A 144,179-nucleotide genomic window follows, 5' to 3' on the forward strand; every position below is an offset into this window, starting at 1 on the left:
TGTTACTCTACAAGTAATGCGTTTTTCCCATTGGTTTCTTTCAGAAGATTTATTTTTCATTATCTTTGATTTTTTATAATTTGAAAAAGATACACTTAGTTGTTTTCTGTTTGACATTTATCCTGCTTATTGTTGTCTGAGCTTCCCTCATCTGTGGTTTGGTGTCTGACACTAATTTGGGAGAAATTCTCAGTCATTATAGTTTCATATATTTCCTCTGTTCCTTTCTTTCTTTCTTCTCCTTCTGTGATTTTCATTACACAGAAATATGTTATATGTTTTATAGTTGTCCCACAGTCCTTGGGTATTCTATTCTGTTTTTCTGGGGGGTTCGTTTTGTTTTCTTTGGGGTTTTGTTTTGCTTTTCTTTCAATTTTTTTTCTCTTTGCTTTTCAATTTTGGAGCTTTCTGTTGAAATGTCCTCAAGCTCAGAGATTGTTTCCTCAGCCATGTCCAGTCTATTAATAAGGCCACCAAAAGCATTCTTCACTTCTGTTAGTGTTTTTGATTTCTAGTATTTCTTTTCGGTTCTTTCTTAGGATTTTCATCTCTCTGCTTACATTGTCTGTCTGTTCTTCATGCTGTCTACTTTATCCATTAGAGCCCTTAGTATAATAATCATAGTTGTTTCAAATTCATGATCTGATAATTCCAATATTCCTGCAGTGTCTGATTCTGAAATTACTCTCTTAAAATTGTGTTTTTTGCCTTGTAGTATGTCTCACAAATTTTTTCTGATGGCCAGACATGATGTACTGGGTAAAAGAAACCAATATAAATAGGTCTTTAGTAATGTCATGATTTGGTATGGGAGAGGAGAAGCATTCTGTAGTCCTGTGATTAGGTCTCAGTCTTAGTGAGCCTATGCCTCTGGACCATGAACTGTGTGAGTGTTTCTTAGTTTTTTTTCTCTTGCCCCTTAGGCTAGAATGGGTTGGAGTTGGGTACTTCCCTTCTTCCAGATGGAAGCTAGAGCTGACTGGGGTTGGACATTTCCTTTCTCCCAGTTCAGTAAGGCTCTGATGTTACCCTAGCAAGTTAGACTGTGGTTAACTACTTTCTCCTGAGGGCAGGCCATGTTAAGAAGAACAGAGTGCTCTGGCAAATTTCAAGAATGTTCCTTTTCCCCTTCTCTGGAAACATGAGGGGAGTTTTTTTTTTTTTGTTTGTTTTTTTAGATATGAAAGAACCTGGTCAACCCTCTGGAAAGTAAATCTCAAAGTTGCAGGGGACCCCCTTATGACCAGGCCCCCCTGAAGCTTTTAAATCTCAGATTTGCACACACTAAGCCTCCAGTGATTTATCATTTACATGTTAGGTTTCCTACTCTGGCACCTGTTCCTGCAGTGGTTTCCATTCATGAGTCTCTACTCTAGTAGACCATGATTCCCTCTATTTACCACCTGTCTCTCCAATCTCGGGGATACTGATTTGCCCTGTGTCCTTACCTCTCTTATGGATCTTAGAATAGCTGTGGCTTTTTCAATATATTCAGCTTTTTACTTGTTGTTAGGATGGAGTGACGACTTCTGAGATGGCTACATATGGAACCAGAAATGAATTATTCAATGGCATTATTTTTTAACATTTCATTCTCTCATTTTTGTTGTTGGTATTTACATATAATGTTAATTTTTGTACAAGAATCTGTTTGAATTCACTTATTAATTTTAATAGTTTATCTGAGATTTTAAAAAAATATTTTCATCATATGCAATCATTTGCCTATGAATAATGATAGTTATTTTTTTTCCATATTTTGCATATATTATCCCATTGTCTCTTATTTGACCTTGTTTCTGTTGAGAAGTTAGCTGTAAATCTTAACGAGCCTCCTTAAAAATAATTGTCGTTTTCATTCCTCTTGAATTTATGATTTTCTGTTTGTATTTGGTTTTCAATGAGTTTATAATCAGGTGCTATAGTGCAGTCTCTGTATTAACACTGCTTGGTGTTTCTAGCACTTAATCTGTGGTTTGATGTCTTTCAATTTCTGGACAATTTTGGCCATTATCTTTTTTTTTTTTTTTTTTTTGCCATAAAACAATATTTACTATCCAAAATAGCATCCAAGAGCCTAGGGTAGGAGATTACAGAATATGCTTGCCAAGTGCCCCATAAGATAACACCCTGAATGAATGGGCTAAGACTGTGGTTCTCAAAGTGTGGGGCCAGGAGAACATGTCAGCATCTTCTGGGACTTTTCAGAAATGCAAATGCCCGGGCCCCATCCTCCTGATCAGACAGGCTGAGGGTGAGTGGGACCCAGAGACCTGCATTTTCATAAGTACCCCCTTCCCCCACCCCAGTGCTGTTCCAATGCAGGCTCAGGTTTGAGAATCTCTTGGCCATTATCTTATTAAACATTTCTTTATCCCATTTATCTCCTTTTCTGTGACTTCAAGCAAGCCAATGTTCAATATTTTCACTGTGTGCTATATGACCTCTGGGATATTTTCTATATTTTCCCTTTGTGCTTATGTTTGGTTATTTTATTCTTAATCACTTTTTAGTTCTAGATATTGTATTCTCTTCTGCTGATTTAGCACTATTTTACTCATCTGTTGTATTCTTAACTTTAATTTTTATAGTTTCCAGTTCTAGAATTTACTGGATTTTCTAAAGTTTAAAATTAACTGTTAAAATTCTCCATATTATCATCTAATGTATTAAGTATTATAATTTCAATAATTTTAAATATCTATCTGATAGATGCCAACATATGGATTTTCTCTAGATCTGTTTTTATAGTATTTTTTCATTGTTTTTGTTTGTGTTATGTGGTTTCATTTTCTGGTATGTCTGGTCCAGTAAATTATGATTGAATGGTGAGTATTTTTTATGAAAATGAAAATTTGAGGTAATATAGGCTCTGGATAATGTTTTTTTCTCACAGAGAGAATTTATTTTTCTTTTGTCAAGCAATAGGGTAGCTACAATTCATAGAAATCAGGGATTGAGCTAATTTATAACTGGTTCAAGTCTTAAGTTTAAGCCATTCTATTTGGTTCACCCTTAATCCTAGTCTATAAGTCTCTGTGTAGCACAACTAAATGTTTCTCCCTCCTAGAAATATAAGATTACTGAAAGCTTTTCTGTCTCACAGGCAAGTCAGCTTATCAGTCCCTTCTCCCACCTATAATTTTAGAATCAGTATGTACCTCAAGATGAATCTTGCTTGAATGTCAGGCCCACTTTTCTGTACCTCTCTCCTATTTCTTGGCCATTGAGCCTTCTCGGAAATGGTTATATTTTGTTTAGAAGATAAAAGAGTTTGCAACAAGATAATTTAATATTAGTGGGACAGAAAATATGGGACTAGGTTTTAGAATCCATGATGCCACTAAAAAATATTTTGATTTGAAAACAATTGGAATCCTTACCTTGAACAGATAAGAAATTTCAACAAACCTCAAGGCAAAAGGGAGAGGTAAAAATGCTTCTTTTTATGAAAGCAAAGTGCAGGGTGTAGAGAAGTTATTCATCACGATGTCTGCTATTTAGTATGATAAATATGAATGGAAGGCCTATGAGTAAATTAAAATCCATTAGCTACATGGGTCTATCTCATTCCATACTTACCAAGAATTCTTATTTAAATCCTCTTAATACCAACAACACAAAACAATATGGGTCACTGGAAAAATTTAGCTTAAAACTTATTTAGTAAGTATAAAAGTAAGTATTTTTATCAATGACAATTATAGCAACATATAATTTTTTTCTTATACAGATAACACTATAATCAAGGTATAAATTTAAAAGTAACCAAATTTTTAGCAAGTTATTTTCTTCATTTCATGCTTCTTTTCTGTCCTTTACTAGATGTATGTGTGTATATACATAAATGCTATATATATACATGTAATGTATAATATGTATATGTATACATATATATTACATACATTATACATGTCAGTCATAGAAGACATACAATATTGTATTATTACTTCATCTTAGATAATGAATATTTTCCCATGTTTCTACCTAGACTTCATGTGGTAAGCTGGCTGTTATAAGTATTTCATATAATATTGTCATTATATCATTTCCTAAGTCATTTTGCTATGTTTCTACACTAAATTTTTTTTGTATTATGCTGTTACAAATGATATTTAAAAGAACTTATTAATTCCCATAATTTTTATTCTTTTGATGATTTCCATTGGATAAGTTTCCACAACAAATATTCTTTAATGGTCTAAGGACGTGTCTATCTTTATTTGGATATTTAGATATAATGTCTAAATTGCTGCCATAAGTAAAATTTAGGTGTGTTAATTTTACTATGGTCAGGTAGCACTAGGCATTATGGTTAATTTTATTAATTTAATGCAATATAATTCTTGTTATGCTTTAATAGAATTTCTTAGATAATTACTAGTTTTTAAAACATATATTAGAAAGCTACATAAGTATCAGACCTTTGGTAATATCCTTAGATCAGCTCCCAAATCAGATACCAATAGAATCCTCAATATGACTACTTGGGATTAGAATGGTCAATATAGATAGAATCTGCTGACTTGCTGATGATTGTGTTAGTATTCTTCCACCCTGAGTGTACAGTGTTAAGTCAGTAGTGAACAAATATACTCCTAGTTTTATATACTCTGATTCTTGTTGATGACATTGAATACAAGTTTCTGCATAAAGATATTTAGAAAGGGCAATAAGGAATAAACAAGCTAAGAAAATGTAAGAGAAATCTGTTAGTTTTCAGATTAGAAATTTTAAAGCAGGAATGGATTGATGAGGAAAACTGCTAAAATAGTTGTGATTATACTCCTGTAACAGCATTCATTACATATAGACCTCTGTATATAAGATCAAAGTATTGGGAATTCCCTGGTGGTCCAGTACTTAGGTCTCTGTGCTTTCACTGCTGAGGGTGCAGGTTCAATTGCTGGTGAGGGAACTAAGATCCCACAAGCCAAGCAGTGCAGCCAAAAGAAAAAAAAAATTGAAGTATTAATAGTTTGAGTACCATTTTTATTTTTATTTCCCTTAAGTATCTAATTTTAATAGACTCCTTGGTCTTTACTTTTAAAAAATTTGAACACTTAAATTTAATAGGTCATACATTTACAACTTTCTAAAAACTCAAAATATAAAACTGTATAAAGTGGAAATTCTCCCTTCTACCCTTGACTTCCAGTGCTAGTTCTCAGTATCTTTTAAATGTACTATTATTTAATTCTTGCATATCATTTCCAGAGATTTTTATGGCAAACAACTTTATGTATTGATTTTACCAAAAAATAAGAAGTATAATTTAATGCAAAGTATGTTTTTCTCTCTGATATGAAAGGCATTTATTGAATAGATTGAAAAATTAAAAGTATTTTCAGAAGTTTTTTGTTGAAGACAACCCAAGGAAGTATGTCAAGACATTTTAATAGTTTCTGATTGTATCTATAAATGAAAATTTAATTATCATGTATAATTATCATTATTCAAATTAATGCTTCTTAAACAAGAGGAGATTTATTTATTATCTTGCCTAAAAAGTCTGGATATAGGAACACTCCAATGATGTTTAATTCAAGATTCAAGAATCCCCTCAAATTTCTAGATTATTTCCATCTTTCTGCTATATTATCCCAGTATATCAGAGTGCACCTAAGCGAGTGCTTCTCATGTTTGCACAAAGCTAAAGTAGTTCTAGATGTCATATCCACAGATAATAACATCTAGGCAAGGCCAAGCCTACTCATTCTTGTGGTTCCCCCTTTAGCAATGAGAAGTCTTTTAATGAAAGATGTTCCTCCTTAGCACATCAGATTTTATTGATCAGAATATTGCACATGCCCACCAGTAAACCATTAGCAGTAAGGGTAATTTCAGTGGTTTAAAACAAGTACACTTTTATTACATAATTATGTTGTAGAAGAGCAAACACTAGAATAAATTCAGGTATCTTCTAGTAAAAAGGAAGTATAGAATGATAACCAACAGTGTTTCCTATACTGGCTGTGATCACTCAGTTACTCAGAAAAAAACAAAACAACAACAACAAATATTTGATTAATGATGGGAAAAAAAACCACTGAGTAAATGTTTAAATAAAAGAGCTTGGGAAAGTGGTTTTGGGGAAGAAGTAAAAGTGTAGTGAGTGGATATGTCTTCAATAATCATTCAGTAGGTGTATGTATTAACTCAGGCTGCTATAACAAAATACCATAAACTGTGTACTTAAACAACAGAAATTTAATTTATCACAGTTCTGGAGGCTTGAAGTCCAAGATCAAGGTGCCAACCAATTTGGTTTCTGATAAGGACTCTTCATGCCTTGCAAACTGCTGCCTTCTCCTTGAGCCCTCACAAGGCCTTTCCTCAGTGCTCTTGCAGGGAGAGAGAGAATGGGCTTTCTGATGTTTCTCATAAGTACACTAATCCTATTGGATCAGGGTCCCACCCTTATGACTTCATTTAACTTTAATTACCTTTTTACAGGCCCTATCTCCAAATATAGTGACATTGGGGATTAGGGTTTCAACATACGAATTTTGGGGAGACACAATTCAGTCCATAGCTGTATACTCCTATTAATAGGAATATATAATTTCAGCATATAATAACTGACATATAGATTGCAGTATAGAGAAAAGCACCTATTGCAAAACATCTTTCCAAAACTTAGTGGGAAAAATCTCCACTAAAGAATTAATGCCTAGAAAGTAACTTAGTAAGCTCTCACTAGCAAAATTACCATAACATCCTTGGTAATGATGATTTGGTGCTTCCAGCAATAGTAAATGACTTAGATAGTGAGTTATTAACACTTTCAATTTACCCTTTGACTGGTTTTATCACCCAAACAAAAACAGGGTATGCTGCCCTGGAGCAGTGACTTGCTTTCGATTCTGTAGACTTTTGATGCTATAGTTCTTAGACACAAGGTCAGGAAAAGGAGAGGCTCTGTGAGGATTTCTAGGTCATCACCTTTTTCTCCAGGAAATGGGCTTTAACTTCCCATCTATTAGTTCAGATGGAATGACCCCTTTGAGACATAGCTCATGATGCCCTTTGATTTTGTCGAGTGTTTGGTTGTGCTCTTCTTTAAACTACGTTGGAATAGAAACCATTTTGTCAAATGCTAAGCCAATGACAAATGGGGAACCAAACCCAAGGTAATACTGCTTTCCCATAGAAATAGGCACGGCTTCAAAATTTAGAGCATTAGAAGGGACAGTTGGTAGACAGTATTATTCGTTTTGTAATTATTTACATTACATTTTCTAAAGGAGTGATGAAACAGTCACCTATATCCCATGAATCGTAATGGGGAAAGGATAGGCATTAAAATAAGGCATAAATAAAACTAGAAAAAAAAAGAAACTATTAAAACAGTTGATGAAAAATCATACTATTGAAAATAATACTTTTATAATCCTGCAGAGCTAGGGGCTGGTTAGTAGGTCCTTGTGAATCAGAGCTCATAATACAAAAGCTTCTTCTACAGAGTGGGCAAGCTTCAGTGCTAAGAACACAGCCAATTTGAAAGGTTTCTAATTTTCACTTTGGGAAATAACAAAGCATTTTATTTGTTAAACTGAGAAAGCCCTGAGTTATTTTATTTTTTATTTTTTTATTTCTCCCCTCATCAGCCTTAACCCTCTCACATAAGATGAATATCTCAATGTGAAGGGGGAAAAGTGATATATGTGTGGTACAAATTATAATATATCACATAATTTATATGAAAATCAGCCTTATTCAGGAGTGTTAAATGAATGGAGGCTTTTTATATAGCAGCCTAAAATGTGTTATTTTATATTCTGGAAAATCTTTGTTTCTTGAGTAATGTTACAAATTTCATAAATGTAACTAAAACATTGATAGAAGTTGGGAAAATAGAATATTATTTGAAAATTTGTGAACTATATTTAGATTACTTCTTTATAAACTACAGTAACAGGAAATTAGCCCACATCTTGCAAAATAGCTGTCCCTCATATGTAATTTTTTTGCCTCAGAAAGTAGGCATTTCTGCAGAGTTTTGAAATGTTATTAGTGTATAGTATGCTTCATTGTAGAGATTTGTTTAATTTTTATAGTTTGGTATGATTATTATAAAATATATCCACTTTTAAAATCTCAAGTTAATATGAAGGAATTATATCAATATATAGTATATAAATGTAATGAACCATCATTTAGTTGCTTTAGCCTATACAGTTTTTATCTAATGCCCTTTGTCTGTTCCAGCAGCTCATTCAGGATACCACATTACATTTATTTGTCATGTCTCCATAGGTTGCTATTGGATGTTAATGGTTTCTCAGACTTTTTTGTTTTGTTTTTAATGACCTTGACAGTTTTGAGGAGTATCGGTCAAATAACTTTTAGAATGCCCTTCTATTAGAAATTTTCTGATGTTTTTCTCACGGCTAGATTGTAGTTAGGGGTTTTTGTTGGATATGCACAAGATAGAGGGCCATTTTCATCATATCATATAAGGGTACATAATATCAACATGATGTATCACTGTTGATATTGACTTTGGTCATCTGGCTGAGGTGGTGTTTTTCAGGTTTCTCCACTGCAAAGTTATTATTTCCCCCCCACTTTTCCTAGTGTACGTATATATATATAAATATTTCTATATGTTAATATTTGTATCTATAGTAAATTAACCATGAGTTTATACTAATGTCTCTAACTCTAATCCACATGAATCGTTCTAGCCTATTCCTCTTATCTACACATTCCCTCTCCAACTGTGAGAAAACTGATTCCTGCCATTCACCATGCATCCATTTAGCTGTTCAGTTGCAGTATACCTGTATAGTAGTGTTAGGATTTTTATCCATACTACCTGGGGACAACTTTATCAACTGAAGTATAGTCCTTATGTGCAGTCCCTTGTGTCTTCATTTTCACAGACTCCACTCATTTTCACAATCACTTAGGTAAGGATCTTTTCCCCCATGCCCTTCCCTGATGTTATTCTACACATTTGTATTACAATTCAATTCCCTTGTCATAGGCTGCGTTCCTTCCTGGGATCTGCAACTGCTTAAATGAGCTTTTCCTTAATTTTTAAACATTAAGGTTTACTCTTTGTGCTGTAAAATTGTATGGGTTTGAAGAATACATAAATCACCCTCCACCATTACAATATCATACAAAGTAGTTTCACAGTCCTAAAACTCCTCTGTGCTTCATCTGTTCAAAACTTCCCTTCTATCCCCAAATCCCTAGCTAACACTAAATATTTTTCTGCCTCTGTGATTTTTCCTTTTCCAGAATGTCATATGTTTGGAGTCATATAATATGTAGTCTTGACAGATTGGTTTCTTTTACTTAGTAATATGCATTTCAGGTTTATCTGTGTCTTTTAGTGGCATGATAACTCATTTCTTTACTTTTTCTGAATATTTCATTGTATGGATGTACCATAGTTTATTCACTGGTTGGAGGACATCTTGGTTGATTCCTGTTTGGGGAACTTATGAATAAAGCTGCTATAAACACTTCTGTTTATTTTTGTGTGGACATATATTTTCAAATCAGTTGGGTAAGTACCTAAGAGTGGTATTTCTAGATCCTATGGTGAGATTGGGTTTAACTTTATAAGAAATTGCTAAAATTTCTTTCAAAGTGGTTGTACTATTTTGCTTTTTAACCAGTAAGATCTACACAATTGCAAGGTTAACTTGTATCCATAAGTGATTTGTGTGGACAGATTTAAAATGTAAGCGATTACTACATAGCCACGAAATAAGACACAAAGGCAGGGTCCAAATCATAAAAGCTCAAGTTTGTCATATTCAAACTATGGAAGGGGTGGGAGCAGTCACCACTGAAAATTTTTGATCAGTTGGAGGGATATGGTTATATTTGTATACTACAATCATCACTTTTGCATTGATGTTAAGAATAGAAATGTGAGACAAAAGTTGGAATAAGGAAAACCACTATAGTGTCAGACACAGAAGTCTAATGATAGATAGTAGATGATGATAGAACCAGTGAAGGAAGATAGAAGAAGCGAAGCTGGAAAAGTAGGCACAAATTCTATAGGTATTATGAAGATGTAATTGATAGTGACTGATTGGATGTGGGATATGAATAGAAGAATTTGGTTAGGGATTTCACATTTCTCACTTGGGTTAATGACACCATTAACTAAGATACTAAACAGAGAAGGAGTAAATTTGGCATGAAAAGACACAATGAGATCAGGTTGAGATATACTGAGTTTAAGCAGGCTGTGGGATATCCAGGCATAGATAATGTATAAGATCATCTCGTATAAAGATTTAGAAATGAGAAGACAAATCTGGACTGGAGAGACAGATTAGAGAAGAGTTTCTTCATAGGTGGTGGTTGGAGCATGGCTTATGGATAAAGGATCCCAAAGATGAGGTGGGAAAGGAGAGGGCTGGCAGAGTACCTTTAGCTTATAATCAACATGCAAGAGGTGAGCACATGAAGACAAATCCATGTAGAGTAAGGAATTGTGACCAACGCGACTGAAAATGATCATGCTTCAGGAAAAGAATTAGAACCACAGCAGTTACTTATAAAAAAATCCAGATTATAGGATTCTACCACAGACTCACAATCTCTGGGACTTTGGAAAATTGCATTTATAAATTCAGTAAATATAGTCTATGCTATGAAAACCTACTGAGAGTAGATACCATCTTGCAATGAATTCGGGGTGTGTAGAAGATGAGAAAATGCATGCATTTAGTAAAATTTAAAAACACAGTTTAAAATTTGGCAGTGGAAGACAGGAGAGAAATAGAAGATGTAGGATAAATGTAGAGATAAATGTGTTAAATACAAAGAGAGAAAGACAGGAAGGAGATGAAAAGAAGGGGGGGATTCTGATGGAAAAACTTCACTTTAAATATGTATATATTTATATATGATTATGTATATACACACATACACTAGTGGTTAAGAATGTGGGTAAAGAGACTTAGCTATGGGGACCACCAACCTTAACATCTTGGGCATCTTACCTGTCTGTGTTTGTGTCTTCATCTGTATGAGGGATAATAATAACACCTACTTTCTGGAGGACTTTGGGAAAATTAAATAAAATAATCTAGAAAAATCCTGGCACAATATTTGCCATATGAATAAGCACTAAATAAATATTAGGTATTTTGTTAGTGATACATCTTCAGTTTCTAAAAGGACTCTGGTTAAGGATAAGGTAAGAAATCTAAAAGTCAATACCCACCTTTTGTGTATTTCAAACATTCACTAACTAGAAATAAAATACACTTACAAATAAGTAAATTTGTACCTTTATCCTTTTTTCAATAGAAATCTTATTCTTAGTAATACTATAAAGCTCTTGAGAACAACAAATCCAACATTTCTCAACTAGGATTCCCAGAAGAAAATCCCTAGCAGCAATATCTATAGCTCTTAAAGCGAGAGGATAAGTTTTTCTTACATTTGGGGCGATGGGGGTAATCTTTTCCTATAATCTGCAGATATGCCTTGTTGGTAGTAATGTCCCACATTTCAGTAGTTAGAATTTCAGATGTTGGTTGATTTCTAGAAATGTATTTAAACACCTGGATTTGCATTGTTTTATTTGTTAGTCAAATCTGTAAGCAAGCCTCCAGGGAAAATCTCACTGCAAGTTTCTCAGTTGTAATTAAGACAAAACATGTGAGAATAGTTGCCTGTATGAGCTCACAGAGGTAGACAGATCTCCTGAGTGAATCACAGGAGATGCTTCAAGATTAGTAAACTGCTTTTAATTCTAAAGTTGCAGAGCCTTTTTTTTTTTCTTCTGCTGTCCTTGGTAAATGCCTTCCTAGCAGGGATATATTTATAAATGCACAGTATGTGTATAACACCCAGGAGTGGAAACAAATCTCTGATCCTCACCAATGAACATTCCAGATAAGCACACACTCTAATATATACTTGGGTTTGATCTTTAATTAGGTGAATAGTCATATTTATTCTCTCATAAATAATATTTAGTGACTTCCTATGTAAATAAACATGTTAGTTCTTACCAGATGCCTTAGCCACATGGTTTTGGTTTAATAATAAACTCTTGGATGGATTTAAAATAGTATTTTACTGTGTTTGCATGTATTTTAAGCTATGATACAACAGCTTTGTACTGTAAAATATTATTACACAATTTTAAAACAATTACTTGGGCTTCCCTGGTGGAGCAGTGGTTGAGAGTCCGCCTGCCGATGCAGGGGACACGGGTTCGTGCCCCTGTACGGGAAGATCCCACATGCCGCAGAGCGGCTGGGCCCGTGAGCCATGGCCGCTGAGCCTGCGTGTCCGGAGCCTGTGCTCCGCAACAGGAGAGGCCACAACAGTGAAAGGCCTGTGTACGGCAAAAAAAAAAAACAATTACTTGTGACAAATTCAACAACAGCAATAACAAACAAAATAAAATCTTTTACTCCAGTGAAATATTAGGATTGCATGTTGAGCTTGTAAATGATTTGAAAATACTTTGTGATCCCTAACATTGAGGAAAATACACATTTAAAAGAAATTAGTGTGTCATTGAACTTTTTACAATTAAATAGTCACTTTACAATTTAAGATGTAGCCACCTCCCCCTCCCCCCAATGTCCATGTATAAGGACAAATGACAGATTGGATTTGATTATGTCTATAGCTTTTGAGTGGATGTTACTTATTTTTTCATGTAGTTAGAATGTCTTATACACATTGGAGTTCCAGACCTGATATTGTAATTGTAAATAATAACTAGGAATTCCTCAGGCCCAAGTGCTCACATCAGATATTTGTTGACCAAGAGTTTTAGTAGTTGAGAAAGTTCTAATACTGTAAGAATGGAGGCAGGGAGCAGAGCTAGCTTGGTTTTTTGTTGTTGTTGTTTTTGTTTTGGGTTTTTTTTTTCTTGTGTAGTAAAATATACCATTTGACCATTTTTAAGTGTACAGTTTAGTGATATTAAGTGCATTCACATTGTTGTATTAGGTTGGGTTTAAGGGCTACATATCAAGTCTTAACAAATGCTGTTGTTCAAAATTACTTTTTGCTTTTCAGAGCACGAATGACTTTGAGAAAGGATGATCTGGATCTGACTAATTAGTTATGTTTTAGAGATAAATATGTTAATGCTTAAAAAGGGATGATAGAGATACTTCATGCTGAGCAGGAGGATTTGCTTCTATTAAAATAGGGTGAAACTAGGGATCATGGGCTCATTGCCATACATACTAATTAGTAGGAATGATAACATTTTGGTTGTCTGCTTGTTAATACCTTTGTCTTATTTCTAAATTGTTTCTAAACTTGGGGAAAGCAGGTGTTGCTATTTATTACTCCTTCATCTACTTTCAGAATAATACACCCTTAATAAACCATTTAAAATGGATGAAATAAGAGAAAATTGCTATATTATCAAATTGAAAGCATGCATGGTAACAACGAACTCCTTTACTGCTTACAATGAAAACTTGGTTTTCCATGTTAAGCTGTTTCTGGAAAAGCTGATATAGTTCAAAGGAGCTCAAAGCTAAGGATAAAATGATAAAGAAAAAACTTTTTTTTAATCATTGAATATTTATATCCAAGATGTTTAAGAATGTGCATGATTAATTTGTAAATCCAACAATGTACCCCCTCAGGATTGATGTAAAATATTACTGCTGATTCTTGAAAAGGTAAACATTCATTAAAGTGCCATATACCATATGTTTTAGAATACTGTATCTACAATCATCACTTTTCGAAAAAATTAACTTACACAACAGACATATTTTATAGGTGTAATTCAGTTGTCCTGGCAGAATAGAAATCTCATTCTGTCATGAATTTAATTGGTTTTCTCTCTCCTCTATATTCATAGCAACTCAACAAATTAATAATTTAAGTTTTGTTCTTCCAAATGGGTGCACACTAACTATCAAGGAAATCAGGTCAAATAGTTGATATAGAGAGAGAGTGGCATGATGGGAATTTGTATTACTGTTTAATTCACTGCAGAAGTCCCAGAATTCTTTTACACAACTCTTCTCATTGTAGGCTGAATAAAATGCCCATTTCCAAACTGGTTCCTTTGAGATTTGGGGACATATGTTTCTCAGTTTACTAAGGACATTTCTTATTTCCCACAGTGTGAGTAATCTGTATCTTTAGATAAAACATATTAAAACTGGTAGCCATTTTAAACATATTAACTGCAGAATGGATTTCTATTACTGCTGAATACTCCTTCCTGGACACATGTCCACATGATATTTCCTTGGAGAGATCTTGTTAAAAATTGTCTGAATCTGATCCATATCTAGGCAGACATTCCCATTAATCCAATTAGGGAAGTGTCAGCAATTACAGTTCATTCATTGAATGACAAGCACTGTTGATATTTATAGATTTTCCTTCTCAGTGTCTTTTCTTGATTCATCACTTAAAGTTTTTGTTTTGTTTTTAGATAGGATTAAGTCTCAAATCTGAAAAATTCTATTGTAATTCTCAAGGCCAATAGGAAGCAGTATGGTCTAAAAGGATGGTGAGACTTAAAATGGAGAAATATTATTATTATTGTTATTATTTTTGTTATTGTTATTATTACTAGTTAGCAGGACTGGCCCACAGTGGAATCAGAAATAACTGAAATTTGTCTCCAGGTCATCTCTTATATCATCTTGCTGATATAAGAAACTTGTCAGCTCCTCATTTCCAGAGATGCAGATGCATTGGACTACTCTCCCGGCTAGAGACTTATTTTCCATTCACTTGTTTCCTTGCTCCTTAGAAAAACACTAAGAATCCCTTATTTAGACTGTACTCTGCCTAATCAGCTAATGTGAATTATTGAATGTGGGCATGATAATTGGAAGTAATAAACTTTACCACCATGTGGTGATCTTATTGTGCTTCCCCTTCTGACAAAGGTGATTTTTTTCCCTGACTTATCAGAAACTGAGTGCCCTGCATTCATCCTTTGTGTCACATCTCACTTCCTTTCTATTGCCAGTGTTGGTGTCTTAGTTCATTTCTGTAACTCCTGCTTGGTTGTAGTCATCTTGTACTTGTCTTGTTTCTGGTATCTACATTCTCCAGCCTTTCAGTCAGTTTAGACGTTGTAAATGCTGCCCAAAACTTGTCAGTCCACCTTTGAAGCATTTGCTGGTGATTTTTAAGGCAGTATCCCTGACTACATAGTCAACAAAATTACTTCCAGTATAGCTACTGAAAATACTCAAGTATTTTTTAAATCAACTTTATTGAGCTATAACTTGGATATTGCAAAATGTACTCAATTTAAATGTATAGTTTAGTAAGTTTTGACATATATATGTATATGTGTATATAATATATATATATAAAACCATACCACAATTAAGATATAGAGCATTTTCATCAAAAATCTTGACTCCAAGTAACCCCAGGTGAATAAAATATTTAAAAGCATTTTTCTTGCATTGTTGAACTGAAAATACGGGATTTTTTCACAGGCCAGAAACAATCCAAAAGTGGGAAAGCAGAGGCATAGACAAACGCTGGTGTTGGTGTTTCCTTGGTGTGTGCAAGGCCCTTGGAGGTCCACAGCCTCAGTTTTATTGGAACATTTGCAAGAATTGAGCATATACTAGGTCACAGAGCAAGCTTCAACAAATTACAAACAGTAAAACTCACATAGACCATATCCCCTGTGTACAAAGGTAATTAAGTTAGAGACAATAAAAAGATATTTTTAAGTAACTCAAACATGAGGGAAGAAATTATAATATAAATTTTTAAAGTTAGAATTGAATTACTTTAAAAGACATTTATATGAATGGGATATGGCTAAATCATTTTAAGGAGGAAAACTATAGTTCTAAATGCTCATGTGTAAAAGGAAGAATGCCTGAGAATGTGATCTGGGTTTCTGAATTAAATTAGAAAAAAGATTAAGATATTACATTGAGCATAGTCTCCCCCAGGAAAATGGTGTGACCTCGAGCCAATTAAGACTTCAATTCCTGAAGGGAGATCTGGGCAGTGAAACACAGTGTCTACCTCATGAACTATTATAAACACCTCTGTATTTTTTTTTTTGACTTATATAAGCTTGGGAAAATCCTCTCAATAGCTCTTAATTCTGATAGAAACCATGACTTAAGTCAACCATGAGAGATTTCTTCTTTTAGAGAAGGTTAAATGTAAAGGGCCAGCTGAGCTTTCTATTTGGCCTGAGTGAGTAGAAGGAAGAGGGTCAAAAGGAAGAGTAGGAACAGTGAGTAGTAAAGGTGTGAAGGGGAATTTAAGATATAGAATTATCTAAATTCAACATAGGCTTAAGTTTTCCATATTATTTCTTTGTCTTGATCAAGGAATCCTGAAGGAAGCAATTTTGGAATCTGAGATATTTTTTGCAAACTTCTTCATACCAATCAAAAGTGCAGATGCTTGAATGTTCAGAAATTTGTCCTCTTTATTTTTCTAAGAATACTTTTTCCCTCTAAATTTTGACTATGGGTGTGATTGCCATGGCATGGCTTGGTATTTCTCCTGTCAGGACGGTCCCTAGTAAAATATTTCTCATAGCATCCAAGTCTGGTTCTGTAGCCCACATGGAGGTTTTGGAGAAATTTAACACCGCTTAAATACCTTTTGCTTAAACTGGCTAGAAGAGATTCTTCTGTCTGTAACTATTATCCTACACTAACATAGTATTATTCCAATAATCGGGAACTAGAAATATCACACTGGAATGTTGTACAAGCTGTCTCTTTGGGCATATGGCTAGTATCCTAAACCAAAATGTGTCTTAACTGAGATGTAATCCACATACCATGCAAGCCACCCATTTAAAATGTACAATTCAATGTTTTTGTTTTTTAAAGTATGCTCACAGAGTTGTGCAGTCATCACCAAAATACAATTTGGCTCCTTTTGTTACTCCAAAAGAAGACCGGAACACATTAGCAGACATTTCTCATTCCTTCCTCCCTGCCCAGCCACAGGCAACTGCAAATTTATTTTTTGTCTCTGCAGATTTGTCTATTCTGGACATTTCATAAAAATGGAATCATAGAATATGCAGTCTCTTGTGTCTGCCCACCCAGAGTGTAGCTCTGTCACACTGGCTGGGGTAGGAACAGGACACAGTGTCTCACCGTTTTTACTGAGATTTATTAGATTTTCTTGAATAATGTTTCTCCATTTACAGCATGACCTCAGGACAATTTTCAGAGCCTTAATCCATTTTTATTTATTTTTATTTTTTACCAGTTAAATGGTTGTTTAGCTAGGGAGGAGTTCCTCTGAGCTTCTTGAATTGCTATTCCTAAGTCCCATTTCCATAAGAAGCTTTTTAAATGAACATCTTTATGTATTGAAAGTTCCCTGAAGTGACTACTTTATTGTAATTTATACTCTGCTGTATTTTTTTAACATCTTTATTGGAGTATAATTGCTTTACAATGGTGTGTTAGTTTCTGCTTTATAAAAAAGTGAATCAGTTATTCATATACATATGTTCCCATATCTCTTCCCTCTTGCATCTCCCTCCCTCCCACCCTCCCTATCCCACCCCTCCAGGTGGACGCAAAGCACCGAGCTGATCTCCCTGTGCTATGGGGCTGCTTCCCACTAGCTATCTATTTTACTTTTGGTAGTGTATATATGTCCATGCCACTCTCTCACTTTGTCACAGCTTACCCTTCCCCCTCCCCATATCCTCAAGTCCATTCTCTAGTAGGTCTGTGTCTTTATTCCCGTCTTGCCCCTAGGTTCTTCATGACCCTTTTTTTTTTTCTTAGATTCCATATATATGGGTTAGCATACGGTATTTGTTTTTCTCTTTCTGATTTCTTCATTCTGTATGACAGACTCTAGGTCCATCCACCTCACTACAAATAACTCAATTTTGTTTCTTTTTATAGCTGAATAATATTCCATTGTATATATGTGCCACATCTTCTTTATCCATGCATCTGTTGATGGACACTTAGGTTGCTTCCATGTTTTGGCTATTGTAAATACTGCTGCAATGAACATTTGGTACATGACTCCTTTTGAATTATGGTTTTCTCAGGGTATATGCCCAGTAGTGGGATTGCTGGGTCATATGGTAGTTCTATTTTTAGTTTTTTAAGGAACCTCCATACTGTTCTCCATAGTGGCTGTATCAATTTACATTCTCACCAGCATTTATTGTTTCTAGATTTTTTTGATGATGGCCATTCTGACTGGTGTGAGGTGATACCTCATTGTAGTTTTGATTTGCATTCCTCTAATGATTAGTGATGTTGAGCATCATTTCATGTGTTTGTTGGCAATCTGTATATCTTCTTTGGAGAAATGTCTATTTAGGTCTTCTGCCCATTTTTGGATTGGGTTGTTTGTTTTTTTGATATTGAGCTGCACGAGGTGCTTGGGAGATTAATCCTTTGTCAGTTGCTTCATTTGCAAATATTTTCCCCCATTCTGAGGGTTGTCTTTTGGCCTTGTTTATGGTTTCCTTTGCTGTGCAAAAGCTTTTAAGTTTCATTAGGTCCCATTTGTTTATTTTTGTTTTTATTTCCATTTCTCTAGGAGGTGGGTCAAAAAGGATCTTACAGTGGTTTATGTCATAGAGTGTTCTGCCTGTGTTTTCCTCTAAGAGTTTGATAGTGTCTAGCCTTACATTTAGGTCTTTAATCCATTTTGAGTTTATTTTTGTGTATGGTGTTATGGAGTGTTCTAATTTCATTCTTTTACATGTACCTGTCCAGTTTTCCCAGCATCACTTATTGAAGAGGCTGTCTTTTCTGCACGTATATTCTCGCCTTCTTTATCAATAATAAGGTGACCATATGTGCATGGGTTTATCTCTGGGCTTTCTATCCTGTTCCATTGATCTATATTTCTGTTTTTGTGCCAGTACCATACTGTCTTGATTACTGTAGCTTTGTAGTATTCTGCTGCATTTTTACATTTAGAAATAAAAGTGCAAAAATTGGGCCTCTAATAAGAGTGATATAAGAGGATAAAGTTTGGTCCAGAGGAGATGTGTACATAGATTGATACTAATCCATGAAAATATGTTTAATCGAGCTTCCCTGGTGGCGCAGTGGTTGAGAGTCTGCCTGCCGAGGCAGGGGACACGGGTTCGTGCCCCGGTACGGGAAGATCCCACATGCCGCGGAGCGGCTGGGCCCGTGAGCCATGGCCGCTGAGCCTGCGCGTCCGGAGCCTGTGCTCCACAATGGGAGGGGCCACAACAGTGAGAGGCCCGTGTACCGCAAAAAAAAAAAAAAAAAAAATATGTTTAATCAAACATGTTGCTTGACTACCGTGTATCTTAGGATCCCAACCTAATAGTTAGTCCTTTACAATTGGAGAACTTAGAAATATGCAGTCTCTGGTAAAAGAAAGAATGCTGAGTAAATCTTTGCTAGACCCAGACTCCCATGGACAAAAAAAGAGAAGCTACTGAGCAAAGTATTCCAACTATTTGAGAGATGCCTCAAATGAAAGATTGATCTATAAGGACATCAGACTATTGCAACCTAACACTTGTTATTCCTTGTAGCTGGCTTGAAAGACAAACCTAGCAGATATGTATTTGTCCTTTGTCCTGTAACTTCCTCTTACAGACTAACAACAGAAAGAGTTGAAGGCAGATAGACCCACAGTGTCATTAGTAAGAATATAGGTTTTTACAAAGAATATGAATTTTCAAAATCGATCAGTTTATCAAAGGATTCTTAAAACATGTATATACATTCCTAGGATACACAATAAACTCATTGTTTGGGATTTTAATTTTAAAAAGTAGAAGTCCGTACTCAACATAGAATGTAGCTCACCGTTGCAGAAGGAGAGATCAAGAGACCCCAGGGGAGATGTCTGGTTCTGAGGTACTGATATTGAGCCATGGTGGCAATGTGTTTTCTGCCAGATCTTGGTGGGGTCTCCAGAATTGTTGAAGACCGCTACACCACCAGAAAATCATCAGTAAATATGTTGATCAAGCAAAATTAAATTTATTTTACTTATTGCAGCAAGCGAGAACATGAACTTGGCATAGCCTCATGTGTGTGAAGGTATGAAAGGTTATTTAAGGAGTTTCAGGACCTGGATTTGGTGACTTAAGGTGGATTTTACATGATAAAGAACCCACTGGAATTAAGTAGAGTTTATAATAGTTTTTGTTTGGTGGACACAGCAAGGCAGTGGTCTTAAAATGAGTCTTGATGATACAGCTGTTAGTTTTCATGTAGGCTGATTTGGTTGGGTTACAGACCTATTTTCTGAGAGAAAATATTTCCTAGAGTCAGCTACTAGGTTATCTTTGTTTGGTCTGAGTTGTTTAACTAGGAACTTGAAAAGATGCCCAGCTTCATTTTTTACAGAGAGGTAATTATATTGGCATCATTTCTCACCATCTATATCCTATTTTAGAGAAGGAATGTGGAAGAAATAATATCAGGGAAAAAAACCAAACAAATCAAGTACATTTGGAACATTTAAAACTTGATTATATTTGGTTTTCAAACCTTCTGTGTTTAACAAATATATTTTAATTAAGTTTGCTAAAGCAAGGCTTAAACTTCTAACCTTTTCTACTGAAGTTACATATTTCTTTGGAAGTTACTCAGATAAAAATCTAAGGTCATATCTGTCCTCAGATTCCTTTGAAATGTGGTTCTTTATTTTTATATTGTTCTAAATATTTGTCTATTTTTCAGTCCTAATAATTTGACTTAAATGTGTGACATTTTTGTTCCTCTGTTTATTTTTTTCTCCCTTATTACTCTTGTTCATGGTATTCAAATGTACAGAGAGCCAATTTGGGTCAAATAATTAATAGAATTTGCATTGTAATGACATAAAAAATATTGTTCAATTCAGAACCAAAGGATGTGCTCTGACATGTAATTTTTTGCCACAGTTGCCACTATTGCTCCATCTCCAGGGTTACCTGTTGCCTATATTTTTCTTTTCTTCCTTTGTTACATACACTTCAGCTGTGCCAGTGTCTCAAGCTTCTCTGTTGATCTGTTGAATCCATGCCTACAAAACACACCCACGCATTTACACCCTCTCCTCCTACCCCCTTTTTCCTGTGCACGCTATTTGGGTCTAATGATTTCTCAGGCCTTCTGAACAGTTCTCATCCTCTAACTTCCCTTCCTTACTTTCCTGAGTCCAACTTTTGTTTGTTTTAGTCATCTTTGACTAATCCCTCATTTTACTGAAGTGATTCTCAGATTACTTCCTAACATATAATATGTAGGAAGTAAATTTTCTGCATGTTTTCATATCTAGAGTTGCTTTCATTCTACTCTTCACTTCAGAGTTTTATTGTGTAAAATTTGTACTTGAAATTCTTTTCACTCAGAATGTTTTCTTCTAGCAGTTTGATGAAAATCTGATTCACATTGCTTTGTGTGAATTCTTTTTTCTTCTCTCTAGAAATTTTAGAATCCTTGCCTTATTCATAGTGTTCTGAAATTTTCCTACAGTGTATTTAAAGGTATTTTTCCTTCAGTGTGAAGGGCCATCTTAAAAAAGGCTGTCTCTCTTCAAATCTAGGAAATGGGTGTAAATGTTTTCTATAATTAACTTTCTGCATTTGAAACTGTTGGACATTCTGAATTGATTTTCTAGGTGTTTTGTATTTTCTACTTGTCCTTTATTCTACGTTTTGGGACATTTTCTCCAATTTGGTTCCTACTCTTTCTGTGGCACTTTTATTTTTGCAGTTATAGTTTTAATTTCCAAGCGATCCTTCTCACTCTCCGATAACTCCTATTTCATAGTATCTCTTGTTCTTACTGTCACTAAATAGCTTCTGTAATTTACCTGAGACTATTCAATAAAGTTAAAGTTTAGTTTTAACTGTTTTCATTTTTTCCTCTGGATTACCTTTATTTTTCCTAACATCAGATGGTGTATTATATTATCTTAGATTTTTCTCTTTCCTGCTGCAATTTCCCTCAAATGTTGGGTGACCCTTGGTTTTCCTTTCATATTTAAGAATAAGACAGTAGAAATACTTGGAATCTCTGTGCTCTTGGGTTAGGCATGTCCAGTGATAAACTCTGCTCTAAGGAATAGTAAAGGATCAGTTAGTATCCTGTTCTCTACTGTGAAATGTTTAAATATTTAGAGCTTTAATTTACGAAATCAGAACCCCTGTTAGATTACATCATACATCTTTCTCTCCATACTCTACTCCAGGTTGCATATTCAATCTCTTTTTTTAATTAAAAAAATTATTTACCTGTGATGGGCTTATTCCTGTGTGGTGATCATTTTGCAGAAAGGATGGGGAAGGTATGTGGGAAAGTTTGACTTTTTCAAGATAACCTTTTTTTTTTTTTAAACATCTTTATTGGAGTATAATTGCTTTACAATGGTGTGTTAGTTTCTGCTGTATAACAGAGTGAATCAGCTATACATGTACATATATCCCCATATGTCTTCCCTCTTGTGTCTCCTTCCCCCCCTCCCTATCCCACCCCTCCAGGTGGACACAAAGCACCGAGCTGATCTCCCTCTGCTATGTGGCTGCTTCCCACTAGCTATCTGTTTTGCATTTGATAGTGTATATATGTCCATGCCACTCTCTCACTTCATCCCAGCTTATCCTTCCCCCTCCCCGTGTCCTCAAGTCCATTCTCTACATCTGCATCTTTATTCCTGTTCTGCGCCTAGGTTATTCAGAACCTTTTTTTTTTTTTTTTTTTAAAGACAGCCTCTCCAATAAGTGGTGCTAGGAAAACTGGACAGCTACATGTAAAAGAATGAAATTAGAATACTTCCTAACACCATACACAAAAATAAACTCAAAATGAATTAAAGACCCAAATGTAAGGCCAGACACTATAAAATTCTTAGAGGAAATCATAGGCAGAACACTCTATGACATAAATCACAGCAAGATCCTTTTGGACCCACCTCCTAGAGATATGGAAATAAAAACAAAAATAAACAAATGAGACCTAATGAAACTTCAAAGCTTTTGCACAGCAAAGAAAACCATAAACAAGACCAAAAGGCAACCCTCAGAATGGGAGAAAATATTTGTAAATGAAGCAACTGACAAAATGTTAATCTTCAAAATTTACAAGCAGCTCATGCAGCTCAATATCAAAAAAGCAAACAATCCAATCCAAAAATGGGCAGAAGACCTAAGTAGACATTTCTCCAAAGAAGATATACAGATTGCCAACAAACACATGAAAGGATGTTCAACATCACTAATTATTAGAGAAATGCAAATCAAAACAACCATGAGGTATAACCTCACACCAGTCAGAATGGCCATCATCAAAAAATCTACAAACAATAAATGCTGGAGAGGGTGTGGAGAAAAGGGAACCCTCTTTCACTGTTGGTGGGAATGTAAATTGATATAGCCACTATGGAGCACAGTATGGAGGTTCCTTAAAAAACTAAAAATAGAACTACCATATGACCCAGCAATGCCACTACTGGGCATATACCCAGAGAAAACCATAATTCAAAAAGAGTCATGTACCAAAATGTTCACTGCAGCTCTATTTACAATAGCCAGGACATGGAAGCAGCCTAAGTGTCCATCGACAGATAAATGGATAAAAACGATGTGGCACATATATAATAGAATATTACTCAGCCATAAAAGGAAATTAAATTGAGTTATTTGTAGTGAGGTGGATGGGCCTAGAGACTGTCATACAGAGTGAAGTAAGTCAGAAAGAGAAAAATAAATACCGTACCCATATAACCTTTTAATCATTGTCTACCCCTCTTGATCCTGCCCTCTTTTGAAAGTACATTCATTGAATCTGTGTCTCTCATAGTATAAAGTAAATCAAGTGACTGAGCCTATTGATCTGACCCATATATGTGAGGCATACCAACCAACACTATTCCCTCAGTTATCCATCTTTGAGAAATTTGTTTAAATGACTTGCCTGCTGAAAGCATGGCAAGAATTTCCTTCCCATTTTACTTGTGCCCTGGTATTATTTATCTTTTAAAATTTGTTTAACATCATTCTCTTGGGTTTTTAATAAGACAAGAAATAAACTCAGAAGCTCAGCTTGAGAATCCTTAATCTCATGTTTTAGCAGTAGTGTGTGTATCCCTCTATTTGATCGCATTCAAAACCACTTTTCATCTATTACATGGCAGTAATTAGAATGTATAAACTGTACTGCTGTTTTTGAGAAGGAGGTGAAATGGATGTCCATAACTGCTCTGGGCAGTCATTTGGTATGATGTTTCTAGCAAGCAATTTGGCTGTGTGGATCAAGATAATTGAGGATTTAATGTCTGTAACAATCTATTGTATGGAAATATCTAGAGACCCATTTAAGGAGCTCTTAAACTGCTATGAACAGCCTTATTCAAATAATGAGAAGTTTGAAATAACTAAAATGCTAACAGCTTAAGAAATTATTAAATAATTTATTATATCTTTCATGCAAAGAATATTTAGACGAAGAAAAATCAAGATATACTTAAATGATGACAATATAATATTAAATAAGAAAGCAGGCTAGCATACTATGTATTTGATATAATACAGATTTTAACTCACATCATACAGAATTACCATTTTTATCAGTAGAAACAGTCTGCAACTTTAAATTAAAATATATAGATATTGTAAGTAGTTATAATAAATATAATTATATATGTTGTGTAATTACCTAAGTTAAAATTAATTATACAAAGTAGAAATAAAAATGGATACAGTGAAGGAATACTAACAGAGATTATCTTGAGGTGATAGGATTACAGTTAACGTTTATTTTCCAGATTATTTTTGTATTTATGTCAATCCCAATCCCCCAGTTGATCACACCACGACCACCACCCCCACCACTTTCCCCCCTTGGTTCCCATACACTTGTTTTCTACATCTGTGTCTCAATTTCTGCCCTGCAAATCGGTTCATCTGTACCATTTTTCTACGTTCCACATATATGTGTTAATATGCAATATTTGTTTTTCTTTTTCTAACTTACTTCACTCTGTATGACAGTCTCTAGATCCATCCATGTGTCTACAAATGACCCAATTTCGTTCCTTTTTACGACTAATATTCCATTGTATATATGTACCACATCTTCTTTATCCATTCATCTGTTGATGGGCATTTAGGTTGCTTCCATGTCCTGGCTATTGTAAATAGTGCTGTAATGAACATTGGGGTGCATGTGTCTCTTTGAATTATGGTTTTCTCTGGGTATATGCCCAGTAGTGGCATTGCTGGGTCATATGGTAATTCTATTTTTTGTTTTTTAAGGAACCTCCATACTGTGCTCCATAGTGGCTATATCAATTTACATTCCCACCAACAGTGAAAGAGGGTTCCCTTTTCTCCACACCCTCTCCAGCATTTGTTGTTTGTAGATTTTCTGATGATGGCCATTCTGACTGGTGTGAGATGATATCTCATTGTAGTTTTGATTTGCATTTCTCTAATAATTAGTGATGTTGAGCAGCTTTTGATGTGTTTCTTGGCCATCTGTATGTCTTCTTTGGAGAAATGTCTACTTAGGTCTTCTGCCCATTTTTGGACTGGGTTGTTTTTTTTTTTAATATTGAGCTGCATGAGCTGTTTATATATTTTGGAGATTAATCCTTTGTTGATTCATTTGCAAATATTTTCGCTCATTCTAAGGGTTGTCTTTTCGTCTTGTTTGTAGTTTCCTTTGCTTTGCAAAAGCTTTTAAGTTTCATTAGGTCCCATTTGTTTATTTTTGTTTTTATTTCCATTTCTCTAGGAGGTGGGTCAAAAAAGTTCTTGCTGTGATTTATGTTAAAGAGTGTTCTTCCTATGTTTTCCTCTAAGAGTTTTATAGTGTCTGGTTTTACATTTAGGTCTCTAATCCATTTTGAGTTTATTTTTGTGTTTGATGTTAGGGAGTATTCTAACTTTGTTCTTTTACATGTAGCTGTCCAGTTTTCCCAGCACCACTTATTGAAGAGACTGTCTTTTCTTCATTGTGTATCCTTGCCTCCTTTGTCATAGGTTAGTTCACCATAGGTACATGGGTGAATCTCTGGGCTTTCTCTCCTGTTCCATTGAGCTATACTTCTCTTATTGTACCAGTACCATATTGTCTTGATTACTGTAGCTTTGTACTATAGTCTGAAGTCAGGAAGTATGATTCCTCCAGCTCTGTGTTTTTCCCTGAAGACTGCTGTGGCTATTTGGGGTCTTTTGTGTCTCCATACAAATTTTAAGATTTTTTGTTCTAGTTCTGTAAAAAATGCCATTGGTAATTTGATAGGTATTGCATTGAATCTGTAGATTGCTCTGGGCAGTATAGTCATTTTCACAATATTGATTCTTCCAATCCAAGAACATGGTATATCTCTCCATCTGTTTGTAACATCTTTAATTTCTTTCATCAGTGTCTTATAGTTTCCTGCATACAGGTCTTTTGTCTCCCTAGGTAGATTTATTCCTAGGTATTTTATTCTTTTTGTTGCACTGGTAAATGGGAGTGTTTCCTTAATTTCTCTTTCAGATTTTTCATCATTAGTGTATAGGAATGCCAGAGATTTCTGTGCATTAATTTTGTATCCTGCAACTTTACCAGATTCATTGATTAGCTCTACTAGTTTTCTAGTTGCATCTTTAGGATTCTCTATGTATACTATCATGTCATCTGCAAAGAGTGATAGTTTTACTTCTTCTTTTCCAATTTGTATTCCTTTTATTTCTTTTTCTTCTCTGATTGCTGTGGCTAGGACTACCAAAACTATGTTGAGTAAAAGTACTGAGAGTGGACATCCTTGTCTTGCTCCTGATCTTAGAGGAAATGCTTTCAGTTTTTCACCATTGAGAATGATGTTTGCTGTGGGTTTGGCATATATGGCCTTTACAGTGTTGAGGTGGGTTCCCTCTATGCCCACTTTCTGCAGAGATTTTGTCATAAATGGGTGTTGAATTTTGTCAAAAGCTTTTTCTGCATCTATTGAGATGATCATTTGATTTTTAGTCTTCAATTTGTTAATATGGTTTATCACATTGATTGATTTGCTTATATTGAAGAATCCTTGCATCCCTGGGATAAATCCCACTTGATCATGGTGTATGATCCTTTTAATGTGTTGTTGGATTCTGTTTGATACTATTTTGCTGAGGATTTTTGCATCTATATTCATCAGTGATATTGGTCTGTAATTTTCTTTTTTTGTAGTATCTTTCTCTGGTTTTGGTATCAGGGTGATGGTGGCCTCATAGAATGAGTTTGGGAGTGTTCCTTCCTCTGCAATTCTTTGGAAGAGTTTGAGAAGGATGGGTGTTCACTCTTCTCTAAATGCCTGATAGAATTCACCTGTGAAGCCATCTGGTCCTGGACTTTTGTTTGTTGGAAGAGTTTTAATCACAGTTTCAATTTCATTACTTGTGATTGGTCTGCTCATATTTTCTATTTCTTCCTGGTTTAGTCTTGGAAGGTTATATCTTTCTAAGAATTTGTCCATTTCTTCCAGTTTGTTCATTTTATTGGCATAGAATTGCTTGTTGTATTCTCTTAGGATGCTTTGTACTTCTGCAGTGTCTGTTGTAAGTTCTCCTTTTTCATTTCTAATTTTATTGACTTGAGTCCTCTCCCTCTTTTTCTTGATGAGTCTGGCTAATTAATGGTTTATCAATTTTGTTTATCTTCTCAAAGAACCTGCTTTTAGTTTTATTGATCTTTGCTATTGTTTTCTTTGTTTCTATTTCATTTATTTCTGCTCTGATCTTTATGATTTCTTTCCTTCTGCTAACTTTGGGTTTTATTTGTTCTTCTTTTTCTAGTTCCTTTAGGTGTAAGGTTAGATTGTTTATTTGAGATTTTTCTTGTTTCTTGACATAGGCTGGTATTGCTATATACTTCCCTCTTTGAACTGCTTTTGCTGCATCCCATAGGTTTTGGGTCACCGTGTTTTCATTGTTATTTGTCTCTAGGTATTTTTTTATTTCCTCTTTGATTTCTTCAGTGATTTCTTGGCTATTTAGTAATGTATTGTTTAGCCTCCATGTGTTTGTATTTTTTACATTTACTTCCCTGTATTTGATTTGTAATGTCATAGTGTTGTGGTCAGAAAAGATGCTTGATATGATTTCAATTTTCTTAAATTTACTGAGGCTTGATTTTTGACCCAGGATGTGATCTATCCTGGAGTATGTTCTGTGAGCACTTGAGAAGAAAGTGTAATCTGCTCTTTTTGGATGGAATGTCCTATAAATATCAATTAAATCTATCTGGTCTATTGTGTCATTTAAAGCTTGTGTTTCCTTATTAATTTTCTGTTTGGATGATCTGTCCATTGGTGTAAGTGAGGTGTTAAAGTCCCCCGCTATTATTGTGTTACTGTCGATTTCCTCTTTTATAGCTGTTAGCAGTTGCCTTATGTATTGAGATGCTCCTGTGTTGGGTGCATATATATTTATAATTGTTATATCTTCTTGGATTGATCCCTTGATCATTATGTAGTGTCCTTCCTTTTCTCTTGTAACATTCTTTATTTTCAAGTCTGTTTTTCCCATGTGGGTATTACTACTCCAGCTTTCTTTTGATTTCCATATGCATAGAATATCTTTTTCCATCCCCTCACTTTCAGTCTGTATGTGTCCCTAGGTCTGAAGTGGGTCTCTTGTAGACAGCATATATATCGGTTTTGTTTTTGTATCCATTCAGCAAGCCTGTGTCTTTTGGTTGGAGCATTTATTCCATTCAGGTTTAAGGTAATTATTGATATGTATGTTCCTATGACCGTATTCTTAATTGTTTTGGGTTTGTTTTTGTAGGTCTTTTTCTTCTCTTGTGTTTCCCACTTAGAGAAGTTCCTTTAGCATTTGTTGTAAAGCTGGTTTGGTGGTGCTGAATACTCTTAGCTTTTGCTTGTGTGTAAAGCTTTTGATTTCTCCGTCGAATCTGAATGAGATCCTTGCTGAGTAGAGTAATCTTGGTTGTAGGTCTTTCACTTTCATCACTTTAAATATGCCCTGCCACTGCCTTCTGGCTTGCAGAGTTCTGCTGAAAGATCAGCTGTTAACCTTAATCAGAATAAAAACTACCATTTCATCCATGTTTTGGGGTTTGCATTGTGAACAAAATTTTAAATTTCAAAATGTTTTGCTTACTAAATATTTTTTGAAATGAATGTCACAGAATTAGGATAAAGTTACTAGATCTCTTCATTATAGTGCTCCTTTAATTTGCATGGACTTCATCATTCAACTTTCAAGATATTTACTATTATACCCGTGTATCTAAAACAAGTGTATTGCTCTAAGACAGGATTTAATATTTTTGATTCACAAATAGCTGAGTCCCTTTCCTATTTTTTTTGGTGCTTGTCCTATTGACACAAGTTGTTTTTACTGTTATTTTGCTTATTTTCTGCTACTGTAGACAGTTTTCATCTTCCACATAGAAAGCACCTTTTCCCTTAAAATTCAATGCCATTCAGAAAGATATTGGCTTAGAAGGGAGTTTGGTAAAGCAAGATAAGAACCTTTTAAATTAACACATTAACAGAGAAGTCTGAACTAAGTCATCTGCTGATATGCTTGTTGAGGAAAAAGTTCAACTGAATGAATATATCTCTTCATTTATTGTATAAGTAGCTGCACTCATCTTCTCCTGGTTTAAATTTTGATGGTCCTATTTTTTGTTTGGTTGGGAAATGTATATAAATACACTATATTTTCTTTATTAAAATATATCTTTAAAGCAAGAAAGAAAAATAATTCTTAGAAAAATTATTTTTTTAATGAGTTCCTATTAAATTTTCAGGCCCCGCCAAGTGTTATGGCAGTGTTACACCACACTGGTTTGTGGACTGTAAAGCATACTTTATATAAGTCAGTTGCAGAAAATAATCTTAGGCAGTAATGTAATAACATAGACTATGCAGTTTTTCTAGAAAATTAATAATTTCTTAGTAATTAGGCCATTTTTATGGCCTTTGAAATTAACTGCTATTCAGTTCAACTGGAGAAGTTTGTGCACATGCATATATCTTAATTCTGAACTTGAGTGACATCAGGTTTTTCTCTGTAGAACCTGAATACTGTGGTAAGTCTTCCAAATTACCATCAAGCTTTGCAAAAAGCCCTTTTTAAAAAGTCACACTTCTCTGAGATTCAAGCTGATAGGATTCAGATTAATTTTAAAGAGAGGCAGCAATATTTGGATATAGTAAGATGATTACTTCATATGCAATATACATGATCATAGCCAACAAACAGCTGAAGGCAGGTCTTTTTTTTTTTCTTAATTCGTTTTGTTTTCTTTTGAAAATCTCAATTTCCAGTCATATATGTTTGGTAACCTAGAGCAACAAATTCAGCCATAGTGAAAAGGGGTGGAGAGGTTCTTAGATGTCATACGCAAGTTCACCACCTTCCCTGATTAGCAGCTGTTACCAGTAAGATATGTGGGGTACGATATCATTATTTGTTAAGTGTATCTGGTGGAACCACTTACTTAGAGACTATGCTTTATTTACAGTATTAAATCTCCTCTTTGATAATCCTAGCTAATATCTAGTTACTATCAAAGAAGATATGGACGTAGTTAGTATGTATGGGAAGGAGAATAAAAAGTAAAAACAAAAAAAAGAGAGCGAATACAAAGTAGCATCATTATAGTTATCTTTAAACTAAATATTATTGTAATATGTTTTTAAGACATGATCAAAATAAACAGTGTAGTTGCTAATGTTTGTCAAACACAAACTGACAAAGGGGTTGTTTAAAATAACAGATAATGAGAATTTCTATCCTGGAAAAATACATATAGTAACCAGATACGTTAATCATGTTCATTCCTGGATTCAAATTAAAAATAGATTTCCCCTGGGAGAAAAATGTGAATGGTTGTGTAACATTACTACATAAAGTATCCCTTCTCTGCCAGGTGCAGGAAGTGTTTCTTTTTCTTTCTTTCTTCTTCTTCTGTTATTTTAAAAATTTTCTAGTCTAGCTATATTTACATTTGAAGTTGTTTTATTTTTTGTTTTTTACTTCTTTAATTGAAATCCATGGGATCAGACAAGTTTCAGAATTTAGATTACATTCATTTTTATTTTTTAGAAAGGAATTTGGAACGTATTCCAAATACTGACCTCATTATCAACTACATTAATATTTCTGTAGCAAAATGTACAAATAATTACGCTCAGTAAATAAAGACCAAGATGAGCTTTACATAAGTTCTAGTGAGGTGTTACAGTCAGATCAATTGTGGACTAACATTGAATCTTCAGACATTTTTGGTTTTAAGAATTCTGGATAGGGATTATGTGCCTGTGGTTGTCTCTCTGAGAAATTTATATTTAAATGGAGTCTCTAAATTAAAAAACAAACAATGGTAAATGTGTCAGAAGATTATAATTTTCAAAGTAATATAATGGTCAACCCTTTTGTAAAGAAAAATCACCAGGTTAAAATAAATATTCCCATTGTTATTAATTTTCCATTGTTATTAAAACATTGTTATTCCCAAGGTATAGTTAGAACCAGGATTCCAAATTCAAATGCTTACTTTCTAGGGCTAGTCAGGTACCATAAATGGGTGAGGTGGTCAGATGGTCAGTTATGATGTGATAGGGAGTTGTAGAGAATATGAACTAAAGATGGGATAGCTGGCCTGTAGGCAGCCATAGTCTGTCCATCTATCTGTCTGTCTGCCTCTCTCTCTCTGTGTCTGTGTCTGTGTCTCTCTCTCTCTCTCTCTCTCTCTCTCTCTCTCTCTCTCTCTCTCACACACACACACACACACACACACACACACACACACACACAGAGCCCAATGTGATTTTTGAGTCAGAAAAAAATATATATATATTATAATGGAAGATTGAAAATAATTAATTATGGAAGGATTTATGACAACCCAACTAGTCTTTCAAATTTAGCTTGTTTGTTATTGCCACTGTTTTCTACTTCACTAAAACAGTACCTAACTTATTTAATTATACATTCATTTTATGCAGTCAGTCTTTTGACAAATACTTATTAAATATATCTACTCTATTATAAAATGAGTGTAAAACTCTGGGGAAATAGAAATGAATAAGGCAGTTCATGCCTTAAATATGAGCTAAACTGTTTACACTTATCATGCATGGGTAGGAGCATGGTGCTTCAGGATTCCAAAAGATATGCACCCTTCTCCGTCTGTGCATGTTAGGGAAGCATCCCCAGAAGTGACAAAACTTTGTGAAGGAACAGTAAAAGCTATTCAAGCAATGAATGGTACAAGGGTTTCCAAGGAGAGGGAAGACTAAAAGGACACTTGTAATTGAGAAACTAAGGAGAATCCATTATGGCAAGAGCCTAGTATAAAAATGTATTTTCTGTTTTAAATAAGCAGGGCAAAAATAGAGCTACCTCCACTGTTGAGATTGTTTGAATTTTTGTTAATTCCACATTTTTCCCTTTTATCAGTTATAAATCAGTATAATTTGAATGTAAGACTGTTTAGGTGTTTGCTCTATACTTCTTTTCAAAAAAATGCTCCCCCTTACTTGTACTCTCAAAAGACCAAAAAAAGAAACAAAAAAACCTAAAAACAAACAAAACACAATAGAAACAAAAATTCCACTGATTATATTTGATAAATGTACATCAGTTATCATTTTCACTGTAAGAAAAAGAAAATTTATATATAAAGAAATAAATATAAAGAAAAAGAAAATGAAAGCAAGCAAGAAAGAGACTAGTTCTTTCCGAGACATAATTTCATAGGGTAATTATACCTTGTTTCAAAGAAAAAATGAAATTTGTATTACAATTGGAATTCAGTATTATTTTACCTTGCCAGTATATTCTAATTTTTAATATAAAGCTCATCACATAGCTTGAAACCCCAAAAGTATACCATTAACTCTGAAGCAAGCATTCTATTGTTATTTTAAATTCCTGTACAACAGCTAAATGGAAGAAATTGAATTAAATGAAATTATATTTTGCCTTCTTTTATTAAAAATACCTACAAATAGAACAACAATATATGTGTTCCAAATGTATCCAGTGTTAATGGTATGAAAGCTGTAACCGAGCAACAGTCTCATGCAAAATCCACTGGGATAAACTTCACACTGACCTGGGTAAGACTGCTAATTTAATTTTATTGTTTCAAGTAAAAGTGACTTGAAACCGAGGGAGACTAATCTGAACAGTAAGCCTAATTGCAAATGCCTCAGTACATTATGCAGGTAATAACAGTTCCCGTGTGGATAATAGAAGTTAGAAGAGTACTGAAAATTACACTTTCTTTTGCTGTAGTGGAAATAAACCAATATTGCATCTTATCTCCTGATCCACATACTACACTGGAAATTGCTTTCCAGGTTTTACTAATTTTACTGACAGGATATTATGTGAAACTTTTGTTTTTTTCCTTATGTACTTATTCAGATCAAATTTAAAAATACACCCAGTAGCAACATTTGAAAATGACAAAAAAAAAAAAGGGAAAATTCTAGTCATGTACATCTATGATTTCACATGGCTTTATCACCAGTATTCATTATGATGTCTCAAATAAATTGAGAATAATTCTATATTAAATGACTGTATACTAAACAAAGATATTCTGTGCATGTGCCTGTGAAACAATGTATCTGAAATTAGTGTGAGCTGCTAAACCACACACAAAATTTATAGCATTAGATAAAACACTGTAAATGCCATTGTGAATGAGCATTGAGATGTTTAATATTTGCATATAAATTTAAATTATTTCAGTAAATTATACCCCAAATAAAAAAAGACTTTCATACCTCTAATATAGGGATTAAAAACCATCAGGTGGGCTTCCCTGGTGGTGCAGTGGTTGAGAGTCCACCTGCCAATGCAGGGGACATGGGTTTGTGCCCCGGTCCGGGAAGATCCCACATGCCGCGGAGTGGCTGGGCCCGTGAGACATGGCCGCTGAGCCTGCGCGTCCGGAACCTGTGCTCTGCAACGGGAGAGGCCACAACAGTGAGAGGCCCGCGTACCACAAAAAAATAAAAAATAAAATAAAATTAAAAAGACCATCAGGTGCTGATAAGGATTGTACACTGTTGGAGCCTAAGGGCAGTCCAGCACAGACCTTCTGACACTGCAGTAAGAAGAGTATCATACTTAGAAGACTTGAGTTCCTGTTGAGTCCCCACTCAGGCTAGGACCACTGGTGATTCACAAGGGCAGTATTTATCAATTGATCCACTAATTCTACATTTGCCCTTGATGATGTGTACAGTGCTCTTGATGATATACACTCTGGCCCTCACATGCACATAGAGATGCAGATACTTACAAATACTCTTCTTAACAAACAGCAAATTGCTCTTTTCCAAGTTAAAGTTATAATTCGAACTATGTTTGTTTACTGTGTTTAAACATTTAGCTCTACAGTGTGGTACTACTTGGTATAGCTTTGTATCTTGGTTTTTAGGGTTCTTCTTTCTTGGTTGTTGGTGTTGACTGAGCTTTTTAAAACTTGTTTACTTTAAGCAAGTGAATGCAGCATAAAGTATTTTAAGTTAGGTAATAGAACAGAGTACTCTTGTCTGTTTTAAAATTCAGTTGCTCCCCAAAATGGTGTTTATTGCAATAATATGTAAAGCTTCTGAAGTCTGAGAAATTCTGGGCAATTCAAAAGGATGTACTAAATTGATCTGTTAAATTTCATTCTGGGAAAACATTTACTCTACCCCATCTAATAATAAGCACTAAATATTCAAAAGGCACTTAACAAAGAGAAGTAACAAAGGGGTTGGAAGGGATTTGAAGATAAAAAGCATTTTACCCTACAGATTTGGGCTTTATTCAAGGGATCCACTAAATTAATTTAACTTATGATACTTTATTTCAATAGTGGCATGATAAATTCAGAGTAACTTACATGAATGAACTAATATTATTCTAGATAGAATATTTAGTTCATTTTCTAAAAGTTTTCTTAAGGCCACAAAATATTTGAAGCATTGTTACACTGTGATCCCATTATGTTATATGGGTAAATGGGGTGGGATGTTTTACCATAACTGTGAAGTAAGTCAGAAAGAGAAAAACAAATACTGTATGCCAACGCATATATATATATGGAATCTAAAAAGAAAAATAGTTCTGATGAACCTAGTGGCAGGACAGGAATAAAGATGCAGACATAGAGAATGGAGTTGAGGACACGGGGTGGGGGGAGGGGAAGCTGGGACGAAGTGAGAGAGTAGCACTGACATATATACACTACCAAATGTAAAATAGATAGCTAGTGGGAAACAGCTGCATAGCACAGGGAGATCAGCTAGGTGCTTTGTGACCACCTAGAGGGGTGGGATAGGGAGGGTGGGAGGGAGGGGATATGGGGATATATGTATACATATAACTAGTTCACTTTGTTCTACAGCAGAAACTAGTACAACATTGTAAAGCAATTATATTCCAATAAAGATGTAAAAAAACATATATTATGCATAATGGAAAATATCAGTGAAGCACAGTTTAGACAGATATCTAGCTTAAATTAAAATGCTGTAATATATTAATGTTTTCCTGCTTAACATGTGAAAGATGTTGTACCAAGTACTGGGAATGGTGTGGAAAACAGATACCATCCCTACCCTCCTGAAATTTATAATCCAGTAAATAAGATACAATTCTGAAAATAAATATAAATGTACAACTTGCTAACTACAGTGAGAATGACATGGTGCTTCAAAAGCATATTGGATTTGACAAAGGCTGTGAGATGAGAGATGACTCCTCAGATGAACTGTTGATAAAGTGTAATCATGAAAATGTTTAGATAAATCTGTGTATAAATTGTAATGGCAGAATTGTTCTTGCTGTAACTGTAACTTCCAATTACATACCCTTGTATGACCATCCTTCATAGCAATATGATCAGCAAAAACTTTAACTTTTAGGCATTTTTGTCTCCATCACTCTTTACACTTGATAATGTAGTAAAACATTGTGTCCAAACTGAAAATTGATATTATGTTTTTAATACACACACCCTACAACCCTGCCTTTTTTTTTTTTTAATTGGGGTATAGTTGATTTACAATGTGTTAGTTTCAGGTGTACAGCAAAATGGATCTGTTATATATATACATATATCTATTCTTTTTTAGATTCTTTTCCCATATAGCCCACTATAGAGTATTGAGTAGAGTTCCCTTATTAGTTATCTATTTTATATACAGTAGTGTGTATATGTCAATCCCAATCTTCGAGTTTATCCCTCCCCCCACCCCCTTGCCCCCGGTAACCCTAAGCTTATTTTCTACATTTGTAACTCTATTTCTGTTTTGTAGATAAGTTCATTTGTACCCTTTTTTTAGATTCCACATATAAGTGATATATGATATTTGTCTTTCTCTGTCTGACTTCACTCAGTATGACAATCTCTAGTTCCATCCATGTTGCTGCAAATGGCATTATTTCATTGTTTTTTTATGACTGAGGAATATTCCATTGTGTGTATGTACCACATCTTCTTTATCCATTCCTCTGTTGATGGACATTTAAGTTGCTTCCATGTCCTGGCTATTGTAAATAGTGCTGTAATGAACATTGGGGTGCATGTATGTTTTTGAAGTATGGTTTTCTCTGGGTATATGCCCAGGAGTGGGATTGCTGGATCATATGATAGTTCTATATTTAGTTTTTTAAGGAACTTCCATACTGTTCTCCATAGTGGCTGCATCAATTTACAATCTCACCAAGAGTATAGAAGGATTCCCTTTTCTTCACACCCTCTCCAGCATTAATTGTTTGTAGATTTTTTGATGATGGCCATTCTGACTGGTGTGAGGTGATACCTCATTCTAGTTTTGATTTGCATTTCTCTAGTAATTAGTGATGTTGAGCATCTTTTCACATGCTTTTTAGTCATCTGTATTTCTTCTTTGGAGAAATGTCTGTTTAGATCTTCTGCCCATCTTCTGATTGGGTTGTTTGTATTTTTTGATATTGAGCTGCATGAGCTGCTTGTATATTTTGGAGATTAATCCCTTGTCGGTTGCTTCGTTTGCAAATATTTTCTCCCATTCCGAGGGTTGTCTTTTTGTTTTGTTTATGGTTTCCTTTGCTATGCAAAAGCTTTTACGTTTCATTAGGTCCCATTTGTTTATTTTTGTTTTTATTTTCATTACTCCAGGAGGTGGATCGAAAAAGATCTTGCTGCGATTTATGTCAGAGTGTTCTGCCTATGTTTTCCTCTAACCCTGCTTTTCTAAAAGCTTTCATACCTCTTTTTCTTGCTGTTGAGCAAGTAAATATTCAATGAGTTTCTTCAGTATAACTGTGCATAGTCCACATGTTGGAAAATCTTAATATTTAGAAGTGAGTATTATTTCTGTTTGATTTTCTAGAGAGGAAATGTTTTTATATGTTCTATTTTTGTAAAAAATATATCTTGAAAATAAAAGTAGCAAACTGTTTTGAATGAAAATTTCAACTTTGTAGTAGAAAGCTAGAAATTCAAATACAACTCTCATATTTATAGTCAGATTTGACTTTTGGGATGACTATGGGATAATCTCAGTACCTTGGATTTTTCATCAGTAAAGGAGGAATAAAAATAATTACCTAACTATAGGAGTCTTGTAAGGATTACAGAATTAATGTATTTATGTTTTTAGAGAGTCTAAGATGAAAGGTTCTAGATAAGTGTGAAATATTATTCAGGACAAATGTTATAGTTAGTCTCACATTCAGGTTAATAAATGTCACTTTAGATCAAAGGCTTATTTCATGCATTTCTGCAGGAATATGAAGGAAATTATTTATTTTCAACATTCTGCTCACAAGAATTTTTTTAAGTGTCATGAACTGTTACTAGGGACTAAAAGAAATAGTCTTGACGTTTACCAACTCTATATTTCTGGCATTATCTACATTAGCTGTATTGTGCAAATGGCTCTCAAAATTAAAATTAACACTGCTGGATCAAAAGAAAAGAAAAAAATACCTATAAAGACATGAACATTTTAAGCAATAACAAATTAAAATTAGGTAATATGGATTGAGGAGAGCAGAAAATAAAATGGTATCATTGAGAAGATTGTAATGACAAGTTTTTAAATTGCTGCATCTCTATTAAAATGATATTTAAAATATTATAACCAAATGAAAATTCTTTAATTTTATTAAGATTAATGATAATATCAATGAGAATCACTCATTTGAAGAAAAGATTGATTTCCCTTATAAAATGCTGTGTCTAACACTAGTTTATACTGTATATGGCTCATAATTTCACAGCAAAAATCATATTTTTTAATCAAATGTTTGATTGTAGGACATATCTTACCATGTTTTTACAATATGATTTTAAACAAGTGACATATCACACATGCAGATAAAGGGCAACTATAACAACTGTATAAGATTAACAAAAGTAGTCTAAGGTGTTCTCAGAGTGAGAAATTCCTGGATTAAAGATTTTAAAATGTTGTGTATGCTTTATTAATATTTGTTTATATTTTTGTTGGCTTTTGGAATAAATGAAATCCAATGGTTAGATATAAAACTAAGAAAATTCCACCATCCTTATGTGCTCCCCCAATGACCTGAATGAATGTATCAATACTTAAGAAACATGTTGTCCATGCATTTGTATAATTTTGCCACCAGATCAAAAATAAATTCTTAGCTTACCTCACATCTATATCAGAATTGTAAATCGATTAAAAAATTTATTAAAATATAAAATTATACTATAAATGAGTAGTTTTTCCTACTAGTAATATTTTTTCTTTAGGCATCATAGAAATTATAAATAAGCAGAAAATGATAATGTTTCTTGAGATTCTCAGAAACTGGTTCTAGGAAATATTACCTTGAATGAATTTGCAAAACAGTAATTAAGAGAAATTCTGAAATAGAATAATACATATTATTTACATATGTGTTAAGAATTTTTTTTAATTTAATGATAAAAAGAAATAGCTTAGAAGACTGATTTTTTTGTGACAGGGTAAAGGAGGGCTAGGAATGAATGGCCAGTTAACTGCTCAAGTTTCTGACATGCAGGCACTTTATGGAGACATTTATTACCTATATAGACATAGATATGGACAGGATTTTAAAGATCATTTAGTCTACTTATTGTAAAATGTTTCTAAGAACGCCTCTAGCCTGCCACAAAGCAGGGAGCTGAGAGGCTGAACACGGCCCCTCTTACTATCACTCGAACAGATCAGTTCTGAGTTTGTTTTTTTTTGTTGTTTTTTTTTTTGCGGTATGCGGGCCTCTCACTGTTGTGGCCTCTCCCGTTGCAGAGCACAGGCTCCGGACGCGCAGGCTCAGTGGCCATGGCTCACGGGCCCAGCCGCTCCGCGGCATGTGGGATCTTCCCAGACCGGGGCACAAACCCGTGTCCCCTGCATCGGCAGGCGGACTCTCAACCACTGTGCCACCAGGGAAGCCCCCGAGTTTGCTTTTTATATATATAGCAATTCCCGAAAAGACTTCATTGGTAGAAATTGCTCAGCTGCTTAGAACATGTTGAAATATACTGCTTTACACTGCTCTTTCAATTTTGAGATGAGGAATTTCTTCTCACCTGAGAGTCAGAGGGCCGAAGGGATTTTTATGTCTTGAAGTAAGTGCTTTGAACTTTGAAATCGTTCACTCACATTCGCCACAGACCTCAGGACTTCAATGACATAAGTACTAGGACCCTCTACTGTGTTCACTCCACTAGAACTGCAGTCACCTCCTGTTTTTCCTTTAGTAATCCAAGCATGCTCCTGCCTTAACGACTTTGCTCTGGATGTTCTCCATGACAAGAATGATTTCTCTCAAGGTATAATTTCATAGCCCTTTCCCATATGTTTTTACTCAAATGTCAGCTTTTCATTGAGGCCTTCTATTGATCCTTGAATAATAGATTGCGAAAATGGCTATGATTCTTTCCCTCCCACTGACAGTGTTCCTTGCAATATGACCTTGCAGCTGCCTCTATGATGATACTGATAGAAATTAGACGTTTTCCATTCTTTGACTCTAGGATAACCTTTGCTTTGGGAAGTAGCTTGCTGTGGAAATGTTAGGTTCCAATCCTAGGCCTTAAGAGACCTTGCACACTTATGCTTACACTTTTGGAGCCTGGTCACCACCCAGTAAACAACTCTAGGTCCAGGAGGATGAAAGACCATGTGCATTATAGCCAAAACATTCCAGCTCAGGTTAACCTAGACCAGCAGCCTCCAGCCAATAACCACAGATATGAGTGAACCCAGCTGAGTTTGGCCAAGCCTGGCCCAGATCACTAGAACTGTCCTGGAACCCCCATAGACTCATAAAATAACAGATGGCTTTTGTTTTAGTCCATTAAATTTGGGGGAAATTTGTTACACAACAGGAGGTAACTAATATCTTTGAGTTTCCCAGCAAACAGGACTCAAGGCAAAGCTTAGGTAAGAGTATGTAAGAAAAATGAAAGTAAGTCAGGAGACAACAAATAAAATTATACAAGATGATCCTATTGAACTGTTGATGGCCTCACAAGAAATTTTACTTTTTCTTGGGTCACTCAAGCCATTTCCAGAAGTGGTTATAGAACTACCACTTCTTGGAAGCAACCATCAGGGAAAGGAAGAGAAAGTGATCTATATGGTCTCTTTGCAATCTTGTATTTCTCACTCATCAAGGTTTACCTCATGGGATGTAGATTCCCATATGCTCTGGCCTGTGATACAGGCAGTCAGTGATGAAGACAGAATCTCCATTGGTCAATTCAGCTGGACCAGGGCATTAGGGCTGTCGAGGCTCTGTCTGTGCTGAACACAAGAGCCATGCAGAAGTCCTGCCCTCATTTCTGGGAAAGTCTAAGAACAACCAGTGGTATTAAAAATGAGACAACAGATGGAATACCTGGGTATTTATGACTGCAGGACTGCCATGATCTGGGCAAACCATCCTGAGGCCATTGCAACTAGGAAATGGGACAAAAATACAAAGCCCAGGGTTAGGTGGATCCTATAGGACTATAGGATCTGGGATGTATATACACCAGTTCCTGTGTACATCCCTGGACTCCTGGCTAAATTCCGTACCCCTCCCATACTGAGTTCACATACTACTTTTATGCTCCATTTTTCTCCTTAGTCCTTTCATATTTATATATTATATATTTTGATTTTATGTTGTATATTATTTGTTTTCATCCACTAGAATTTAAACTCTGTGACGAAATCTTATATGATTTTTCACTATTATTTCTCTAAGAACCAGAACAGTGCTTGGAACACAGTGGATTCTCAATAAACATTTGATTATTGAAGGAAAATAATCAATTTTAAACAAATACTTGACTAAATGTTCAAATAATGTTGAACTATTTGCATGCCTTTAAGAATTGAACAATTCTTTAAAAAAATTTAAACTATCCTTTTCAGGTCAATTATGCAACAGCAGCCATATTTGCATTACTAAATTCTATTGATAAGAATTAGTTTTAAAGAAAACATCTGTCCCCCTTTCTCATTAATATATGTGGATCTAATTGGAGAGAAAAGTTAAGTGATTATTTTTAGACATATGAAAATTTGGGCATCACCATCTAACAAGATTACTTTTTTGATTATTACATAATCATTTATTCACTCAGCTCACAAATTTAGGCAAATCTTGATTAAAATTACCACTGTTATTTTAAAATAATGTAATACTGCCTCTTATCCTGAACCAGACACTCATTCTTCCCTACACATCCAGGGGACTTTCCTGATTAAAACATTGAGTTATCTAATCACTTCTGTGCCCTATAAATGTATAGCATAATGTTGAAAAGGTAGCAGCTTGTGGCTCTTTAAAATAGATTTTCTACTTATCCTTCTTACTCAAAATTTTAACTCGTGTTTCTTTGCCTTTATTCAACCATTAAAGATGCCCAATAAAATTCATTACTGGTGCTCCCTGTATTATGTTTGTTCACAGTTTTGGAAATATCGTTAACTTTCCCTGCATATTCTGTGGCACTAATAAAAGGAAAAGTTATGTCTCCATAGGATAACTGTTATCTCAATTGTGCCTGTTCCTTTAATTTCAAAAAATTCTTTTTAATTACATGGATATTTTATAGTCTAGAGATATTACAATGATCAAAGTGCGTATAAACTATTACTCCTCAAATAATTAATGTTAATCACCTATGAATCCTCGTTGCCAAGCTTATTTGTATTTCTCCACAGCATTTCTCATTAATTGTGCTATTTTCTTTTCTGGAATATAAAACTTATATTCCTTAAAACATCCCTATTAAATTTTAATTGTGTGTGCATATTTGCATGCACGTACATGCAAGAGAGAGAGAGAGAGAGGTCCTAGCTTGAGAATAAACTGTGTTAAACTTTGTGATTCAGAAACCATGTCCACCTGTGTCTATACTTAAAGGAGTGGTGAACTTAAGTGAGAGTCCATTTCATTGGGCATTGGGGAGCCAAACAAAGTTCTTTAAAAGCACTAATTCTAAGGAAAGTGGGTATCAGAACAAATTGACTACTATATATTAATTTCACATTCAGCCAACTTAACTCTTTATTTTAAAAAATTGTAGATTATTTTGAATTTTCCCTGTGAATGGTCATATCATCTGCCAAACAAAAAAAGAAAGTTGTATTTCTTCCTTTGCATTGCTTATACTTCTAAATTCTTTTCTTGTCTTCTGCTATTGACTAAAGGCTATAATGTTAAATAAAATTGTTGTCTGTTGTGACTTTGTTAAATTAACATTTCTTAAGTAGAGCCCTGGGATATCTGGGCTGGGATATCCCAGCCTGGGATGGTGAGCCATGATTCAACAAAAGGCCACAAGGAAAGTGAAATAGAGGAGTTCATTATTCACAGGTCCTGGAGAAAGTACACAGCAGCCTCAAGCTCCCATAAGGGGAGGTTAAGGAAAAGTGCAGGCAAAGAGAGCACTGGTAGTATCTGGATCACGTGCCTTTATTAGTGTCCCTGGTTGGAGTGTTTGGGAGTTAGGGTCGGGTTGGTCAATTCAAACTGAAAAGAGTGAGGTTTTGGTAAGCATCCTGGGCATCTTATTTAACGGGGACACAAGGGGAAGACCCAGGAAAGAGTTGGGGAAGACTGCTTATCACAAGGAACTTTGTGGGAGGCATATCAGGAATTTACATTTACTTGTGACTCCAAGGGATGTGGTCTAGGACAAGGGCTAAGGAGGGGTTCCTGTTAGTGAGAGGCCCTGCAAGCCACTTGGCCACACAAAATGTATTCCAAGACAGCAGTATTATGAAGTAGTTTAGCTAAATTCTCAGCAGTGTAGTTGGCACTTCTTCTTATTCCTGATTTTAAGGAGAAAGTTTATAAATTTTCTACTTTCAGGATATTGATAGCTTAGGTTTTTCTTGTTTGGTTTTATAGGTATTTATTTACAACACTAAGAAATTTCCCTTCTTCAGAGTTTTTTTTTAAATAATGACTTGGTGGTGAGCTTTACCAAATACTTTGATATTATTATATATGGTTTCCATTTTAATTTTTTTAATGTGGTGAATTATATTTATGAATTTTTCTAACCAACTTGAATATCTTGGGTAAATTCTAATTGGTTGTATACTATCATATTTATATACTCTTCTCTTAGTATTTACTAAATTCTCCATATAGAAATGATTAAATTTGATCTTTACTCACACTATATACAATAAGCAACAATAGATTATATAAAAGTCAACAACAGACTTCTAAAATATTATAGAAAATGGAGGTGAATGAACATCTTTTAATTCTTAAATCAAAGAACTATTTCTTAAACAAGATATAACAAACAATGATAAAAGAAAAGATGCATATATTTTAAATAAAAACAAGAAACTTTCATTATCAAAATATTTAAAGCAATTGAAAAGACAAGCTACACATTTGAGGTTATATTAACATATAAAACTTAAAAATAATTAGAAGATTATGCAAAGAATTTATAAATTGACAAGAAAAGCACGAACAGCTCAATAAAATAGTGAGAAACAAAAGAATAAACATATAAGTAAACACGTATGGTCAGCAAACACACAAAGAGATGTTCAAAATCATTAGTGATCAAGAAAGAGAAGAGCAAATTGAGATCACCATGAAATACAATTTTATGCTCATTTGAAATCAAAATTTAAAAAAAAATCCACTTGTCAATATCAAGTGTTGAAGAGCATAGAGATCCACAGGATCTTTAATTGCTGATGGGAATGTTGTTGTAATTAATTGGAAAAAAAATTGGCATTATCTCCTAAAGGTAAACATTTATACTGAGGGTGACTTAGCAATACCACTCCCAGGTTATTGTTGAAGATAAACTTGCATATTAATTACCAGACACGTATGTGCAAAAATATTCACAGGAACACTTTTTGCAGAAAGAAAAATGAAACAAAATGAAAAACTGTAGCATATCCATGTAATGAAATACTATACAGTAGCCACAATAGCTAATCTACAGTGACGCATGGAATTACAGATGAATATCACCAATACAATGCTAATTACAAAAGTTGGTTTTGTATGATCAGTGTTGGTTTTTGTCAGTATTCTAACTTTGGTTTTGGGTGATTGGCTTGTAGGTACCTATTTTATTAATTAAAATAACTAACAATCAAAAAGAAGTGGGCCATACATTGAGCAAAGCTTCTCTTATGAAACAAGCATAGTGATTAATTCAGTTCTGTACATGCGTAATCTGTAGATAAACCAAAAGTGACTTCAAAACCGAATTCACTTTCTTCCTAAAGCTCTCTTGGCGTTATCTTGTGAAAGTGTGATTAGGTACTGTATACATGGAGTTTGTAGGGGAATGTGGTCTCTGGAAAGACAGAATTCTGAGCCCTGATGGGAGTAGAGTGATTTGGGTTCATTTCAAGTTCGTTCCCTGGACAGCTCCTCTCCTATATTCAACAATAGTGTGAGGAAGAAGGATGTTACTGCATGACCTTGGCTTTTTTGGCTCCCTTCCCAGTTTCCTTCTTTTGATCTGTGGTTCTCAAAGGGAGCACTTAATGGAAGCATCAGCATCACCTGCTAGAAATGCAAATTCTTTGGCCTCATTCCAGATCTCCTGGATTAGATACCAGGGCAATGGACCCAGCAATATGTGTTATGCCAAGCCCTTCAGGTGATTCTGACAAATGCTAATGTTAGAAATCCACTGCCCTTGATTCTTATTCCTTCATATGTTTTCTCTACCCCTACTCTCTCAGTTCAGGTAAAACATTTAAATTTAATTTAACTAAATAAACTATGACAGTGATTTTCTATTACATTTCTCTGATTTCAGAGCTGTCCATCTTCCAATCCTTTCCCACCTGGAGCCAGAGTGATGTTCTAAAATGTAGAACTATTATGATTAAAATGCTTCAGTGACTAACAATTGCCCTTAGCCTAGCATCTAAACTTCTTATCACAGTGTATAAATTCTTCTACAGTTTTTCAGTGTCTTTTTCTTTAGATTCATTTTTCCTTCACACCATCAGGTTCATTTTCAAACAGACTAAACTCCTTGCATTTCCATATGATTTTCCATATCTAGTGTTTGGCACATGCTGAAATCTTTTCCACCTTTTCCTTCTCATCCTCCTCATGTACTTTTAACTAGTAACATCTAGCCTTGACCTCATTCTTGTTATAAAATTTCTTATCCTTGGATTTCTTCTTGCTACTCTAAAGTCAGCCAGTTACCCTTAATATCCATTCCGACTAACCCCTCATTATTAATATTCATTATACTTAATTATAATTAATTTTAAAATTGTTTGCCCACATATATCTTAGGTTAGGTTTTATCTGCTCAAATCACCAGCATCAGTGCTTTAATTTTCTCATCATTAAAATAAGGATTTAATTGTATTCCTAGGAGAGATGTGAAAATAAAATGAAATCACGAACTTAGCACAGTGCTATTATTGGTACCTATGATGTGTCGAATGAATGAAATTTAACTCTACCCAAAATTACTGTAAGTTGTAAATTTCATACTTAATATCACTTCAGTCATAATGGTAGACATGCATAACTATTTTGGTTATGGTTAAATATCTGTGAATTAGGAAGACAGCTATCCAAAGATGTTGTATATCCAGTGATGGTGTCTTTAAAAATGTATATTAGGATTGTTCATTTTATTCCTGTACATAATATGTAGGGAAATTGACATGTGGGCTTTATAGAAATCCCTTCAGGGGCTGTCAAAAAGAAAAAAACATCTTTCAGTTGGCAGACTGCCAAGGATGAAACATGATGCAATGAAAACCAGTCAAAATAATGCTTCATTTGACGTTGCAATCACAGATTCTTAGATAATGAGCCTAGCTACTTTTCTTGATGATTTGCTGGTCTTGGAAGCACTCCGAAATTTTACTCAGAAGAACTCAGAAGTTGTATTTCTCATAATTAGCAGGTGCTAAATGGCTAGAATTGAATCTTTGGAAAATCAAGGTAAACTTGGTGGGTAAACACTGGAATGTCCTATACTTGATGCACTAGTCTTATACTAAGCTAGCCAACTTTTGAATCTGCAAATGAGTTTTATATATATATATATATATATATATATATGCACATATATATGTATATATAGATATATAAAATCAAGGAGATTACTCTTAATATTGAGTTTTTTATAAAAATGATCAGAATGTTTAGCAATATGCTTGTGAACAATTGATTAACCAAGAGAAAGATTTTATTCTTTTTTTGAACAGTGCAGTGCCTTTTACTGTGTCTATCCTGGAGCTTCATCATTTAAAATGTGTCATGTTATGATAAATCATTTGGTGTTGAATCAATTGGATTTTGTTGTGCTTTTCCACTGAGCCAGTATGAAGTGACTGATGAAATCCAGCATGACAAATTACAAAAGATGGGTCACCTGGGGTTGACAAAAATCAGTATTCACTTGTTTACTTTAGAAGACAGAATGTGTTAAAATGAACATCCTGTAGCATTAGCTGTAAAGTATATCAAGGGAGGGAGTATCAGGAAGGGAACATAAAGGGTACTCACAGTACAATAGCTGTGAAAGGATTTGGCTAAACAAAGATATCACATGAAACTTACAGCATTTGCTATTTGTTACATATACATTCTTCACAAGTTTGTGTGCAAGTCTGTGTGTAACATCTCATATAGGAGCAACCGGAATACAGTTGTATTCTCTGTTCTATGTTGAAAATGCAAATACTCAAAAGTTGAGAAGGTTTTCCTCTGGATACTAGAATTAGGTGAGAGATGAAGGTACAAATTCATATGAATAAGTGTGTCTCTACAAAGGACTCTTGAAAGCACAAACTTTTGCTTTTGCACTAGGCTGTTATGTACTCAAGTTGTTGAGTATAAAGTTGTTTCAAAGGAAAACCCCTGAGGCCCCATGACTTTGCCTTTTATTCTGGAGGGTAGGTTAGCTCTCCCTGGACAGTATCATGCTGCCTCTTATCCTATGTCTTAGATAGGCTCCTTTCCCTGCCTTTGGTTATTTTTTTAACTGAAACTTACCACCCATACAAAAGTGAAAAGACCCCTACAGTTAACCTTGAAAAGTCTTGGTCAAATATATTCTTTCTTCTTGTTCCAACTTTATTCTCAAACTCTTTTTTTGTCAGGGAAAATGGCACATTATGTCAAGAAAGATCTATCATGGCTGAGGATACATTTCTTTACAGAAGCTTAGTGTTTGAGCTGCACCTCCTCCTTCCAGGCAATTAATATCTCAAATTCCCTTTCAACCAATTCTAGAGGATTGTTCAAGCATCTTTGTAACAATGAAAAATTGCTATATGATTTTGAAATATATACAGAATTCAACTAGTTACTATCACTCTAAAACCCCCATGCTAGTCTGAGGCACCATGATTTCTTTCCAGAATTACTACAATAGAATCTTAACTACCTCTCTGCTCTGCCATGATACATCTTCAGTCTGTTTTTAAGAAAGAAGCCAGAGTGGTACTATTAAAGTATAAATTAGTTCATGTCACTCTTCTGCTCAAGCCTTGCTATGACTTGTAATCTCAGTCAGAGTAAAACCAAGCTCTAAGTATATTTGAGGGTCTGTATAATCTGGCTCATCCAAGCTTTCTTCCCTCATCTCTTCCACTTTCTCATTGACTGAGCTGCATTGGCTTCCTGTCTCTTCCTCTAAATGTAACAGAACTACTCTCAACTCAGAGCCTTTACATTTGCCATTCCCTCTTCACAGCAGTGCTCCTCTATAAGATGTATGTAAGCCTCACTCCCTTATTTCCTTTAGGTCTTTACTAAATAATTAGATTCTCAGTGAAATCTTCCCTGATCTCCATACGTAAAATTTTGACCACCTCTCTAACAGTGTTACATTTACCTGCTTTATTTTCTCCTTTGCTGTTATACTTATCTAAGTTTTTATAAGTTATTTATCTTATTTACTGCCTGTTTTCTCCACTGCAATGTAAGTATTGTGAGGGCAGAAATAAGTTTTCTTTCTATTCTCCTGGAAGGTATATTACAATCACTTAATAAATCTTGCTTTAATGATTGAAAATATATGTGAATATTCTCATATATAGCCTCTTCCTTAGAAACTGAAACAGTTTTACTATAAAGAATTTGTATGTATGAAAGTGTTAATTGAAATTGGGTTTTATTTATAACCCCTTGTTCTTATATAGACAGTCCCCATTTGGCATGGCTGTGATATGCACAGATTTCAGTTCCCACAGATTAGTTAAATAATATCAGTCCCCAATAGCAGGGTTCAAATCTCAGTTACTGGGATATATTAACTGTAAGTAATTACATAAAGTACAAAGTTGGCCACTATTACCTCCGTCCACAAATCACTATGTAAATAACATACCTGTATCTTCATTTGTCCCAATCACAACACTTCTCTCAAAGTCTGTTGGAGATTAGTCACTACACTTACATCATTCAGCTCATGCACAGATACTAAGCATGTAGTTGTACTGACTCTGTCCCTGGTGATAAATGCATGTGATATTTTACAAAAATGGGTCATTGAAAGAGAAAATTGCCTCCAGAAAAAGAAAATATAGGGAAAAAAAAGGAAAAATGACAATACTGGAAGGGAAATTTGAATCAACATAAAGGAATTGAAGAAGAAATAGCTGACTGTGGGAATGTTTACACTACAGCTGTTTGAGAGCCTCTAGATTACCACCAATGGAACAGAGTAAAGGCAAACATAGAGATATAAAGGAGGAAAGTTGTTGTGAGGAAAAGAATGGCAAAAGTGACACTGGCCAAAAAAAAAAAAATTCACACTAAATGAACATTTGCAGATATTTTATGTCATTGAAAGAGCAAAAGGTACCATGTTGGCACTAATCGAATTTAGAAAGGAACATGAACCCCCTTGGAGAGCAAAGCCCTTCCTGGCTCCCAAGCCCCAGGGCCCGGCCTTCTCTGAATCTGGTGCTGCAACTGGCAGTGGCAGCAGAGGCCATAGCTCAGACACTGCCCTGTACAGCCAGGTCCAGAAGAGCAGGGCCTCAGGGAGCTGGGACTGTGGGATCTCTGGAGCAGAGACTGACAGGACCGGGGCCAAGTCAGAGGGCTCCACGTGAGAAGTAGGACAAGGCTGGAGTTGCTGATAGGAGGACTGTCAGGAGGTGGCACTGGGGATTAAAGAAACCTGTTAGAACCAGCAGGAACCAGAGGGGTCTGTGTGCAGAGACCAGGGTACAAGGGGAGTCAAGGGAAGGATGATCTGTCCCAAGAAGTCATGGAAGTGGGACAATTGTCAGGGGCTCATGGATGGGATCTGGGGAGGCCAGCACCTCTAAGTCGTCCCCACCAAAGGAAGGGATAGCTGCTGGACCAGGACTATAGAAAGGGGTGTTTGGTCAGAGTGGGTGCAGTTTGAGGGGCATGTATGGAGGCTATAGGGAGACACTGGGCTGTGTCTGGATCCTTCCCCCTGAATTGTTCTTTGCCAGAGAGATATAATTTTTTAAAGTTGCATTCTCATTAAAGTCAGTTTGGGTTTTTTTTTAAAAAGAAAGGAATATGACAGTTTGCCAAGACATAATAAAGACGCTCTTTCTCTCTCTGTATCATAAATTCTACAATGAGAAGATAAGCACTATCTAAACTGTTGATAAGTTATTTACAAAGAAATAAAACACTTTGATTCTCAATGTTTCTAATATTTTAAAATACAATATTACATAGATATTAATTGTATTTTAAAATTTTTCTTATATACTTATAACAGAAAGAAAAAATTTAATGTTGTAACACAAGTTTTTAAAAGTCACAGAACAATTATTAAGATCACAAATTGCACGGTATTTGTTATGGCACTGAACTACATGCAGAGTGAGGACTGCCTGTAATTTAGTATTTCACAATTTACAGAGATTTTATTATTTTTATATCAATTGATACAAATTGGTAGAAAGAAAGTGGAAGGACATCTTATTACATAAATGTTAAGGATGAAGTTACAGAGCTGAGAACACAGTCTCTATTGAGCTCATGTTTTTATGCTAGCAGCAACTCACCCTGAAAGCAGATATTTCAGACATCTCTTTCAATGTGCATTTTTCATGTGTAGAACTGTAGTGGTAACCCCTGAACCTTTTTACTCATGAAACTTTAAACCAGTTCACAAATACCCAAGTCAACGCAATTTCAAGTACTTTGATTGATACACTATGTTTCCTAAAATCACCTCTATCATTTGCCTACAAATGCAGGATGGAGGATGGTCTGTACATGGAAGTTAGAGAAAATTAAATAAATGTTAAGATTTTACTATTTAAAAGTACTTTATACACATTATTTAATTTGATGCTGCAGAATAGTTATGATCATTTTAAAATCCATTTTAAAAATAAAGTAACTAAAATATGGGGTGGTTTAGTGCCATGTTATCTAGTAAAGATGGTATTGAAACCTAGATTTTCTATGTATATTTGTCATCTGCTTTCTAGTATGTAATGCTAACTGAGCTACAATGAATAAGAAGCTTTATGCCAGTCTGGGACATAGTGTACGTGTTGCAATATGGTGATTTCAGACTACTTTTAATTGATATTTATGTACTTTGTCTGAGATTCTTTGATCCATGAGTCTGTTTTTGTGCCAGTACCATACTGTTTTGATGACTGTAGCTTTGTAGTATAGTTTGAAATCAGGGAGCATGATACCTCCAGCTTTGTTCTTCTTTCTCAAGATTGTTTTGGCTATTCAGAATCTTTTGTGTTTCCATACAAATTTTAGAATTATTTGTTCTAGTCCTGTGAAAAATGCCATTGTTATTTTGATAGGGATTGCATTGAATCTGTAGATTGTCTTGGGCAGTATGTTCATTCTAACAATATTAACTCTTCTAATCCGTGGACGCAGTATCTATTTCCATCTGTTTGTGTCACCTTCAATTTCTTTCAGCAGTGTCCTATAGTTTTCTGAGTACAGTTCTTTTACATACTTAGTTAAATTTATTCCTAGGTATTTTATTCTCTTTTATGTGATTTAATGAGATTGTTTTCTTAATTTCTCTTTCTGGTGTTCATTGTTAGTGTATAGAAATGCAACAGATTTCTGTATATTGATTTTGCATCCTGCAACTTTACTGAATTCACTGATGAATTCTAGTAGTTTTTTCTTGGTGTCTTTAGGATTTTCTGTGTATAGTATCATGTCATCTGCAAACAGTGCTAATTTTACTTCTTTCTTTCCAATTTGGATTCCTTTTATTTATTTTTCTTTTCTGATTGCTGTGCCTTGGACTTCCAATACTGTGTTGAATAGAAATGGTGAAAATTGGCATCCTTGTCTTGTTCGTCTGGGGAAGTACTTTCTCACCATTATGATGTTAGCTGTAGACTTGTCATATATGGCATTTATTATGTTGAGGTATGTTCCCTCTATACCCACTTTGTTGAGAGGTTTTTATCATAAATGGATGTTGCATTTTGTCAAAAGCTTTTTTCTGCATCTGTTGAGATAATCATATGCTTTCTATTCTTCAGTTTGTTAATGTGTATCACGTTATTTGATTTGCAGATATTGATCCATCCTTGCATCCCTGGGATAAATCTCACTTGATCATGTTGTATAATCGTTTTAATATATTGCTGAATTCGGATTGCTTATCTTTTGTTGAGGATTTTTGCATGTGTGTTGATCAGTGACCTGGGCTTGTAATTTTCTTTTTTTGTGATATCTTTGTCTGGTTTTGGTATCAGAATGATGCTGGCCTCATTGAATGAGTTCAGAAGACTTCCTTCCTCTGTGAGTTTTTGAATGGTTTGAGAATTGTAGGTGTTAACTCTTCTCTAAATGAATTCACATGGGGTCCTGGACTTTTGAATATTGGGAAATATTTTCCTTGACTTAAAAAAATTTATTTATTTATTTATTTATAGCACTATATAGATATTTATTTTAATATAATTTGGGTTATAATTAAATACCCCTTTTTCTAATTTGTTGCTTCATTTTTGTCCACCATTGGCCATTGGGAGCTCTTGCAGTTGGCTTTTGTGTCTTTTTGACATACTCCATCTTTTTTTTTTTTTTTCCCCTAAGCACTTCTTTACTTTCTGGCATTACAAGATGCTCAAGGCATAGCTTGTATATTTCATGATCCTCAGTCCTAGAATCAGTTAGTCCTCCAAAGTGCCCCAGTTCCCTTTCTTGGAGAACAGTATTAGAAACCAATATCTGGATGACTGGTGTGATTGTTGCTGGTGGGGTTCTGTTGCTTCCAGTTTCTCTCAGGTGACAGAACAAGGAAATATATATATGTGTGTGTATATATATATATACACACTAACTCAGACATATACACATATCTATAAATCATTCTGTGTCTGTGTATCCATCTATATGTATATTAAACTAGGCATGAGTTCACATTGATGTATAATCAATTACCTCATGTATCTTTCTAGCTTTCTCCCATTGGTTGTCTCTAGTATACCTGGCTTCCACCCTCTGCATTTCACTTGCTTAATTTTTCAGTTTTGTTATCCATGCATAGCATTTTCCAAATTTTTAGCCTATAATCCCACAAAAAATAACTTTATCAACTAGAATACAATGTTTATGTGTGGTTCTCTTTGCCTTTATTCTCAGTCTCTACTTATTTCCTAAAAGACTTATATCAAAGACTTCGCCCCCATCCGTTGAGTGAGATTGTTTCATACGTTTGTGATACAGTTAGGTGTTTTTTTCGTTACAGTTTGCATTCTATGCTGGGTCCTCCCAACCTCCTAAAAGTTTCTTTTTCTTTTAATTCTCATACGTTAAGGTTTATTTCAGTCCCAAAAAGGTCTATGGGTTTTGACAAATGTATAATTGCATGTATGCACGATTACTGTATCACAGAAAATAATTTCATTACCTTACATATCTCCTTCTCTTCATCTATTCAACTCTCCCTCCTCCCAACACCCCTAGCAAGCAATGCTCTGTTTATTGTCTCTGTAGTTTTGCCTTTTCCATAAAGTTATAAAAGTGGAAAAATATAGTAGTCTTTCCAGACTAATTTCTTTTGCTTAGAAATAAGCATTTATTATTTATCCATGTCTTTGCATGGTTTGATAGCTGATATCTTATTAAGGGTTAATAGTGTTCCATTGTATGGGTGTGTGCCACAGTGTGTCTATCCATTCACCTGTTGAAGAACATCTTGATTGCTTCCAGTTTTTGGAGATTATGGGTAAAGTTTGTATAAACATTGGTAGGCAGGTTTCTGTATGCAAATAAATTTTCACCTAAGTTATGCAAATACTTAGAAGTAAGATTGCTGGATTGTATGGCAAACTATGTGTAGTTTTTGAACAGTCTGCCAAATAAACATACAAACAAGAGTTCTAATTGCTCTATATATTCTCCAGCAAGTTGTATTGTCAGTTTTTTATTTTTATCTATTATTATAGGTGTGTAGTAGTATCACACTGTGATTTTAATTTGCATTTCTCTAATGAAATATGTTGAGAATTTTTTCCTGTGTTTATTTTACATCTGTACATCTTCTTGAGTGAAATGTCTGTATAGATCTTGTGCACATTTTATAATTGGGTTGTTTGTTTTCTTACTGTTTTTAAGTATTCTGTTTATTTTGGATATACCTTCTTTATCAAATGTTTTGTAGATATGTTTAAAATATGTTTTCTAGTTTGAAGCTTATATTTTTATCTCATTTTCCTCAGATTCAGTTTTACTAGGTTATCTCTAAGTGACTGTCCCATTCCAAGGTGTTCTATACCTTTTCCAGAGGGTAAGATTTCAATACCTGCTATGCTGCTGTCCATGTTTCTGATATGGAAGAGGTTGGTATAGAGGGAAAAAATGAATAGGTAGATTTGGGATTTGGGAAGACATTATTGTGGTTCTTAAGAATATTGGATATTGTAGACCTTTTTCCTAATCTTATCTTGGTTTGACTTACTAAAATGAAATATAACTGTAAATACAGTTTAAAAAATATTTTTGTTTGTGAGATTACCAAATAATATCACTTAAGAATGTTTATTTTGCATAGCTAATTTGGATTCCTATTTAGCTTGCTCTTTTATAATATGTTTGAAGATATCTTGATTTACCTGTGTGGCTTATGAAATGATATCTAACCCTAGAATCAGCGAGACAATTTGCTTCTTTGATGTCCTTATAACTTAGTAAGAAATATTAGTAGTAAGTGTTTCTTGAGGTTTTATTATATTATTTCTAGATACATTTTTCCAATTAATCCTCACAATACCCTTTGAGATGGACATTACCATAATTTTATAGATAAGGAAACTGAAGATTATAAAGTATAGGTAAATTAATGAAAATAGACTTTATTTATTCTCTCTGTTTTATTAATCTTCCCATTAATCTCCACATGATGATATTAACATGGGAGTTACAATCACCAGTGCCAACTGGAGCAGGCAGATAAATGTAAGTGATTCTGATTGGGTGAGAGAAAGACAACAACAGCATCATGATAAAGAGCAACTGATAAACAGCCTTAGACCACTCTTGCTCATTTAGAGATAGAATTTTTTCAAATGCACCAGAATGCCTTCTCTTTCTCCTCCTCCTTCTCATTCTTCTTATGAAAGAATGGAAAAAAAAAACGCAGAAAATCAGACATGTATTTGAAATATCCAAATTATTCAATGTTTTCAACGAATACAAATATTTTTACGACAATTTGGTGGGCCAAATAAATCAGATGTGTTGTCTGGCTATAGCTTGTGTGCGAGTAGTTTCTGACACGTGCTTTAAGAGATAGCAGGAAGAAGTGGAATACTACTTTTGAGTAACTAGCATGTCCATACTGGACAGGTGCCTTTCACAGAGCACTGGTTATGCCATGCTGTGCCTATACATTTGTGCTCATGTATTGTCATGTTTTGTCCCTTCCTTATAGTATCTGTATTTTATTCCATCAGAACTCATAAAAATATTTACCAATACATAATAGAGAGTCCCTGATCCCTGTAAGATATATATACTAACATGAAAAAAATTCATTGCAACTGTTCGCCTTTAGATGACTAAAAATGACGTTTAGAAATTAAATTATGTTTGATTTATTTCTAATGCATTTTCTCAACTTTCCATAGAAGATAAACAAATAAAAAGGCAATAGAATGATAATCTTCCTGATTGGTGTTTCTTATCAACCACTTTGTTAAAAATGAAACTTCAGATGCCTGACATCATACTGAATATTTCATAGTTAGACATGCTCTCCTCCAGAGCTCTTGGCACATTTGATCAGTTTTAGTATGTTAGTCCATAACTACCTTTCAGATAAGGACACATATAATGTCTCATTTTATTGATGGGGGATTGATAGCCAAAGAAGTAAAATAACTTCCCAAAGCCTCACGTATATACACACACACACACATATATATATATATATATATATACACACACACACAGATATATATATAAAATATATATTTTTTACATATATCAAGTGATTAGGAACTCTAAATTCAACCACTTAAATTATCACAGGAGCATTTTAAATTTTTTTGTCTATTTTGAAAAAGTAGATTATGGACAATCAACAGTAACATCAAAGAAGATTTTTAAGTTTCCAGGTTAGTTCTCCATTTTAATTACAAAGAGGGGAAAATTAGATGATTTGGGATGGTAAGTGTACAAGAAGACACAACATAATAGGATGGGCTTAAACTGTGGCCTTAAACTGTAGCCTTTTGTGTGTGTGTTTTGGTGTCACATGGGTCACAATTAGGATTTCCATTGGACAGTATACAATTTTCTCTGGTTCAGAAGCTTATCGAGCTTTCCTTTCACATTTATCTACTTGATCTTGTAGCTTCTTATAGTTAATGGCCTCATTTATTTTGCTAGGCTGCCTATTCTGAATTCAATTGAAAAATATTTCTATTGAATGCTTTCTTTCATTTTCATTTATCAATCTAACTGGTTTCTGATTTTTTAATTATTGTAGTATGAACTACCTTCCCATCCAAATTCATATCAAGGTTTGGAGAGATTGAAGGCCCTTTAAACCACATTTTAAACACTAGAACCCCTTTTTGTCACTTCTTTCCCTGTGGATACATTTTTTTCTCTGAGCTAAGTATTTCACATACAAGCTACTACATGTATCCATCAGGAGACATATTTGTGAATTTAACCTAATAATCATTAACTAGTCTGAATTGGATGTGTTATGATTTAGGAAATTAGCATATTTATTTCTATTTGTGATTTGGCAAGGTATGGCAACTTTTACAAGTCACCTACTTTTATTTAAATAATATGGTAAAAACAACATTATCTCAAAGCATATTGGCATATCTTTAATAGTTGGCAAACTGCTTGGATTTTGATTATTAAAGGAAAATCCTAAAATGATAAATGCTTTGTAATAATTTATTGCACCAAATATTCTACATAATACTGTTCCAATACAGTATATTTTAAAACCTTCCATTTCTATAACTGTCAGAACTAAGCCACTAATCCTAATTTTATGTATGTATAACTTCCTATGCAGTCATAATTTTAATAGAGAAATTTATATAAACTAAGCATAATGATTTAAAACTTCAATATATAATTTGTGTTCTTTTATTTATATCGAAGTAAGAAAGCCACATTTTTAACATTTGCTATTATCTTTCTTGGTAATCTGTAGTCTGTTTGTCACATTCTCAATATGGAGTAAAATCTCCTTAATTCTCTAGTTACAACTTAAAAGAACCCATTCTCTTTTATCTTCACGTTCAGAACTCACCTTACCTTTGTTAAACTGCTGAATAGTGGATATAGAGTTTTATTTCTTTTTTTCTGTTCAGGCCAGTTAATTTCCTTTTCCTTAAGACAATCAAGTGTGTTCTGTTTGTTTCATCTTCTAGAGACATTGCTCCTTCTCTCTTTACCCCTCAAAAAAGGGAAAAATACTATTTCCAATGATCTTTGGTCTTTTATTTTAAGGAGTGCTAGGTTAAAAATGAATGTCTAGATTTGTAAAATATTAGTGTTATTCGGAGGGTCCTGAGCAAGAAAAGAGGATATATTGAAGAATAATGAAGTTAGTATGATTGCCAATTGAGATCCTCATACAGGCAAAGACAAAATGTAATCCAGGATGGAAAGGAAAGAAACCAAAAGAGTTAGCATAGTAGGTTAAAAAAGAGTATAGTGAGTTGTTTACCAAATTGAGCCTAAATTGGGATTCAGACTCCTAAAGAGTTCAATGAATGCATTGATATGCGTAGTGATGGTGGATGAGAGAAGAGGCCACCATCACCCTGATACCAAAACCAGACAAAGATGTCACAAAAAAAGAAAATTACAGACCAATATCACTGATGAACATAGACGCAAAAATCCTTAACAAAATACTAGCAAACAGAATCCAACAACACATTAAAAGGATCATACACCATGATCAAGTGGGATTTATCCCGGGAATCCAAGGATTCTTTAATATATGCAAATCAATCAATGTGTTAAACCATATTAACAAATTGAAGGATAAAAACCATATGATCATCTCAATAGATGCAGAAAAAGCTTTTGACAAAATTCAACACCCATAATGATAAAAACTCTCCAGAAAGTGGTAATAGAGGGAACCTACCTCAACATAATAAAGACCATATATGACAAACCCACAGCAAACATCACTCTCAATGGTGAAAAACTGAAAGCATTTCCTCTAAGATCAGGAACAAGACAAGGTTGTCCACTCTTGCCACTCTTATTCAATTATAGTTTTGGTAGTCCTAGCCACAGCAATCAGAGAAGAAAAAGAAATAAAAGGAATACAAATCGGAAAAGAAGAAGTAAAACTGTCATTGTTTGTAGATGACATGATACTATACATAGAGAATCCTAAAGATACCACCAGAAAGCTACTAGAGCTAATCAATGCATTTGGTAAAGTTGAAAGACAGAAAATTAATGTGCAGAAATCTTGCATTCCTATACACTAACAACAAAAGATCAGAAAGAGAAATTAAGGAAACACTCCCATTTACCATTGCAACAAAAAGAATAAAATATCTAGGAATAAACCTACCTAAGGAGGTAAAAGACCTGTACTCAGAAAACTATAAGACCCTGATAAAAGAAATCAAAGATGACACAAACAGATATGCCATGGTCTTGGATTGGAAGAATCAGTATTGTGAAAGTGACTATATTACCCAAAGCAATCTACACATTCAGTGCAATCCCTATCAAATTGCCAATGGCATTTTTCACAGAACTAGAACAAAAAATCTTATGTATGGAGACACAAAAGACCCCAAATAGCCAAAGCAATCTTGAGAGAGACTTAAGAAGGACTTTTTTGCATGTGGGTTCTTTGGGAGGGATAAGGAGATGGAAATCTGCTGATGTCTGCTCTTACACAGGCTCCAAAGACAGTGCTTAATTCCTGCAGAGTGGGACTAACACAGCTAAAGCAGCTGTTTGTATGAAAGAGTCTGTAAGATTCAGGACACAGAAATTAGGCTGGTGATTTTTCCTCCATAGTCACATGTCCCTCTCGCTCCAGTATTCTGCCTCTCTCTTCCACTTGTAAGAGTCCTTGTGATTGCATTGGGTTTGCCTGGACAATCCAGGGTAAGCTCCCTATTTTAGTGCCAGCTGATTTCCAGCCTTAATTCCATCTGCCATCTTCATTCCCCTTTGCCAGGTAACTTAACATATTCCTGGGTTCCTGGGATTAGGATGTAGACATCTTTGGAGGAGGGGGAGCATTATTCTGCCTATTGCAAATTTTGACCCCTTCTTCAAGAGGACAGTGTGGTCTCAGCAATGACACACAAGCTTTGATTAGCAATCACAGGTTTTTGCATTTAGAGAATGACCTAGGGAGGAAAGAAGAGCTACTTACAACATTTATGGTACCTTTGTTAATTGAATAAAGCCCCACTTCCCAGGGACACTTTAATTCTATCAGAAAACTGTAATATTATATTGATTTTATAAGAATAAGACAATTTATTGCTGTCTCTTAGAAGACTTCCATAGTACATATGGAACTATGTAAACCTGTTAGGTCAAAGATGCCCCAGGTGTACGCAGTGCACACTCATACAGCTGTAGGTGGTGTCACTGGTAAGGAAGGGACATTTTCTCAGAGGACAGTATCAACAAGGTCAGGAGCATAGAAAGATGCCACTCACTGGTAGCTTATAGAAAACATCAATAAGATGACCAGAGTGGAAAACATAAGTATACTTTTCCTGTGCATGGGTCTGGATCCTTGTTAGTTTTCAGAAATAAGCGAGGGAGATTTTAAAGGGAATCCCAAGAGAAGCTAACCACTGAAATTAAGTATTATCTCTGATTATAAATTTTACAAGTTACATTAAATCTTTCTCTTTCACAGGAGAATTTAAGTCAACTTTCATGATGTGCTCCATTCACAAATCTTTTATTATGAGGTTAGTGGAAGAAAAGAAATGAGACAGTGTGTCTCTCTTCTGACCTAAGTCTAGCCCTTGGATGCTTATTTCCAATCATTCAACTTCTTCAAGTGTTTTTTTGTCATGTTATTTTGTGTCACATTAATTATTTACACATTAGATAATTAGTAGACAATTGTATACAATTAGGAATGGTAGGCAGTTTTTGTAAACTTTTATCATGTTTTCTGCAAATCTACTTTTTTCTTCTATGGATATTTAAACCTTTTTTATTCAGAGGATTGTAAATTTAAGAAGCACTGTGTTTTTCTCATAATTTTTGTAGGTAGGGATGTGGATATAGTTGGCAAAATTGTGGCGAATCTGCAGTAGTCTTTAAGTACCTGGCAAACTGCCTGCTCTATGCAACATAGTCCTTTCTTTCCAGGGTCCACCCAAATAAAATGTCCAAACTTGTAATTTAAAAATGAAGAAGTTCACATGCTTTCATTTGCTTTGTCCTGCTTTGTTACTGGAATTCCTTGGTAACCCTAGAAAGGCCCTAAGGAGAAGCTGCCATGGCAATCTTAAGAACTCTACATAAGTCTTCCTTGTAAAATTCATTAGGGCTGCGTTATCATATTGAGTTCATCTTGTTTAAAACACTGTGATTATTTCCTCTTGCCTTCATAGGATGAAAACTCAAGAATTCTGCCATCCAAAGAAATAGTTTCTCTCATAGTTAATTCATTTTGATATTTTTGACCCTTCCAAGATATAAAAGCTCAGGATCATTGACTCTCTTCATAACACTAGATGCTTTGCAGACTACAAGTCAGTCACAAATTCTAGGGACTCTGCCGACCATTATGTGCTCCATGGAAACTCACCTCACAGGGCTAATGCACTGCAGATGCACCATTGTCAGGGAGCTGCCAGAGACCACACCTTTAGAAACCAGGAGGAGACTTTGTGGGGATTCTGTGTGTCATTTGCAATGTTCTTATCCTGATGTTCACTGTACAGTGCAATTTAAGTTGTTGCTAAGATGCTTCATATGTTCTATTTGACTGGCTTACAGTTTCAATTTGGGACTTCCAGAGTTCAAGAAATAACCCTTGCTTGTCACACACTTTATTTTTTAAAGAAAATGAACAAGATTTCTCAATTACTCTAATGTCTGTTTTTTTCTATTCCTTTCCATCAACCTTACATTTGTTCTTCTTATGGCCTTCAGTCATATATTATTAAACTTTTCACAGCAGTATCCTTGTAATTCTTACATTTTTCTTGTACCTTCCATAGCATCTATCACAGTTCAAGTTACAGGGTAACAACTCAGTGCAAATAAAATTTATCTTTCATCTTTCTTTATTTCTTTCAAAAATATTTTCTACATATGATTTCAGTATGGACATAGATGTAAAGAATTACTGGGCTGAAATGATCATGCAACTCACTAATTCTTAGAGTATGAGAGACTGCAAGAATCACTTAAAAGAGGAAAGAAGGGAAAGAAAGACAAGAGAAGATAACACATATAGAGTAACTGATACCCTTTACTAATGGCTAAAAGAACTATTATTTTATTGGATGATTCTCAAAGTGTGGCCCTAGATGTGCAGCATTGGAATCATCTGAGAACTTGTTTGAAATGTCAGTTTCTAAGTTCTCCTCCAAACCTGCTGAGTTAGAAATTCGGGGGCTGAGGACCAGCAATCTGGTTTCTGCCAAGCTCTCTTGGTTATTCTGGAGCATGCTCATGTTTGAAAACCACTGAAGTCCAAACCCCTCCCTTTGCACATAAAAAACAGAGGTCAGAGAAGTTGTGTGGTGGTTCAAGATCATATAGTTAGCTCATTTAAGTGTGCTTGTTTACATTTCAGGCTCTCCTTTACCACAGGACCAGAGAGCTAGTTCCAAGTTTACTTGTGATTTTGCATGCTAATTATTGCTCCTCCCTGAATTCAACATATGCATAGAATACTTAAATTTACGTACAGCAATCATTGAGCATGTACAATAAACATATACATAATACTTGGAAATTTGAATTAGCTGAATGATTTCTGAATATTCAGCTCTCAGTCTTCTATTATGCTTCATTTGACAATTTGTTTTTTAAAACCTAAAATCTTCTTACATTTATAGTTAATGTAAAATTAAAGCAGAGCTGCTCAAATTATGTTTTCTTTTATTAAGACATCTTGATTTTTGTTTTGGTAGCACACTATATTTTCACAAATCCCATCCCTCTACTCTCACGTGGCAGCTCCATGAAAACTTATACTCCCTTTGCGAACATCTTTTTACAATATGGAATTTTTGTTTTTATTTATACAGTTCTGCCTACTGGTTATGTTTATATTTACTTGAACTACTTGGTAGGAGAGGGCCTACATGAATACTCTACAAATAAACATGAGAAAAATGAAGCCCTAACTATTCTTTCAGTAGAAATAGCACTTTATTGATGCTGAAAATTGCACTACAATTTACATGCTGTGCGTGACTATATGAGCATCTTTTCCTCCTATTTTTTATACACATGAGGAGAAAAAAAAATATTTGGTTTGTGAAATAAGGTTTCCAATATAAGAGGTATGCTAACAATGGCTAAAACTTATCTGAAAATAATTTACAATCAAGAAATGACATATTTTCTAGCATCTTATCTTGAAAATTCCTTGAGATCATTCCATAAATGTCAACATTACCACGTGTGGTCAAGGTCATAAAGCGCTCTGCATTATGGGTAAGAGTTTGAGAAATGCGGTAGGCAAAACAGTGCTCCCCCTTCTCCAAAAATGTCTACATCCTAATCCCAGGAACTAGGAATATGTTAAGCTATCTGGCAAAGGGGACTTTAGATGGCCGATAGAATTAAGGTTGCTAATCAGCTGGCACTAAAATAAGGAGATTATGCTGGATTGTCCAGGTGAGCCCAATGCAATTACAAGTGTTCTTAAAAGTAGAAGAGAGAGGCAGAATAATGGAGTGAGAGGGATATGTGACTATGGAGGAAAAATCGGAAATGCAGTGTTGTTGGCTTTGAAGCTAGAGAAAGGGGGCCCTGAGCCAAGGAATGTGGGCAGCTTCTATAAGCCAAAGAAGGCAAGGAAGCAGATTCTCCCCTAGAGCCTTCAGAAAGTAGTACAGTTCTGACAACACAATGACGTTAGCACAGTGAGACCCATGCAGAGCTTCTAACGTAGAGAAATATAACGTAAATTTTTGTTGTTTTAAGCCACTAAAATTGTGGCAATTTGTATAGCAGCAATGGAAATTTTAATACGGGAAATAATATAGATCTAGATCGAATCTCAGCTCTACCTCTTACTAGGTATATCCTCGAGCAACTTTTTTGAACTCTGAGTTTAGTTCATTTGTCAACAAAATGCATATAGAATAAGTGCCTATAAATAACCTTGCTTTAGGAAATTAGTAAGCAAATGTTTATAAACTGCTTGTCATTGGCCCTAGAATAAGTACATACCTGTTATTATGTATAAAAGCAGAATTTTCTTTGATATGTAGTTAAAAGGCAAATAGCTTCTGAAAAAAAAAATGGGTCCACTTATTGAATCTTGAGTGTACTTCAATAGAAAGATTTTTAAAAAGTAAACTTCTCTGCAAAATGGTTACATAAATGAACCACTGAAAATCATTAAGATAAGCCATTAAATTAGTGTTATTGAGAACCAACATCTTTTTGAGTGAGAAAGAAACTTTAGAATAAATCTAATCTGGTTAACGAAGCATGTCTTAGTTTGAATAATTCTAGCTGCTGTCACAAATAAAACATCATTTTTCATTGACTTATAATTTTTAAAAAATGTCCTCGGGTGATAGATCAACACACATGTTTGTGTTTCATTAGAGGCTTTATTCCACTTAAAGATACAAGGACACAGAATCTTCAACTTTAGCTCTCTGTTAGGGCTTTGGATTCCTCAATCCAGTGGCATTGGGGGAAAAGAGGAGGTGGAGTATGGTATTTCTACTTCTTAACCATTTTTATTCTATAAGTTACACATCTCATTTGTGATCACATTTCCTTAGAGAACAATTCATAAAGCCCCATCCAGATGTAAGAGGTGATGCAAAATACGGTCCTCAGCTTGAGCACTGTTTAGTGACAACTGTGAACTATGGAAAGAGGAGCATCCCTTTTTGGTGAGCAGTTAAGCCATGTCGAACTCCTTATTGTGGAGAAACAGAGACCTAAAAATGGGCCTGAGTACATTTACCAACAGCCTAAATCTGTGTACCACATTGGTTAGATTTTCTCATCATCCAAAAGGGTATGCAACATGTTCTCCATTAGTAAACCTCCCAATTGCCATAGTCTTCAGATGTGACAATTGCTAAAATAGTAAACAAGATATATAAAATCATTTTGCTCATGCTTGCCATTTTATAAGTGTGCAATGTATGTTAACAGAATTTCAATGTGCATCTAGTGCCACTCAAATAGAGAGTATTCATCTAACCTTTATTTGGGAAAGAGATATTTAGAGCCAATAAATATGTACATGATTCTAAAAAGGATAAATGTTTTCTTTTTAATGACTTCCAAATAAATAAATAAGAGATACCTTTTAATTCAATATTAACATCACAGTTTATGAGGTTTACCTAAAGCATAATTATTGCTGGTAATTAGGGGATACAAGGTTTCAGTTTTGTAGAAAAAAATCATTTCTTGGAAATGTAAGCAATCTGTTGTTTACTCATCATTAAACATACGTTGTTTTGGTTAATTCATAGCAAAAATAAAGGCCTGATCTAAAGTATCCTTAATTTATTTGCAAAGTTTTAAATATATTTTGCACTTATCTTAACATGACTATATTTGTGCATTTAGCTTATTTTTAGAAGATGAATAAAGGCCTTAAACAGCTACCTCTGCTGTATATTCCTCTATTTCTTTCAAGATATTTTTTTTGCTCGAAGCAAGAAGTGACATATTAAGTATTCAACAAAAGGAAGTCAGAAGAATATAACATAATCTGTAGAAGGAGATTTAGCCTGACGATGTTTCATTAAGACTCCTCATTTACATGGGACTCTTCAAAGATGCTGTTGTATGGTTTTTTTTTAATTTGCAAAAGTAATAAATTTTAACTGCAATCAATTATGATCACTGTCCCTTTCAAACCTTTTATCATGTATCCCCTCCTAAACACAGATATACATAAACTTTCTTTGATTCTATGCTTTTTACAATTTTTAAAATATTTTAAAAATTCTAAGTTCCTTAAAAATAATTGCATTATTTCAGGAAATACTGAAGTTGTCATAGATTAAATCAGAGGAAATTCCCAGAGACTGTAGTTGGCCTCCAACCTTCAGTAGGTGCACCTTGTTATTATCTGCTTTTAGATAAACTACAAGTTGTTAATACATCTACAGATCTTTATGCACTGCAATTGCAGCTTTAATAATGCACACATGTTCCTTTTGAGTTCTTAGATGTCTTTCCACATGGACATTCCAGTAGAGATGTTTCTGTATAGCAGATGCTTTTAAGTATTGCAGGGGTCATAAAAGAGAAAGAGTGACATAACTTATTGAACTTAACTGGGGCTCTCATTCAGTGGAATATGTTTTCCACACTTTCCTTCCAGAGATAAGGGCCTGGTTAGGGTTATTTGAAAGAAGAAGTGAGAATGAGAAGATTAAGTAGCCATTTGTACTTCTCAAGTCCATTCCACTCTGAGAAAAATATATGTGTCTACACAGTTTGTTCCTGAGCATGAATGAGATGGGTTTAATGCTGTGCCTTTAGCTGGGAGTGGGGTCGAGGGAGCATATTTTACTTTCCATGAGATAAATTCATCTTGGTAAATGAAAATTCTTCCAAAGGAAATGATTTCTGGGAGATTTTCTGGAAATCATAGATTCACTACATTCTTGTCTCCTTTAGAGTTGCTTCCTGCTGATTTGATGATTTTTTAACCTGGTAACAGGGTCTGCACATTCTTGATCCTCAGATCTCAATCTGAGATATTCATCTCAGGATGAAGCTAGATGAAATTGGAATAAAACTGGTACAATAAGTAGCTCAAATACTCACATTACTCTCACATTTTTAATCTCATTCATCAAAAATATTTAGATAATATACTATTAAAATATCTTATGTGCAACTGTATTTTCTTTGGATCATTAGCAATAAGAAAATGTTTTTTATGTGAATCAGAAATATTTTTATTAGCCTGGATACAAACAGAGAAGAGGTAGTTGTGTTCAGTGCTTCTAATTGTCAGTCTTTTCAATTTTAACCTATTGAATGGGTATGAAATGGTATCCCATGGAGATTTTCATTAATATTTTCCTTATGACTAATATTACTGGCACTTTTTCATGTGGTTATTGACTATTCCTACATTTTCTGTTATAAATTGTCCCGTCTAGTCTTTTTTTATTTTTAAAATTAGTTGTTTTCTTTGTTGTTTGTAAGATTTCATTATATATTCTGAATAATAATCATTTTTTAGATATATGTACTGCAAAAGTGTTCCCAGTCTGGGATTTGTAACAGAGCCTTCTGATGAGTAGAAGTTTTAAATTTGAAGAAGTCCAATGTATAATTATCTTTTAAATTTTATAGTTAATGCTTTTTTTTTAATCCTCTCAAGAAATATTTGCCTATTCAAGCTCCTGAAAATATTCTTCTGTGTTTTCTTCTGGAGGCTTTATTTTTAAAAATTTTAAGTTCAGTTGTATAATCCATCTTAAATTAGTTTTGATGTAAGGTGGGAGATAGGGGTTGAGATTTAACTTTTTCCACACATTTATCCAAACAATGTAGCTAATGTTTTGTTTTGCTTTTTTGTTTTTATCTAGACTCTGCATTCTGTTCAGTTTATCAAAATATCTAGCCTTATGCCAATATCACACTTTCTTGATCATGTAGCTTCATAATAAATCTTTTAATCAGTTAGCTTAAATCTTCCAATTTTGTTCTTCTTCCTTCAACATTGTTGTGGCCCTTCTAGTTCCTCAGCATGCTGTGTCAGTTATTGAGTTCTTGCCTTTTAATTAAATACTAATCCTCCTCTATCCTTTTTGTGATGCTGAAGATTTGGTTCTGTGAACTACCTTTCTCCTTTGCCAGCTATGTCCCTGTTTAGCTCTGCCAATAGGATGCACAAGAGGGAGACTGCAAGGTGAGACGGGCTATGCATAATTTATTTTTTTTCCCTGAAAAACTTCCTGAAAGCCTGCAGTTCCAGAAAGAGTACTCTAGAGTCTCCACGGTGGCAGCAGAGCCCAGGCTCATACCCTTTTCTTTATGTTCCCAGCTCCATTTACGTTGTGAAGTTCTCACATCCAAGCTTTATCCATATTTCTCTATGTGGCCACCTCTCAAAAATAGATGTGCCCTTATCTGTGGCATAGCCTGTCTTTAGTATTGTCCGGAGGAGAGAGTGACTTAGGCCTAGAAAGTGGGCTTGGGACAATTTGGACAGAGAACACAGAGATCACAGATGCTCAGAGTAGGGTCTACAAGGGGATCTCAGGCTCACGTCAATAGTTAACTTCATCACATGGACCCCTCACTCTAGGAAGGATTCAGCTAAAACAGAGCACAGAGCCCAGGGCCTGAAAACTCTTGCCTGCCTCTAAGGTGATTCTGTTTGTTATTCATATTAATATATTCAAAACAAGTAGTATAGATTACATATTGTGCCTGACTTTGTATAATATGCTGAGTATTCAACAGCCAAAAATAAATAACCCTATTTGTGAATAAATAGTCGGGAAGAGGCAATTGCTTCTTCTCACATTGCTCTATTGTTTGGATTTGTTCTAATGAGTACATACAAGCTGTGTAAATATAGACTGAGAAAAAAATGCGCAATGTCTAAAACTGACAACAGAATAATATAGAGAAAATCCAAAAACACTTGTGATTTCATGTGGAAAGTAGAAATATCACAAAAGAAGTTGGCAAGAGATATGAGCGATTTAGAGAAGAAAATCAGAGGGCTAACAAACATAGGGAGAAAAATCTCATTCTACATTCAGACCAATGCAAATTGAAACAAAATTAGCTATCACTATTTATTACTAGATCACCAAAATTTAGAAGTCTATATAATCCACCCTAGATTATAAAAATATCTCTGAATCATAAACTTTGGATAATGCTAGAAAATTGATCACGGAATCATCAAATATTAATTTTAAGCAAATAGTTCCCAGGCTGCGTGCAACGTAAAAGAGGGCAAAACATTGGACATGTATTGTTAGGTGTTTACAGGCTTATTGAAGAAACATTTAGCAACAGTGTAATAAGGAAGGTGACCTAATGGGCTAGGGGAAAAAAATGGGTGGTTTCAATTTGAGCTGTACCTTGAAGAAAGTTAAGGGAAGGGATACAAGGTCAGGTAAAGGGGAACAACTAGAAGCCAGGAAAGCAGAATCAGGTGAGTCCAGAGGGAGATTAATGATTCAAATTAAATACTGGATAAACACTACAAAATAGTAATACATCTGAGAATTCCATGGTAAGATTTTAGAGCACTGTGCTCCATAAGAGAATGGAGGAAGAGCTCCAGATATACAGTGAAGTATTACATTTACATAGGAGAACTCTGGATGTCCATTAGCTAATTACAGTCATTTATTTACCCAGAGTTTTGGAATCTTTTTATTCCTCCAACATTCCTTTTTCTCTTGCTTTGTTCATGCCTGAAGCTTCATTGGTAGTTGGAATGAGTCTTAACAAGTCAGCAGCTGACAATACACCAAAAGATATAATGAAGGTCTATATCAGGGGACACGTACGCATCACACACAAGACTTCAGGAAGAAAAAAAAATAATACATACCTATATTATTCAAATCTTAACAGCAGTATTTCACTTTGTCTTTCTTTGCTTATTCTTCCTCATACTTCTTTGCTTTATATGATTGTTTTATACAGCCACCATTTTACACACATACACACTTTCAAAACAAATGTAAATGGATTAGCCACTTAAATAGTTTACCTTCTGGAAAACATAGATTCTAAAACTATTGATTACACACCTTCTATGGGAAGAGTCTTCAAAACTCATTTTACAGATATTGTTGGCTCTGGAATTTTGTTAAGTACCAGGAGTCTGGATCCATTTGGTCACATCTTAGTTTGTTGCTCAGAATAAGTATTACTTTCTATGCTTCTGGAACTTATCTGAAGCTTTAGAGTATGTGTGGATTGGTGTTATATAGAATTACCTCGGTGTTAATCATGGATGTCAAAAAGGAGGAGGGAGTTGTCTATTTGAAGACTGTCTGATTGACTGACAAGTGCATTGTTTACCTACTAGTTGTCGCTTTACAGTTTTACTAAGTTGGGATTGGTTTCCCATTTACTATATTACATATATCCACTTTTAAAACTAAGTAGCATATGTCAGAGGTGTCTAAAGGGAATGAAGGATGGGGTCGGTTATAGGAAATTATTTGAATGAATTATTAATATATCAAAGGCAAGACCATCATGAAAAGTACCCTTTTGCATTGTGTGATTAGTAACAAAGAATCAAAATGGAAAGTAATTTTAGGAAAAATATGAGCATAATCAAACTAGGCTTAGTGTCAATTAGTCAATAAATAGTGATTTGCACTGTGTATCCAGCAGTGCTTTGCTTACCAGGGTTTGTGTAGCAAACACATATTTATCCAATTATTGTCTTCACATGTTACTGGGTTAAAGCTGGAGGCAAACTTCTTCATATTAATCAGGATTTGAAGTCATATTTAACTTAAATACTTAATGTTATCTTAATTTGTTAACATTCCTGATTGACCAACAAGAAAACTCTTTCACCCAATTATGTTTCATCTAAAATTATTTTTATCCATATGTTCAGACAATAATTTTATTTCATTCTATACCATAATAAAGTATTTTAAAAGTTCAAATATATGTGTATTAAAGTATAGTGTGTTAAAATTACTCACATAGTAATAATGTCCTTTAGTTAGAAAAGTCAATTCACATATATTTTATTTATTTATTTCATTGAGCTTTGACATACATCCTCCTTTCTCTGATCTCTTCCTTTTTTTTTCACGTCTTTATTGGACTATAATTGCTATATAATGTTGTATTAGTTTCTGCTGTATAAAAATGAGAATCAGCTATATGTATACATATATCCCCATACCCCCTTCCTCTTGCATCTCCCTCCCACCCTCCCTATCCCACCCTTCTAGGTGGTCACAAAGCGCCCATCTGATCTCCCTGTGCTATGCGGCTACTTCTCACTAGCTATCTATTTTATATTTGGCAATGTATATAAGTCCATGCCACTCTCTCACTTTGTCCCAGCTTACCCTTCTCCCTCCCCGTGTCTTCAAGTCCATTCTCTACATCTGCATCTTTATCCTGTCCTGCCCCTAGGTTCATCAGAACTCTTTTTTTTTTTTTTTAGATTCCATAGATATGTGTTAGCATACGATATTTATTTTTCTCTTTCTGACTTACTTCACTCTGTATGACAGTCTCTATGTCCATCCACCTCACTACAAATAACTCAATTTCGTTTTTTTTTATGGCTAATATTCCATTGTATATATATGCCGCAGTTCTTTGTCCATTCATCTGTCGATGGACACTTAGGTTGGTTCCATATCCTGGCTATTGTAAATAGAGCTGCAATGAACACTGTGGTACATGACTCTTTTTCAATTATGGTTTTCTCAGGGTACATGCCCAGTGGTGGGATGGCTGGATCCTATTGCAGTTCTATTTTTAGTTTTTTAAGGAACCTCCATACTTTTATTCATAGTGGCTGTATCAATTTACATTCCCACTAACAGTGAAAGAGGGGTCCCTTTTCTCCACCTCCTCTCCAGCATTTATTGTTTGTAGATTTTTGGATGATGGTCATTCTAACTGGTGTGAGCTGATACCTTGTTGTAGTTTTGATTTGCATTTCTCTAATGATTAGTGATATTCAGCATCCTTTCATGTATTTGTTGGCAATCTGTATATCTTCTTTGGAGAGATGTCTATTTAGGTCTTCTGCCCATTTTTGGACTGGGTTTTTGTTTTTTTTATATTGAGCTGCATGAGCTGCTTGTAAATTTTGGAGATTAATCCTTTCTCAGTTGTGTCATTTGCAAATATCTTCTCCCATTCTGAGAGTTGTCTTTTCATCTTGTTTATGGTTTCCTTTGCTGTGCAAAAGCTTTTAAGTTTCATTAGGTTGTATTTGTTTATTTTTTTTTCTTTCCATTTCTCTAGGACGTGGGTCAAAAAGGATCTTGCTGTAATTTATGTCATAGAGTGTTCTGCCTATGCTTTCCTCTAAGAGTTTGATAGTGGCTGGCCTTACATTTAGGTCTTTAATCAATTTTGAGTTTATTTTTGTGTATAGTGTTCTAATTTCTTTCTTTTACTGGTAGCTGTCCGGTTTTCCCAGCACCACTTATTGAAGAGGCTGTCTTTTCTCCATTGTATATTCTTGCCTCCTTTAACAAAAATAAGGTGATCATACATGCGTGGGTTTATCTCTGGACTTTCTATCCTGTTCCATTGATCTATATTTCTCTTTGTGCCAGTACCGTACTTCTTGATTACTGTACCTTTGTACTATAATCTGAAGTCTGGGAGCCTGATTCCTCCAGCTCTGTTTTTTTTTCTCAAGATTGCTTTGGCTATTCAGGGTCTTTGGTTTTTCCAAACAAATTGTGAAATTTTTTGTTCTACTTCTGTGAAAAATGCCACTGGTAGTTTGATAGGGATTGCATTGAATCTGTAGATTGCTTTGGGTAGTAGAGTCATTTTCACAGTGTTGATTCTTCCAATCCAAGAACATGGTATATCTCACCATCTGTTTGTAACATCTTTAATTACTTTCATCAGTGTCTTATAATTTTCTGCATATAGGTATTTTGTCTCCTTAGGTAGGTTTATTCCTAGATATTTTATTCTTTTTGTTGTGATGGTAAATGGGAGTGCTTCCTTAATTTCTCTTTCAGATTTTTCATCATTAGTATATAGGAATGCAAGAAATTTCTGTGCATTAATTTTATATACTGCTACTTCAATAAATTCATTGATTAGCTCTAGTAATCTTCTGGTAGCTTCTTTAAGATTCTCTATGTGTAGTATCATGTCATCAGCAAACAGTGACAGCTTTACTTCTTCTTTTCTGATTTGGATTCCTTTTATTTCTTTTTCTTCTCTGATTGCTGTGGCTAAAACTGCCAAAACTATGTTGAATAATAGTGGTGAGAGTGGGCAGCCTTGTCTTTTTCCTGATCTTACAGGAAATGGTTTCAGTTTTTCACCATTGAGAACGTGTTGGCTGTGTATTTGTCATATATAGTCTTTATTATGTTGAAGTAAGTTCCCTCTATGGCTACTTTCTGGAGGGTTTTTATCATAAATGGGTGTCAAATTTTGTCGTAAGCTTTTTCTGCATCTATTGAGATGATCATATGGTTTTTATACTTCAATTTGTTAATATGGTTTAACACATTGATTGATTTTCATATATTGAAGAATCCTTGGATTCTGGGGATAAACCCCACTTGATCATGCTGTATGCTCCTTTTAATGTGCTGTTGGATTCTGTTTGCTAGTATTTTGTTGAGGATTTTTGCATCTATGTTCATCAGTTATATTGGCCTATAGTTTTCTTTCTTTGTGACATCTTTGTCTGGTTTTGGTGTCAGAGTGATGGTGGCCTCATAGAATGAGTTTGGGAGTGTTCCTCCCTCTGCTATATTTTGGAAGAGTTTGAGAAAGATAGGTGTTATCTCTTCTCTAAATGTTGGATAAAATTCGCCTGTGAAGCCGTCTGGTCCTGGGCTTTTGTTTCTTGGAAGATTTTTAGTCACAGTCTCAATATCAGTGCTTGTGATTGGTCTGTTTATATTTTCTATTTCTTCCTGGTTCAGTCTCAGAAGGTTGTGCTTTTTCTAATAATTTTTCCATTTCTTCCAGGTTGTCCATTGGCATAGAGTTGCTTGTAGTAATCTGTCATGGTCCTTTGTATTTCTGCATTGTCAGTTGTTACTTCTCCTTTTTCATTTCTAATTCTATTGATGTGAGCCTTCTCCTTTTTTTTCTTGATGAGTCTGGCTAATGGGTTATCCATGTTGTTTATCTTTTCAAAAAACCAGCTTTTAGTTTTATTGATCTTGCTGTTGTTTCCTTCATTTCTTTTTCATTTTTTTCTGATCTGACCTTTATGATTTCTTTCCTTCTCTAACTCTGGGGTTTTTTGTTCTTCATTCTATAATTGCTTTAGGTGTAAGGTTTGGTTGTTTATTTGAGATGTTTCTTGTTTCTTGAGGTAGGATTCTATTTCTATAACCTTCCCTCTTAGAACTGCTTTTGCTGCATCCCATAGGTTATGGGTCGCTGTGTTTTCATTGTCATATGTTTCTAGGTATTTTTTAATTTCCTCTTTGATTTCTTCTGTGATCTCTTGTTCATTTAGTAATGTATTGTTCAGCCTCCATGTGTTTGTATTTTTTCCACATTTTTTCCTGTAATTGATATCTAGTCTCATAGCGTTGTGGTCAGAAAAGACACTTGATACAATTTCAATATTCTTAAATTTACCAAGGCTTAGCTTGTGACCCAAGATATTCTATCCTGGAAAATGTTCCAGGAGCACTTGAGGAGAAAGTGTATTCTGTTGCTTTTGGATGGAATGTTCTATAAATATCAATTATGTCTATCTTGTTTAATGTATCATTTAAAACTTGTGTTTCCTTATTTATTTTCATTTTGGATGATCTGTCCATAGGTGAAGGGGGGTGTTAAAGTCCCCTATTATGATTGTTTTACTGTCAATTTCCCCTCTTACCACTATTAACATTTGCCCTATCTATTGAGGTGCTCCTCTGTTGGGTGCATAAATATTTACAATTGTTATATCTTCTTCTTGGATTGATCCCTTGATCATTATATAGTGTCATTCTTTGTCTCTTGTAACAGCCTTTGTTTTAGAGTCTATTTTGTCTGATATGAGAATTGCTACTCCAGCTTTCTTTTGATTTCTATTTGCATCGAATATCTTTTTCCATCCCCTCACTTTCAGTCTGTATGTGCCCCTAGGTCTGAAGTTGGTCTCTTGTAGACAGCATATATATGGGTCTTGTTTTTGTATCCATTCAGCCAGCCTATGTCTTTTGGTTGGAGCATTTAATTCATTTACATTTAAGTTAGTTATCAATATGTATGCTCCTATTACCATTTTCTTAATTGTTTTGCATTGTTATTGTAGGTCTTTTCCTTCTCTTGTGTTTCCTGCCTAGAGATGTTCCTTTAGCATTTGTTCCTAAAGCTGTTTTGGTGGTGCTGAATTCTCTTAGCTTTTCTTGTTTGTAAAGGTTTTAATTTCTCCGTCAAATCTGAATGAGATCTTTGCTGGGTAGAGTAATCTGGGTTGTAGGTTTCTCACTTTCATCACTTTAAATATGTCCTTTCACTGTCTTCTGGCTTGCAGAGTTCCTGCTGAATGTTCAGCTGTTAACCTTATGGGGATTCCCTTGTATATTATTTTTTGTTTTTTCCTTGCTGCTTTTAATATTTTTTCTTTGTATTTAATTTTTGTTAGTTTGATTAATATGTGTCTTGGCATGTTTCTCCTTGGATTTATCCTGTATGGGCCTCTCTGTGCTTCCCAGACTTGATTGACTCTTTCCTTTCCCATATTAGGGTTGTTTTCAACTATAATCTCTTCAAATAATTTCACAGTCCCTTTCTTTTTCTCTTCTTCTTCTGGGACCCCTCTAATTCAAATGTTGGTGTGTTTAATGTCCCAGAGGTCTCTGAGACTGTCCTCAATTCTTTTCATTCTTTTTTTGTTATTCTGCTCTGGGGTAGTTATTTCCAGTATTTTATCTTCCAGGTCATTTATCCGTTCTTCTGCCTCAGTTATTCTGCTATTGATTCCTTCTAGAGAATTTTTAATTTCATGTATTGTCTTGTTCATCATTGTTTGTTTGCTCTTTAGTTCTTCAAGTTCCTTGTTAAACATTTCTTGTATTTTCTCCTTTGTATTTCCAAGGTTTTGAGTCATCTTTACTATCATTACTCTGAATTATTTTTCAGGTAGACTGCCTATTTCCTCTTCATTTGGTCTGGTGGGTTTTGCCTTTCTACTTCATCTGCTGTGTGTTTCTCTGTCTTCTCATTTTGCTAAACTTATTGTGTTTGGGGTCTCCTTTTCACAGGCTGTAGGTTTGTAGTTCCTGGTGTTGTTTTTGGTGTCTGCCCCCAGGGACTAAGATTGGTTCAGTGGGTTGTGAAGGCTTCCTAGTGGAGGAGATTGGTGCCTGTGTTCTGGTGTATGAGGCTGGATCTTGTGTTTCTGGTGAGCAGACCCACATTCGGTGATGTGTTTTGAGGTGTCTGTGACCTTATTAAGATTATAGGCAGCCTCTCTGCTAATAGGTGGGGTTGTGTTCCTGTCTTGCTAGTTGCTTGGCATAGGGTGTCCAGCCCTGTAGCTTGCTGGTCTTTGAGTGGAGCTGGGTCTTAGCGTTGAGGTGGAGATCTCTTGGAGAGCTTTCACCATCTGATATTTCTTGGGTCTTGGAAGTCTCTGGTGGACCAGTGTTCTGATCTCAGCTCTCCCACCTCAGAAGCACAGCCCTGACACCCGGCCGGAAACCAAGACCCTGTCAGCCACATGACTCAGAAGAAAAGGGAGAAAAAAAGAAAGAAAGAAAGAAAAGAAAATAGAAAGTTATTAAAATAAATTTAAAAATTATTAAACATAAAAAAAATTAAAAATTATTTTAAAAAAATATATAAATAAAATAAAATACAGACAGAACCCTGGGACAAATGGTGAAAGCAAAGGTATACAGACAAAATCACCCAAAGAAGCATACACGTACACACTCACAAAAAGAGAAAAAGGAAAAAAAAAAAAAATATATATATATAAAGGAAGAGAGCAACTAAATCAATCAACAAATCTACCAATGATAATAAACTCTAAATATTAAACTAAGATATACATAAAACCAGAAACAAATTAGATGCAGAAAGCAAACCCCAAGTCTACAGTTGTTCCCAAATACCACTGCCTCAATAATTTTGGGTTGATTCATTGTCTATTCAGGTATTCCAGAGATGCAGGGTACACCAAGTTGATTGTGGAGATTTAATCTGCTGCTCCTGAGGCTGCTGGGAGAGATTTCCCTTTCTCTTCTTGTTTGCACAGCTCCTGGGGTTCAGCTTTGGATTTGGCCCTGTCTCTGGGCGTAGGTCACCTGAGGGCATCTGTTCCTTGCTCAGACAGAATGGGGTTAAAGTAGCAGCTAATTAGGGGGCTCTGGCTCACTCAGGCCAGGGGGAGGGAGGGGTCCTCAATGGGGGCAAGCCTGCAGAGGCAGAGGCCAGCATGAAATTGCACCAGCCAGAGGCACACCGTGTGTTCTCCCAGGGAAGTTGTCCCTGGATTACGGGACCCTGGCAGTGGCGGGCTGCACAGTCTCCCAGGAGGGGAGGTGTGGATAGTGATCTCTGCTTGCACACATGCTTTTTGGTGGCTGCAGCAGCAGCCTTCACATTTCATGCCCGTCTGTGGTGTCTGCACTGATAGCCGCTGTTTGCACCCGTCCCTGGGGCTCGTTTAGGTGGTGCTCTGAATCCCCTCTCCTCGCACACCTCGAAACAATGGTCTCTTGCCTCTTATGCAGGACCAGACTTCCCCCCGGAGTCCCTCCTGGCTAGCTGTGGTGCACTAGCCCTCTTCAGGCTGTGTTCATGCAGCCAACCCCAGTGCACTCCCTGGGATCTGACTTCCAAAGCCCGAGCCTCAGCTCCCATACCCCACCCGTCCTGGCGGGTGAGCAGAGAAGCCTCTCGGGCTGGTAAGTGCTGATCGGCACCGATCCTCTGTGTGGGAATCTCTTCACTTTGCCCTTTGCATCCCTATTGCTGCACTGTCCTCCATGGCTCCAAAGCTTCCCCTGCGCCACCCCCAGTCTCCACCAGTGAAGGGGCTTCCTAGTGTGTGGAAACTTTTCCTCCTTCACAGCTCCCTCCCAGAGGTGCAGATCCTGTCCCTATTCTTTTTTCTTTCTTCTTTTGCCCTACCCAGGTACGTGGGGAGTTTCTTGCCTTTTGGGAAGTCTGAGGTCTTCTGCCAGCATTCAGTAGGTGTTCTATAGGAGTTTTTCCACATGTAGATGTATTTCTTATGTATTTGTGGGGAGGAAGGTGATCTCCAAGTCTTACTCCTCTGCCATCTTGAAGGTCTCCCAGTTCACATTTATTGCATTCATTTTAGTCTCTTTGATTAGATCTCAATTGAAATACTTTTGAGTTGCTCCAGGCTAGAACACTTGGAATGGAAACAATGCCTGTGCTTATGTCTTTTTCTATTGTACAACTAGAAAAATACCTAATGGGATTCTTGTTTCTTGGTACCAATGGGCAAAACCATACTGTGGATACTGGGGATTCTTGTTGCCTAGGAGTCAGTTACTAGCATCAAGTATGTAGACACTGTGATAAAACTGATACTAGCCTAGTCATTACTTTTTCTCGTTTTCTTTTAAATGCTAAAATATGTATATTCTAAATTTTTCTGTACTAGTTCTTAGCCTTTTAATTTTTCATTTACCAACAAAAAGGACCACTTGGCAAAAACTTGTAGTTAGTCCTGTCTCAGATGATACATTCAACCCACATCTTGGATATGAGAAATTTAAGGAACTGTAGTATAAAACTCTGGATATCAGCTTGAAATTGTTATCACTGATGATCTATGTCTAACCTGTGCTGTAGTGATGATAATTGTCCACCTCTCTTTTTCTATTATGTCTGACATGTCTTGTTGGTTACTGTTATAGATATTTCTTGCTTTAGTCTACTAAGCATCATTTTTCCTTCTGGTAGAAACATCCTTCTTACTTTTGAAAGAATACCTTTCCCTGTTTGCAGTCTTAGTATACTACACTGATCACTTATATCCAATCCATCAGCAAATTCTTTTGGCCTAATGTTCAAGTTATGTCCAGAACTGATCCCCTCTTATTATCTCCACAGTTACCATTGCCTCTTATATACATTATTTCAAGAACCTCTCAACTGGTCTTTGGGCTTCCCTAGTTTAGCTCTCTACAATCTTTTCTCAACATAACAGTCAACATGACTTTATTAAAAAGTAAACTAAACCATATTACTCCTCTTCAAAATTCTCCATTCTTTTCCCATCCTACTCACAGTGAAAATCAAAGTCCCTGCTGGGACTTACATGGTCAGGTCCCCTGTTATTTCTTCAAGCTCATCTCTTAATACACCGCCCCACCATCACTCCACACCAGTCACACTGAGAGTTTGCACTTTCTGTTTCTTCTGCCTAAAAAACTTCACCTAGATATATTCGTGAATTGCTCCCTTTCTTTCTTCAAGTATTTATACAAATATTTAAACACTGTTCCATACAGAGTAGGCAATCATTAAATATTTGTTGATTGTCTGAATGACTGTCAGTTTCTCTGCCCTCCTCTGACAAGGGGTAGTCACATATCCTAAGAATACATTTATCAATCTCTCATATCCCTTCCTCTCACTCTTTCTCTTTTTCTCTTTCTCTTTCTTCCTAAGGAAATTGATTATGGAGTGTAGTAGATAAGGTGAAAAAGAGGTAAAGCTTATTCTTATTGATAGAAATTCTCTCTCAGTTACTTGCAGATTAGAGTCCTAATCATGATCCCTAGTCCTTTCTAGCAGATGGCAGATTTTTTAATTGTCACTTACTTGCCTTCAGTATCACCTCCTCTCTAATCCTGGTTACTTATCCACCTGTGTGAACAACTCCAATATTAGAATCCCTTCTTTCACATTCCATTGCTGACTGCTTCCTGGGCTGCTTAAACTGTAAAGACTGTAGGACACCAGTAGCAGAGACAAACACACTACATAAAGATGCTGTTCACATTTGGACAAACATTTTAGCTTCAGTTGCATCATACAGACAACATAAGTCCTGATAGACTATAAGGAGTACAAATATGAAAAATGTCAAAGACTTGGTTAGAAAGTATGTCAAGTTCTTCTGTTATAAATGTACATAGATTTTTTTAACCAAATGTATTTTTCTGATTGATATTCTTTCTAGTATAAATTGTAATGCAAAGCAGTTATATTTATAAGATGGTTTACCCTTTTCCCTCCTCAAAACCCCACATTAGAGAATGTGAACTCTTTTTTGAGTTCACCATTTTAGATAGCCCATAAAAGTCTATAAGTAATCTACAAAACCTCTATCAAGTGAATACTGGCTACAAGAGATACATATGATCTTGCAACTCAGAAAAGGAAAATGGCACATATCCATCAGTTCATTAATTTAACAAATATCTATTAAGCCTTTACTATATACCAGGTACTCTTACAGAGGCTGAGATACAATGATGACTAAGACAGAAATAGTCCATGCTACCATATTGCTTGATAAACATTTGGCTCCACTTTGGCAATGTGGAAGTATTCCTAATTTGTAAATCTTCAGCATTTTCAATGTATGTGTTTTGAGTGAATATAACTACAACTTTTTTTTTGGAGGCTAGGTCAACAGTGTGTGTGAAATTTTCTTATCATTCATTCATTTTCATAGGTATCATTAGCCCCTGTAATTTCTGATAAAGGCTGGAAAATTCTTATCACAATTGTATTTGTACTTTTGGAAGTTCACTGAACATAAAGGAACCACAACAACTGAAACTAAAAACCAAGATTACAGAATTGGCCCCACCACTTGCTTGCTCTATTACTGTCAGTAACTTGTCTCATCTGCCTTTCAACATATTTCTTGCATAGAAAGTCATATTAAAGGGTTTTGATGATTTTTTAATTTTTGAGAATCCATCAAAGAATCATTTTATTTTATATTTGGATGGATTGGGGCAGGTTTTGTTTCATTTCTTTGTATGTTTTATTTCCAGTTTAGATAATTAGGTAGTAATTAGTAATATTTGACATCCTCTTCAGTGTCATCCACTTTCATTAGTATACAAAATAAGGCTTTATTTTTATTTTTTTCAGTTTCAAAATGAAAGGTATATTTCTTTTTTTATTTTGTGTGGTTTATTTGGATTGATTTTTGGAGCTAACTTGTGTTTTTATGTTTTTCAATTTAGTCCCATCTATAGCCTTCATATATTTTCCATTCCTAATTCTAGCCCATTTTATTACATAATCGAAATATCTCATATCTCACTGAATGTTGAATAGTGTCTGCTTGCAAATCTCACAAATTTAACACAAAAGGTGTTTGGCTTACAGAAGATACACTGTGAAAAATCAATGATATCATGAAAGATTAAATATTTATAAAGCATTTTGGCATTATGGGCATATAATTGGGGGAATTGTGCTCTTTTTATTTTGCATGAGTGCCTTTAGAAATTTTAAAAAACTGAGCTGAAATAATTTAAAGATCAGGATCCTCAGAGCACAGGGCATCTATCCCCATCCATAGTTGTACGGACTCCATGGAAATACACATCAGAGAATTTTTCTTGACAGTTTGGGCAGTGTGGACTTGCTCCAACTGACACTAGGAAGGCATCCCAAAGGGATTATGTACAGGACTTACAAGGGTACAAGTGTCCATCATCTGTCAGCCATCTTCTCTCATCTCTGACTTGCGTTCCTTTCGTTCTGTCTTTGGGACTCAGACACCACATCACTCATGGCATCTGACAGAAACCACAAGCAGATTGAGAAAATAAAAATAAATTTTTATAGCTGAACTTTCATATCGTGCTGTGTTCTTTGAATACCATAATTTCTGTTAGATGCCTATTTAGTAAGTCCCAGATGTGCTGGCTGATATTCAAAAGGGAGTTACCATTCAATGCTTGATAAACAATATGGGTAAGTGATATTTCATTCACTATTTCTCAAATTGAGTTGCTTTCCTTTACCAGTCTGCTGTGGTAATCAACCCCTGTGACTTTATGAGCAACTTTTTCTAAGGCATATCTCTTTTAGACAAAGAGTATTTATCTCATCACTACATGATAGATAATGACCCATAACTGCTTAGACATAAAATTCCATTGTCGATTTTTGCCTGGGTATGTTTACATTTTATTTTAATTTCGTCTATACTGTTGGTTCATGGAAGATCCTTTGCATCCTGTTTCATATTGCAATGGGCATGAGTATAATTTAAGGTTTTCAATGTAAAAGCAGGATGTGTAGAACCACAAAAATCTTAATAATTTTGATTTCTCTTTCCCCAACATTGTGTCACACTTTATTGCACAGTGCTGTCTATAAAATAGCACAAAACAGGGATTTAGTTCCCTTAATATATTTTTCTTTTATAAAGAATGTTTCTGAGACTACTTTTCCCTTTCTATACTGTTCATCAGGACATATTCTAAGCTTTCTTGCTTGTTTGCTGTTGTATATAGATTGACATGGTTTTCTCAGTGTATGATTTACAGCTAGTAAGTATTTTCCTATCAGGTTGCTGAAGTCTTTTAGTTAGTCACTCATTAGTATTGACTTCTATAAATTAATATATATCTTAATTCTCTGTTTGGCATCTAATCTTTTTATAAACTACCAAAATTTTACTTTATTGTGACACTTGGAATTAGGTCTATATCTAGCAGGAAATTTATTTAATAATCCCTAAATACCCCACCGCTCTTATGAACCCAAGTGGTATTATCAATATTTTAGTGAACTATGTGAATCAACTTAGTCAACCAACAAATCTGAGCACCATGTGACCCACAGATAAGTATAAATAGGTTTCCTTGCCTTCAGTATTCTTACAGTCTATTGAAGGTGACAGGGCATGAATAAAAGGAGTCAACAAAAGAATCAACAGAGGACAAATGATAGATTGATTAAAGAGAGATGGAAACAAATACCAGAAGTTACAGAGAACAGATCTCTGTGGAGAGAAGTCAGAAGTGAAAATAGAGGTGGAATGCCAAGATTGAAGATAGATGCAACTGAACCTTAAAGAATGGGTTCGTTTATAATGGCAGTTTGAGGAGCTAGAACATGAGTAGTTTGATCCTTAGGGGTGGAAGCTTGGAAGGCTATGCAAAAAAGCATAGAATCAGGAAAGCAAATGAAATTTGTGGAAAAAAATGTCATTATACCATTTTGCTCAGTAGTGACAGTTTGTGTATACAATAGGAGGTAAAACCAGATGAAAAGTTTGTATTCCGAAACTGAGAGTATTTTATACCAGGTAAAGTAGACTATGATAAAATATTATTTCAGAAAAACTAGTAGGTAGGATGCAAGTGAATTCTAAAAGCTAGTAGGTAGGATGCAAGTTGGAAGCAGGAAGAGAAGAGATTACATCATTTTAGTGTTCCAGGGGATACACAGGAGCCCACCATAGTGTTAGCTGTAAGAATAGAAAGAAAGGAATGGCTGAGAAAGAAGTTACATAGAAACTAAAGATCAGGTAATTAAGGTAAGCCTGAAATGGGTTTTGTCAGGGAAATTATGAATTCAGTTTTCAAAATGCCAAATTTGAGATGAAAATGGAGTGTCTCAGAATATCTCTTGTATCTAATTATTTTAGATATAGGATTGGAATCCAAGAAGATTAAAAGCCAGGGACAAAGGTTTTAGAGTTGACCTTTGTGGTGTGTATGCAATGTTGAGAGCAAAGCTCACTTAGTAATTACCAGTGAAGTTCCTGCAGTGCTAAATCTTTCATGAATGTTCGTATTGAGGAAAATTGATTTTCCCTGGCCAAAAGCTAGATTCCAAAGGCTTTCCTGGATTCCAGCTGCTGGGGGAAATACATGGCATAGTTCACAAATTCATAATCATCAGTGCAAAATCTGCTGACATGGGAATAGCAGTAGGATTTTATGAGTTCTCATTTGAAATGATACATTCCTATGTGACAGGGATGTGTTTTCTTTTTTGGAGCACTTATCTCAATATCACATATGATTCATGTACTTTATGTGTTTTTCCATTGATTATTAAAAAGTATTTTCCATAAGTACCTCATTACTCACACATGACATGTGATCAAGACAAATCTTTCAGTCTCTCATTTCTTGCTAAATATCCCATTATTACATACTTACTCAGTCCTTAGAACAGAAGTAGGTGTACATACTATTACTTAGAGAAAGCACTTTTAAAATAGTAAAGAACAAGTCAACCTATAATTGGATATATCTCATTTAGATTTAAGATTTATAAACTCTAAAATGATGAAGGGAACTATGGTTATTTTATATTCTTTTGTCTTATAAATTGTAATATGTATTAAGATTATTAATATTAAATATCAGTGATAACTGGATATATCCAGAACTGTACAAAAGCTTTATCTTGCTCAAGGAGCTGAATCAGATTGAAACTATTTTATAGCCTATTGTGGACCAGGGAGGCCCTTTTTGTCTATCATCATCTTTAAAGTTGAGAGCCTCATTTCCTTTTTTTTTTTTAACATCTTTATTAGAGTATAATTGCTTTACAATGGTGTGTTAGTTTCTGCTTTACAACAAAATGACTCAGTTATATATATACATATGTTCCCATATCTCTTCCCTCTTGCGTCTCCCTCCCTCCCACCCTCCCTATCCCACCCCTGCAGGCAATCACAGAGCACGGAGCTGATCTCCCTGTGCTATGCGGCTGCTTCCCACTAGCTATCTATTTTACATTTAGTAGTGTATATATGTCCATGCCACTCTCTCATTTTGTCCCAGCTTACCCTTCCCCCTCCCTGTGTCCTCAAGTCCATTCTCTACGTCTGCATCTTTACTCCTGTACTGCTCCTAGGTTCATCAGAATTATTTTTTTTTTTAGATTCCATAGATATGTGTTAGCATACGATATTTATTTTTCTCTTTCTGACTTACTTCACTCTGTATGACAGTCTCTATGTCCATCCACCTCACTACAAATAACTCAGTTTCGTTTCTTTATATGGCTGAGTAATATTCCATTGTATATATGTGCCACATCTTCTTTATCCATTCATCTGTCAATGGACACTATGTTGCTTCCATGTCCTGGAGAGAGCCTCACTTCTTGAGGCCTTGAGGATCCTAGGGTGGCTGGACTCAGCCAGACTGTTAGAGTGGTGGATGAAATATGAATGCAAAACTTTTTTTCTTTCCAACAGAGAGAAGTAGAGTCTATTTTTCTCTCCCTTTGAAACTGGTCTGGCCTTGTAACCTGATTTGGCCAATAAAGTGTGGTGAGGTGACCTTGTACAACTGCTGAGGTTGCCGCTTAAAAGATTAGCTGCTCTGCCTTTGCCAGCTGACATGTTCTCTCTTAGATGACAGCCAACATGGAACATGTCTGACTACTTTGACACCACCATGCTGTGAAGAGGCCATTCATCTGCATGATCCTGCACAAGTCACTTAGCATGCTAACTCAGAAGTGAGGAGAATATGTCCTCTACCTACTTGATATTCTGAAGATTAACTAACTAGTGAACATGCATATATATATATATTTTAGTACATATTTCTGAGCATATATTTTTATGAGTATATATGTAAAAGTAAAACTCTGCAAACATAGTATGGTTCTTTTAGTATACAGAAAATGGTACTTCATTTACTTTTATCAAACATTTTCATATTGGGAATAGAAACTAAGTGAATGAATAACAATAAAAAACACTATGGGGGGGGAAGTTAAGTGTATTGCCCCAAAATGATGACTATATGTTGTGTGTTGCATGTGTATGTGTGTACCTCATCTGTTGTGTAAAAATCTCTACAAATCCTTTATATTAAAGACCTTGATAAAATTCTAAATCAAACCAATAGTCTTTAAGATTCTCTATGGAAACTTTATCTTCCTTCTTATATTTTCTTTTTGCTTCCCTCCATATTTCAAATACCTGGGTCAGTACAACTGTATTCTAGGCCATTCTATCAGCATACATGTCACTTCAGGTTTATATTGATACATGTATATCACTCTTTCTCAGGAATCTTATTACTCCATTTTTTAGGTCACCAGCTTAAAGAGTAATGTTTAAATTTTAAAAATTGGAAACAGTCTAGTGTTATAATTGAAGCATAAATGAAAATGATCAGCCACTACCTGCCGTTTATTACCTCAGTACTAAGTTCTAATGACAAATTTTTACAGCCGTGAGTCTATCAAGGGGTCTTCAACACCTCAGAAACAGTGGTTAGGATGCTTTTGAGGGCAGCACAATCCTGACTCACGTGTTAGTGCTCTGTGCAGCCTCATCTGTCCTCTCAGTGGAGCTGGGGTGTGGTCATGGGAAGGCAGCCTAGGAGGATACAGGATGCTTTTGGATTGGGTAGTTGTTCTGGCTCCATTCACTCAGTTGTATAAAAAGGAATGTCATTCCTTTCCCAACGTTTACCATTACAAAATTTGAAACATTCTCTCCATGAAAAAACAGGTCGGGACAAATAGGGCACTTTGAGGCATTGCAGTGGCAGTTTTGACACAGATCACATGCTAAGAACTTGACCACCAAGGCTGATTGGAATGATGCCTACTGGATTGGGATCACCAGTGATGGTTTTGTTCCTCTCTCTGCTGATCTTCCAGACAATTTACACAATTAGGGAGGGATGGTATTACCTGAATTAAAAAATTATCCAGATAAGAATTAAAATTTAGGGGAAAAATAGACACTGGAAAATGTTTGCCTTTTGGACAGGATCCTAGAAGTTTCTGACTTAAAATTCACATTTTTAAGTTTTCTTATATACCCCAGAGTTATTTTCTTTGGCCAGTTTGTGACCTTGAGAACACATGGGTATAATGTATTTTAGAATGCTATGCTATGTAGTCTACAATGACAGAAATTTGCACAGCCAAATTTGCAAAGTGAGTTAATCTCTGGCCAAGACTATGCTGGCATATGTGCCATCAATTCTATATTAACATTATGGCTGATCATTAAACAACGCAAGTTTGAACTTCACGCATCCGATTATAGGTGGATTTTTTCAATAGTAAATACTACAGTACTACACGATCCCATGTTGGTTGAATTTGAGGATGTGAAACTGTGAGTATGGAGGAGCCACGATTGTATATATGGCCCCTAACTGTGGATTTTTGACTTTGCAGAGGGTCAGCGCCCCTGACTGACATGTTCAAGAGTCAACTGTATTTGTAAATGATAGAATCCAAATTGAGTTTGAGAAAAAGAAAGGCTTTATTTTGAGAATTCAAGGAAGCAAAAGCCAAAAATGTAGCCAGAACTTAACAACTAGAATAGGAAATAGAAATACACTAAGAATTTAAGAAGTTCTCATTTCTGGTTCTCAGTGTTTATCTCCTTTATTCTTCTTTTGTAATCTTTTTGTAATCTTCTTTGTTTTGTTGTTTTGTTTTCAATCAGCAAATTTGTCCAAGTACTGGAGGCAAATTGTACTTCAGTGCCCAAATTTCAAAATCCCCCCCCCCATTTTTCTGCACATATTAAGTTATAATCTCTTAGAAACCGGTCGCCTAATATGAATTTCAAATCCTGGGAAATAGATTCTGCTTGTCTTGGGTTAGGTCACCATTTCTTGTGTAGGTATTTGCGTCTGTGGGCGTGGGACCATTGTATTGACAACACCACTGTAGGTCCAACCCTGTGAATTGGAGGGGAGAAGCATGGATTTGATAGAAAAAAAATGGCATTATCGGCTTGGGCTGGGCAGTAAACCTAAAGGTGTCTCCTACTGGTCACTATTGGTAGTGACCTAGAAATTATCTTGATTTGCCCTGTATCAGGATCAGCTTTTGACTATCATTATTCTAATAATACTTCCAAGGCTTCTTCCTTTATCGTTAAGGTTTCACTCAGAGAGAAGTGACCTATTTGATTTCTAGCTGAGAAAGCAAGTAATTAAATAATACCCTTGGGCTCATTCTATTTCCTGCCTTATTATGAAATAAGAAAGAAAGGTCTCCTGAAGGAGAATTAAAGAAAATGCTGATATATAGCAAATGATAGTTTAGTTTTCCTTACAAGGACAATTCTCTTTCTCAAAATAAGTGAATATACTGTACTGGAGAACTCTGAGAGGGAAAAAAATCTACCTAAGCATTATAAATGCTGTAATGTAAGGTGTTTTTTTTGTTGTTGTTGTGTATTCCAAGACAAAAAGTAGAATTATTAGGTAAACTTCCATTGTTCTTGCATCTTTGTCATCAGCAGCAGCAGCAGCATTTGTGACTTCAACAAAAGCAAAGCTTACAAACTAAATATATACTAGATTCTTGGACTTATTTCAAAAATTAAGACTTTTTAAAAGAGACTCATTTTAAACTTCTAACAAGGATATACTAGCATTAAAACAGGAAACATGTAAACTAACAAATTAAAAGTGAAAGATTTAAATATACTATAAGGTGAAAATTCAAAGTTTATGATATTCTTACTATACACCAAATGAAAACTATATTTTAATTTTTAAATTTCATTCCTTCTCATATTCCCTTACCTTTTATTGATATATATACTTGAAGGAGATGTACAAAATTAAAGAGAATATTAGCAGAGGAATAAAGCAGGAGATTTATTTATTATTAAAAAGAAAATAAAACCACCATAAAATTGAAAGCCATCTTAAGAAAAGACCCAATAAGCATAACAATTTCTGTTTGTACAAAGTATCAAACACATGAATATTGTGAAGATATGTTGATTCAGTTAGTTTTATTTACAAGTACTTCAAGGCAATGAAAAAAAAATTTTTTTAAATACAAGCATGCAAAAATACGCCAAAGAAACCAAGAGTATGTACTTGGAAACATTTGGAAAGTTAAAGCATTAAAGTTAAAATTGAGGGTAACCCCAGTTGTACTGATCATCTTATCAAATATACTGGCAGGTGGTTAATTAATTTTAGAAAATGACTCAATTTATATATTTGATAAGGTAATTTACAAATTACCTACCTCAGTGAAGTCAGTGAAACAGATAACTTCCAATTAAAAATATTAAATCATTAAAAAAAATCTCTTTTATAAACAAATGGTAGCTTGCAATTTAGTTTTTATTAGGACATTACCATAGCTATCATGTGAATCACAAAATAAATGATGAATAATACAAACAATACATTAGTTCATTATATTTACTGAGTACCTAATACTTAAAAATCAAGCGATAGATCCTGGAAAGTAATCAAAGATATAAAAAGCATGTATGAAACACTATAAAATATTAAAATAGTAAATGTATGCAGTACACAAGATTAGAAAAGACTAGCAATTACGTGCTCATGTACCGTACTTAACCAAAAGTTCTGCTCCAAAGCACAGGCTCACGTGCTAATTGAGAAGAAGCACTTGGGAGTCTGAAAGCTGTGTGCTTGTTTTTGGCTTTCTTCAGCTGGTCCTACGTTGGAAGTAGGGGCAAAAATTAGGTAAGCTGTTGGTTAGTGAAGTACTAAATGTTTTGCAACAATCGCTTCACTGTTTGTGGTTTGGCTTCCTGGATTGGTTTCTCCAAATTGTGGGTCAGTTCTATTTTTTATATGGTCCAGGTGTTATCCCTTTGTATATTCAGTCTCTCATTACTTAGGCAAGGCATATCTATATCTATATTATCTATATCTATGGTAGTTATAATAAATATCCAAAATAACTTTAACATTATAGATAAGACTAGTTATTTGTTGTTTAGATGGCTGGATTTTTCAGAGATGGACATCTGGTTTATGGGGAGGGAAATAAAATTAATCTTAAAATCACATTTAGTTCAATATAGTTGAGATTGAATATATTCAGGTCACTAAGACTTACATGAAAAGAGAGAATAAACATGTAGAGAGATTGATAGAATCATGAAATGGTTTGCATTCTTTTGACCAAAGAAGTGAGGCAAGGCAATAAGAGAATAGAAATTTAATTACTACAATATTGGAGCTAAGAAATAAGTAAAAGTTTAACATGCTATGTACCCTTGCCTTCCTCCTCACTTCATGATCATGACAGGTAAATAAAGTAACCAGAATATATAGTCAGAATCACTTTTCATCTCTCTAACTCTGTGAAAGGTCTGTAGAAAATTTTGAGAAACTGTTAGGATAAAGACAAATTGGCCTTAATAAATAATTTATTTGAATTAAATGAAATTAATTTGAGTAAAGAGTGTAAGACTTACTTTAAGTCTTTATGCCTATGAGCATTTCTGCATTGTGAGAATCTATTCTTTCTCCCACAAATTCTGGTCCAGTTACTATAGATATGATTGCACATATTCATTGTCTTTCCTGTTTTATTTATTGGCAAGTCTTCCTAAAATAAAATCCTTGAACTAAGAAATAGAGGAGGCTCATTCTCTTTGTTCAATATGTAACTTGGCCTGTGTCTGGAAAATTTAAATAGCCAACTACTTAGATTGCCCTCTATCTTTACTGTCACTCAGGTTTCAGTACAGGTAGGCCATAATAGTAGAACACAAGTTTACTGTCAAGTGTTTCTTAAATCTATATAGTATTAAGTTTTCCTCTGATGATTCAATACTGAATATTCTACAAGAGTTAAGTACTTCTCTGTGGAAGCCCTACTATCATGACATGTAAGACCTGATTCCTGTACTTGTGCATGTGCTTATTACAGAAAAGTAGACATGTGCACACATAACTCGCATAAAGTATTAAAAGTATGTAATATCATAGAGGTACCATAAAGTCATACAAGTTTTCACAGTAGATAGCATGTGTTTTTGCTTGAAGTAAAGAGTTCATGGATCAAAAATGGCTTTATGGAGGGGGTAGGATTGAACTGGAAGTTGAGGATAGAATAAATTTATATTTGGGAAATAGACAAACGCGCTGTGGAAGATTTTTTTTTTTTAATAAAGGAAAACAGGTGATCAAAACGTAGAAGCTAGAAACTTGTTCGGCAAGAATTTAGATTTTTCTGGGGTACAGTGAAAATAAACCTGGAAAGATAAAGAATGAAACATGAATGCCCTAGCAAAGACTTCTGATGGCCTCTAAACTATTGAAGTGACCTGAGCTTTACAAAACTTTCTTGTGTCTGAACCAATTCACATGATGCCCATCTTCTACATGTCTAAAGTTTGACTTGGGGGGAATGATAAAGTAAGTGCACAGAAAACATGCAATGGGTAGGCTAGCACACATGTTCTAAGAAACGCACACTTCACTGATTAAATCCATGCTTTTACTGTAGCAAAACTATTGGAAACTATTACTTCCCTACTTTAGATTTTACTTGACATTAACAAATTCTATTTTCTACAGTGTAATTTTATAACTTTTATTGATTTAATACTGCTTTAAAAATTAGCATTGTTTCATAGTATAACTGGCAAAAACACAAAAAGTTTCATATCCTTGATGACCAGAATCCGTGCACTGTCTCATCCCTAAAAGACAAACAATGGGAAGTACTTCCAGCTGTCATGAAATAATTATGTTTCTGCAGGTATTGTTGTCAAGGTAAGGTTGTCTAGAATTATTTTGTTAGGTTCTCATTCTTAGTGAGTCAGTTTAATAACCATCATTACGGAAGCAAATTGTAATTACAAATAATGATTGTTTGGGAAATAGAAATTGAGCAGAATCAGCTAATGGCCAGTTTCTATTCAACTTGCAGTTTGCATTTCTCATTTTATGACAAAATATTACTGGAAAGAGAATGGAAAGCAAACACTGCATTTCTATAATTTTATATTTTAAATAAAAAGTAAAAATTGTAGACCTCCTGAATTTTTTTTTTAACTAGTAGCTGTCCAAAAGCAAGGATGTATACTATACAGTAAGGTAAGAGAATTACCACATGAGGTCTGGAGTCTATGACAAGAGACAAGAATTTTTGAAGCTTTGACATATAAGACTGTCTAGATTATTTTTGCTTAACATTTCATGTTACAACCATAATTAATTGAGGAAAATAACTAAGATTTTGACTAACAATACCAGCTTCTTGCCTTTCATTAGTTTCAAATGACTGGACCTCCCTTCATAACCCCTTGTCCATCTGTCTTTATATTTTGAAGCCATCATGCCAAGTCTCCATACTTCATATGTTATGGCTGATATTTCTGTCTGGAAAATACTGAATCTTTGTCTATCTTGCAGGAGAGCTTTATTTACCATTGGCCATGTGTCAATATGGAAAGAGTACAGCTGAGGGTGTCAACAATTCTAGTGTAATATCAGTGGTCCCACGTGAAACACCTTTCACAGTAGACATGCGGACAGAGTCACCCCACCTCAGGATTTCCTCCTGCTGTATCTCTATCTCTGATTAAGCTTTCTAATCCCCACTATTCATTCTCCTAATACCACCTGCTCTGGAAGTTCTGAGATAAAAATGAGCTTATTTGATTAATGTTCATTTTCTCCTAATTTAGGAAGATAGGGAAACTTCCCTTGCTCATACCCAATAAATTATTCTCCTTTTTGTTTTTGCATTACACCCAACAAACTATACTTTGCAACTCAATTACCTCCAGATTTAAACACATATAATCTTTTTTTTTTTCAGAGAGAACGAATCCCATGATATGTTTTTCCAATCTGTGTGTTTTAATTGTATTGTAGTAAAGTATACATAACATAAAATTTACCATTTCAATCATTTTTCAGCATAGCAAACAATATTTTTAAGGAATACCTGTGACAGGAACTTAGGGGAGGGTGAATCATCTTATAATTCCCTGTATCTCATAGTCAGCAGTTTTCAAAAGAAGAATCTTTGCAATTAAGTGGCTCAGTTTTTCAGCACTCTTTTTTCTTTCTGTATATTTTTTCTTACTATCACCCAAATCTTATGGCCTGTATAGATAGGTGTGACTATTCCACAGTCCCCATGTACTTCTTCCTTTCCATATTTGCTTATGGTTCTGAGTTCTTCTAAAGTTGTAAATATAGGTTTTCTTCGGTCCTATTTTAGCTAATGGAGTTTCTGCCTCCTAAACCCCATTTGTGAATGTAATGTTTCACAAGCAGATGGAGAATGATTTACTTCAAATTTTGACAACACTCTATTGGTATCCACAGGAAATGTTGGTAAAGCCATAAAGATTAATTAGGCAGGTAACATGATTAATGTTTATTTAACCTTTATGTTCAGACTTAATATATATTTTAATTCTGGCACTTACTGGCTGTGTGACAATTGACATGTTACTTTTTTCTCGGCCTCAATTTCCTCATCTCCAAAATGAGCATAATTATGACTGATCTCATTTTATAGAAAAGATCATTAATCTCCACCAGTTCCTTAATTCTGTCTACCAATCACACTACATTTCTCTGGCTCATTCAATTTTCCACTCTTCTAGATGACTATTTCATTCTTTTATTTCTTTTGTCAAAAATACAGCACCTTTCCCCTCATCTACATTATCAACCGTCAACCTTACTTCCTACTTTGCTAAGAAAGAAAAAACAATGAAAAAATATCAACATCCTCCCACTATCACATATAGCCTCACTAACTTGTGTCTGTGCTCTTGTACTTTGCCTTCTTGCCTCAGAGTAAATATGACTTCTCTGCTCTTTACAGAGGCCAGCTGCTTTTGTGCACCAGATCCATCCCCTCCCTTCCTACTTAAGGACATCATTTCAGATTTTTCCCTTCTGTTTTGCATAATTAGGTATTTATTTCTCCCCAATCCACTGGAACTTTCACATCAATAAATACACAGGCTCTACTTCTTCTACCATAATAAAATCCTCTCTTGAACCATTGACTCTCTCCAGCTACTACCCTGTTTCTTTCCTTCTCTTTCCTTCTTAAAAGAGTTTTCTATATTTGCTCTCTCCATAAATCATCTCCTGTTTACTGAGCCACTCTATCAAAATTATTCTCTCAAAGTCAGCAATAACCTTTGCATTACGAAATCCATTAGTAAGTTTCTTCTTCTTAAAATACTCACTAGCATTCTTAATTCTCTGGTTTTCTCCCTACTCCACTGGCTTCCTTTGATGAGTATTCTGTTCATTCATCTCTATCTCTCTATACACCAAACATTGGCCGAGGTACAATCCTTGGACCTTTCCCCTTTTCTATATATATACAATCCCTTTTGCACTCATCCAGTTTCATGGTTCATTAAGCATCATCTATTTACTAACACCTTCCAAATTTACATCTTCAGCTTTGATCTACCCCTGAAATCCAGGCTTATGTCTGCAGCTGCTTACTTGATATTACATTTAGCTGTTTAACTGGCATCTCAAACTCAACAGATCAAAAAATAAACTTCCGATAGTCTCACTGTAGTCTTTGCATTTCAATAAATTTTCATTCCCTCTTTCCAGATGCTCAAGCTAAATTCTTCAGCTCCTTTCCTTCCCTCACATCTGATATTCAAAAGCTCATCAAAATCTCACTGTCTTTGCTTTCCATCCAGTAAGTGACCACGTCTCAACACCCCCATAATCCCTGCAGTTATAAAGCCACTGGTCCAAGCCATCATCAGCCCTCAGATGAGTTATCACAATAGCTTCCTATCTCATCTCCCTGCTTCCCTCTCTTTTCAATAATTCTCATCATGGAGCTGAAGTGTTTCTCAGTAGATATATGTCACTCTTCTGCTGAAATTAATTCAAATAATTTTTATCTCACTCATAGTAAAAACCAAAGTCCTTACTAATAGCCAAAATCTTTTAGTATCTGAAACCTCGTCTCCATCCTCTATGATCTACAACTTCCCAGTACTTCCTCCTTTAGGCCATACTGTCTTTCTTGCTGCTTCCAAACACACCAGGCAAGCCTCCACCAAGAGATTTGCCCTTGTCCTTCCTTCTATCTGGGATGCTCTTCTCCAGATGTTTGCATTGCTCAATCTCTCATATACTTTACATTTTTATTAAAATACCATCTTCTAAGGGAGACCTGCTCTGACTATCCAATCTAAATTTGTGCCTTCTCCCAACCACACGCTTTCCATTCCCTTTCCCTGCTTTTAAAAAATAACATCTATCTCCACATAACATTTTGCATTTTAATAATTTGTTATGCTTATTTTCTGCTGCTCCCCTCTCTCTATCAACACCAGAATATAAGATCCACGAGGGTGGGAACTTTATGCTTTTATTAAAAAGTGCTATATTGTCAGAATTTAAAAGTGACTAGAACACAGTAGTTATACATAGGTATTAATTAATTCAAATAATATCTATCTCAAGGGGTTGTTGAGAAACTCAGAGGAGATAATGTACACAATCTCTGAGCACATTCCGTATATACTAGAACGTCAGTAACTGCTTTCTATTATCAAGGAGAGTCTTTGAAACCTCAGAGAGATAATCAAGCTTTAGAATATGAAGGTAGGCATCTCAGTCCAGTGAGAGAAGAAGGTATATTAATCTCCATCATCAGTATCTGAGGGACATTTGATTGCGAGAGTCAATAGAAGACTGTTTACCTTTTTGCTTTCCTAAACAGAAAGTAATTTTAATTAAATTTAAAAGGATAGCAGCTGTCACTTGGATTGCAGATTTAGATAGCTATTTTTTTCCTAGAATAATTACCCTCCTGTTTTTCCATTACATTAAACATTATGGTATAGAAGTATATCTCATTTCATTTTGGTTTTATAAACAGTAAATATAAATTTCATAATACAAGTTTAATGTTATTAAATTTATTTCCAGTCTTTATTATACAATTTTAGTGATTATGATGAGGAATCTTTGCAGTCAAAAATACTCTGCAATTAATGAGAAGTAATATTGTCTAATTTTCACTCAAATAGCCCTTCTTATAAAGATTATTTGCAGCAGTTATTTATCAGTTTATATATATATATATATATATAGTTTTATGAATGAGAAGTAAAACTTTATTTCTCTGTTTTCAAGATAAATACTCCATATCTTTGTATCAATTAGTGGTGACAAAAATTGAAATGTGATTTATAACAACTTACCCTTAACGAGGCTAGAGCGACGGGATAAGGAAAAATAATAACTCTTTGAATGCTCTCTAATTATGTCTCTAGCAAATTTAAATGTTCATGTACAAATTATATTTTGCTTCTAAAAATGTTTTGCTTAGCAATTTTTTGAGGTACTGCCACAATCAAAAAAGAAATAAACACTTAAACTCTTACAACTATATTTTTTAATATATTATTTTCTTTTAAAATTATTTTGATGGAACTATGGGTTGGCTCTTGTAAGTATCTTCAGGTTAGAAACATATGCTCCAGTCCTTGCAGTATCTAATCTGAGATCTGGTACATTCCAAATGCTCATAAAATTTATTTGATATGATTTGTTGAAGTTTATCGAAAACTCCTTTTTATAATATGGTCAAATATATTTCCTATACACTATAGCATATTTTATTCTCTTTATTCTTCCCATTCTTTTAATCCAAAAATATAAAGACTTAAAATTATTTTAGAATGAATAAATATTTGCAGAAAAGGAACATTTAATTATTTGATTAATATTACCTTTTTAAAAATGTTTACAAATTTTAAAAAGATGTGAGGCTTATTTATTTTCTGTGTTGTAAAATATAAAATGGAAACACAGCTAGACATGCTTTAACTCTTAGTGGAATCCAAAGACATTTTGAGAAAAACAACTTTTTGTGGAAAATAAAACATATCATCTTTTAAACTTGGAAATGTAAAAAAGAACAAATAAATATTTTTACTATATATTAGATTCAGAAAGAAAAGTTTTAGAGACTTGAACACTGAAACATGCAATCTCTAAAGTTAATGAATAAGAGCTATGGGGGAAAAATATTCTCTTATTTGCTGTATCTTCATTGTATTTATAGCATTTTTTTCATTGTATTGCCATGATATCCCAGCGAGAAATGGGCTAAAATATCGTTTCCAAGAGTCTCTTTCTGATGTCTTTTTGTTAAGACATAATTATATTTCCCAAATAGGTGATAACTTTTTCAAGGTCATGTTGACATTTTTGTGTGCGTGGCAAAGGAGGGGCACAGTGACTCGCTGATACATCTTGACTGTAATATTAAAATGAGTGGAGTCATGGGTATGAAATGTACAGTTTGGGGAATATAGCCAATAACTATGTAATATCTTTGTATGGTGAGAGGTTGTAACTAGACTTCTTATGGTGATCATTTTGAACTGTATAGAAACATTCAATCACGATGTTGTATACCAGGAACTAACATACTGTTGTAGGTCGATTATACTTCAAAAACAAACAAATTCATAGAAAAAGAGATCAAATTTGTGGTTACCAAAGGTGGGGATTGGGGGAGGGGGAATTGGATAAAGGTAGGCAAAAGTACACACTTTTCATTATAAGATTAAAAAGTACTAGGGATATAATGTACAACATGATAAACATAATGAGCACTGCTCTATGTTGTACATGAAAGTTGTCAAGAGAGTCAATCCTAAGAATTCTCATCACAAGGAAAGCAATTTTTTTTCTTTGTCTTTTATTTTGTGTCTACATGGGATGATGGCTGTTCACTAAATTTATTGTGGAAATCATTTCATGATTATATAAGTCAAATCTTTATGCTGCTCACCTTAAACTTAGACAGTGCTGTATGTCAATTACATCTCAAGAAAACTGGAAGAGGGAGTTCCCTGGGGGCCTAGTGGTTAGGATTCTGGGCTTTCACTTGCCATGGCTGGGTTCAATCCCTGGTCGTGCAAGCTGTGCAGTGCAGGCACAAAAACAAACAAAAAAAAAAACTGGAAGAAAAAAAAGAGTAGGTACAGTAGATCCATTAGAAAATTTAACAAAATTATACATTTTGCAAAGAAAATAAAATTACCAAAATTAATACAAAATTGTAAACAAATATAATTTTAACCATCTTACCAAGAAATCTATCCAGCACTCAAAAATCTGTGCACAAAGAAAGCACCAGCCACAAAGTTTTACACTGAATTTTACCAGACTTTCAAGGAAATGAGATGCCATATCTAATACCATTTTTTTCCTGACAATAATAGATAGGGAAAACCTCTCACATTTTTTGTCACGTTATAGCAATATCCAAAACTATCTGCCCAAAATGTTCATGTCTTTATTAAAACATAAGTATATTTAATTCATCAATGTATAAATAAAATAGTATATTGTGACCAAGTAAGTTTTAAACCAAAAGAGCATGGATGATCAAATATTAAGAAAACTGTTCATATACATTTGAATATTAATAGAGTATTATTTTGTCCATGTTATAAACATTTGATACATGCAAACAGAAGGGATTTTTTTGGTAACTAACCAAAATGTTCACCTAAAACTCTAGTAATTTTGTTATTTGTTGAAACATTAAAACCATTTTCATTCTGATTAAAAAACTGGGATTGAGAATGCTATCAGAGCTTCTATTCAGTATTTTATTAGTGGTTCTAGTCAACACAATAAAAGAAGAAAACAATAGGATATAAAGGTTAGAAAGCCAGAAAATAATTTACAGAAGAAAGAATTGTATATCAATAAAACTATTGTCTCCATAGAAACTTACTATAATGAAATTCTAAAAGTGTACACATGCTGAAAGGTCACTGTACAAAAATTATCAATGTTCTTTTACACCAGCAAACAATATAGGAATAAACAGATACACAAAAAAAGTTTATTACACCTAGTAAAATTTTAGATTTGTATATTTCAGCCATTCTACATTCAGGTATATACTTGAAAAACCTAGAGATATATTCACCAATATATGAGGACTTGGATAAGCCTATTTATTTATTATAGACTAATGTGTTGTGAAATTATAAAATATGGATGAGAAAGAAATTCACCAATTGAAAAAATTGTGGTTACTTCTGGGGTGGAAGAAGAAGAATAGAATTAGGGAATTTTTAAAAGAGGAGACAGAAGAGTTAAACAATATGATCAATGAGATAGATTTATAGATACATATTAGATTTATAGAGTGATAATAGAGGATACGTCACCTTTTCAAATCAGTATCAACATTTAAAACTGATTATGAGAGAGGAAACATTAGTAATTTTCATGAAATAGAAAGATATTCTCTGATCACAAAGCAGTAAAATGGAAATCATAAGTAAAATAAAAGTTCCTTCCACAAGAAAATTTAAAAAAAACGCTTTTATTAAAAAATCAATTGGGTGAGAAGAGAAATACAAATCTAAAAATCCCCAGATAGTTATAATATTCATTCTTTTCAACCTATAAGAGACAGAGTTGTTTTGAAGCATAGGCAATAATAAAAAGCTCTGTAAGCTATTTTAAAAGACTAAAAGTCTTATTACCAAACTGGATAATAAAACTACCACAAGTCAATGTCACTTCCACATGTAAATGTAAATATCTTAAATAAAACATTAAAAATGTAAACTGTGCTATAGAAAAATGAATTAGGGCCATAACTTTTTAGCCAAAGGAATGGAAATTTGATTTGATAATCTAAAATGTATTAATTTAATTAACTGCATTAATGGATAATAGAAGAAAAAAATCTCATGACCAATTTAAGAGATATTCCCCCCAAACCCTTAATAAAATGTAACACCTATAGCCATTTCTGTTACTGTTTAAAAATGTACAAGACATCCAAGCCAATTTGATAAATAGAATAAAATTATGTTTTAAGTAATCTATTGAGAGAGGAGACAAAATTTTTATTTTCAGAAATTATTACCAAAACCGCAAATCTCTTAGGTCAGTGTGCTCATTCTTCTAGAACTATCTTCTTATAATACTCTCTTAGCTATGAAATATACATAAACATTACACCTGCATGTAAACACATGTGTGTATGTATAGGTACACTTATGCCCGTAAATATGTGCTGTGTATCAATTTGTGTATCAATATTTTAGTAACTTTACTTTCTAGCACACAAAAAAAGCTATTTCAGACACAACTTTTATTCTCCAAACTCCAGCTGTGGAATCAGCGTGTTTTAATTTGTCTGTTTTACTGTATAAAATAGTAATATGGGTCCAAAGGTGAAAATTGTACCAAAAGGAAATCAGAATGTCATCTCCACACTTCTATCTTTTCAACCCTCTTGCTACATACTCTCCATAGGTAATCAATATCATTAGTATTTGGTTTGTCTTCTCTCTTTTTGTTTTTGAAAACAAAGAGCAAATACATTTATTTTTTGCCAAACTTTTTATTAAGTGAAAAAAGGGACTCATTATATTCTTTTGTACTTTGCTTCTTTTATTTAAAAATATATCCTTGAAATCACTCCATATGTCATAAAAATCATCACCATTTTTTACAGCTATATAATACTTCATTACACAGGTTGGTTGTGCTATCTTTATTCAATCGCTTTCCGATGTGTGGGCATTGTGTTTCATTTTTTCCTTTTTATGTTTTTAATTACATATAATATTGCATGGATAATAATGCAAATATGTATTTTCAAGTTGTTGATGTTTCTTCAGCCTAAATTCATAGAGGTGAATCTGCTGTGTCAAAAGTTAAATGCTAATGTCCTATTGTTAGAAATTGCCAAACTCCTCTCTAGTTTGAAATGTGTACGAGCATCCATTATCCACAAATTCACACTCAGAATGTACTGTCATACAGTCTAATTTTTAGCAATCTGGGAGGTGGAAGGTGAAAAATTGAATAACAAGTGTAGTTTAAATTGCATTTCTCTAACTATGAATTATAACTCTACTGCTGAATTATAGTACTAGCTTTTGTTGTTTTTTTTCTTTTTTTTTCTTTTTTTAATTTTTATTGGAGTATAATTGCTTTACAATGGTGTGTTAGTTTCTGCTTTATAACAAAGTGAATCAGTTATACATATACATATGTTCCCATATCTCTTCCCACTTGCGTCTACCTCCCTCCCACACTCCCTATTGCACCCATCTAGGTGGCCACAAAGCACCAAGCTGATCTCCCTGTGCTATGTGGCTGCTTCCCACTAGCTATCTATTTTAAGTTTGGTAGTATATATATGTCCATGCCACTCTCTCACATTGTCACAGCTTACCCTTCCCCCTCCCCATATCCTCAAGTCCATTCTCTAGTAAGTCTGTGTCTTTATTCCTGTCTTACCACTAGGTTCTTCATGACATTTTTTTTTTCTTAAATTCCATATATATGTGTTAGCATAAGGTATTTGTCGTTCTCTTTCTGACTTACTTCACTCTGTATGACAGACTCTAGGTCCATCCACCTCACTACAAATAACTCAGTTTCACTTCCTTTTATGGCTGAGTAATATTCCATTGTATATATGTGCCACATCTTCTTTATCCATTCATCCAATGATGGACACTTAGGTTGCTTCCATCTCCGGGCTATTGTAAATAGAGCTGCAATGAACATTTGGGTACATGACTCTTTTGGAATTATGGTTTTCTCAGGGAATATGCCCAGTAGTGGGATTGCTGAGTCATATGGTAGTTCTATTTGTAGTTTTTTAAGGATATTGAAGAATCCTTGCATTCCTGGAATAAACCCCACTTGATCATGGTGTATGATCCTTTTAATGTGCTGTTGGATTCTGTTTGCTAGTATTTTGTTGAGGATTTTTGCATCTATATTCATCAGTGATATTGGCCTGTAGTTTTCTTTCTTTGTGACATCCTTGTCTGGTTTTGGTATCAGGGTGATGGTGGCCTCGTAGAATGAGTTTGGGAGTGTTCCTCCCTCTGCTATATTTTGGAAGAGTTTGAGAAGGATAGGTGTTAGCTCTTCTCTAAATGTTTGATAGAATGCGCCTGTGAAACCATCTGGTCCTGGGCTTTTGTTTGTTGGAAGATTTAAAATCACAGTTTCAATTTCAGTGCTTGTGATTGGTCTGTTCATATTTTCCATTTCTTCCTGATTCAGTCTTGGAAGGTTGTGCATTTCTAAGCATTTGTCCATTTCTTCCAGGTTGTCCATTTTATCGGCATGGAGTTGCCTGTAGTAATCTCTCATGATCTTTTGTATTTCTGCAGTGTCAGTTGTTACTTCTCCTTTTCCTTTCTAATTCTCTTGATTTGAGTCTTCTCCCTTTTTTTCTTGATGAGTCTGGCTAATGGTTTATCAATTTTGTTTATCTTCTCAAAGATCCAGCTTTTAGTTTTATTGATCTTTGCTATCATTTCCTTCATATCTTTTTCATTTATTTCTGATCTGATTTTTATGATTTCTTTCCTTCTGCTAACTTTGAGGTTTTTTTGTTCTTCTTTCTCTAATTGCTTGAGGTGCAAGGTTAGGTTGTTTATTCGAGATGTTTCCCGTTTCTTAAGGTAGGATTGTATTGCGATAAACTTCCCTCTTAGAACTGCTTTTGCTGCATCCCATAGTTTTGGCTCGTCGTGACTCCACTGTCATTTGTTATTAGGTATTTTTTGATTTCCTCTTTGATTTCTTCAGTGATCACTTCGTTATTAAGTAGTGTATTGTTTAGCCTCCATGTGTTTGTATTTTTTACAGATCTTTCCCTGTAATTGATATCTAGTCTCATATCGTTGTGGTCGGAAAAGACACTTGATACAATTTCAATTTTCTTAAATTTACCAAGGCTTGTTTTGTGACCCAAGATATGATCTATCCTGGAGAATGCTCCATAAGCACTTGAGAAAAATATGTATTCTGTTGTTTTTGGATGGAATGTCCTATAAATATCAATTAAGTCCATCTTGTTTAATGTATCATTTAAAGCTTGTGTTTCCTTATTTATTTTCATTTTGGATGATCTGTCCATTGGTGAAAGTGGGGTGTTAAAGTCCCCTACTATGAATGTGTTACTGTCGATTTCCCCTTTTATGGTGGTTAGTTTTTGCCTTATGTATTGAGGTGCTCCTATGTTGGGTGCATAAATATTTACAATTGTTATATCTTCTTCTTGGATCGATCCCTTGATCATTATGTAGTGTCCTTCTTTGTCTCTTCTAATAGTCTTTATTTGAAAGTCTATTTTGTCTGATATGAGAATTGCTACTCCAACTTTCTTTTGGTTTCCATTGGTATGAAATATCTTTTTCCATCCCCTTACTTTCAGTCTGTATGTGTCTCTAGGTCTGAAGTGGGTCTCTTGTAGACAGCATATATATGGGTCTTGTTTTTGTTTCCATTCAGCCAGTCTGTGTCTTTTGGTGGGAGCATTTAATCCATTTCCATTTAAGATAATTATTGATATGTATGTTCCTATTCCCATTTTCTTAATATTTTTGGGTTTGTTATTGTAGGTCTTTTCCTTCTCTTGTGTTTCTTGACTAGAGAAGATCCTTTAGCATTTGCTGTAAATCTGGTTTGGTGGTGCTGAACTCTCTCAGCTTTTGCTTGTCTGTAAAGGTTTTAATTTCTCCATCAAATCTGAATGAGATCCTTGCTGGGTAGAGTAATCTTGGTTGTAGGTTTTTCTCCTTCATCACTTTCAATATGTCCTGCCACTCCCTTCTGGCTTGCAGAGTTTCTGCTGAAAGATCAGCTGTTAACCTTATGGGGATTCCCTTGTGTGTTATTTGTTGTGTTTCCCTTGCTGCTTTTAATATGTTTTCTTTGTATTTAATTTTTGACAGTTTGATTAATATGTGTCTTTGCGTGTTTCTCCTTGGATTTATCCTGTATGGGACTCTCTGTGCTTCCTGGACTTGATTAACTATTTCCTTTCCCATATTAGGGAAGTTTTCAACTATAATCTTTAATATTAAATATAATCTTTAAATATTTTCTCAGTCCCTTTCTTTTTCTCTTCTTCTTCTGGAATCCCTATAATTTGAATGTTGGTGCATTTAATGTTGTCCCAGAGGTCTCTGAGACTGTCCTCAGTTCTTTTCATTCTTTTTTCTTTATTCTGCTCTGCAGTAGTTATTTCCACTATTATCTTCCAGGTCACTTATCCGTTCTTCTGCCTCAGTTATTCTGCTATTGATCCCTTCTAGAGTATTTTTAATTTCATTTATTGTGTTGTTCATCATTGTTTGTTTCATCTTTAGTTCTTCTAGGTCCTTGTTAAATGTTTCTTGCATTTTGTCTATTCTATTTCCAAGATTTTGGATCATCTTTCCTATCATTATTCTGAATTCTTTTTCAGGTAGACTGCCTATTTCCTCTTCATTTTTTAGGTGTGGTGGGTTTTCATCTTGCTCCTTCATATGCTATGTGTTTTTCTGTTTTCTCATTTTGCTTATCTTACTGTGTTTGGGGTCTCCTTTTTGCAGGCTGCAGGTTCTGTCCTGTTTTTGTTGTTTTTGTTTTTGTTGTCTGTTGTTTTTGGTGTCTGTCCCCAGTGGCTAAGATTGGTTCAGTGGGTTGTGTAGGCTTCCTGGTGGAGGGGACTAGTGCCTGTGTTCTGGTGGATGAGGCTGGATCTTGTTTTTCTGGTGGGCAGGTCCACGTCTGGTAGTGTCTTTTGGGGTGTCTGTGGATTTATTATGATTTTAGGCAGCCTCTCTGCTAATGGGTGGGGTTGTGTTCCTGTCTTACTAGTTGTTTGGCATAGGATGTCCAGCATTGTAGCTTGCTGGTCATTGAGTGAAGCTGGGTGTTTGTGTTGAGATTGGGATCTCTGGGAGATTTTCGCCATTTGATATTATGTGGAGCACTCTTGTGGACCAGTGTCCTGAAGTTGGCTTTCCCACCTCAGAGGCACAGCACTGACTGCTGGCTGCAGCACCAAGAGCCTTTCATCCACACGGCTCAGAATAAAAGGGAGAAAAAGTAGAAAGAAAGAAAGAAAGAGAGAAAGAGAGAGAGAGAGGGAGAGAGGGAGGGAGGGAGGGAGGGAGGAAGGAAGGGAGGAAGGAAGGGGATAAAAGAAAAGAAAATAAAGTAAGGTAAAATAAAATGAAGTTATTAAAATAAAAAAATAGGGCTTCCCTGACGGCACAGTGGTTGAGGGTCTGCCTGCCGATGCAGGGGACGCGGGTTCGTGCCTTGGTCCGGGAGGATCCCGTGTGCTACGGAGTGGCTGGGCCCGAGAGCCATGGCCACTGGGCCTGCACGTCCGGTGCCTGTGCTCCGCAGCGGGAGAGGCCACAGCAGTGAGAGGCCCGTGTACCGCAAAATAAAATAATAATAATTAAGAAATAAATTATTTTTGAAAAGTAAAAAAAAAAAAACAACGGACAGATAGAACCCTAGGACAAATGGTGAAAGTAAAGCTATACAGACAAAATCTCAGACAGAAGCATACACATACACACTCACAAAAAGAGGAAAAGGGGAAAAAATAATAAATGTTGCTCTCAAAGTCCACCTCCTCAATTTGGGATGATTCGTTGTCTATTCATGTATTCCACATATGCAGGGTACATCAAGTTGATTGTGGAGATTTAATCCGCTGATCCTGAGGCTGCTGGGAGAGATTTCCCTTTCTCTTCTTTGTTCACACAGCTCCCGGGGTTCAGCTTTGGATTTGGCCCCGCCTCTGCATGTAGGTCGCCTGAGGGCGTCTGTTGTTCGCTCAGACAGGACTGGGTTAAAGGAGCCACTGATTCGGGGGCTCTGGCTCACTCAGGCCGGGGGAAGGGAGGGTTACGGAGTGTGGGGCGAGCCTGCGGCGGCAGAGGCCAGCATAACATTGCACCAGCCTGAGGTGCGCTGTGCGTTCTCCCTGGGAAGTTGTCCCTGGATCCCAGGAACCTGGCAGTGGCGGGCTGTACAGGCTCCCCAGAAGGGAGGTGTGGATAGTGACCTGTGCTTGCACACAGGCTTCTTGGTGGTGGCAGCAGCAGCCTTAGCGTCTCATGCCTGTCTCTGGGGTCCGTGCTGTTAGCCGCGGCTCGTGCCCATCTCTGGAGCTCCTTTAAGCAGTGCTCTTAATCCCCTCTCCTCACGCACCAGGAATAAAGAGGGAAGAAAAAGTCTCTTGCCGCTTCGGCAGGTCCAGACTTTTTCCTGGACTCCCTCCCGGCTAGCCGTGGTGCACTAACCCCTTCAGGCTATATTCACGCTGCCAACCCCAGTACTCTCCCTGCGCTCCAGCCGTAGCCCGAGCCTCAGCTCCCGGCTCCGCCCGACCCGGAGTGTGTGCAGACAAGCCTCTCCCGCTGGTGAGTGCTGGTCAGCACCAATCCTCTGGGCGTAAATCTCTCTACTTTGCCCTCCACACCCCTGTTGTTGTGCTCTCCTCCGCAGCTGCAAAGCTTCACCCCTCCGCCACCCGCAGTCTCTGCCCGTGAAGGGGCTTCCTAGTGTGTGGAAACGTTTCCTCCTTCACAGCTCCCCCCCACTGGTGCAGGTCCCGTCCCTATTCTTTTGTCTCTGTTTATTCTTTTATCTTTGGCCTACCCAGGTACGTGGGGAGTTTCTTGCCTTTTGGGAGGTCTGAGGCCTTCTGCCAGCGTTCAGTAGGTGTTCTGTAGGAGTTGTTCCACGTGTAGATGTATTTCTGGTGTACCTGTGGGGAGGAAGGTGATCTCCGCATCTTACTCTTCCGCCATCTTCCCCCTCGCCTTGTTTTGTTTTTCTTTTACAAATACCTTTTGGAGTCAGCCTGAAAGATGAACTCCAATGATTTTGCCTTTTGTTATTTTGTCCTTATATAGTGCCCTTCCACATTGAAACAGGGCTTACCCTTGTGACCAAAAGAATACTAGATATGGGGCTGTGTTGTAGTTCTGAAAATAAGCCATAAAAGGCGTGCTAGCTTCTATCTTGAATTCCTGCTCTGTTCACTCTGGGAGAATCCAACTACCTTGCTAGGAGAACACTCAAATTGTCTTGTGGAGAACCCTATATCAAGACCAACTGAGGTCTCTCATCAATAGTTAATACTAAATTCCAAGCTCATGGGAGTGAGTCACCCAGAATGAAATCATTCAGCCTTCAGATAACTGCAGCCCTGGCTGATATCTGAATGTAACCTCATGAAAGATTCAAGTCAGAAATGCCCAGCCACTTTCTCCTAGTGTTGGTTCTGTATAGAGGGTTTCCCCAGTTTCTGTTTGTCTGAAAATGTCTTTCATTGGTCAATATCCTGAAGGCTATTTCCCACTGGAAATAAAATACTGTGTTGGCAGTTATTTCAGCACTTAGAAGATGCGAGTCCATTATTTCTCTTGTGAATACAACTCATATTTTGTTGCTCCTTTCAATGTGAATTGTAGTTTTTTGTTACTTTTAAGACTTTTGACTTTTTTCTTAACAGTTTCATCGTGATGCTAAGTGTGGTTTTCTCAGCTCTATCCTGTTGGGTTTTGTAGAACTTCTAAAATCGTGTAAATGGATGTATTTTGTCCACTTTTTTCAGTTTTTTGTTTTGTTTTGTTTTCTTGCGGTACACGGGCCTCTCACTGTTGTGGCCTCTCCCCTTGCAGAGCACAGGCTCTGGACGCACAGGCTCAGTGCCTACGGCTCACGGGCCTAGCCGCTCCGTGGCATGTGGGATCTTCCCAGACCGGGGCATGAACCCATGTCCCCTGCATCAGCAGGTGGACTCTCACCCACTGCACCACCAGTGAAGCCCCACTTTTTTCAGTTTTATAAACTTTTTTTTATCCATCGTCTCTTCTAATAGAGGCTTTGCCACATTCTCTCTTTCATTTTCTTCTGGATCAAACATTAGATATTTTCATCTATGACCACTATACCTCTTATTCTGTTTTATGTATTTTCAAACTATTTTTTGTCTCTCTGATTCAGTCTGCATTTTTTCTACTGACCTATCATTCTGTTCAAATATTACCTCTTCATTTGTGTCTAATTTGCTCTTATTTCCATCTATTAAATACATAATTTCAGCTATTATACTTTTCAGTTTTAGAAGTGCCACTTATTCTTTTTATAAATTTCATTTCTGAAATTTTGCTTCTTCTCATTTATGTTTTTGAATTTGCTATAAATAGTTAAAACAATTTTTGATAACACTGATATCTGGATCACCTAGGAGTCTCTTTCTATTTTTTTGGTGTTTCTTTTGGTCTTGTTCTTTTGATAAAACTCTAATGTTGCATTGAATGCAGACATTGTGTATGAAGCTCTGAATAATGTCATCTTCCTGGCAAAAGTGTATATTTTGGTTCTGGACATGATTAGAGAAAGGGTAGATGATCTGAATCAGTCTTGGATTGAGGTGATTCTAAGGTGTTTTGTATTTTATTTTGATTGGTTGATTTCCAGACTGTCTCCCTTTAGGATCTGTACTAAAATCCTACTGTTTTGTCTAGGGATCATCCTCCTTTTGTGCATAACAATCTTGACAACAAGCTGCCAAAAGCCATGTTTAGTTTCTGAGACTCTTAGCCACTATTTTTTGTTTCATTGTCGGCCTTTTTCACTGCTGCATTCAAATAACAAAAATACGTTGAAAGGCAAAAGGTAGTGATTTGCATATTTTTTCCTGAGATCTAGTTAATTCCTAAATGCCTATATTTATCTCTTCAGCTATGACTGCATAAACCCTGTTATATTTCTCACCCTCTTAGTTATAGCTTTCTACTCAGCTCTTCAGCCTCTTTAGCTGTGCCACCTATGATATGACAAATATCTCTTGGGAAAAGTAGCAAAACTTTGAAGTTCATTTCATTTCATTTCCTCCTTATCACTGGGATATCAATACCTAATTCCATTTAAATTTTATCAAGATGTTCCCCTATATAGCATAAGGGTTGGTCCTGTCCTATAAGGTAGTCATATATAGCTAGAAGTGGAAATTTTCTTGCTGTCTTGTTTTTAAGGGTCATAGTATTAAATTCTACTTATAATTTTCTTCTTGATACTGTGAATATGTATATTAGCTTGTTTTGTGGGTTTTTCCTAACTTTTTATAGTTATATTTAAAGACTGGTGAGAGAGATCTTGACATCTGTCTTTTTTTCTGTACTGTTTACCAATAATTCATTACCAAAATTTTACCTTTCACATAATTTTGGATCAGTGTCTTCCTCGATTCCTTTTCATTAGAAACCCAGTTAGTCATTTTCTTCTACCTGTTAAGGCACATTGAAAAGTTTTTTGTTGTTGTTGTTTTACTTGTACTTGGATAGTTCATTGTTGTTGTGTTGTTTTTATACTGGTAATATTTTTTTAGGGATTATAATTGTCCTAAATGCAATGAGATAGACAATCACTAATAGAATAGGAAAAAATTATAATAGTGTACATTTTAATCCACTAACTAGTGATACTGTTGGGTATTGATACTTATACATCTTTACTTATAAAGATGACCCTTTGAGCTAGAATCAGCACCACGTGTGTGTCAGGAGTTCTATTCATGATTCTTATTGACTTTATAACCTTGCCCACATTGCTCTAATATTTCTGAAACTCAATTTATATCCATTTTTGAATTTATTTTAGAGACAGACATAGGATTTTTTAAATAGTAATTACAGAGTTGAAAATTTGAATTGTGCATTAGAACAAAACAGTTTTTTTATGCCATTATCTTTATACATAATTATCTTTCTAAATATATATTCTGAAAAATATGTAAGAATGTAAAGAATGTCAGAAAAAACTGCAAATTTGCCAACCTAAAAAAGACAAAATAACTGTAATTTATCTACATGATGATTTTCCCAGCCTTTTTTGTATACTGAATTTTTTTGGATTCTATAAGCATCACTACCACAGCTCTTCTTTTATAATTACACAGTATTTAAGCTTTTGCTTATATTCAGTATTTCCAGAGCAGAAAATTTTATTTGTTCATGTGCCTGCTCATTCAGTCTTATTCAACTAGAAGAGAAGCAACTTCCTCTCTGTTCTGCTCTAATGGGCACACTTTGGCAAGTGTTTCTCAACAAGCTTCACCTTATTTCTCAAGGAATCAAGTGTTCTCTACGCAGGCAAAAGCTAGTAAATCAGCTGTAGTGTTAATCAGTAAAAGTAATCAGCCTCTGAAGCAAAACCTGTCAATTATAATGTGTAACAACTAGCTCTTGGATGGACTTTAAAACACAACTTAAAGAGTGAACACAGAGTTGTTCTGCTACACTATTTTTTCCACTTTATTCCAAGCAACATTAGAATTTTAGATGAGACTAGAAACAGATTCTTTGAGAGTCTGTGCACTGATGAGTCTGAAAAGGATGTAAAAAAGAATGAAAGAAGCAATGGAAATAGGTGTGAAAAAATTTTCTCTGCAATGTGATATAGCAAATGAAAATAAGCTCTGCTGTGTAATTCCAAATATGACTTTGTATGTGAAATAAAATTTATTTTTGTGGTTTATGCCATTCAAAGTTTTTCTCTAACATCCAGGTCAGTTTCTTTTGTGTAATTTCTCATCCTGTAATCAACTTCAGATTTAATGACATAATTCTATTTTTTAAAATTATTTGTTTGAATTTTCTGCACTTTATGCTTTGATGACATAGGTTTTCAAATTAATTGATTATATAAGGTACTTAATGTAGTAGAAAACCTAGAACATAAAAGCAATTTAACAATTAAAGCACTAAAGTAATTGAACAATTAATTATTAAATTAAAGAAATTAAATAAATTGTTAAAGAAATTTTTAAATAAGGTTGAAACAGGTATGTTTTGGGGGTGGTTAGAGGGGAAGAAATGAAAATCAAGAATAAAATCTACACTGATCTCATGTAATGAAGAATGAAGAAAAGTTTAGATGGGACATACATTATTTTTACCACTTTAAAAAAAAAACTTTTATCATTTAAAAATGCAATTATTGGGCTTCCCTGGTGGCGCAGTGGTTGAGAGTCCGCCTGCCAATGCAGGGGACACGGGCTCGTGCCCCGGTCTGGGAAGATCCCACATGCCACGGAGTGGCTAGGCCCGTGCGCCATGGCCGCTGAGCCTGCGCGTCCGGAGCCTGTGCTCCACAACAGGAGAGGCCACAACAGTGAGAGGCCCGCGTACCGCAAATAAATAAATAAATAAAAATGCAATTATTTTAACCAATTTTTGATAAAATAATCTCCCCAATTCTATTAGATATAAAAATGTTAATGAAAAGTGATTTATAAACTTTAAAGTCTATAAGTACTTATTTTATCAGAAATTTCTAGTAATAATCACTTATTAAAATAGCACTAAGTAATATGCAAAGACTTCTAAATATTAGATCTCTAAATATTGCTAAACCACCATGGAATAATAAAAAAATAATAACTGTGACAAAAACAGTTAACAACACCATCATTTACTATATATAACTAGTATATATATATATATTTTTGTTGTTTTTTTGGGGGGTACGCGGGCCTCTCACTGTTGTGGCCTTTCCCATTGCAGAGCATAGGCTCCGGACGCGCAGGCTCAGTGGCCATGGCTCACGGGCCCAGCTGTTCCGCGGCATGTGGGATCTTCCTGGACCGGGGCACGAACCCGTGTCCCCTGCATCGTCAGGTGGACTCTCAACCATTGCGTCACCAGGGAAGCCCTAGTATATATTTTTTGACATATGGTTTATAGTTTATATGCAAGTCTATAAGTGGCCCTTTTATATATGAAAAACAAAACATGAAAACTTTATATTAGGGTATATTGGCAATGTTCCCACTCTGAGCTTCACCTTATATGTCTATAACCCATAGGGAGCTGCAAAATATGTTTCAGGTTAAAGTACTCATATGAGTAACAGTCAGTCGGGGGAATAGGGCGATATAAAGTATGAAGAACTTTTGCTGTGGCAATCCCCTCACATTATGAGCTGCTGAAACAGCAGGTGGCGAGAGGCACTGGGAGTAGCAAAATACTAGTGTTGATCTGTGTGGCTGGTTCAAGCACGTGACAGCCCACAGGGTCTGCCTTGCCTGCTGGGACTTTATTACCTGCCTCATTATGGACTTAGCAAGAGTTAAGCTGCTAACCTATATTACCTCTAACTGGCAAGGAAAATGGAGTGTCAGAGGCAAAATCATGTATGTGACCTGTCACATTAAGACTTGATGATGGATAAAGTTCAGGAGTTGTTCTGTCGAAGTAGTTTTTCAGTTACAAATAATATCCCTCCAGCAAGGATTTAATTAAGTTATTTATTTTTGTAATCAAATGATATATGTAAAATTTGATGATCTATGTGTATAGATTTTCATGTTCAGTGTTTAGCAATTGATATCCATCATTTATACCAGCTTCCAAAAGAGGTTCATTTTCCTGATATTTTTCAACCATACATGACAGGCTCTAGGCTCTTAGAAAAATGGTCTGTAAACATCTCCTTCCAAAGAGACTAAAGTTCATCAAGAAAGTGTTTACGGATCAGATTGCCAAGTGTTTGTTTAATGATCTTATGCTTCTTAAAAAAAACCACTCATTTAAAGTATAATTTTAAAATATGTTCACTTACTCCTTAATATGATATAAAGCTTTTTTTGAAATAAGGGTAATGGAGTTTAATTCTCCATCTCTGCTGAAGTGATTGTAAACTTTTACTTCATATCGCTTCAGCATTTTCTGGCAATCCCCAAGGGTTAAGAAATGGGTCCAGATAATAGTCTAATCATAATCATTTTTCTTACTAAAATTCTTTCTTTTCACACATTTAACCATTTAGAATAGCCATAACTCATTCATTTATGTTAGTGTGTGGTTTTTAAAACCCTGAAACAGGCAGAGTCCTTTAGCAGTTTCCACTGTATCAGTCTACTCTGTGCCACTTGGAATTTAGGAATCAGCAGCTACTTTCAACATCAATTCAACAGCCCACATCCAAGGTCACAGGGTGATAAGCTTAATTATAAGACTTAAACTTCTATCATGAGACCAATAATTTTGTCTTGATTGTTAAACTCTGCAAAAATAACCTGTCTGTTCTATCTCAGCAAATGTGTTAGTTATTTACTGTTTCAACTTGCATGACTGACTGACGAACCCTAGGGACTTCTTCAAAGTCTATAACACAAGTGTTAATAACCATGCTTTAAACCTCTAACAGGAGTGTAAAATGCCTGTAAATGATGGTATATCTCAGTGTGTGTAATGTGACCAATTTATAGTATCAAAGCACAGTCTTCTAAGGCTGAATCCTATCTGTCATGTATTTAAAAATCAAAGCTCTCAAAACTCGTGTGTGAAATGAAACTTTACAAAAGGTCTAAATTATGCAAATCCCCTTGGAACTTGTGAAAATAATTTACAACTTTAAATTTTACCCCTTATTTTTTCATCAGCAATTAAAGCAACTTAATTGAAACTTAGTGAAATTTGCTATCACTTTCATATCAAATCTGTTAGAAATCTCTTCCCAAATTTCTTGAAGTTGAATAGCCTGATATCCACATCCTATACCCAAAATATTATTTAATTTCTACATCCTTCATCCTTTCATATATAGCTGGAGTAACTTGAACATGAATATCAAATAAAAAGGAAGATACTCTAGAATAGAAAAGTAGTTAGAATGTCCATTTTATGTGTTTTATAATCATTTTTTGATTCAAGCTATTTAAGTAAAATGAAAATAAACAATAAAATTAACTTGAACAAGTATTAGAAATCAAAATTAAAATTCCTCCTAAATAATTTTGTTTTCATATATTAACTATGTTAATTAAATAGATTAGAATTAGTACATTCAGAATATGATGATTGATTCCAGTTAGTAAATTAAACATTGTGGTAGACAACCTTCTCCTCTGCTTCTAGGTGATGAAAACACTTAGCAAGCCAAATGTCATGAGGCATCTCTGAAAAATGGCAAGTGGATTGGATAATATTAAAGAAGTTAACCAAATTATAAAATGTATAGGGCAGTATACTGAAAAAAGTATGACTGGTTTCACAGAAATTCCAAAACTAGAATAGGTATTTCCCAGAAAGAGGAAGGTAACTGTTTCCTAGAGATGCCATAACAAATTAACCTAAGCTTTAGGGCTTAAACTACAGAAATTTATTCTTTCATAGTTCTGGATGCTGAAAGTCCAAAATCAAGGTATTGTCAGGGCTGTACTCCCTATAAAGGGGAGAATCCACATTTTGCCTCTTCAAGCTTCTGGTGGCTGTCAGCATTCCTTAGCTGTAGTCACATTATTCTAATCTCTGCCTTTGTCTTTATGTTGCCTTCTCAGCGTTTGTGTCTTTTCTTCTTCTGTCTGTGTCTTTCTTCTATTAGAGTACTTGTCATTGGATTTAGTGTCTACCTGGATAATTCAGAATGATCCCCTCATCTCAAAATCTTCAAATTAATCAGATCTTTAAACACCTTTTTTTCCGGATAAGATAATATTCATAGATTCCAGGGATTAGGACTTGGATATATTTGAGGGGGGTGGGGGACGACCAGTATTCAGTTCAGTACAGTAACTAACAGCTACGTTTTGTAATCTTGCTTTAGAATTACTCACAAAAAATAATCATAAACACTTTCTCACTGTTCAACTCCTCTCAGAACAAGGATTTAATAAAAGGACATTTATTCTTTTAGTTATAAGTAATTATTTTAGAATTGTGGTTAGAAGACCAAGAAAATGTGCCTAGGTTTGGTTATATCCAGTACAGCAGGCATGAGGAAATCAAGATTCTAAATTATCAAATACTAAAGTCTACTCTTCAGCAATAAATTCACATTCATTGGAGGTAAGATCAAATGTATCATCTTCAGCTGTGTGTCCACATTGACATACACGACCAACAGTAGCAATCATTAAAGGAAAACTATACTGTAAATCAATAAATATCTACAAACAGGTTAAAAGATATGAAATACACACTCATTTGAGAATCACCAAAAGTTAAGAATAGTGAACAGCATGAGAGAACAATAATATAACAATCTTAACCAACAAATCATCTCATATCCAAGAATAAAGATTTAATAGAGAAAACAGAATTTTAAAAAGTTAGAATAGGGCTTTCCTGGTGGCGCAGTGGTTGAGAGTCCGCCTGCCGATGCAGGGGACACGGGTTTGTGCCCCGGTCCAGGAAGATCCCACATGCCGCGGAGCGGCTGGGCCCGTGAGCCATGGCCGCTGAGCCTGCGCGTCCGGAGCCTGTGCTCCGCAACGGGAGAGGCCACAACAGTGAGAGGCCCGCGTACTGCCAAAAGAAAAAAAAAAAGTTAGAATAAACATGATTAATGACCTCAGCAAAATGTGAGACTAAACCTCTACCACTAATAATTATAAAACTTAGGTTAAAAAATTAAACATAAATAATTGACTCTTCGAAGGCATCAGAAAACATCAAAGACAGCCAGAACTCAAGGGGCTGAGATCTCAGAGAAGAGATAAGGAGGCTGAAGAAGCCCCAGATTCACCACTGCTAATACTCCTCAGAGAATTTGATCACTTGCTGACTTCTGGAAAATATTTAAAAAGAAAGCAGTAATCAAGAGCCTCCTAAGTTCTCCACAGGCAAGGGAGAAAATAATTACATACAGTTAAGCACAACGAAGCTGCCAGGAATTGAGACATTAAAATCCTGATAAAAAAACAAAAGAGAAGAAACATAAAAACATACATGCATCTAATATTTTATATGCAATATGCTCATAAGGCATTGAACAACCCCTAATGGGCAAGTACAGGATACAAGAAATAGACAAACAAAGCAAAAAGCAGCTGTTCTATGGCTGAAAAGTTAATCAGACAATTCTGCAATATTGAGGTACTTTAAACATACTCCACTGGTTCTGTTTCTCTGAAGAACCCTGACTGACAGTCATCTCTTGTTAGCCTGGTGTTGACGGAAGGATGTAATTTATTTTTCTGATTTAGTCTTAGACAAGCACCAAATCCCTGAGTCTCAGCTATTTATTCTTCTCAGGGTCCCTGCCCCTCCCTGGATATATTTCTGGGCCTACCTTACATTTCTTTCCCTTCTCCAGGGACAGTTTTTTTTTTTTTTTCTGTTCTTTTCCTTCAGGTGCAGTATGTTCACCTCAGTGTCCAATGGCGACAGTGTTGTTCTCACCTCCGCATATCAAGACTTTGATTCCTTAGGGGAGAGAGTGGAGAAGGGACCAAGTGGAATTGCATGCCCTTCATACCACAGCCACTGGTCTTCTTTTCTAGGTCTGAGACATTAAAAGGATATTTTCTTTTAACTTCATCCAGTAATATCTGTGACACCCACTGGGGCTCAAGGAGAAAGCTGTGAAAAGGATATGGACTCCCCCAGTTTCTGTGGTCCCCGTGGGCTTCACGCATCCTCCCCAGTGTGCTCTTGATGACCACCACATCACACACCAAGCTAAATAAATTTTTCCTGGTATCCAAGTGGCTCATAAGCTATTGCCTGTGTTCAGTCTCTCCCTGGAGGCATCTCCTTAGATTTGGGATTAGTTTGTTGCCCTGCAACCTCAGTGCTTAGGTAAGTTCAAGAAAGTTCTGAACTTGTAGCTTCTCTGGCTTTTTTTCCTTTATAAGCTTGGAAGCAACACTCATTTTAGGTGGCTCATCCCTGAATAGAAGCCAGATGTCAACAATAGACTTTTTTTTTAATTTTTAATTTGTTTATTTATTTATTTTTGGCTGTGTTGGGTCTTCTTTTCTGTGCGAGGGCTTTCTCTAGTTGCGGCAAGCGGGGGCCACTCTTCATTGCGGTGCACGGGCCTCTCACTATCGCGGCCTCTCGTTGCGGAGCACAGGCTCCAGACGCGCAGGCTCAGTAGTTGTGGCCCACGGGCCTAGTTGCTCCGCGGCATGTGGGATCTTACCAGGCCAGGGCTCGAACCCGTGTCCCCTGCACTGGCAGGCAGATTCTCAACCACTGTGCCACCAGGGAAGCCCAACAATAGACTTTTAATTAAAATGATTGGACAACTTGGTTGTCATTTGTAACTAGAAAAAGAATAATCCATATCTTACATCTTGCACAAAGAAAAAAAAAATCCAGTTAGATTAGGGATACAAATGTAAAAAAAATTAAAACATACAAGTATTACTAAGAAACATGGGTGAAATTCTCTTAAATCCTGGTGTAGGGAAAGGCTTTCTAACTATAACTCAAATACAGAGGCAATAAATGAAAAGATTAATGAATTTAAACATGTAAAAATTATTTAAAGCTTTTGTATTGGGACAATCAACATAAAATAATCAACAAAACCGTCAAAATGGGAAGAAACGTTTGCAATATATAAAACAAAGAGCTAATATTTCTAGTACAGAAAAACTTAAAATTGATGCATTAAGGAGCAAAACTCTGACTGAAAATGAGAGAAAAATATATGAACAGGCAACGCAACAAAAAGATACATAATGGATTTTGAAAACGTGACAACATTTTCAAACTCATATTTGAAGAAATACAATCAAAGAACAATGAGATACTATTTCTTACTAGTGAAATTGGAAAAAAACATAAATATGAAAAAAAGAGTCTGTTGGTGAGGCTGTGCTATTAGGCATTCTCATCATTGCTGGTGGAAATACAAACGGGTATACTCCTTCTGGAAGGAATTTGATAATACCTAACAAAACTGTACATGAACTTAACTTTTGACCCAGAAATCCTACATTTAGGAATCTATCCTGAAGACGAACCTCTTACATGATAAGAATACATTTGAACAAGGTTATCTCTGTAGCATTATTTATAATTGCCAATATTGGAAATAACATAATGCCTAAATAGAAAAGAAGCCAAATAAACTACGGTAGTTTATGGTAGTTAAAGCTTTCAATCTAGGGGCTGTCACATGCCCAAATTAATAATTCATACTATGTGAAATGTCCTCACTTGAGGAATGGCTCTTGGCAATAGTTTTATTTACATCTCAATCAACATTATAAGCCTTATAATTAAAATCATAAATGATATAAGTGTGTTACATTTAGTGAAAACTGTGACTTGTTGCTATAGTGATGGGGGTGAGAGTGGGCTTTTTGGAAACAGTCTGGACTTTTGCATGAAAAGGATGTAAAGATTTAGTGACGTCTTTTAAAAATACCACCTTTTAGGGACTTTCCTGGTGGCGCAGTGGTTAAGAATCTGCCTGCCATTGCTGGGGACATGGGTTCAAGTCCTGGTCTGGGAAGATCCCACATGCTGCGGAGCAGCTAAGCCCATGTGCCACGACTACTGACCCTGTGCTCTAGAGCCCGTGAGCCACAACTACTGAAACCCACGCACCTAGAGCCCATGCTCCGCAACAAGAGAAGCCACTGCAATGAGAAGCCCTCACACCGCATAGAGTAGCCCCCACTTGCCACAACTAGAGAAAGCCTTCATGCAGCAACGAAGACCCAATGCAGCCAAAAATAAATAAAATAAATTTATAAAAAAATTTAAAAATAAAATCACCTTTTATATTTTGAAAATAGTCCTTACAAACACCTGGATGGGTAATATGAATCCTGTGAGATTTGCAGTCCTGCTGCCTAGAGATGGCACCTGAATTTTGATTCCTAAATGACTGTTTAGCCATGGGTTTCCTAGGACATTCCTTTTCTAATGTCAGTTATAAGGAAGTAGAATCTGGTCTCTGTTACTGTGTCATTTCTGCTTTAAGTGAAACTTCCCTGAGCTAGAAAGCAAGTAAGATTTTATTTTAATTTTATTGAAGCATAGTTGATTTAAAACGTGTTAATTTCTGCTGTACAGCTAAGCGATTCAGTTATATATATATTCTTTTCCATTATGGTTTATCACAGAATATTGAATATGGTATGCTGTGTTATACAATATGACCTTGTTGTTTATCCATTCTATATGTAATAGTTTGCATCTGGTAATCCAAATATCCAATCCCTCTCTCCCCCACTCATACTCCCCCTTGGCAACCACAAGTCTGTTCACTATGTCTGGAAGTCTGTTTCTGTTTCATAGACATGTTCATTTGTGTCATATGTTAGATTCCACACATAAGTGATATCATATGGTAAATGCCTTTCTCTTTCTGACTTACTTCACTTTGTATGATAATCTCTAGGTCCATCCATTTGCTGCAAATAGCATTATTTCATTCTTTTTTATGGCTGAGTAATATTCATACACACACACACACACACACACACACACACACCACATCTTCTTTATCCATCTGTCAATGGACATTTAGATTGTTTCCATGTCTTGGCTATTGTAAATAGTGTTTCTATGAACATAGGGGTGCATGTATCTTTTTGAATTATAGTTTTGTCCAGGTATATGCCCAGGAGTGGGATTGCTGGATCATATGATAGTTCTATTTTTAGTTTTTTGAGGAACACCCATACTGTTTTCCATAGTGGCTGTACCAATTTACATTCCCACCAACAGTGTAAGAGGGTTCCCCTTTCTCCATACCCTCTCCAGCATTTACTATTTGTAGACATTTTAATGATAAACATTCTGACTGGTGTGAGGTGATATGTCATTTTAGTTTTGATTTGCATTTCTCTAATAATTAGCGATGATGAGATCTTTTCATTTGCCTATTGGCCATTTGTATGTCTTCTTTGGAGACGTGTCAATTTAGGTCTTCTGCCCACTTTTTGCTTGGGTTTTTTTTTTTGTTGTTGCTATTGAACCGCATGAGCTCTTTGTATATTTTGGAAATTAAGCCCATGTCGGTCACATCATTTGCAAATATTTTCTCCCAGTCCATCAGTTGTCTTTTCATTTTATTTATGGTTTCCTTTGCTGTACAAAAGCTTGTAAGTTTAATTAGGTCCCATTTGTTTATTTATTTATTTTTTATTCCTATTGCCTTGGGAGACTGACCTAAGAAAACATATGGTATGATTTAGGTAATATAATGTTTTGCCTATGATCTCTTCTAGGAGTTTTATGGTATCATGTCTTATATTTGTCTTTAAGCCATTTTGAGTTTATTTTTGTGTATGGTGTGAGGAAGTGTTCTAACTTCATTGATTTATATGTGGCTCTCCAGCTTTCTCAATACCACTTGCTGAAGAGATTGTCTTTTCTCTATTGTATATTCTTGCTTCTTTCATTGAAGATTAATTGACCATAGGTATGTAGGTTTTTTCTTTTTATTCTGTTCCATTGATCCATATGTCTGTTTTTGTGCAAATACCATGCTGTTTTGATTACTGTAGCTTTGTAATATTGTCTGAAATCTGGGAGGGTTATGCCTCCTACTTTGTTCTTTTTCCTCAGGATTGCTTTGGCAATTCTGGGTCTTTTATGGTTCCATATAAATTTTAGGATTATTTGTTCTAGTTCTGTGAAAAATGTCATGGGTAATTTGATAGAGATCACATTAAATCTGTAGATTTCTGTGGGTAGTATGGCCATTTTAACAATATTAATTCTTCCAATCCAAGAGCATGGGGTATCTTTCCATTTCTTTGAATCATCTTCAATTTCCTTTATTAATGTTTTGTAGTTCTCAGCATATAAGTCTTTCACCTCCTTGGTGAGGTTTATTCCTAAGTATATTCTTTTTTTATGATATTTTAAGGGGGATTGTTTGTTTACATTCCCTTTCTGATATTTCATTGTTGGTGTAAAGAAATGCAACCAATTTCTCTATGTTAATCTTGTATCCTGCTACCTTGCTGAATTCATGTATCAGTTCTGGTAGTTTTTGTGTGGAGTCTTTAGGGTTTTCTATATAGAGTATCATGTTATCTTTATATAATGATAATTTTATTTCTTCCCTACTAATTTTAATAACTTTTATTTCTTTTTCTTGTCTGATCGCTGTGGCTAGGACTTCCAATACTATATTGAATAGAAGTGGTGAGAGTGGGCATCCTTGTCTTGTTCCAGATTTTAGTGGGAAGGCTTTTAGCTTTTCACCAGTGAGTAGTATATTGGCTGTGGGTTTATCCTAAATAGCTTTTATTATGTTGAGATGTGTTCCCTCTATACCCGTTTTGGTAAGAGTTTTAATCATGAATAGATGTTGAATTTTGTCAAATGCTTTTTCTGCATCTATTGAGATAATCATGTGGTTTTTGTCTTTTCTTTTGTTGATGTGGTGTATCACATTGATTGATTTGCATATGTTGAACCATCCTGTGATCCTGGGATGAATCCAACTTGGTTATGGTGTATGATCTTTTTTATGTGTTTTTGGATTTGGTTTGCTAAGATTTTGTTGAGAATTTTTGCATCTATATTCATCAAAGATATTGGCCTGTAATTTTTCTTTTGGGTAGTGTCTTTGGTTTTGGTATCAGTGTGATGGTGGCTTTGGGCTTCAATCTTTTGGAAGAGTTTGAGAAGGATCGGTATTAGTTCTTCTTTGTATGTTTGGTGGAATTCACCTGTGAAGCCATCTGGTCCTGGACTTTTGTTTGTAGGGAGTTTTTGCTTTGTTTTAAATTAGAGATTCTGTTTCATGTCTAGTGATTGGTCTGTTCAAGTTATCTGTTTCTTCTTGATTCCCTTTTGGTGGGCTGTATGCTTCTACAGAGTTGTCCATTTCTTCTAGGTTGTCAAATATGTTGGCATATAATTGTTCATAGTATTCTCTTATAGATTTTATTTGTATTTCTGCAGTATCAGTTGTGATTTCTCCTCTTTAATTTCTTATTTTGTTTGTTTGGGTTCTCTCTCTTTTCTTCTTGGTGAGCCTGGCCAGAGGTTTGTCTATTTTGTTTACCCTTTCAAAGAACAAACTCTTGGTTTTATTGATTAATATTGTTTTTTAAACTCTTTATTTCCTCTCTGATATTTATTATCTCCTTTTTTCTACTGACTTTAGGTTTTGTTTGTTATTCTTTTTCTGAGTCTTTTAGGTGTTGGGTTAGGTTGTTTATTTGAGATTTTTCTTGTTTCTTAAAGAAGGCCTTTATCACTATGAATTTCCCTCTAAGAACTGTTTTTGCTGTATCCCATAGATTTTGTATGGTTTTCTTTTCGTTGTCATTTGCCTCAAGGTATTTTTAATTGCTTCTTTGAATTCATCGTTGACCCACTGGATTTTTAGTAGCATGTTGTTTAGTCTCCATGAAATATTTTTTCTTATTTCTTTTTATGTGTTTGATTTTTAGTTTTATGCCATTGTGATCAGAAGAGATACTTGAAATAATTTCTATACTCTTATATTTGTTGAGGTTTGTTTTGTGCCCTAATATATGGTCAATCCTAGAGAATATTCCATATGCATTTGAAAAGAATGTGTATTCTGCTTTTTTTTTGGATATAATGTCCTGAAAATATCAATTAAGTCTAACTATTCTATTGTATCATTTAGGATCTCTGTTGCCTTATTTTCTGTCTAGAAGATCTGTCCGTTGATGTGAGTAGGGTGTTGAAGTCTCCTACTATTATTGTATTCCTGTCAATTTCTCCCTTTATGTCTGTTAGTACTGTTTTATTTATTTGGGTGTTCCTATACTGGGTGCATATATGTTGATAAGTATAATATCCTCTTCTTGTATTGATCCTTTTATCATTATATAGTGTCCTTCTTTATTTTTCTTTATAGCCTTTGTTTGAAAGTCTATTTGGCTGACATGAGCATTGCAAACCCCACTTTGTCATTTCCATTTGCATGAAATATCTTTTTCCATCCCCTGACTTTCAGTCTACGTATGTGCTTTGCCCTAAAGTAGGTTTCTTGTAGGCAGCATATTGTAGGCTCTTGTTTTTTATCCAATATACCACTCTGTGTCTTTTGATTGGGGCATTTAGTCCATTGACATTTAAGGTAATTACTGATAGATACGTGCTTATTGCCATTTTAAACCATTGATTTTATATTTTTCTTTGTCCCTTTTTCTTTTTGCTTTTCCTTTTGTGGTTTGATTATTTTCTTTTGTATTATGCTTGTGTTCTTTTCAGTTTTTGTGCATCTATTCTATTTTTTTGATTTGTGGTTACCCTGTTTCTCAAGTATGTTAACTCCTTCCTATATCTACTTGCTTTAGACTGGTAGTCATATAGGCTCAAATACATTCTGGAAAAAAAAAAATCTACATTTTCTTACTCCCCCCCCCCACATTTTATGATTTTGATGTCCTCTTTTACATCTTCATGTTCAGCCTTTTGCTGTTCATTGTGGTTATTACGACTTTCACAGATTTTTTTTTTTTTTAATCTGTGTACTGGCTTATTTAAGTAATTTACTTTCCAGCTGTGATTTTCTCTTTCTTATAGATTCTTACCTCTTTTCTATTTAGAGAAGACTTTTCAGTATTTCCTTTAGGATAGGTTTAGTATTGCTGTATTCTTTTAGTTTTTGCTTGTCTGAGAAATTCTTTATCTCTCCTTTTATTCTAAATGATAATCTCGCTGGGTAGAGTATCCTAGGTTGCAGATTTTTCCCTTTCAGGACTTTGAATGTATTTTGGCACTCCCTTCTGGCCTGCAACACTTCTGTAGAGAAATCAGCTGATAGACTTATAGGGGTTCCCTTGTGATTAACTCTTTGTTTTTCTCTTGCTGCCTTTAGAATCCTCTCTTTATCTTTAAATTTTGCCATTTTAATATAATATGTCTTGGTGTAGCTCTGTTTGGGTTCATCTTGTTTGGGACTTTCTGTGCTTCCTGTACCTGGATATTTGTTTCTTTCTTTAGGTTTGGGAAATTTCCAGCCTTAATTTATTCAAATACATTTTCAATCCCCTTTTCTCTTTCTTCTCCTTTTGGGATCCCTATTATGCATAGATTGGCATACTTTATACTATCCTATAGGTCTCTTACACTGTTTTTTTTTTTTTTCTTTCAATTTGGCTTTCTGTCTGCTCTTCTGATTGGATGATTTCCATTATTTTATCTTCTTCCAGATCGCTTATTCATTCTTCTGCATTATTCATTCTGCTATCCTTTGCCTTTAGCTCAGCTTTTGTCTCAGTGAATGAGTTCTCTAATTTTTCTTGGTTCCTTTTTACAGTAATCTGTATTTCTATCACTATCTTTCTTAATTCCTTCAGTATTTCTATTATCTCCTTTTTGAACTCTGTGTCTCTTAGACTGAAGAGGTCTGTTTCATTGTTTGTTCCTTCAGGGGAATTCTCTTAATTTTTAATTGGGAGTGGTTCCTCTGCTTCTTCATTTTACTTATATTTCTCTTGCTTTATGAGTTTAGGACAAACTGTTATCTACTCTGGTCTTGGAGGACTATTTTTATGTGGGAGTATCCCTGTGTAGCCTGCGTAGGTTTAGTATTTTTGGTGCGAGGGCTTTTTTTTTAGTATGGATGCCTGCTGCTTCTTTTCTCAGCATATGCTGGCCATTATCCCCTTGATAGGAGGTGTGACTGGTTTTGTGGTGACCAGAGCCTGCACTGGATATTGAGTGGGGCCTCCCCTTTGCTCTGTGGTTGTCACTGCCCTGTCCAAGACAGGGTCTGCTCCATAGTTGTTGGAGTAGAAGCCCCCAGATTCGTTTCTGAGCTGTGTTTCTGAGCTGCAGTGCAAGGTAGGTGGAATTAGAATGCTCCCACTGGGAGAGCAGCCACTGAATATTCATCCACCAGAGCTGTTCACTGGTGCGTATGCTCTGTTGTGTCACCTTTCAGCCATTGTACAGGCTCATAAAGTACACTGTTGTTGGCCCCTACCCTCAGGCCTGCTTCAACTGTGGGAGTGCTGGTAATTGGCCCTGGAATCTCTCAGGCATTGTTTGCACAAGGCCCCTAGTGAAGATCCACTGAAGTCATGTCCAAAGACTGTAGTAGTCACATACCTGGACCCACTGTGGGAGCTATGGAGGAAGCTGAGGCCCTGGCCCATCCCAGCCCACATGTGCACACACCCACAAAACCCACAGCTGCCAAGGCCAAGCCTGTCCCAGCCACAGGAACACCTGTTGTCTGCTTGGATGTCCTGCAGGTGCTGAATTTACAAAGCTGGTGGTGGAGGTATAAGTCTGTGGCTCGTGCAACCATGGGGAGAGATTTCAGCCCTGCTTCCTAAGTCATGTGGCCCCTGGGGCTCAGCTATGATTTCAGCCCCACATCTGTGAGTGGGCAACTCACTGGCACCTGCTCTCAGAGCCCACTGAGGCCGTGCCTACTGAGGTGGCGGCTGGGGCACAGGAGCCTGCTGAGGTGATGCCTGGGGCATGGGAGCCCACTGAGGTGGGAGCCTGCTGAGGTGGCAGCTAGGGCATGCAAGCCTGCCAAAGCAGAAGCCCACCGAGGTGGTGGCTGGAGAGCAGGAGCCCACTGAGGCAGTGGCTGGGGTGTGCGTTCCCAGAGCCCACAGGGCAATGGCATGGACCATCTGTGCAGGTCTCTCTCTGTTCTGCTTGCCACAAACTAGTTGTTCGATTCTCCTCTGAGCCTCTGAAGCTCCTTTCTGTCCCAGCTGATCTCCCAGCCAGTGAAGGGGCTTCTGAGGGTGCAGGAACCTTTGCTTTATTACAGCTGCCTCCCAGGGGTGCAGGTCCAGTTCCACTTCCTCTTTTTTTTTTTTTTTTCCTACTCAGTTACATGGAGATCTTTCTTGTCCTTTCAGGTGTTTGAGGTCTTATGCTAGTGTTCAGTAGGTATTCTATGAGAATTGTTCCATTTGTAGATGGATTTTTGATGTATTTTTGTGGGAGGAGGTAAGTTTTATGTCCTTCTACTCTGCCATCTTGATTCCTCCTCAGGTAAGTTTTCTGTAATCTGAGATGGCAAGAGAAAATATAATACAAGGTAGAAAATATAATACAAGGTAGAAATAATAAAATATACATATTTTTTAAAACTATCTAATATAAAAAGAATATATTCTAACATTTTAATCATGTACAATCCCAAAATAGGAGGTATGAGTGATTAAGATTTTTTTTTCTTTTTGATGAAACATATATAGAATTAAAAAGAAATTCATGTCCTCACCAACTGTAACTTTAAAATATTGACATTTTGCTATATTTGCTTTATAATTTTCCTTTTGGAAACCAAATATTAGTAATGCAGAGAAACTTTCTCATTGTTCCCCTCCTTAAACACATCAATTTGCCTTCTAAAGAAGAAATCACTCTGCTGAATTTTACCTGTATCTCCAGTTTATGTAGTCATAGTTTTACTACTTTTATATCTATCCATCAGCAGCATATAGCAGGAGCTCTATTAACTGGTCACCAGTTTAGTAGATGGTTTTCCTCACCTCTGTAAAATATTTGATTTCCATAGGATATTGAATTTTCATAGATCATAATGTACTCTCTGATAATGGGTTGTAGGATTATTAAGACTGAAGATTTTATCCTGAATCTATTTATGCCATATGGACTTCATTTAACATATGTAATTTAATTAGGTATTATGCAATGCAGGAAATACAAATAAATAATAAATAATTTTTCTACAACTAAGTTTGGAATTGAAAAATCCTCCCCCCAAAAGAAAACAACCCTCAAACAGCATGAGAAACACAACTGCATAAATTTAGGGGAACATATGTAATTCTAGAAGAATTTTATATCTAAATTGATGTGGCAATATTTTCAAATTCTTGCTCTAAAGAAAGAAAACAAACTGTCTGTAATGCTAAGTCTGAAAGCAAACTATTTATAAATGAATAAACATTTATATATTTTGAAAGAAAAATGTAAAAATACATATAAGTTTTTAATGATGCTCTACCTTTTTTTTCAATTAAGCAACAAACTATGGGTAAAAGTTAATTCAAGAAAGAATGAACATAATCTACATAATTTTATTGATTTGTTATAGTGATTCATAATATAGATATATTTTAAGTATTTTTGTGATTATTATACTTTTAGCATCTATTCTTATTATAGTGTACCAATTAATTGAATTTTATCAAATACATACATTATTCTTCCTATGCTGTATATTAGTCATTTGTTTCCTTATGGAAGAATGTTTAGTCTATTTATCTTTGCACTAACATGCAAAAGTTTCTCAGGAGCTGCTATTCTTGTCCTGACTTGGACATTAATTAATTTGCTTTTAGAATTTCTAAATTAGGTATCATATTTGCTGAAGTTTTTGACAGTTTTTTTTATAGGAAGATTAAGATATTCCCTTCCATTTCTAGTTTCCTGAACATTTCTCTTATGAGTGAATGATGAAATTTTTCTAGGTTTCTTTTCTGATTGAATAAAAATTTTTTTTGTAAACTTTTTTTTCAAAGATTGAAGCATTCTTGCATTTCTGAACTAACCTCCACTTGGAGTGGATTATTTGTGTTCCAAGTGGCTAGGATTTTGGGGGGCTATTATTTTGTTTTTATTTTAAAATCAATAGTATTAAGTGAGCCCTATATTTTTTCTTATATTGGAAGCTAGTAGTTTATGACAGTCATATCAGCCTCAGAAAATGACTTGGGTGCCTTTATATCTATTTCTATTTTGTCTTACAGAAACTGAGTCCCCCTAAAATCGAGTTGCCTTACTCAGTTTATGATTAATCTCTCTGTCTAAAACTATTCCCTTTCTTGTCCCATCTCAGTTCTCCTTAGGAATAAGAAGTATCAAAGAAAAGGGGGGGGGCTTGAAGTCAAGCAGGACCCTGTGGGGCCTTCCCAGGTACAAAGGCCCCTCTATGGCCCCCGTTTCTTGTTTGTAGAAAAAAAGGCTTAATCTCCTGGGCCTTTTCCAAGTTCCAAAGAGCAGACTCAAGCAGTTAATGATTAGGACAATAGAGTCATAAGACTCCTATTTCCTCCTGAAGGGATATAGATAACAATCTGAAGTATATCTTTGAATTGCTCTGTAGAAATTAAGACCCCCCCCCCACACCAGGTTTTGAATGGTGACTACAGGCTGACCACAAGCTCTAGACCCCAGACTGGTTGGAAGCAGAACATTGAGATTCCTGAAACATCACCCTGTTACCTAACCACCATCCAGTCAGAAGAAGGTCCATGAGCTGATCATGCATCCTACAACCCTCTCTTCTAGCACAGTCTTTATTTTATTTTTAAAAATTTTTTATTGGAGTGTAGTTGATTTACAATGTTGTGTTAGTTTCAGGTGTACAGCAAAGTGAATCAGTTATACGTGTACATATATCCACTCTTTTTTAGATTCTTTTCCCCTATAGGCCATTACAGTTTATTGAGTAGAGTTCCCTGAGCTATACAGTACTAATGGAGTCTTTAAAAACCATTACCTGAGAGCCACTGGGGAGCTAGAGTCTTACAGACATGAGCTGCCTGTTCTCCTTGCTTTGCCCCTACAAATAAACATTTTGCTGCAAACACCCACTTGTCCGAGTTTGGCTTAGTGCACTGTGGGCATACAAGTCCTTTCTTAGTAACATTATCAGGGATACTTATTTTTATAAGTATTTAGTAAATTCAGCTTTTCAATGTCTGAGTCAACTTTTTGTTGGTGTTTGTCAAAGCTTTTGGACTATTTGTTCATTCTCTTTTCTGTCAGTCAGGTACAGTCAGGTTTTCTTATCTTTAATAAATTAATAACTTTTGTTATGTCTGTCTCATCTCAGTTTTCAAAAAGCTATTGGCAAAAAATTGTGCACAGTATTCCTCTTTTTTGGTAATTTATATTGTATCTCTAATTTCCATTTCATTCCTAACATATCTGGACACCTCCTCAATTTTATTCATTTCACTTGTAGGTTTACCTATTTTATTAACATTTTCAGAGAAGGAGTTTAGATTCTGTTAACTTTTTCTTTTTTACTTACTTAATTGTCCTATTTTCTAGATTGTTTTTAATGATTAACATATATTTTCAGCCTTTCAACTATTTCTGTTATATGTATTTACATAGCAAGATTACATTCTACAGTGTTAGCAATATTCTTCAATTTGACTTGCAATACTTTTATTATTTCAAAATATTTATATATTACCTACTTTTGGGCAGCAACCATTTTTGATACTTGGGATATTTCAATATTAAACAACAAAAACAGTCCCTGTCCCTTTGGAGCTTACCTATTGGCAGGCGGTGGGGGTTGGGGGGAGAAAGGGAGGACATAAATAAGAAAATTGCATGATTATGTTGGAAAATGATAAGTACCACGGAAAATATAAAATCCAGATCAGGTTAAGAGAGATTGGTAGGGAAGTGGTGGCACAATGCAATGTCAAATAGGAAAGTTAGCATATGCCTCAATGAAAAGGAGAAATATGAGCAAAGACTTAAGAAGGCAAAAGAGTTAGCCAAGGGATATGTGACTTACATGTATTGATAATAACTGGCTGATGTGAAGTACAGATTAAAGGGATACAGAGAAGAATCAGAGATGCTCTGAGAGATAATGGTGGCTATGAACAGCTGGTAGAAATAACAGTATTGGGCATACCTTGTATAAATGTTTAAAGTAGAGAAGATATGATATGCTAACATATTGGATATGATACACAATTATGACTTCAAAATATTTGGCCAGATAAATGGAGCGGTGATTTTCTATCAGTGGCAAAGAAGTGAGCTGTAAGCTGACCAAGAAAATATTTTGAATTCATTTTTTTTATGAATGAGAAAAATTTTACACCTCTAACTTGAAACATGGAGTAGGTAGACCATATTTGTTTAGAGTTCAGGATACATATGAGCTGGAGAAACAAATTTGGAATTTATCAACACAGAAATGGTATTAAAACCACTAGAATGGGTAGAATCATCAAAGAAAAAGTACAGATGAAAAAGAATACCAATGAAAGAGCCCTAAAGAATTTCAACAGTGGAGGTTTAGGCAAAAGAGAAGAAACCACCAAAAAAAGACTTGGAAAGATAAAAAGAAAGCCAAGAGAGTCTGGTGTTCTGGAAATAAAATGAAGAAAGTACATAAGGGAAGGAGTGATCAATTTTGTCAATAGTCATAACAAGTTTGAAAGGTGAGATGTGGAAATGTGAAAAATGACCATTGGATTAAGCAATGAGAGATCATTGTTGACTTTACAAGGACTTTTTTTTTGGAGTAGTACCCTGGTACAAGCTAGAACCTAGGCCCATCAGATTGAAGGGCAGGGGAAATCATAGATTAAAGAGCTAAAAATGATTAAACTATTGTGGGCACTAGGGCGCTAGAGTGAGTGAGCTAGCAGAGAGAAGCTGGTGATAACAAAGTAGGATACATAAAATTGAAATTATTGAAAAATTACAATAATTGATAATTGTAAATGGCTGAGGTAGGAACATGGACAAAATAATTGGAGGAGCAGAATTCAAGGAACTGAATGGCTAGAGTGTTGGAAGGGTAATTTTTACATATACTGAAACTTCCAAGAATTATGAATGATATAATACTGGAAAGAGTGACAGCGAGACAGTAGCTTAAATCATTAGAAAATTAAGGATGCTGTCCTGGTGTTAGGCTGATGATGTCAATAATGAAATGTGGTTGATACAGTCTGTTGACCTCAGATTCAAAGCTAGGGATTTTAGAAAAAATGGTTGTATTACTTACACTTTCTGCAAAACTAATTCAAAATTTAGGGGTTTAAAAATATAACAAATACTATTTCAGAGTTTTTGTTGTTGAGGAATTTAGAAGCAGCTTTGCTGCATGCTTCAGCCTTGGGATCTCTCATGATGTGGCTATTTTGATATGTCAGCTGTGATTGGGATCATCAGAGTTTCTTTACTGAGCCTGGAAGATTTACTTCAAAAATTGCTCATTCATATTGTTGGCAATTCACTGCTGGTGGTTGGAAGGAGGTTGCAGTTACTGAAAATATGGATTTCTCCACAGGACTGACAAAAGGTCCTCAAGACATGGCAGCCAGATTCAGAGCAAGTGATTCACGAAGAAGAAAGACAGAAGCTTCTATGTCTTTTATGACCTAGCCTTGAAGTCGCACTCTTATTTCCCACAACAACGTATTGTTTATTCAGAGCAGCCCTACTCTGCATGGGAGAGGACTACAGGGAAGTGTCAATAGGAGAAGGTAAGGATTATGGGGGATGTCCTTGAAGATGGCTACCAAAACAGTGGAGCTATGTTCTAAACGTGCCTTTAGAAATAAAAGAATTCCTAGTTAACGTACAACAATAGTCATATAAGGACTCTGGGAAAAAGAAAAATAAAACCACCAGTGAGAAAAATAAAGCCACTATTGAGAGACCCTACAAGGGAATTCATGCACTAATTCATGTATCCAGGTGACAGCTAGATTGCAATTTGAGCAAAACAAATGAAAGTACTATGCAGATAATATGTCAACAGTAAAGAGAAAAATATGTATAACTTCTATGCATAATAGTGAATTTTAGAGGATAGAGTAAAAGAATTTAAGGAGTTAAGGTAAGACTGCAAAAGGAGAAATAATAGGGATATAAAGAGCTTTACTGGATTAAGGTATGGAAATAATAGGAAGGTAATCTGGCAGTTCAGGGAGTTTTTGGTGACTGACATAAACAGACATAAGGAGATTAGTCTTAATGGATTCATTGTACATAAGTGGTAGCAAGGTTTGAGTAGTGCGGGCTATAACAAGGTGAGTTTCTGGAATTTTCTCTACTTGCCTGCATAGGTAGAAGTCCAAGGGAAAGGGAAGTCTTAGTCACAGTGCTCAGGCCTCTCCTAGAAAACAGGGTTAGAAATTTGTGGAACAGGTGGGCTTAATCCCAGTGGTTTTAATAGGAGGGTTGTTGTTGCTCCCCTTGGAGAGAGGTTGCTCCAGCTCTGAGTGTGTATGCTCTCCTTTGATACCTGTCAGTGACCAAGTGACCTGTGGGGAGCTGGTGGGTGTTCCACCAATGTGTGGGCCTCTTCCTCAACCTTGAAGATAGGGTTGGAGGGCTCTGAGGAAGAAACATGGTCTTATTTCCATTTTTGTGTATTTCCAATTATTTTGTAAACTCTATTGTGATTTCATTTTGAGTGGAAGAGCTTTTTAGAAGTGTTTATTTTAAAGTTCCAGAAATGTAAAGGGATGGTGAAGGGCTTTCTTTTATTATTGTTTATAAATAAGATGATTTTTATGGTGGTGATTACTACTTTTAATAAATTTGCTATTTTGTGTCCTGAAACATGATCAAATTTTAGAAAGGGTTCATGTGTTTGGTGGTGGTCATGGGGTTATTACTAACACATAGAGGTTGATTTATCTATCAATATAAATATTGATATACATATATACATTTATTTCATATATTATACATATTTCATATATTCATATTATGTGACACAATATGCAATATTGTAATTATGAAATATTAATATATATATTCTGTATATAAGCTACTCATTAATCAGTGTTCATAATTTTCTACTGGCTGATTCATTCTGAAAAAAGTAAAATATATTAAATGTACTTTTATTTGTTGAATTCTAACAATTCATGCTTTATATATTTTTAGCATACTGTAAAAGGTTTATAGAAGTGCATGCTTTTTTACCTTGGTGAATTATTCTTTATATTTTAGATACTGTCCTTTTTTTCTGTTTATACAATTCTGTTTAAAATCTCATAATATTACTTTATCACCTTTATTTTACAGAATTGTCTCGTAATTTGTTTTGGCCATTTAATTTTCTGCCTTTCTGAATCATTACTATTTAGGTGAGAATTTTTGAAAGAGTATGTAGCTGTGATTTTTAAAATTCAGTTTAAGAGTCTCTTTAAATAAGTGATTTTTAAAACTTTACACTGATTTTTATCAGTATTTTTATTGGTATGTTTATTCAATATTTTTATTGAAGTATTTTTCATGTATGTTGTGTCTTCTATCAACTATGTTTTTCTTTTACTTTTCTCCTTTTCTGCCTCACATTAGATCAATGATACCCAAGCAAGGCTATTTTTGGTTGTCACAGTGGTCACAGTTGGCATCAAGTGGGTAAGTCTAAGAATGCTACTAAACATCCTACAATTGCGTTAGGACAACTCCACACAGCACAGCAATAGTTGGACCAAAATGTCCATATTAAGAATGTCTGTTCCAAACTACATGTTCTTTATTCTATTCATTTTTTTTTTGTAAAGTTAGAGTCAACTTTTTATTTATATTATATTAGTTGTTACCTTAAAACAATTTTCAGAAAAGGTTAAATTAATAAGTATCTTTCTTCTGTGGTGCCAGTAAAGGCATTTAGAAAGATTTAAATTGATCCAGCTACTTTTATCATTTTTTACATTGTTTTAAAATTTTAGTTCTATCAGATTTTTAATCAGCCCATACTGAGTTTTTGTCAGCATTTACACAAAGTAGTTATATATATTTAGCCATATGTTTTACCATTTTCTTTACTATATCCCTTACCTTTTTCTGGGTCTTCATTCCTTCTTGCTGAGGTACATCCATTAGTAGCTCTTTCAGTGAAGGTAGATGAATGGCAAATTCTCTGCCTTTTATTGTCTAAAATGTTTTTATTTCATGTACATTCTTTAATAGTGTGGTTGGTATAAAATTATATTCATAGTAATTTCCTTCAGCACTTGGAAGAGCTTATTTCAGTATCTTCTAAGACCTATTGTTGCTCTCTGTGATCAGTTATTTGTTATTCCTTGATAGGTAATCTGTTGTTTATCTCCAACAGCATCATCGTTTTTACTCGCTAAGTCAGTAATTTTGATACTATGTATATTAGTATGGATTAGCTTTTATTTATCATGTTTGAGACACATTATAGTTTGATTGTTTGGTTGAATGACATGTATCTTAGGTCAGTTCAGGAAAATTACTGATATTGTCTTATTAATGAATGTTTCCCTTAAATTATCTCTAACTTTCTGAAGTCTTTATTAGAAGTTTAATAGACCTTTTTTTATCTTCTATATTTCAAATTCCATTCCACATTTTCTATCCTTTCTTTGCAGAATTATAACATATATACTTGGGTAAGTGTTTGAGTTCAGTTTTCATTTCATTTGTCTAGCTTGAACTTTTAATACTTCATTAATTATATTTCTTATTTCAAAGACTATGATTTTTGGAATTATAGAGACTGGAGTTTCTGTGTTTAGCTTCATCAAATATACCTATTTTAATTTTTATAATGTTCTCCCTTATGTATTTTATAATTAATTAAACAACATTTTATAATTAATTTATAAACAATATTTTATAATTAATTAAACAACATTATCTTTTATAATGTTGTCCTTATGTATTTTCTTCATTCTTTTATCACTTTTCACCTCATGGTCATAAGACAGATGCTTAATATCCAGCCTCACATACATGTTGTATCTTTTCTAAAAGTTTTCTTGAAATTCCTAGTTCGTTGTGGCCCCAAGACCAATGTGAGAAAAAAGGAGCTGTGGTTCATGTCAGCAAGCTTCATGAAAAAAAGAGGTCCAAGAGAACAATGCAACAGTTTAGAAAAGTGGATGTATAAGTTGTAATGGGTGGACGGTGGCAGCCATAGAGGTGCTCTGCTCAGATCTCTTTTGGACCCTGTTATGGGGAGCATAGCTGACTATCAGCTTCCATCTGCTGCTGCCCCATTTGTTCTATCACAGCATTCAGACAAAGGTCTGCTTCCCCAGAGCTGTTCCCAAAGACTGAGTCTGGTATGGAGAAGCAGATCCATCTGATTTATGTCTATTTCAGGACTCCATCAAAGGGCAGTCCATTGGCCAGGTTGAATCTTTCTCAGAACTGGGCTGTGAACCAATACTCTTCCTACTCAGTCCTTCCTTTGAGAGTGGTTAGAGTTGTATCATGGTCTGAAGGCTCTCCATGCCTACTTCCGGTTCCATGGTTGCCACCTGCTTTTATCTTGGAGCTGGGGAAGGTATGTTCACTGGTTTCTCAAACTAGCTGCTCGCCATCATATTCCTGCCATTAAACTTTTACAGATTAAGGTCTACTTTTTTATCAGATATATTACCTAGATAATAGACATATTATAAACATATAATGAGGTATATAACTTTATCAGTTCTTTAGTAAGTTTAGGGAACATAGTGGATATGTGTATTCTAGAAAATTACTTCTAAGCACAGCTGTAAGCAAAGAAACTAGGTTCAGGAAAGTTGACAGTATAATTGCAACAATACCACCATAATTAATGGGCTGAATTCATATACAAAACATTTTTTAGGCAACTTCCACAGAGTTGATAGTAAAATTAAGAGTAGAGGAGTCATAATATATTTCTCTTTTATTTTAGGAATAAAAGCTCGCTTAGTGTTAATACTTGAGTTATTAGTAGTTTACGTTATCAACATCAGAGTAAACTTTTCTTGCATTTAACAAACTTAGATAATTCTCAAAGGAAGGTATGTGTTAATATTTTAGTACAAGAAATATTGGTATTCATGAGCAAATGAAGTGTAACATCCTCTTTTTTAGCCAGTTATGTACTAGATATTCATTTAATATCTATATATTTTGTAGAGAGAAAGAGAACAGGTATATTCACTTAGAAAATTTATAACGTGACACACAATTCTGAAAGAAAAGGAAATGAAATTGTAATAAATGGAGTTGTTTTGACTGAGAGACATAACAAAGTGGGACATTCTAACTAACAGAAAGCAGTTAAAGCTGCTCTTGGAGAACTGTAACTTAAATAATTTACTGGCACTTAAAAGACAATATTTTGTGTAGACACTGAGTTTGGAAAAGCTATGGGGATAATACATCTTTTCAGTCTCAAATATTATTTCATTGTTGATATTGTCTTTCCTGCAATATCAAGTTTTCATATTATTTTTTCCTCAGTGACCTTGCCCAAAATGTGGAAAATAATGAACCCCATTTTCCTGTCTTGGTGAGATGTCAGTGCAAGAAATGTCCTCATTGTTACTTGAGAGCTGTATCCTCCTTAAAAACAAAAACAAATGTTGCATTAGCTAGATGTGAAAAAATGAAAAACATGAGTTTTTTAGTCTGCATAATATTTTAGACTGCAGCAAGATAGGCTAGATTATTTTTCCATCCAGTGGGATTTTGAGAGATGGAATTCATGTGAGATCGAATGCCTAATGGTCTATGAAGCTAAGGCAGGATAACCAAAGACTTAATGTTTATTTATCCACATTTATTTTTACAATTACATGTAGATGTTATCCCCAAACTTTCATGCTGTTAAATATATTTATCATATGATATGCACTAATTACATTAGTCTTTGATTACCAAATTGTTCATAACACAATCATAAGCTAATGTATTTTTTGCAACAGTTTTGGGGAGTCCTTGCTTTTTCCAGTGTACTAGATGCATTGTTGAGTACCAAATTTTGAAATGAAAGTAAGTAGGTGCTTGATACTTCATATTTTTGTTTTCATAACCAAAGCAACTTGGCCTTACCTCTCTGGTGTGGCTCTGGAAGAGGCTTTTTGAACTTTCCTGGGAATAAGAAATTCCTTTCTTCTTACAGTCTCCACTAAAAATAGACCACTGCTCTACTCACCCCACCCCCCAGTACTTTGGACAGAAAAGAAGAGGATCAGGAGAATTCCTGGGTAACACCATTAAACGTCCCATCATTTCTTTTTTCTTTACCACCCACCAATAAAATAGGCCACAAAAGCCATTTTGATGGGTGTCACTAAAGGCAAATTTATAGTGAAGCTTAAACTTTAGGGCCTCTCCTTTGCAAGCACCCCTTCTAAGGCTCTGGATGGGGCCCTACAAATGTGTTCACACTGACAAATGTTTTTGACAATTTGCAATAATCATATTTTTCTGTTCTCATTCTTTACGATAGTCTCTCAGATTAAATAGGCATTAAGCCCCACAAAAGTTTTATATGCCTCTAGCAAATGTCTTGTGCTCATGAGCACAGGAAGAATGGATCCAAAATAACCATAAAACTTGAGCTTAGTGGAGCTTTATGGTTCAGCTACTTCAATTCCTTTCTACTAAAGATGAAGGAATTAAGGTCCAGAGAAGTTCAGTTACATGCCTGAAGTCACAGTCTGTTACTATTATTATTTTTTTAAATATACTACTCTACGCCTTAAGAAGGAGCAATAGAAAGAGGAATAATGGGGTATCATGTTTTACTGATTCAGTAAAGGAGTAAATGCTTTGGAGTTGGGTAGATGAACATATAATCTTGACACTTGCTGGATGAGAGATCCTCGCTTTTTTTTTTTTTTTCCAATCTATTAAATGCAATGACATTTGCTTGAAAGGACTGTTGTGAGGCAGTACATGGGAACTTTCTGAGAAAATGATGGTTGGGCTGCAGGGATATTAAATAATATCCTCCGAACTGAGAAGGAACTCTGAGACTAAAAAACAAAGCAGGCAACTCCCTAAAGTGCAATTATGAAGTTTATTTTGGGTAACTTACATGCAGGCAGGATCGGTGGATGATGATCCAGAGGCTTTGGCAGCTGCACTCCACACTGCCTAAAGGGGTACAGGGGAATTTAAAGGGGCCAAAGCTAAAGATAGAATCTGACTACTAGAGGAGAAGCGCCAATGGGAACTGGGGTTTTTTCCTCCCCCTGGGGTCTCATGACCATTATTTCTCACAGACCATTAACCATCTGCTTTAGAAAAAGGCATTCTTCCAGTTTTCATACCAGATGAAAGCAAGGGTGAACATTGATAGGGGACTTAGCTGGCTTGGGCACATTCCTTGTGAGTAGGCTAAAGCTCAGTCAAAGCAGAAAGGAGAAGGGGTAGGAATGTGAGCCTAAGATGGAGCTGACAAGATGGAGTCAGTGTGGTTCAGCCACACAGTGATAAACTGTGCAACTGGCAGCTTGGCTGTAATGTTCTGTAAAATCTTTGCAAACCAACTTTCAATCTTAAAATTACCTCATAAAAACAAATTAAAGACAAACAAATGTAGGGATAATAGCTAATCATTAGCAGCATTTAGGGGGCTTCCACAAAGAATATTTCCTTGTTTGACCTAAGTCATTACACCCGATGAAAGAAAGATTCTTCTACTAAATCAGGACTATTTTGAACACATAGGAAATGCCTTTCTCTGTATATATAAATATAATTTTTTCCCCCATTGGTATACCTAATGGGATTATGTTACTTTTTGATCCATAAGTTACCACAATGAATGTTAATATTCTCTCTCTTTCTCTTTATAAATATAAAATATATAATATATAATATACATGTTATATATATATAATTAAAAATATCATAACATAGAAGAGCCTTTAAGCAAACCCAGACTTCAAAGTTTCAAGCTAAAGCAACATACTTATATTTCAAGTGATAAGTAAATTAAAAGTTTCTTACCACACTTGATGCTTCCTTGATGCCTGAGGAGAAAGGAAAATAGGAGGGGAAAAAATGCTAGCAGAGATTTATAAGGTAGAAAAGGAATAATAAAATGAGAAACAAGTTTTTGGATCTCTACACTAACTGAAGTTAATGTTTGTCCTTTAAATTAGATGAGACCATAAAATCTATTAGGGATTTGGGGAGAAAAGAATGATGAAAAGTACTATGAGTAATATGTAGGGATTTAACTAGGCATCTGTATCCTACATGAAGAATATTATCTGAAAGGTATGTCAAAAGCTATATCTTCCAAGGTTCGTTACAAGATAAGATGAAATGTAATAAAAGGAAAATCTAATGGACCAAATTAAGAAATTGCTGTTAATATCAGATGTCACTCCTAGCATAATGCTTTTAAAAATACATCTTCTCTCTTCAAGCAAGAGGCTGAGTAAATAATGTCTTAGAATTTTTTTTTTCCTGTGATTAGACTAACAGTATCTCATAGTGGGCTTAGAAATTACTCACAACTCTGACCATGACTTTTCACTTCACACAAAATTATTTTCTCAACCAAGTTACTTTTGAAATTGATAATTCATCCTCAGATTCGCCCCATGGTCATGAATCAAGTTAAGTTGAAATCTTGTTACAAAATGCTGTAAACTTATTGTTGAATGAAAAACTTCTCACTGTAAACAAAATATGGCATGATTTTAAAAAAAACTAGAAATACTGGGGAAAAAATTTCTGAGTAAAAAGGTAGAGAGATGACTGAACCTCCTTTAATAAAATCCTACCAAAACAAATAAGAATAAGGGGGAAAGACACTAGCAGAAATCCAAAACATACCACTGCATCTTAACAGGAATCTAGAAAGAAAAGTAGGTCTAATGGCAACAAATTAATTCAGTTTTTGTTTCACTGAGAAAGTGTTTATTTCTCCTTTCACTCTGAAGGATGTTTTCACTGAATATAGAATCCTACATTGACATGTTTTTTCTTTCAGCACATTAAAGATGTCACTCTCTTTTTTTTTGTGGTACGCGGGCCTCCCACTGTTGTGGCCTCTCCTGTTACGGAGCACAGGCTCCGGACGTGCAGGCCCAGCGGCCATGGCTCATGGGCCCAGCTGCTGCACGGCATGTGGGATCCTCCCGGACTGGAGCACGAACCCGTGTCCCCTGCATCAGCAGGCGGACTCTCAACCACTGCACCACCAGGGAAGCCCTCTCTTGTCTTCTTGTTTGCACAGTTTCTGATGGAAAGGACTGCTCTATTCTTATCCTTCTCCTGTAAGTAATATTTTTTTGCTCTTGCTGCTTTCAAGATTTTTTCTTTGTCATTGGTTTTCAACAGTTTGAATACAATATGCATAGGTTTGTTTTTTCTTGGTATTTATCCTGCTCAGTGTTCTTTGAGTTTCTTGGATTTGTAGTTTAGTGTCTTTGACTAACTTTACAACATTCTCAGCCTTCCTTTTTTCTGTACTGTTTTCTTTTTATTCTGCTTCTGAGGTTCTAATACACATATATTGACTCTAATATTCTCACTAGCTCTAGGATGGTCTCTAGTTGTGTTTGTTTCATTGTTTTCTTTTTTTATCTTTGCATTTCAGTTTTAATAATTCCTACTGATATATTTCCATTTTGACTTATTCTTTCCTCTGCTTATTGGCTCTATTGAGGCAGTCAGAGATATTTTCCATTTCTGTCATCACTTTTAAAAAAATTTCTAGCATTTACATTTTATTCTTTCTCATAGTTCCTATCACCCATGTGATCTTTCTATGATACCTCCTAGCTTATTGGAAATGAAAATGACTGCTAGAGAGAGGGAGATGAAACCCTGGTAGTTAATATCCTTCAGTGGCCTTGAAAAGATAGTAGGCCATATTCTTGGTATCAGAGGAAGGAAAAAAGCTGTACTTCCAAAGAACAGTGATTACTTGACCTGCCTAGTGGTTCCCTGGAAGGCTCTACTCAGATGGCTTATCTTTATTTGACCTCACTTGAACTTGCTCAGTGCTAAGAGCAATACCCAAGAGGTATTTGTCTGACATCATGACTGGCTAAGGAGATTTATAAGAGTTGGGGCAGACACTAGGTGAACCAAAAATCCTAAAAGGGAAAGCTGAAGAAAAAGATGTCCATAGGTGCTTTGAAAACTCTGACATATTCCTGGGAAGCAACATGCATTCATAGTCACACATCTTTTGAGAAAAACATGAGAAGGTCTTAAACTCTCACCTCTGATGAATCTTGAGGCTCTGCCCAAGCAGAATATAGAGGCTAAGTCACAGTTTACAATTCCTGGTTGAGTGTTGAACGTGTGTCCCAACACTCACATAGAGCCTCTCAGCACAGTTGGGAGACTAATTCCAGAAATTTAAGGAAATTGTTATTTAGTCATTTTCTGACCACTAAGCAAAACCAGTATAGAGTTTTGTGGCCCTACATCACAAAGAAACAGACTTTAAAAATTAGTTCAGAAATGTCAGTAACCCAATAAGAACAACACAAGCAAGTAGCAACAACAAAAAACTCTGGGAGAAGGAGTATCTGATTATATTGTTCATTTTTCATCAAAACATTATGATAAACTCACACACAAAAAATGGAAGTATGACCCCCACCAAGGAAAAAAAAACTGATAGAATTTGTTGGTTTTTTGACAAATTTGAGAAAGCCCAGATGTAGGAGATTCTAGACTTAGACTTTAAATTAGCTATTTTAAATATGTGCAAAGAGCTAAAGTAGACTATGTCTAAATAACTAAAGGAACATAAAAGAATGCTGTCTCAACAAATATAGAATATCAACAGAGATAGAAATAATAAAGGATTGAATAAAAATACTGTGGTTGAAAATTAAAATGACAAATTCAGTAAAAGGATCAACAGCATATTTGTGCAGGCAGAAGAATGATTTGGCAAACTTGAGAAAAGATCAATTTAGATTATCCCATCTGACGAACAGGAAAAAAATGAAAAAAAGTGAATGGTGCCTCACAGACCTGTGGGACACCAACAAATTTACCAATATCAAGTGTACCAAGTAACAGAGCTGAAGGCAGAGACATTTTAACAATAATATTTGGAGACTTCAATACCGTAGTTTCAATAATACATAGAACAACTAGACAGAAGATATCAAGAAAATATCAATAGAAGACTTGAACAACTTTATAAGCCAACTAGAAATAACAGACACTCCACCCAAAAAGAGAGTATACGTTCCTCTCAAGTGCTTATGGAATATTTTCTAGGACAGACTACAGTTGCTCCTTGAATGTATGGGTTTGAACTGTGCAGGTCCACATTTATGCAGATTTTTTTCAATAGTAAATATTACACAGTACTACACAATATGTGATTGGTTGAATCCACAGATGTGGAACTGCAGCTATGGAGGAAACATAGATACAGAGAACAGTAGACACAAAGGACGATAAGTTATACTTGGATTTTTGACACAGGGGTTGGTTAGGATTGGTGCCCCTAGCCCCCCACATTGTTCACAGGTCAACTGTATATGTTTGTTCAAAAAACAAGCCTCAATAAACTTTAAAGGATTGAAGTCATATAAAGTATGTTCTCCAGCCATGTAAAGTGAAATTACAAATCAATAGCAGAAGGAAATTTAAGACATTCACAAATATGTGGTAATTAAATAACACATTCCTGATTAACCAGAGTCCAGGATTAAATCACAAAGCAATTACAAACTACTCTGTAATGTCAATAATAATTGCATACAATGAAAGAAGTGCTCACATGAAAATTTATAGCTGTTAATTGCCTACAATAAAACAGAAGAAAGATCTCAAATCAATAACCTAATCTTCAACCTTAAGAAATTAGAAAATGAACTTTAAATCCAAAGCAAGCAGAAGATGTAAGGAGTAAAAATTAGAGAACAAAAAAATAAAATAGAAAGAATATAGAGAAAATCAACAAAAACAAAAGCTGATTCTTTGAAAAGATCCACAAAATTAATAACTTTTTAACTACACTGACCAAGAAAAAAGTTTCAAATTGCTAAAATTACGAATGAAAGATGGACAATTACTACAGACTTTACAGAAATAAAAGTGGATTATAGGGAAATACTTTGAACAGATATAGGGCCAGTAATTAGATAACAGTGAGTACATTTCTAGAAAGACACACACTACCAAACTCAAGTTGAAAAAAAGAATCTGAATAAATAACAAGTAAACAGACTGAATTAGTAATAAAAAAACTTTGCACTTAGAATTGATTAGAACCAGATGACTTCACTAGTGAACTGAACCAAAGATTTAAAGAGTTAATAGTTACAAAAAATAGTGGAGATGAAGGAACATTTCTTTTTTCTGTTTTTTAACATCTTTATGGGAGTATAATTGCTTTACAATGTTGTGTTAGTTTCTGCTGTGTAACAAAGTGAATCAGCTATATATATACATATATCACCATATCTCCTCCCTCTTAAGTCTCCCTCCCACCCTCCCTATCCCACCTCTCTAGGTGGTCACATAGCACCAAGCTGATCTCCCTGTGCTATGTGGCTGCTTCCCACTAGCTATCTATTTTACATTTGGTAGTGAATATATGTCCATGCCACTCTCTCACTTCATCCCAACGTACCTTTCCCCCTCCCCGTACCTTCAAGTCCATTCTCTACATATACATCTTTAATCCTGTCCTGCCCTAGGTTCTTCAGAACATTTTTTTTTTTAGATTCCATATATATGTGTTAGCATACAGTATTTGTTTTCCTCTTTTTGACTTACTTCACTCTGTATGACAGACTCTAGGTCCATCCACCTCACTACAAATAACTCAATTTCATGTCCTTTTACAGCTGACTAATATTCCATTGTATATATGTGCCACATCTTCTTTATCCATTCATCTGTCGATGGACACTTAAGTTGCTTCCATGTCCTGGCTACTGTAAATAGAGCTGCAGTGAACATTGTGGCACATGACTCTTTTTGAATTATGGTTTTCTCAGGGTATATGCCCAGTAGTGGGATTGCTGGGTCATATGGTAGTTCTATGTTTAGTTTGTTAAGGAATCTCCATACTGTTTTCCATAGTGTCTGTACCAATCTACATTCCCACAAACAGTGAGACAGGGTTCCCTTTTCTCCACACCCTCTCCAGAATTCATTGTTTGTAGATTTTGGGGTGATGGCCATTCTGACGGATGTGGCATGATATCTCATTGTAGTTTTGATTTGCATTTCTCTAATGATTAATGATGTTGAGCATTCTTTCATGTGTCTGTTGGCAATCTGTATTCTTCTTCAGAGAAATGTCTATTTGGGTCTTCTGCTCATTTTTGGACTGGGTTGTTTGTATTTTTCATATTGAGCTGCATGAGCTGCTTGTAAATTTTGGAGATTAATCCTTTGTCAGTTGCTTCTTTTGCAAAGATTTTCTCCCATTCTGAGGGTTGTCTTTTCGTTTAGCTTTTGCTCTTCTTTTTTCCTTTGCTGTGCAAAAGCTTTTAAGTTTTATTAGGTCATTTTTATTTATTTTTGTTTTTATTTCCATTTCTCTAGGAGGTTGGTCAAAAAGGATCTTACTGTGATTTATGTCATAGAGTGTTCTGCCTATGTTTTCCTCTAAGAGTTTGATGGTGTCTGGCCTTCCATTTAGGTCTTTAATCCATTTTGAGTTTGTTCTTGTGTATGGTGTTAGGGAGTGTTCTAATATCATTCTTTTACATGTAGATGTCCAGTTTTCCCAGCACCACTTATTGAACAGGCTGTCTTTTCTCCACTGTATATTCTTGCCTCATTTATCAAAGATAAGGGTGACCATATGTGTGTGGGTTTATCTCTGGGATTTCTATCCTGTTCCATTGATCTATATATCTGTTTCTGTGCCAGTACTATACTCTCTTGATTACTGTAGGTTTGTAGTATAGTCTGAAGTCAGGGAGCCTGATTGCTTCAGCTCTGATTTTCTTGCTCAAGATTGCTTTCGGTATTCAGGGTCTTTTGTGTTTCCATACAAATTGTGAATTTTCTTGTTCTAGTTCTGTGAAAGATGCCATTGGAAGTTTGATAGGGATTGCATTGAATCTGTAGATTGCTTTGGGTAGTAGAGTCATTTTCACAATGTTGATTCTTCAATCCAAGAACATGGTATATCTCTCCATCTGTTTGTATCGTCTTTAATTTCTTTCATCACTGTCTTACAATTTTCTGCATACAGGTCTTTTGTCTCCTTAGGTAGGTTAATTCCTAGATATTTTATTCTTTTTTGTTGCAATGGTAAATGGGAGTGTTTTCTTAATTTCACTTTCAGATTTTTCATCATTAGTGTGTAGGAATGCAAGAGATTTCTGTGCATTTATTTTGTATCCTGCTACTTCACCAGATTCATTGGTTAGCTCTAGTAGTTTTCTGGTAGCATCTTTAGGCTTCTCTATGTATAGTATCATGTCATCTGCAAACAGTGACAGCTTTACTTCTTCTTTTCCAATTTGGATTCCTTTTATTTCTTTTTCTTCTCTGATTGCTGTGGCTAAAACTTCCAAAACTCTGTTGAATAAGAGTGGTGAGAGTGGGCAAACTTGTCTTATTCCTGCTCCTAGTGGAAATGGTTTCCGTTTTTCACCATTGTGGAAGATGTTGGCTGTGGGTTTGTCATATATGGCCTTTATTATGTTGAGGAAAGTTCCCACTATGCCTACTTTCTGGAGGGTGTTTATCATAAATGCAGAGAAAGCTTCCTCTGCATCTATTGAGATAATCATATGCTTTTTCTCCTTCAGTTTGTTAATATGGTGTATCATATTGATTGATTTGCGTATACTGAAGAATCCTTAGATTCCTGGGATAAACCCCACTTAATCATGGTTTGTGATCATTTTCATGTGCTGTTGGATTCTGTTTGCTAGTATTTTGTTGAGGATTTTTGCATCAAGGTTCATCAGTGATATTGGCCTGTAGTTTTCTTTCTTTGTAACATCTTTCTCTGGTTTTGGTTACAGAGTGATGGTGGCCTCATAGAATGAGTTTGGGAGTGTTGCTCCCTGTGATATATTTTGGAAGAGTTTGAGAAGGATAGGTGTTAGCTGTTCTCTTAATGTTTGATAGAATTCGTCTTTGAAGCCAACTGGTCCTGGGCTTTTGTTTGTTGGAAAATTTTTAATCACAGTTTCAATTTCAGTGCTTGTGATTGGTCTGTGCATATTTTCTATTTCTTTATGATTCAGTCTTGGAACATTGTGCATTTCTAAGAATTTGTCCATTTCTTCCACGTTTTCCATTTTATTGGCATAGAGTTGCTTGTAGTAATCTCTCATGATCCTTTGTATTTCTGCAGTGTCAGTTGTTACTTCTCCTTTTTCATTTCTAATTCTATTGATTTGAGTCTTCTTTTTTTCTTGATAAGTCTGGCTAATGGTTTATCAATTGTTTTTATTTTCTCAAAGAACCAGGTTTTAGTTTTATTGATCTTATCTATCATTTCCTTCATTTCTTTTTCATTTATTTCTGATCTGATCTTTATGATTTCTTTCCTTCTGCTAAATTTGGGGTTTTTTTGTTCTTCTTTCTCTAATTACTTTAAATGTAAGGTAAGGTTGTTTATTTGAGGTGATTCCTGTTACTTAAGGTAGGATTGTATTGCTATAAACTTCCCTCTTAGAACTGCTTTTGTTGCATCCCATAGGTTTTGGGTTGTCGTGTTTTCATTGTCATTTGTTTCTAAGTATTTTTTGATATCCTCTTTGGTTTCTTCAATGAACTTTTCGTTATTAAGTAGTGTGTTGTTTAGCCTCTATGTGTTTT

Source organism: Monodon monoceros, unplaced genomic scaffold (genome assembly GCF_005190385.1).
Source record: "Monodon monoceros isolate NGI ecotype Baffin Bay Population unplaced genomic scaffold, NGI_Narwhal_1 Super_Scaffold_12, whole genome shotgun sequence".
In the NCBI taxonomy this organism is placed as follows: Eukaryota; Metazoa; Chordata; class Mammalia; order Artiodactyla; family Monodontidae; genus Monodon; species Monodon monoceros.